Source organism: Mus musculus, chromosome 14 (genome assembly GCF_000001635.26).
Source record: "Mus musculus strain C57BL/6J chromosome 14, GRCm38.p6 C57BL/6J".
Taxonomy (NCBI): domain Eukaryota; kingdom Metazoa; phylum Chordata; class Mammalia; order Rodentia; family Muridae; genus Mus; species Mus musculus.
This window is the reverse complement of record NC_000080.6, coordinates 26,115,569-26,237,819: the sequence shown is the minus strand read 5'-3', so window position 1 is coordinate 26,237,819 and position 122,251 is coordinate 26,115,569. Positions and strand designations below refer to the sequence as shown.

Below are 122,251 nucleotides of genomic sequence, written 5' to 3'. Positions count from 1 at the left end.
CCAACGTGTCCTCCACATAACCCTTTTGGTTAGATGCCTTAAAAGCAGAAGTCTTATCCAGCTTAGTCATTTTCTACCAACATCTGTCTCCCAAGGACGTCATTGTGCGGGCACCCACTATTAAGTAGTCCTTGGCCAATGAGTGGATAAATACTATTCAGCTTTTCAGTTAAGAAAATTAACAAGGGATCATGGCACACACCTGTAGTTCCAGCTACTCGAGGTTGAAGCAGGGGGATCACTGTAGTCTAACCTGGGCCAGCAGGTCATTCTTCAGTAACAGATGAACAGAGTGTGAACAAAGGCACGAGAGGGTAAGGAAGCTAGGAGAGCTTGGGGCATGAGGTCATGCACAAGCTGTCTTACGCAACTTCTTCTACACAGCTTTCAGGGTTGGGGGGTTGTAGTGGAACAAAGCCAGTGCAAACTATTGCCAATGGGACAAAGTCTGTAGGAAGCTAATCCTATGTTGCACAAAGGGAACAGGAGATATTCCAAGCCATTACAGAGACTCTGAAGCCTTAGGTCTGATAACCTCAGCCCAGGTTATCACTAACCCTGCCAAGCATGCTCCTGGTTTCTGACAAAGCTACATTCCTTCTCCACACATCATGGCCTCAAGGAATGCCTTGGACTGGCCTAGCTCAACTGCAAGAAATTTAGACTATCCTAGGCAACAGAGCAAGACCCCTGTCCCAAATACTCCTGATCCTAGCAAAGAAACCCTGTTCAAAGCACGGATGAACTTGAAGGGTGTTATTCTGATTGGCCAATGTGCAACATAAAGACGAGAGTCCCTAATATATAATCTGGTATTTGAAATTTGCTGGAATTCTGTGACTGAGCACAACAAACTCACATCTCTCGGTGCAAAGACTAAACAGGCATAATCAGGATTTAAGAGTTGGAGAATACATATTACCTGCAACAGGCAAAGACAGCACAAGAGTTATTTTCAGAGCAATGCCCTCCTGGAACAAGGTGGGAGATTTTACCCAGGGAGCCAACACATGCTCACAGGAGTTGGCAAGCATTCCTGAGCATGCGTGCTTGGTTTATCATCACAATTTAAGAACAACCCAGAATAGACATATTTGAGCGTGTTTAGCTCAAGGTCATGGAACACGTGTGTAAACGATTAGAGTAAGGTCAGGAATGGCTCTGGCCAAGCTCAGCTGCTGCAGGTGTATTAATCTGGGCGTTGTTCTGAGTGCCTGCCTTGCTCAATGGCTAGCACTTTTCTTATGTGTATGGAGTGTTTTGCCTGTGTGCATGGTACCCTCAATGTCAGAAGACATTGAATTCCCTGGAGTTACAGAAAGTTGTAAGCCACCATGTGGGTGCTGGGAACTGAATCTTGCTCCTCCCAAGAGCAGTAAGTGCTCTCAATTGCTGAGCCATCTCTCTGGCCCCCTTGCTAAGCCACTTAGTAAGAAAAAAAAATGTGAATGTATGCACAAAGGCATGAGCTCACTCCATAGCACCACAGCAAACTGGTGTAGTGCTACACAGTTGCAATTCCATAAGGAAAACAAAAACCTCAGTTTAGGCCGAAAGATCGCTCAGCCCTAAAGACCCAAGTTTGGTCTTCAAAACTCACAGTGGAAGTACACACTCCCAGAAATCCTTCAACCACCCCCCCACCCCCAGCCCCCTCCCCGCCACCATGAATGCAGGCATGCAGCCCTGACCCCTCGACAATAATATTTTAAAAATTTTATGTTAAAAAAAATGGGGGTGGGGGCTCAGCGAGCAGAGTTCCCTACAAAATGCTTTGATGTAAATGAGCTTCAGAAATTTGGTTAGCTTCCACTGCAGAGGACATCAAAAACTCCTGTCTCACCAGTTGAATGAAAGAAACCTGGAATCCAGATGGATCACATGTAAGTTGACAGAAATCCTTGGGAAATAACTTATGATTTAGCCAGGGGCTGGAACTCTGTAGACCAGACTGGCCTTGAACTCTGGCTGCCGAGTGCTGGGACTAAAGGTGTGTGCCACCTACCTGGTGACACACCCACTCTCTAAGAGATTGAATCTTTATTTGGCTAAAGAAAAAAGTCTACATACAGGTATTTTGGTTTGGAAGTTAATATCTTTTATTCATTCTTGGACAACGTAACACTTGTATACAATGTGTATTCACAGTCTCATACTCTGAATACACTCCCTCCACCTTTTCACGTCTTATAAAGTGTTACAACAGTTGATTGTCTCCTCTAGAAATAAAACCTCTAATAATCTAAGCAGCATCCTAAGATAAAATAAAACAAAAAACCCTCAAGGGAGTTAGGAGGGGAAGACATTAACAATAATAACCTCCAGGTTAACAAGGGTAAACTTCTTATTTGCCTATTTGGCCAAATGAGCACTGGCTCTCTGGATAACTCTCTCCACTACATCTAAAATTGGAACAGTCCAATAGTGACCATCTAAACTTGTAGCTAGGCTCTGACAGCTGACCCAGGAGCTCAATACTCTGGGGAACATGATGTCAGACCTCCCTCAGACTTGGAGCCACTGAGAAGGTCAAAGCCCCTTAGGCTGCCACTGGCTACTGAGGCCCTGGAGGCTGGATTGGACAAGCTGGCCCTGCGCTTTCCTTTTTTCTAACAGCACCTGCCAGGAGTCCTAGAAGATTGGCCAATCTGGTCCATAGAAGTTAAAAGCATTGATATGCCTGACAGTGAGGGGAAGGAAAAAAAAAAAAAGGCTTATAGCTAGGACAAGGTCACAACCTTCCTCTTCTAGAATCACTCATGGGAACCCTGGATCTTTGTTGAGACTCCTGGACTCCACTTTAGCCCCTCATGCTGCTTTCTAAATTCCTGAAGCTTGTGTGTTTTGACAGGACTGCTCTCCTGAGGAGTAACACTGTCAGCAGTCCCTTGCTGCCCATGTAGCCAAAGCAGCATTTGGTGGAACACTGACTGCAGCTGGCCAAGGAGCATCTGAGTGCCTGCTGTGTCTCCATCTCTCTGACTCTGGTGTACAACGAGCCAGTCTGCCATCGGGACCCTCTCTTGGTAGCTCTGAGGATGCTGCAGTGGTTGCTGATATTCCCAGTTATTCTGCTGCTGTCCTGGGAGCATTGGGGAACAGTTACAATCCACCCACCTTTGCCCCTGCCTACAAGGAACATTGTCAGTAAGAGAATGTGAAATATTGGGTTTCCTGTGTCTCAAGCTGGTCACCCATATAATACTGCTCATACACAGGGGGAAAAGTAAAGTTTGTTGGTCTGAAAGAAGATTCCCTTCCAGCGGCCCCTTGATGCTCCACAGTGCCAATTGATTGCCTTCCGATGCTTCGGACCACAGAGTCACATGAGCTGTACTGTTCACCAGAAGCTTTTGGGGGCTGCACAAAAGAGAGCAAGGGACCTGGGTGTGAGAGATTTGGTGACACTTGGGTGTAAGAGATTTGCCCAGGGCTGCAATCTGAAGCTTGTACCTGGGTATCCTGGTGACCTGTACGCATGTAGTCTTGGCACCTGCGCATTCTTCTCATGGCAGAAATTTTGCTTTTCAATTCTGGTGCCAATCTGGCTCTTTTATTCTGAAACCAGTTCTAAAACAAAAAAAGAAAATTGTTCATCAAAGCTGCTTTCTAGCAGTGCCCCCTGTTGGTACTAAAGAACCAGTTCTGTAGATGGGCTCCAAACTCAGGAATGTCACACATAGGTGACCCCTGTTGCCATGACAACCACATACCTTCCCTGAGTCCACTTCCCACACTTCCCTTATGTCACAGCCTAAATAAAAGATGTAACTTACACCCTTTTTCCCTTTGTCTTTCTCTCTTTTCCCTCTTTGTCTCCAGTACCTCTTCCACGTGGAACTGCTTTGGCCTGGTGTGGTATGACCAGACTCAAGCCCCTATTCTAACACATTATCCCCACAGTGCTTCTTTTCTTTCTCACTTGTGTTATTTGTTTGATTGAGACAGGTTCTCTCTACTCTATAGCTCTGGCTGTCCTGGAACTCACTATGCAGATCAGGTGGGCCTCAAACTCAGTGACCCCCAAAGAGTACTAGGAGTAAAGGTGTTTGCCACTCTGCCATGCCCCATAGTCAGTGTCACAGTCATGTAGACTCAGCCTTCCTGACCTTGAAAAGACAGGGGGGAAGAAATGAAGGTGGCCTTTTCTATGCCTTCACATTTCCATGGAGATTGTGAGCTGTGCACCCTTCCAATCAGCCCCCAGCCCTGCTTCCATGTTCAAGCATGGAAGTCAGCTCCAGCTAACCCTACTCTAACCTCTGTATCCAGACAGCAGATGGGAACTGTCCCTTAAGATGACATCCCAGATACTCCACCAGGCTGCCCCCAACCAAGATACAATGTATTACAAATTGTATTGTGTGTTACATTTAAAAATGAAAAACTTGGGCTGGAGAGATGGCTCAGCAGTTAAGAGCGCAGACTGCTCTTCTGAAGGTCGTGAGTTCAAATCCCAGCAACCACATGGTGGCTCACAACCATCTGTAATGAGATCTGATGTCCTCTTCTGAGGTATCTGAAGACAGCTACAGTGTACTTACATATAATAAATAAATAAATCTTAAAAAAAAAAATGAAAAACTTGTCAGGGCAGTGGTGGCTCATGCCTTTAATCCCAGCACTTGAGAGGCAGAGGCAGGCAGATTTCTGAGTTCGAGGCCAGCCTGGTCCTACAGAGTGAGTTCCAGGACTGCCAGGGTTACACAGAGAAACCCTTTCTCAAAAGAGAGAGAGAGAGAGAGAGAGAGAGAGAGAGAGAGAGAGAGAGAGAGAGAGAGATGGAAAACTTGGCAAATGTTTGTCATGCCTTGGTATTTGGTCCTAAGCACATTTAGGCTTTACTTATAGCCTCCTTAAAACAATTATACATGAAAATTATTGTCCAATTTTTTTGAAGGGGGATGAGTTGTAGAAGTGATTAAATATTATTTAAGATGGGGGGCCAGGCATGGGGGCACACACTTTTAATCCCAGTACTCAAGAAGCAGAGACAAGAGAATCTCTCTGTGAGTTCAAGGTCTACAGAGTGAGTTCCAGGATGGTCAGGGCTACAAAGTAAGATTCTGACTCTAACTAAATAACTAGGCTTGATGGTAAACACCTGTAATCCTAGCACTTGGAAAGCTGAGGCAAGAGGATTCCGAGTTCAGGGCCTCTAGTAGGGAGGCTAAAAATACTTCCCTTTTAAAATCATAGATTTGTGCTACTTTCAACCTTGGTCAAAGAAAACAGTAGAGTTAATGCAGATTACTACGTATCTGTCAAGGCATTGAGTGCTTGTGCGTGTTCGACCCCCACTACAGGGAGATCTACATCAACAAACCCCTTCAAGGCTCAGGGACATCACTGAGGAAGGGAAGGGTGCTTGCAAAGTGCAGTCTTCCAGGCAAGACACAGCTTTGTCCTCCATAAACTCACTTCAAGCAAATAGCTTTGGTTAACAACAATTATAGCCACAGAGCAGCTGTGAATACCTACAGGAGACCCTCATATGACCAAGCTAGTAGTTAGTCAACAGCCCCCTATTGGGCCTCTGTAGTACAGAGACAACTGCAGTCTTCCATTTATTTCTTTTTGGGGGAGCAAACTTTGTCTACCCTCTCCTCGCTTTATACCTAACACCTCAGCAAACCTGTTCATGCATGCAAACATGTTCAACATGTTCCAAAATGTTCTTCCCGGGCTAAAGAGATGGCTCAGCCATTAAAGGCTAGGCTCACAACCAAAAGTAAAATGTTCTTCCCACAGCAAATACAGTATGAAACCCCCACAGTTGCCACCCTAGGTAATAACAATAACTTTTAATTTTTTGTTGTTGTTGTAGTTATTTTGGAGACAGGGTGCCTTCTTATAGCCCTGGCTGTACTGAAACTTGCTCTGTACATCAGACAGGCCTCAAACTCAGACCCGATCTGCCTGATTCTCACAGGACCCAAGTCGGTGTGGCCTAATTTTCTTTTTTTTAATTTTATTGTTTGTGTATGGTATTTTGCCTGCGGGTATGTCTATGTGTGTGTGAAGGTCAGAAAAGGATGTCAGAAGCCCTGGGACTGGGGTTACAGAAATATGAGCTGACAAGTAGGCGCTAGGACTCAAACGCAGCTCCCCTGGAAGAGCAGCCAGAGCTCTTAAGGTTCTCTCCAGTCCCATGACCATAGCTCCTTAAGGTGTCTCTGCTTCCAATTTTTCCTCATAATAGGTTATTTTCCCTAAGCTGTGTATACTATGTTCAGTCACATTAAAAGATGAAAACAGACATGTTAACACTGCCCCTGACAGTCAGCTTTCTCATGAAATGGCTTCACCAAAGGGAAGCTTCAGCTCTCTGACTTACGTCAATCACGCTCACTTCACACTGGAACTGCCGGGCCAGCTCATCCTTGGTGGTGAAGTCCGGGTAAGGAGCGTATGCAAATTCTTGTTTAAGTCTCTTCAGCTCATCTCTGGAAAATTTATGTCTCGGTTTTGAGTTTCTGCTTCCATATCGCTTTCTTGCTTTGCTGCGATTGTCTTTTGTTTCTGGAGCGCCAGGAAAATCTATGGAAACAGAAATGCATCGAACGTAAGTGGCATCCAGAGAAAGGCTTGTTTGTTGACTGATTTGTAAAGTTTGTTTTCTTAAAGTGGTGCTCTACCTCATTTCTACCCACAAAAGGTTACAGACTCAACTTTAAATTGATGAGGATAATTGAGTTTTGTTGGGAGCTATTAAGGCAATGCTATTGTCCTGATCTCTGAATTGGGCCTCCCCGCCCCCCCAGAAGAAAAGGAGGTCAAAAGCGGGCCACTGGACGCACAGCTCGGAGAACAACCACAGATTGTTCCAGCCCTAAGTCAGCGCCGGATGTCCTGACCTTAAGATGTACCCTGATACCGCCAAGTTCCTGCTTCCCCCGTGTAGTCGCCAAAAGAAAAATTTCCCCGCTGCCCCATCCCTCCTGCTGAGAAGTACTTCCTCTTTTTCTGCTGCCCCATCCCTCCTGCTGAGGTGCCATTTCCTCTGCCCCATTCCTCCTGCTGAAAGGCACTTCCCCTTTTGCTTGTGCATTTAAACCTAGGGCCTGGCTAATACATTGGGGCTTTGATGCAATTCAGAACGGTTCCATGTCGTTATTCGCATAAGGCCCTCGTTGTCTCTCTCTACCCCCCCCCCCCCCATTTGGTTCGCAGAAGAAGGTCCCCTTGAGACCCTCGAATAACTTGACCTGCTGGATGGGTCAGAGTTTATTTATAGTCACTAACATAGGAAAGAATTTCTTCTGCCTAACAAAATTGTATACACTATGCAGAAAGATCCTAATGACACCCATTTATGTTAGTAATTAAGGATATACCAACTCACATTAACCTGATAACAATTTAAGTGTTATGGGTGTAGGTGGGGCTGGAGAGATGGCTCAGCTGTTAAAGAAGACCAGACAGAGTTCAATTCCCAGCACCCAGGTCAGGTGGCTCACAACTGCAGCTGCCTGAATTCATACACACACACACACACACACACACACACACACACAGAGAGAGAGAGAGAGAGAGAGAGAGAGAGAGAGAGGCACAGAAATACACACACAACTAAAACATCTTTTTCTGAAAAAAAAAAAAACAGAATAATAGCATTAAGGCTATGTTTATTGTTTTAGAACCATTTTGGTTTGTTTCTTGCTAGCCATTGAAATGGGGTCTTTTCCCGACTGTCCAGTGTGGTGGTTGTCAGAAAGCACTGTTCTTAGGCTAGCAAGAAGACTCAGTAGGCAAAAACACTTGCCACAAGAGCTTGACAGCCTGAATCCAGTCTCTCGAACCCATAATGGGAAGGGAGAAACAGTTCCTTAGTTATCCTCTGATCTACACACTCTGTGCTGTCTCTGTCTCTGTCTCTGACTCTCTCTCTCTCTCTCTCTCACACTCACACAAACAAAAATTAAATAAACAAAAATTAACTAAAGCCAGGTTAAAGTTCAACAGCCTATCCTCACAGTGTGGAACTTTCTCAGGTTCTTTTCCTAATTAAGGGGAAGGGGGCACAGCACCCTAGACTTGAGAACATTACAAATCAAATACAAGAGTCAGGTGCCTAGGACAATAAGAGCTAGGACAATAAGAGCTACAATAGAAGCCTACACTGGAAGACTTACAAACTGGAGACATTCAAAACATTCAGTATAAGTGGCTAGAGAGATATCTCAGCAGTTAAGAGTACTTGCTGACCAGGCAGTGGTGGTGCACGCCTTTAATCCCAGCACTTGGGAGGCAGAGGCAGGCAGATTTCTGAGTTCGAGGCCAGCCTGGTCTACAGAGTGAGTTCCAGGACAGCCAGGGCTACACAGAGAAACCCTGACTTGAAAAACAAACAAACAAAAGAGTACTTGTTGAAGACCGGGATTCAGCTTGTGGAAAAACAAGACTCTTTGTTGTTAAGGAGCCACACTATAATACATTGTTATTAAATTTCCATGCCTTAGAAGAATAAGTTTGTTTCCTAAGCCTGCAAACCATGTTTTTCTTTTCTTCTAATTTACTTATTTTTTAAAGCTTTATTTACTTATTTTATGTATATGAGTACAATTTCGCTGTCTTCAGACACACCAGAAGAAGGCATCCGATCCCATTACAGATGGTTGTGAGCCATCATATGGTTGTTGGAAACTGAACTCAGGACCTCTGGTATAGCAGTCAGTGCTCTTAACCGCTGAGCCATCTCCCCAGCCCCTCTAATTTACTTACTATTCTCTCATATTACCTCCAGACTGCAGTCCTCTGTTTCCCCAAAGCCCCAATCCTCAACCAAACACAGCATAACAAGTTGCAGTAAGACTAGGTGCCTCCCCTCATGTTAAGACTGGACAAGGCAACCTGGTGGGAGGAAAAGGGTCCCAAAAGTGGGCAAAAGAGTGGAAGACCACCCCTGCCCCCACTGTTAGGAGTTACACAGAAAACCAAGGTACACAACCATAACATATGCAGAGGGCCTCAGTTAGACCCAGGCTCCCTGATTGTCCGTTCAGTCTCTGTGAACCCCTGAGCCCAGGTTAGTTGTCTGTAGGGCAAACCATGTTTTTCAACCTATGCTGAACTTGTGACCCCATGACGTATACTCAGCCCTTTGTCTTGTTAAACTCCTGAACCTGTGATATGATGATAGCCCTTTTGCCTTATGAAATGTGTCTTACCAGATACCTTTCACATAATGAGTCTTGCACTAATCTACCCCACAGACAGTCTTGAGCCCAGAGTCCCCCATTCTTCTGTCTGGGTACTAACAGCCAATTAATCTGAAAGCTGTTTTCATTCAACCCTAACTCTTCCCCATAAAAGGGACCCCAAGTCAGTGAGGGGCTGCTCTCTGAAACTTTGGGAGAGGCAGCCAACTGGCCAGTCTAAATAAAGTTTGCTTAATCAGACAGTTGTGGAGATGTTTTCGTCAGGTCTAACAAGTTCCCAGTGCTCAAGTGGTAGCTCACAACCATCCATAGGCATGCATGTGGTGCACAAGCACACATGCAGTCAAAGCATTCATACATAGTCAATAAATATGTCTTTCTTTGTTGACAGGGTTTCTCTGTGTAGTCTTGGCTGTCCTGGACTAGGCTAGGCTTGAACTCAAGAGATCCACCTGCCTCTGCTACCAAAGCTGGGATTAAAGGCACAGGCCACCATCACCCCCTATAAATCTTTAAGTACATCCAAAAAAAAAAAAAAAAAAAAAACATGTACAAGCCCAAAGCTGACCAGGTCAATCTCTGGCAATACAAATCTGTATAAAATCTGGAGGAGCCCAGGAACAGAATAATCAATTAGCCAAGACTGAGACTGTTCAAGGCATTCAAGAACAACTGCACATTAACTGAATAACAAAGAACAGAGACAGCCAGGGCTGGGGGTGCTGCCCTACAGTCCCAGCTGTTCCAGAAGAAGCAAGAGGAGAAGCAAGGCTTGCTTGGCTACAGAGAATTCAAGCAATTTAGGAATCTCATGTCTCAAAACAAAAGTTTAAAAAGCAAAATGTTAAGGGAATTGGAAGAAGTCTCCGTGGTTAAGAGCACTTGATGTATCAGTACTAAGGGGTGGGGTCTGCGAGAAGTGAGCAGCCTCAAAGTGTAGGCTAATGCCTTATGTGATATGGCTTAGTAGCTTAAAGGTGATTTCAATACAAGAGGGAACTTGAGTATTTAGAGTCAAATCTTCTAGTCTTGAATTGGTCCCTTGGTTTGATACATTAAGGGTTTTTTTTTAGCATACAACTTTTGGGGGCGCTGACCATAGTAGTCAGCTTCACTCAATACACAACAACAAACTACAAAAAAACAAGGTATCTCAGACATTGAATTTGTATAAGAAATTAACGGGGGCTGGAGAGATGGCTCAGTTGTTAAGAGCACTGACTGATCTTCCAGAGGTCCTGAGTTTAATTCCCAGCAACCACATGGTGGCTCACAACCATCTGTAATGAGATCTGGTGCCCTCTTCTGGTGTGTTTGAAGACAGCTACAGTGTACACATATACATTAAAATAAATAAACCTTAAAATAAAAAAGAAATGAATGGGTTTGTCATGCATCTAAAAGTAAATAAAATAGGGCCAGCAAGATGGCTTTGCAAGTAAGTTCTTGCCACCAAGCTTGAGGGAATCTTAGTTTGACCGTGGGACCCACATGGGAACAGAACTGACTCCCTGGCTGTTGTCCTCTAACTTCTGAGTGCCATCTACTTAAGTGCCGTATAAACAAATCATAGTCCTGGTTTGCTGAACAAAGTGCTTGATGATAAAACAAAGTGAATGAAACACTACTAAACTTGCTGCAGTAAATCTCCAACCCAGATAAGCCGAGGCAATGAAAACACAACTCAATATGAATACATGCTCTGCACCTAGATTGAGCAGATCTACCACTACACTACCATCTTCCCCATATAAGAGACCCCTTAGAACCTGTGGTTTCTCCAGGCCAGGTGCTCCACTTTCCCTCCTCCTCCTGCTCCTGCTCCTCCTGCTCCTCCTGCTCCTCCTCCTCCTCCTCTTCCTCCCCCTCCTTCTCCTCCCCCATCCTCTCTCTCTCTCTCCCCTTTTCTCCCAAGACTTTCAGCTCCACCTTCCCCTCTTTCTCTGCCCAATCAGCCCCTCTAGCCATTATTTTAGAAATTAAGGTGGGAAGCAGGTTTACAGGAAATCACCTGAGTGCAGACTCATTCCTTGTTCACAACCCCTCACAGGAGAACGGAATTAACATCAAATATAATTAGCCCCAGGGCTATCTGCAACATAAACTCTGTAGGTTTAGTCAGTAAGTTTTATTTTTCACCACAGTTTGAAATAAATTTTAGAAAACCTAAAGATAAAGAGATCCAGGCATGGTGAGAGTGAGCTCTGGCACTCTCACAATCCCGCCTTCCTGTCACAGGGCCACAAGGCCTAAAGTCCCGCACCAAACACCAGCCCTCATTCTTGGGCTTTCCGACTATCAGAACTATAAAAAAAAAAAAAAAAAAAAAAAAAAGAGAAACAACAACCCAGATTCTGCGATTGTCATAGTAGCAAAGATCAGAGGAAGACATAAGGAAAGCAAGGTGAGTGTCAAATTCCAGCAGCCGAGGGAAGAAAAGAGGTGAGCGTGTGTCAAATACCTACAAGGCTGACAGGTAGCATCGCTGGTCCTTAAACCCAACAGCAGACTGAATGTTCGGTTGTCCTCGGACAAGGATAAGATAAGAACCTTTATCTGAGGTCAGCTAAAGCCACAGAACCATTTTGAACCCAGAGAATCAGAGTTCTTGGCCAGTCCCAACATTCCCAGATGTCCTCTAGGTCTAGCATTTACATTGCTTGCCTTAGGCAGTGTACCCCCATTGGTTTCTTGGGCCTTGAAAACTATTTCTCATATAGACGGAAAAAAAATCAGTCTTTACACTAGAAAGCCCAAAGGTGACCCCTTGACATTGCTCTGAAAATTTTTATACCGGCCCAATTGGTCCTTGGTTCTTATGATATACATTCCTGCACCAGCCAGTACTAGTGTTTAGTTGTTTCTCTGGTAGTAGGGACTGAACCCAGGGCCTTGCACTGGCCTAGAAAATACTCTACCACTTTTCTAAGTCCCCAGCCCTCCTTCAATGTTGGCTCCACTGTTCTCTCTCCTGAAGGAGACACAGCATTCACCTTAGCGAGATTTCTCAGGAAGAAAGCCACAAGCATAATTCCTTAAATAAGTCATGCAATGTGTATGTTACATGTCCATCATAACTCACAGATCCCCGGTTAGCCTCCAACTGACAAGTAACACATGACCTTGAATGTATGATCCCTCTGCTTCAACCTCCCTGTGCTGGGATCACAGGCTTGTGCCACCAGGCCCGTTTTCTGTGGGGCTGGTATTAAACCCAGGACCATTTGGAATAAAGCCAAATTCATTCTGAGAGCAGATAAGCTGGCGGTTCTCACCCTTTGCTTCCAGAGTCTCAAACACCGTAACAGACTGTAAAAGAACTGGACAGTTCATTGGTTCTAAGGCATTCATTTTTCAGATGACTGGGTGTTGTGGCATATACCTTTAACCCCCACACAAGAAACAGAAGGCAGGCAGATCTCAGTGAGCCAAGACCAAACCAGTCTACATACACAGTAAGACCTTGTTTCCAAACAGATTCTCAGTTACATCAATTCACCTTAAAATACAGGTCAGAAAAAATGTTCCATGCCAAGGCCATTAAACAACCTAAATGAAATTAATTCTTGACTGTTGAGTTTGGGGGTATATTTAATCTTATCTGCAACTAAATTGAGGGGCTGGTGAAAAGGAAGCAAGGTTTAGTGACTCTAGAAGAACACATTCCCCCAGGTTTCATTGCACAACCCAGCTTTCCCTACTGTCCTAGAATAGCAACGTCATCAGGTGTAGGGTTCATACCTAAAATCCTAGCAACCAATTTCCCACAGGGTTCATGAGAACCTCTGCTCAGAGCACAAGAGATCTTGGGGCCACTTGGCAGGAACCTGATTTGGAGATAGAACTTGAGACAGTAGGCTTGAGACAATAATTTGGTATTTCTAAAGAATGTGAAAGTCAAATTGTAAAGACTTGTTCTCAATTTCTTCCTGTACTATATAATAGTGTTAATTCTTGAGGACTCATACCTAATCAATAATGGCAAATGGATGTTACTCATATTTCTGACTTTGGAAAAGTAAAATATGTACATGTGACTATTGACACCTTCTAAGACTTTCTAGTTGTAACTGCTTTAACAAGAGAAGCAGCTAAAAGTTTAATTTAATTAGTCATTGCCTACATTGTTTTTCTATACTGGGTGTTCAGATCAGAGTAAACAGATAATAGAACTGGCTATTGCAGTCAAGCATTTGAGACTTTCTATTGACAATTTAATGTTACCCACATTACTGGGATTCCTTATAATCCTCAAGGACAAGGTATTGTGGAACTTTAAAACAATACCTTCATAAAATAAAAAGGGGGAGTTATATCCCCCATACACCACACAATTATTTAAACCATGTTCTTCTCATTTTAAAATTTTATATTTGGATGCCAAGGAACTCTCTCTGCTGAGTGTCCATGGCACCCTACAACTCGGCATACTTATGCCTAGGTGAAATGGAAGGATCCACATACTGGCACATGGCATGGTCCCAATCAGATATTTAATATGGGGAAGAGAGCATGTTTGTGTTTTTTCCCCCCAGGATGCTGAAGGAGCGTAAGGAGCATGCTAGCTGCCAGAGTGATTTGTGAGACATGCTGATGCTGGGACAAAGAATGATGCTGACTGTGAGCTTGCTGAGTGCCCTGACAATGGTGACAGGAAAGCTGTATAGGACACCTGTTCTTGGCCCACCTTTGCTTGCCTATATCCCAGATTGGACAAGCTGCCTTGCTTCAAGCTTTTAGACTTTGTGGGACAGAGAACATGTGGACTGTGGAAACTTGCCTTCAAAAACTTAACCAAACAGAAGTTATTATAATGACACTTCTCTTTCCTTTAATGTGACCAGTTATTCTGACTCAAACATAGACTGACCTAGAAGTCAATCCAATATTGGAAATAATAGTCTTCATTTGAAAGGCTGGTTCTGGACATTTTCAGAGACATTTGGACATTGACAGCTGCCTGGTATAAAGTTACGTTTACAGTGGATAAAGTTGGGGTAGGATCTGGACTGGGAGTTGGTGCATGTGTTAAGACTCCTAATCTTTTATTAATTGGTCATGTTAAAATTACTTTTATTTATTCTATAGTACTCAACGTAAGTTGTACACTTTCTAATTGTGTTAGTGTGTTGAAACCTGGCATGTCAGCTATGGTGTCTATCAGCCAGCTTTTGTTTTATTACCTGTGAGTATTACAGGACCTTCGTATTCTGAAAAAAAGCTTACAAGTACTGGGAGAAGTGAGTCAGGCTCTAAACAGAAGCGAGAGGGTAGTGTGGGCTTGATTATTGCTGGTATAGCAGCTTTAATTACATTAATAGCTAGCAACACTGCTTCTGCAATTGCTTTGACACAAGACGTTAAGACAGCTACTTTTGTTAATCCTTTAGCAAAAAATGTTACTAATGTTAAAAGTTATTAAAAGGCTGCAATTTCAAGCACCATATAGCCCTAGCTTAACATTTATAAGATTTTTGCCTCTTATTTCTCTCTATTACCTCTTTCCCTTTCATTTATTTTATTTTCACTAATTTTATTTTCCTTCAGCCAAGGATAACCAGGAACGCACTGTGTAGACCAGGTTAGGCTGCTCTCCAAGTCAGAGATCTGCCTACCTCTGCCTCTCAGTAGTGGAGACACACCACACCTGCCACACCCAGCTTTATTTTTACACGTGGTTTTACAAGACTAAGGATCAAGTCAAGTGCTGTGCTACCAAGTTCCATTTCCTGCCCCATCTCATTAACTTTCACTGGCCTAAAATCTCAGCAGGCAGTTCTCTCTAAGGCCTATATAGGGAGTTCCAAGAGAGCCAGGACTACCACAATCCCTGAAACAAGAAAAAGAATAAGGCCGGGTATGGTGGCCCACGCCTTTAATTCCAGCACTCGGGAGGCAGAGGCAAGCGGATTTCTGAGTTCGAGGCCAGCCTGGTCTACAAAGTGAGTTCCAGGACAGACACAGCTATACAGAGAAACCCTGTCTCAAAAAACAAACAAACAAACAAACAAACAAACAAAAAAAGGCTGGAGAGATGGCTCAGCACTTAAGAGCACTCAATGCTCTTCCTGAGGTCATGAGCTCAATTCCCAGCAACCACATGATGGCTCACAACCATCTGTAATGGGATCCAATGCCCTCCTCTGGTGTGTCTGAAGACAGTGACAGGGTACTCATATTCATAAAATAATTTTTTTAAAAAAAGAGCTAAAAAACAGAGATGAGCCAGGGCTACACAGAAAAACCCTGTCTCGAAAAACCAAAAAAAAAAAAAAAGAAAGAAAGAAAAAGAAAAACAGAGATGAGGCCGGGCAGTGGTGGCACACGCCTTTAATCCCAGCACTTGGTAGGCAGAGGCAGATTTCTGAGTTGGAGGCCAGCCTGGTCTACAGAGTGAGTTCCAGGACAGCCAGGACTGTACAGAGAAACCCTGTCCCGAAAAACAAACAAAACAAACAAACAAACAAAACCCAGAGATGAGAACTCACATCCCTACAAGCAACAAACAAACAAAAACCCAGATGCAGTGCGCGTCCAAGCTGTAGGGAGAATGTGTCCTGGGATAGCTCTGAATGCAGCCCAACACATATGTAGATAAATACATTGAAATACCATAGAGGCTAGACATCCCTGGGTAGAGCATCAGATAGATAGCTACAGAAGCCATAGTTTGGTCCCTTACCAAGCAACTTACTTTTTGAAAGCATGCTGGAAACCTCCAATCTCAGACCTTGCTCGGTGCAGAAGAGAGAAATAACTTTTTCTGGTTACTGATAATATAAGCAGATGCTGCTCCCCTCCCCAGCCACACCCTAAGCACCCCACCCAATCTTCACACACAAAAAAAAGGCTCCACCCTTGACCCAGCCAAACCCTCCACCAGGATCACCTTAGGCACACCTACTGGCAAAAACCAAATCAGTCTTCCAAACAAAGCCCCTTCATTCATTAAACACACACCAAAGGAGTCTTCCTATTGAGTTTCTGTGCTATCTTTATAGTATGGCATTGTTTTACCCCCACCTAGACCAGAGGGCAGTGGAGACAGGGTGCCAAGACCATAAGCTTGCCATATCCTGCTGACCTGGTACAGGTGACAGCTATGCAAGGAAGGAAGTCTATCGAAGTCACAGAGGGCCCACAACATTCAATAAAGGAACACTGAGAATATAGGCAATAGAGTGCTCGCCGTTATAAGACTCATGTATTCTATCGGCAATTTTTTTTTTTTTTTTGAGAGTCATGTACCCCCAGTCAGCCTCAGTTCTCTAAAGGAGCAGAAGATGAAATTCCCGATGCTCCCACCTGTAATTCCAAGCTACTCAAGAGGCTGAGAGAGAGCCGGGTGGTGGAGAAGATTGTGTCACCTGCCCTTAATGCCAGCCCTGTGGAGGCAGAAGCAGGTGAGCTCTGTGAGTTTGAAGCCAGCCTGGTCTGCAGAACAAGTTCCAGGGTTACGTGGGGAAACCCTGTCTCAGGGGGAAAAAATTATAAATGAAGAAAATGAAGCACGAGGGTCCGGAGAGTCTACAGTTCAAAATGAGCCTAGGAAATTTAGCAAGACCTCACCTTTTAAAACGGAGAAAGATGCCAGGTGGTGGTGATGGTGCACACCTTTAATCCCAGCACTTGGGAGGCAGAGGTAGGTGGGTGTCTGGACATTTGACTGCAGCCTGGTCTACTGCGTGTATTCTAGGACAGCCAAGGCCACACGGAGAAACTCTGTCTTGAAAAAAACAGAGATAAAAGGAAGGAAGGAAAGAAAGAAAGAAAGAAAGAGAGAGAGGGAGGGAGGGAGGGAGGGAGGGAGGGAGGGAGGGAGGGAGGGAGGGAGGGAGGAAGGGAGAACGGGGGATAGCCCAAACCTGGGTTTCACGTTGGAGAAACTGGATGCCTTTGCGTTTTTCTCATAGTTCTATCTAGCACCTTTGTATTTGCTCAATGTGTAGGAGGCTAGAAAACCTACAATGTTAGTCGTTTTCTATAATCAGGGTACAGAAAATACACACACCTCACAGCTGCATCATATTAATTCATCTGGAAGAAAAGGTGTTGAATTCCTCTTTGTTCTCAAATAATTTTCTGCAGGTGTATAAGCAGTTTGCCTCCCCGTTGCAGGTAGAAGGGCTGGTCTTCCTTCATTATCTCCCAGCAACCTGGTTTGAATCTGCAGGTATGTATGTCTTAGCTGGGTTGACTCAAACCTGTAATTTCAGTGCTCTAGAAGTCAAGGTAAGGATTTCAGAAATCAGGTGTTCAAGGCCAATCTTGGTGACATAAAAGTTTCAAGCCTTGGCTGCTTAGAAACTCAAAGAGATTAGTTACTAATTATTAATATAATAGGACTGATGAGATGGCTCAGCAGGTAAGAGCACTGGCTGCTCTTCTGCAGGTCCTGAGTTCAAATCCCAGCAACCACATGGTGTCTCACAACCACCCTTAATGAGATCTGACACCCTCTTCTGGTGAGTCTGAAGTCAACTACAGTGTACTTATGTATAATAATAAATAAATCTTTGGGCCAGAGCAAGCAGGGTCTGAGCAAGTGGAGTTGGCCGGAGTGAGCAGAGGTCCTAAAAATTCAATTCCCAACATCCACATGAAGATTCACAACCATCTGTACAGCTACAGTGTACTCATATACATAAATAAATCAATCTTTTTAAAAAATATATTAATATAATATATTTTTCACTATTAGCTACTTACCTAGAAAGTTGACCTTTAAAGAGGAGAATAAGGGAGGGAGGGCCTTGAAGGCCCTCATTTCTGCTTAGTACAGTGGGGTTCAGGTATGAGTGCTCTCCACACCACTTAGGCCAAACCAACCATACCCCTGAATTTCTTCAAAAATTTCCTGCTGGCAAGGTTCCAGCATTTGAGGGTGATGACGTATTCTGTGTGTTTGAGAGCAACGTCATCGCCTACTATGTAAGCAACAAGAAGTTTCGGGGAAGTATGCCAGCTCAGGAGGTACAGGGAGTGAGCTTTGCTGACAGTGACACTATTCCTCCAGCTAGCACCTGGGCATTATGCACCACAGCAAACAGGCCACCAAAGATGCAAAAGAGGAGGCGAAGTGAATCCTGGGGCTGCTGACACTCACTTGAAGACACGGACTTTTCTGGTGGGTGAGCAAGTGACACTGGCTGATAGCACAGTTGTCTGTACCCAGTTGTGGCTCTAGATACAAGTCTTAGAGCCTTCTTTTTGCCAGGCCTTCCCCAGTACCAACTGATGGTTCCTTACCTGCATTAACCAGCCCCAGTTCAGGACCATCTTGGGAGAGGTGAAGCTGTGTGAGAAGATGGTGCAGCTTGATGCTAAGAAGTTTGCAGAGAGCCAGCCTAAAAAAGATGCCCCAAGGAAAGAAAAGGGTTCACGAGAAGAGAAACAGAAGCCCCAGGCTGAGCAGAAAGAGGAAAAGAGGCAGCTGCCCAGCCCCCAAGGAAGAGATGGATGAGTGTGAGCAGGCAGTGGATGCTGAGCCCAGGGCTAAGGACCCTTTCACTCGTCTGCCTCAGAGCCCTCTCTGTGGCAGTGCCATATTGTTGGGAGCACTTTGATAAGCGTGGCTGGTCCCTGTGGTATGCTGAGTATCGCTTCCCCGAAGAGCTCACCCAGACCTCCATGAGTTGCAACCTCATCACTAGAATGTTCCACCAACTGGACAAACTGAGGAAGAATGCCTTTGCTAGTGTTATTCTCTTTGGAACCAATGACAGCAGCTCCATCTCTGGCGTTGAGGTCTTCAGAGGCCACGAGCTCGCCTTTCTGCTTAGACCAGATTGGCTGGTGGACTATGAGTTGTATCCATGGCGGAAAATGGATCCTGGTGGGGAGGGAGACCCAGACTCTGGTTCGAGAGTACTTTTCCTGGGAGGGGGCCTTCCCATACATGGGTAAAACCATCAATCAAGGCAAGATCTTCAGGTGAACACGTCTTCTCAGTCACCTAGCTGCCTGCACCTACCCTTCAAGGGAGATGGGGGTCATTAAAGAAAACTGAACACTTTGAATGAAGAATGAATAAAGGTGGCCCCAGGATGCTTCTGTTTGCAATTCCTGAAACACGGCCTTCCATTGTTAATACAAAATAGAGGCTGGGGGTGAAGCTCAAAGTGTGCTAACCTGGCTTGTATGAAGCCCTCCGTTTGAGCCTTGTTCCCCTAATTCCACAGAAGGCTCATGCCTGCAATCCCAGCACCCAGGTAGAGACAAGAGAACTAGAAGTTCAAGGTCAGCCTCAGATTATATGTAGTGAGTTTAAAGCCAGCCTGGGCAATGTGAGTTCCTGCTCCCCACCCCCACCCCAAAAGGCATAAAATAGGCCCAGGCATGGTGACTCACACCTGTAATCCCAGCACTTGGGAACCTGAGGCAGGAGGATTATCGTAAAATCCATGGCACTCTATCTTGAACATAAAAGAATATAAAAAGGGTCCTTGTATTAGAATCCCACAGTCCTGTCTCTAAACCTGACTACGTTTGTCCTGTTCACAGATGCCAGTACTACACCTTACATTGAATGGCTCCTTCTAGTCCAGAATAACAAGGGATACACCAGCCTCGTGCCAGCCTCTCCTCCTTCCCTCCAGGTTAATCTATCATTTTCCAGTTTTAAAAAAAATCTATTATTTTATTTTAATTGTGTGCATATGTTGGGAGGGGGACTGTGTGTGTGAGTGCAGGTTGAGGTGTCAGACTCCCTGCAGCTGGGGTTACAGGCAGTTGTGAGCTGCCCAATGTGGGTTCTGGGAATCGAACTTGGGTCCTCTGCAAAAGCAACAAGTGCTCTTAACTGCTGAGCTGCCTCTCCAGCCCTGCCTCCACCACACATTTTTAATCCCCTAATGAAAAATTTAAAAACAAACACACAAACCACCTGTAACTCACCTCAACTAAAGGATCCAAAAGCCCCCCAGTTTAGTACCAACCCCATTCTTGAACAGGCTCCTACTGTCTCTGTCCTGTTCTTCCACTTCAAGTAATTTCCTTCCAGCCAAAACAAATAATAAAACCTTCCCACTCCTCTCTCTCTCCCCGCCCCGCTTTTAAAGGTTTGCTTAGATTTCATCATCCTATGATACTGGAACTGGGAAAAGAAGTGGCTGGAGTTTGGGCTGGTTCAGCACCAGACATAATGACGTCACCTCTTAGTGGAAAGGGAGTCAGAAACAGAACACCAAAAGAAGAGCTGTCACACGGGACCCAGGTTCTTCACAGCGTAAAGAAACCATGGCCGCATCCATCGAAGGGTCTGCACTTTCATCTGAGCTTCATCGTTGTGGAGATATGCTCTGCTGCAAACGGAGAGCTCAAATCATCTTGAGTTATTTTACTAGCAGCCATTTACACTGAGTGTGATGTTGCACGGCACCCTGGAGGCAGTGGCAGGTGCATATCTGTGAGTTCAACGTCAGCCAAGCCTACGTAGTAAGAAGACACTGTCTCAAAACCCTGTCTATCAACCCTAGAGCTAAAGGTCATAACAGCTGAAACCCAAACAGAGAGGTTTCCCTGAATGAAAAGAAGAAATAGAAAGGAAAGGACATGACTTCTCCTAGGTATGGCGGAGAAGAAACTTTATTGTAGATGAAAAGGCACAGCCAGAGACAGGCACATCTGGGAGAGTCCAGAGTGGCCATGACCCAGACTGTGCTGGGCCCTGTGAGGAGAGGGCGAGTAGAAGGCAGAGCAGAGACAGGAGAACCAGATGCAGCAGCCAGGAGGCCAAAGGTACAAAAGAGGGCAGGTAACCAAAATGCCTGGATTATATATAGGAGAGCAGCCCAGCCTCTGGGACAGAGAGTTCAGGGTAGAGGGCTGGGTATGCCAGCCACGCCCTGCCATAGCAGGTAGGGATTGGGGGATACAGGGAGAACCTGGAGGCCAGGTCTGATCTGATCTGTTGAATAGGCACCTCAGTTGCTTGCCCCAGGTTAAAATTTAACATTCCCTACTCTCCTGCTGCAACCTTCCTTCCTGATATCCCCACCAATGTATTGGGTAAGCATATTGATTTGTGAGTTTCTTTTTTCTGTGACTATAAAACTTCACCTCTCCCATAATGGGACTTGACGTTCACGGTAACATGAATCTGTGTTCCCAGGTTGTAGTCATTCCTATTTGGCTCAGAAACAGGATGTTTCTTTTGTCCCTCCTGTAAAATATAAGTCATTATGGTTCGTTTTCAGTGTGAGGTGTGCTTAGAGAGTTCACAGAAGAGTCACAGATAAGCAAGAGGCAGGAGGCCCCCTCAGTCCTCTGGCAGAAAGCCAGGGCTTAATTATCTCAGGATTCTGAAAGTTAGAAAGTTGTAGGGAATTCAGCTAACTGTCCACTATCAAAAACCAATGTCCTTAGCTGAACAGTAGTGGTGCACATATTTAAATCCCAGCACTTGGGAGGCAGAGGCAGTCAAATCTGTGAGTTTGAAGCCAACCTGGTCTGCAAAGAGAGTTCCAGAACAACCAGAGCTATGTAGAGAAACCCAGTCTCAAAAAAAAAAAAAAAGGTGGGGGGTGGGGTGGGGTGTCCTCTTCCCTGAATTGATAGGATGTGGATTTGGGAAGGGGACTTGTGGGACGGAAAACCATGCTAGGAAGTTTGGTAAGGCAGAGCAGGTCGAGACCCGGAGACTCGGTGAGACTCACCTGAGGCTTAGGTGGCTCACAGCTCCCTGCCAGACTCCAGACTTGGAACACGTGCCTGTAAGGTCAAGACAGAGTTCTACATGCTAATGAGTTAGCTAGAGGCCCTGAGGGCTTAGCCAGTAAGCTTCCCTTCCCAGACATTCCTCCCTGCAAAAGATAGGAATCTCAGGCCCACCCTGAAAAGGGGATATGGTTTTAGGCATCTACTTTCCACCATGACAATGAACTGTTTAGAATCATAGGCTGTCTCTTTTCATTCTTTTCATCGAGATCTGCTGTGGGGAGCCATGAAGAAGGCCTTCTCCTACAGAGCCGCTGCCTAATCTCCCATAGAAGGCCTCTCTGTGCTCCGAGTCACAACCACCAGCAAGCCTGCATCTGCCAAGCCAAGGACTGGGACAAGCCTGGGCCCCGGGGCCGAGAGCCCCCACACCCCAACCGTCGACTCTGTTCTCTGCTCCTGGATGTCCAAGAGCCTGAGAATCCCATGGCCAGGCCCGGCCTTGTTGCAGGCCCAGGAACTCCTGAGCCAGCTCCAGCTTTCCCAAGTCTTAGTCTACACTTTCCCACCCCCAGAATGGTGACTCCCTACAGCTTCCCAACAGCCCAGCAAGCAGTGTAGGATAAGCACAGTCAAACTCCCAGGTTCGGCCTCCCCAAGTAGTGGTGCCCTCAGGGCATGGGTCTACAACCCTTCAGGAACTATGCTCGAAATCGAAGATAGTCTCCTCTCCGGTGTGACAGCTTATGAGAAAGAGACGGCAGGATTTTCTCACAAGCAGGAACTTTTTAATCTTTGTTTAATGTATGTGGGTGTTTTTACCTGCATGTAAGACTGTGCACCAAAAGCCGGGCATGGTGGAGCACGCCTTTAATCCCAGCACTCGGGAGGCAGAGGCAGGCGGATTTCTGAGTTCGAGGCTAGCCTGGTCAACAAAGTGAGTTCCAGGACAGCCAGGGCTACACAGAGAAACCCTGTCTCAAAAAACAAACAAACAAACAAAACAAAACAAACAAACAAAAAGGCTGTGCACCAAAGTACACCCCTTGTGCTTAGGCCAGAAGAGGGCTTCCGATTGCTTATGAGCCATCATGTGGGTTTTGGGAATTGAACCCAAGTTGTCTGGAAAACCTCTTACCCGCTGAGCTGTCCCCCCTGCCCCTGTATTCAGATTTTTTTTTTACACCTTTAATCTGGCCAGAAATTTTAAATGCTACTGTCTTTAGCCAAATCAACGCGCCTTGTTTCTATGTTGGCATCCCTCTCAGCAGGTCAGCCTGCTTAAAGCTGTTCCTGGGGCTGGAGAGATGATGGCTCAGTGGTTAAGAGCACTGCTCTTCCGAAGGTCCTGAGTTCAAATCCCAGCAACCACATGGTGGCTCACAACCACCCATAATGAGATCTGACACCCTCTTCTGGTGCATCTGAAGACAGCTACAGTGTACTTAGATATAATAATAAATAAATCTTTAAAAAAAAAAAACTATTTCTGGCTAGCTAATCTCTCTCTCTCTCTCTCTCTCTCTCTCTCTCTCTCTCTCAGTAAATCAATAGCTTTATTTTCCTTCAATACAGAGCAGAGTTATGGTAGGCCATTCTACATTTCTTCAGTGTAGAATATACAAATATACACAGGACACTATAAGAAAATCACTAGCTTTATTTTTCATCAATACACAATTAGAAAACTAGTCTGAGAAGAGGTTTGTGGTGTAAACTAGAATAAAATATATACAGGATCTGAGAAGCTCAGGATGGAAGCCCGGCTGCCTAGGGGCTGCCCAGCAGAGGGGAGGCCAGGTCTTTGATGGTTTTGGCGTTCAGCTGAGGGATCGTGCTGATCTTCAGGAGTCTGCTGCTGGCATACTCTTAAACCTTCTCCATGCACCTAGCAGGAACAAGCTGGAAGAGCCCTGGGAATCATTTAGGAAGGAGACTCCCAAAAGCTTAGCGCGAGAGCTGTAGATTACCTGGGTGGGAAAACTGTCCTCAGGTGACTGGTGCCCGAGTTCTGACCACAGGCTCCCACACTTCCCATGTTACAGAAGGCTTCTGCTCTCTCCTGGGTAATTTTGGTGTCATAAGGAAGATCACCTCTCAGTCATGCTATGGGTTGCATGCTCCTTAGGGTAGCATGAGGAACTTTATTTCTGAAAACTAGCTTTAAGGTGCTAAAGCTTTAAAAACAATTTATTGGGGGGGGGGAGCTTAGGTACTGAATGGAATGGGGGATGCCTTAATTTTCCAGGCCTCTGCAGGAGAGAAGCCTCTATTTCTCTGTCTGCTGAATGGAAGAGCTATATCTGACCGTTCCCGCTGCCCCTGCACTACGCCCAGTCCACTGTCCTACCAGCATCAGTACTCTCCTGGGGCAGGTGGGAGAGAGGAGCTCCCTGCCCTGTTAGATGCAAACCTGTTTGTGTATCTGGGTTTGGGCATAGAGTTCCAGATACTTGGTTTGTTCTTGTCCCATCCCAATAGGTAACTAATTGTCCCAGAATCATCTGATGGCCTGCCCACCCATTTCATTTCCTGTCTTCTCTGAGGCTTACCTCCATCATGGGAATCAATGCTTGGATCATACAGGTCTATGTCTGGAGTTATTTTCTGATGATCTTTTTGTAGATCAAATACCAAAGGTATTATTTTGTTTTTGTTTTATGAGGTAAAGCCCACTACATAGCTCAGGATGTCTAAAAACTCCCTGCCTTCCTGTCTTTGCCTCTTCCCATCTAGTGCCAGAGTTAGAGGCAGGTGCTGCTGTGCCCAGCTGCCTGTAGATTATTTATGCGTCTTTTGCATAGATTAAGGGTCATTACCCTTGGCTTTCTTTTCACTTTTCTATCCCAGTCAAGGCATCTGAGGACGCTCAGTGCTTGACTACGGTTCTTTTTCCCACTATGAACATTGAAGACTGCCTAGAAGTCTTTTAACTTTATGGTGACTTTCATAAGAACAAGGGAATTTGTTTTGTTGTTCAGGTGTCGGGAGGAGATCTTTTTATGAGAAATGTATCTGTTTGTTGTGAGTAGGCATGAATGTGCTCAACGAGTGAGGAGGTCAAACCCACTGAGGGTCAGGCCACAGCTTCCCTGTGGCTTCCAGATGAGGCGCCTTATGAAAACCTTCCCCAGGTTTTTTATTTCATTTTGTTTAGGTGGTGAGGAAGGGTTTTGTTTTCCAAGACAGGGTTTCTATGTGACTAAGTCACTCTATAAACCAGACTGACCTCAGACTCAGCGATGCCCCTACCTCTGCCTCCCAGGTGCTGGGATTAAAGGTGTGACCGACACAGCCTGGCTCCTACACCAGGTTTTTTGAAACGAGGGTCATATAACCCAAGCTGGCCTCAAATTTGCTACAAGGCTAAGGATGACCTTGAACTCGTGATCCTCGCACTTCTACCCCCTAAGCCCTGAGATGACAGCAATGTGCTGTGCCACTGTACCTTGCTGAGTAAATGAAAGTGAGGGCGTGACCACTCTGAATACGGTTGGGAAGAAGAATCCAGTGGCATCTGGAAGAGTCCACACTGAACTGGGCCATGAGGAGGGGGTTGGAGGGTGGGGAGCAGCCAGAGAGAAAGGGAAGGGGGGGGAGTATGGGAAGGGAGGGAACAAGCAAACCAAGAGCAGAGCCAAGGACCAAGAGAGCACCTGGCCCCTGAACATTTATATAGGAAGGAGAAGCAGGGAGAAGGGAGGCCAAGCTCCGGGGTGACAGAGATGTAGCAGCTGGGTGAGGCTTGCTGGGAGGAGCCACAGCCACTGACTGAGCCTTGTCTCTGGATTCTTTGAGACCTGACACTAAGTATGAAGTTTTAAATTCTGCTCCCTTCATTCTGATCTATGTTGCCGTTTGTTTGTTTGTTTGTTTGTTTGTTTTGGGTTTTTGAGATAAGGTTTCTCAGTGTAGCCTTGGTTATCCGGGAACTCTCTCTGGAGAACAGGCTGGCCTTGAACACACAGAGGTCCTCCTGCCTCTGTCTCCCAAGAGCTGGGATCAAGGGTGTACGCCAGTATGTCAGGTCTCTATGTTGCTTTTTAATATTTACTAACAGCTTGTCTTCCTTCCAAGGACTGTGAAGTTACTGGTCTCTATTTCCCTGATCATTTTCCATGCGCTCTGGTCATTACCACAATGGAAAAGGAGAAAGTATCCATGTGTGAGACCCCTGCCAACCTAGAGAAAACAGTAGGCCTTCTCGCCAACCAAGTGACTTGGTTCTCTGGTGCATGTCTTCTGGATGCCATGTATGTGAAGGCTGTCTCCTTCAGGTTTCTCCTGCTGTGATAAAGACCAAATGCAACTCAGAGGGGAAAGGATATATCTCAGCTTACAACTTTCAGTCACACTCCATCACTGAGGGAAATCAGGGCAGAAATAGATGCAGCAGCCATGAAGAAATCTGCTTATTAGCCTGTTTCTGTTTTGCTCAGTTTGTCTTCTTATACACCTCAAGACCACCTACCCAGGGGTGTGGGGCACTGCCCACAATTGGCTCAGCTCTCCCACATCAATCACCAGTCAAGAAAATGACCTATAGACTTGCCTACGGGCCAATCTCATCATCGAGGTATTTTCTTGATTAAGATTTCCTCTTCTCAGATGACATTACCTTGTGTGACATTGACATAAGACTAGCCAGCACACTTAACAATCAGATCCTTGGGCTGTGGGGCTATACCTCACTTCCTTCCATGATCAGGAGTGTGGGGTTGGGAAACACCAATTTACCAGGTTTGGGGCTTGGTGATAGAAGACATCAAGTTCAAATACTTGGTCCCTAGATGATAGCTCTGTTTGGGGATGTTATAGAACTTTTAGAATATGTTAGGTAGAGCTTTTAGTAGGGGAGTGGAGGAGGGACTATGATAGTTTATAGATAACGTGTGGTGATTTGAATAGAAATGGCCCCCCACGGACTCACATGCTTTTGTGCTTGGACCATAAGAAATGGTACTATTAGGAAGTGTGGCCTTGTTGGAGGAAGTGTGCCACGGGGGTAGGGGGGTGGGGGCGGGGCCGGGGGAGTAGGTTTTGAGGTCCCATATGTTCAAGCTAAGCCCAGTATGGCACACAGTCTCCTTCTGATGCCTAAGGATCAAGATGTAGATCTATCAACTTCTCCCGTACCATGTCTGGCTGCATGCTGCCATGCTTCCCGCCATGATGATGATAAACCTCTGAACTGTAAGTCTGCCCCAATTAAATGTTTTCTTCATAAGAGTTGCCATGGTCACGGTGTCTCTTCACAGCAATAAAACCGTAATAAAGACATAACCTCATCCTATATGATGGTTTGTATATGCTTGTTCCTCCAGGGAGTGGTACTATTAGGGGGTGTGGTCTTCTTGGAGTAGGTGTGGCCTACTTGGAGTAGATTTGTCACTGTGGGCGTGGGCTTTAAGACCCTCATCCTAGCTTCCTGGAAGCCAGTCTGCTCCTACGGATGCAGATGTAGACCTCTCAGCTCCTCCTGTGCCATGGCTACCTGGATGCTGCCATGCTCCCACCTTGATGATAATGGACTAAACCAATGAACTTGTAAGCCAGCCCCACTTAAATGCTGTCATTATAAGAGTTGCCTTGGTCATGGTGTCTGCTCACAGCAGTAAAACCCTAACTAAGACATCCTACTTCAATTTCTAATTTCTGCTTTCTATGCTGGAGAAAACTGGCCAGCTTCCTGTCCCTATGTCTTCCTTTCCATTATGGATTTCCCATGTAGAGCTGCAAATGAAACAAACTCTTCTTTCCATGTGTTGTTTATTATCAAAGTAGTTTTTGTTCTTCTCCTTGCTTTTAAAAACTTTTTTAGATTTATTTTATATCTGAGTGTTTTGCCTACATGCATGTCTGTGTACTACACACATGCCTGGTGGCTAAAGAGGTCAGAAGAGGGTGTCAGGTCCCCTTGTACAGGAGCTACAGGCAGTTGTGAACCCTCGGGTGGGTGCTGGGAATCAAGCCCCAGTCCTTTGCAAGAGCAACAGGTGTGCTTAACCACTGAGCCAACTCCCTGCCCTGGTTATAGTTTTTATCATAACAGAAAAGTAACTAATTCACAGGAGTGCCAGGGGCCAAATCCAGGCTGTCAGGCTTTTATTCACTGAGACATCGTCAAAGCTCCAAATATTTATGTGTGTCTGTATGTGTGTGCCAATGATGCACACACCAGTGCATATGAAGAAGCCAGGGGAGGTGTCAGATCCCTCAGAGTGGAATTACATACATTTGAGCTCCAGGTCTCACGATTGCACAGCAAGCCCTCTGAACCACTGAGCCATCTCTCCACCCCCTAGAAACACTAGTTTGGTTTTGGTTTTTGAGACAGGGTTTCTTTGTGTAGCCTTGGCTGTCCTGGAACTCACTCTGTAGATCACCAGGAAGATCTCAAACTCACTGAAATCCACCTGCCTCTGCCTCCTGAGAGCTAGACTCCCACCACTGTCCGGCTAGGATATTTAATTTTAAAATTGCTGCTCAAGTTGCTGGCTTGGTTTTCATTTTACATTTACTATTTAATGGCTTTTGGCTTGAGATTAGGACAAAATTCCCAACAATTTCTCTCTTGGCACTAGCTATGATGAAATTAAAGTATCGACTAGCTCTGAAAATTATTGAAAACAATCTCTGTTCTGCAGCATCAAATACTCAGCCAAGACTTGAATCAATTTCTAATTTTTAAAATTTATTTATTATTATATCTAAGTACACTGTAGCTGTCTTCAGATACACCAGAAGAAGGCATCAGATCTCATTATGGATGGTTGTGAGCCACCATGTGGTTGCTGGGATTTGAACTCAGGACCTTCGGAAGAGCAGTCAGTACTCTTAACCGCTGAGCCATCTCTCCAGCCCTTGAATCAATTTTTAAATAATGATTGCCCATTCTATGCATGGGTACCTCCCATGTTGGACATCCACCATGTGGGTTTTGAGGCTCAAACTCAGCCTACAACACTTAACATAAACCCACTGAGCTATCTTGACAGCCCAGGATTTCTTTATGTAAATCAACAGGCAACATTTATTCACTGGTATGTACATTTGGAAATGTCATTGATAAAAATGTTAAAATTGGATATATAGCAAAAATTGTTAAGCTACTTTATGACTTATTGTCTGTAATGTTTTGAATACCTATTTTATGTATATGTTGGAGAAGGGTTCCATGGACATCCACGGGGGGCTTGATGAGGTCTGACTCTGGAAAATGACAGTGGATTTCTTGTGTTGAGGTGTGGGTAGGTGCTTGGGTAAAGATGATCATCAATAACAGGAAACAAACACCAAGATGATCATCAATAACAGGAAACAAACACCAAGGCTCAAGAGACCAATCTAGGGTCATCCGGATGGAGGTGAAAGTGGCATCTCAAAAGCCCTGGATACACAAGAGAAGACAGACTTTCACCTAGGAGACAAGACATAAAAGGCAGGCTGGGAAACAGGACCAATTGATGAGAAGCACTAAATTCACACTGTCATAGTGTGTGTATCTGGGGGACGTGACTGTTTATTGAAGCTTAGCCTTTAACGTCTGAAACTGCCCTTGCCTCCTTAGTGCTGGGATTACAAACATGCACCACTACATATGTGAAGATTTTTCAGAAACCTGGTGTTGGGGTGACCGAGGCTGGCCTTGAACCCCTGCATCTCTTACTTCCACCCCAGATGTAGATTGGACTGCCATGCCCACTTCATCACTGATGAGTCTGAGGATTCTGTGCACTATGGTTTATCTGGGAAACGGATTGGATCACACCTTCTGGAACTCCTTCTTTAAAACACTGCTGCCCAGGACGGGTGATTAAATAAGGAAACAGGCCCTGGACGGCATTGCATGTTAACTCAAGTTCTGGGAATATTCATCTCACACCGCCTGGACTGCTTGGCTTTTATCTTCCCTCTTCCATACCCATCAGAGGATAAAGGCGACTGACTCTCTGTGTGCCTGCTATTGTTGATATTAAAACAATAGTCTGCTGCCCACAGATGTGCTGAGGAGTGAAGAAACTAAACCTCATTCTGTACTTAGTAAACTCCCAGTGTTTATTCTTGCATTTTGGAGGCAGGGGCTTGAAACAGCCATAGCTCCCACCTTCCCAGTCTTGGAGAGACAGGTGTGTGCTACCATGCAATGCTTGGGTGGTTTTCCGGTTAGCTTTTGGTTTTGAGACAGAGTCTCAAGCAGCCCAGGTTAGTCAGAACTTGTGCATCTGAAGATGGCCTTGACTTCCTCATTTTCCTAAATGATGGGATCAGAAGCTTGGGGCAACACACCTGCTCACGTGGTGCTGAAGGCTGAACCCTGGGCGCTCTGCAGGCTAGGCAAGCTCTCTGCTTACTATCTAATCCACAGTCCTAGTCCCCCACAGTCCTAGTCCCTCTGGGGCATTATTATTTTGGCTGGCCTGGATCTCACCATTGGGCCCACAAGACCTCAACCTCAGGCCATTCCTTCTCTGCCTTCTGAGTTCTGGGATTACAAACATAGTCCAACATCGGGATCGGGTTATTTTAATCTTTTTTTTTTTTTTCAGTCCCAAGTAAAACTTGTCTTTCTCTGAAGATGCTCAATCCAAAACAGTTGGGTACCCTACATCTCCCACTACACAGAGATGCAACTAAGCGCGCGGGGGGGGGGGGGGGGGAATGCATACACTAAAGTTTTAACCAGGAGGTAGAGTTAATATTAATCACTAATACTTAGTAGGCAGTATGGGTTAGAAACTTAATGCTTTCTTTTTAGATAAACCCAAAGCCTCGACCTGGGCTAACTCATGGCATTTTTTTACGGATAGAGTGAAAAACAAGTGGGCTAGGAAGCTACACTAAGCTTACAAAAAGAGCAGTAGACAGGTAGGGATAGCCTGACTCTGTAGGCCATCCCTGTGCAAGGCTCCACCCAAATGAGGCGAGGTAGGGATAGCCACACTCACTAAGCCAGCGCTATGAATGGCTCCGCCCAAATGAGGAGAGCAAATGAGGAGGCGCAATGCTCCGCACCGTCTCAACTCACTGAAATGGCTCGGAAACTTGACTCGCCATTATCAAGGAGGCAAAACAGCGGCTATTCTAACTGAAATTGAGAGGTGCCTCCTGCACCGGAAAAGACCGAGACTCGGTCCCCAGATCACCGCAGCCAAAACCTTCCGGGTCTGGTGCACAGGAAACCGCTCGCCCCGCCCGGGCCACCTTGCACTGGATGCAAGTGACCATCCGGTGGGATCGCTGCAGCGATGGGGACGGCCACAGGCGCCGGCTACTTCCAGAGGGGCAGCTTGTTCTGGTTCACAGTCATCACCGTCTCCTTCGGCTACTACACGGTAAAGCCCGGGAGCGGCTGGCAGGCGCCGCGCAAGCGCACTGGCTAGTCAGGGCTAAGCCTGGGGAACCGGTTCGCCAGGCTTTCCCTGTGTGGACCTGGGCTGGAAGCGATTCTGGCCCTGCGACTCAGTGTTTAGGTCTCTCGAGATGGTGGTGGCGAAGTCGGAGGCCCGTAGGGACCCCACTGCATACTTCCGTGTAGCCAGACTCTGGCCCTCACTGATCACCGCCCTAGGGCTGGGCTACTTCGCGGTAGGCATAGGGAGTGCTGGGGGAGTGCTGGCAGCTCTAGCCCTTGTTTGAGCTAAGGGTGTTAGGGGGTGGGGGTGGGGGTGGGGTGGACAATTCTGCGCAAGCACGGCGGTTGCCTGGGTTACTGATGTACACGGAAGTTCGGTGGGTTCTGAAGGATTTCTATTTGATGGTGTTCCTGTCCTTGCGCCCTATTCCACGATCATTGAAGTTTAACCAAGTTTTATCCAATCGGGAAGAGAAAAGTGAAATTAGTACACTGCAGTAGACCTAACAACTCAGTATAAGAATCGAAGCAGAGTGCTTGAATAAGCTTGAATTGCTTGCAAAATTGGGATAAACCTAATGGATGGGTAGAGTTTATATTGGTAAGAAGGAAGGAAAAGGATATAACTGGACATAGGTGTGGAAGAAGACAGGTGCACTGAGGAAGGGTGGCGCTTTCCATCTGAGGAAGATTTTGTTTTAAGAATAATGGGAAAGATGCTAGGAAGTACATTGGGCTCAACTGGTACAAATACGAAGAAATGCTGTTTAGATATCCCAGGAGACCCTGGGATTGTCATGTCTACGGTGTTATTGGGGTCAAGGGTCATCACCCCTAACCTAATTTCACCATAGGCAGAGGCATGCATTGAGACTTTTCAGAAACTACCAGACAGACGGGGAAGATGGTAATCCAGCTACAGAAACCTTGCACAAACAAGCAGTTGCAATCACAACTTCAGAAACCTGCTTTTACTTCCTTTCCACCCCTATGCTGAGGACATCCCTAATTTTAGGGGTATAAAAATCGAAAGAGAAGTGGCTCTAAATCGAATAGGAGATTGGCTCAAGCTGTAATTTCTGCAGTCTAGTCATGGCACATAAATTATTTTAAAAAATAGTTAATAACTTCTATAAAATAGTGTTTTGCTGATATCCATTAAGAGAAACGGTCACCCCATACAGTGACTCTGGTAAGCGTATTTCCTCTGCCTAAGTCTCACAAGCGACTTTGCGAACATGACAGTTGGGAAGGGGAGGACTGTGTGACTTGTTGAGTTCTTTGGTGCATAGCTTTTGTACAATCAATACTGTTTCATAGCTGCTTTCATAATAACCATGTCCTGAAAATGTTCTGTGCCTGTGGTTCTCTTGCAGTGGGCTGTCTTCTGGCCTCAGAGCATCCCTTATCAGAGCCTTGGGCCCCTGGGTCCCTTCACGAAGTATTTGGTGGACCACTATCACACCTTCCTAAGGAATGGGTAAGGAAAGCTGTTCTGGGCAGGCACAGCAGCTCCTGGTGTTTGGTACCAGGAAGGCCTGCAGTTCCTTTTAGATAACCAACAACAGTGATGCTAGTTTGCCATCAGGTGCCTATATCTTTAAAGTTTCTGTGTTAGAATTGATTAGCAAATAACTATCACCCTAAACTGAAAAAAAGAAAAACTTTTTTTTTTTCTTTCCTTTTCTGGTTTCAGGTATTGGCTTGCTTGGCTAATTCATGTGGGAGAGTCCTTGTATGCCTTGGTTTTATGCAAGTAAGTCTTTGTAATAGGAACTTACCACTTTTATCTTGATATCTGATGTAAGTCACGAGTAGCCATGTCTAAATAATTCATGCACTTTTAGGCTGAGAGCCTGCTCCACTGCAGCCTGAATCCCTCTACCTAACACTGAGCCTGGGACAGACGCATTCATTAAATGTTTGATGAGTGAATGCAGTTTCTTGTGTTTCCGGTTAATGATTTAGTTATTTAACTGGGATACTTTTTGCTGTGTTTCAAAAAGTTCTGCCTAACCAACTGGAACCAAGAGTCTGTGTTCCAGTCTGCAAAAGAACTGAGTTACTCCTCTAGGCTGGTGATTGTTCAATCCAATGTCAAAATAGAATCACATGAGGAGCTGTTTCAAAAATACACATGCCTGGTTTCCAGACCCAGAGACTGTGATCTGATAGGCCCTGCTTCAGACTCGGGTATATGTTTCTTCTTAAAGCTCCTCAAACAGTGCTGTGGGTCAACGTAAATTAAATGTCCCCAAACTTATGAGATCCTCATAGATTGTACCTCAGAATTATACATAAAAGTAAAAGAATACAGTTGTTCCCGGAACCAACATTAAAATTCTATTGTTTAAATTTGCTGTCTTACAGGCGTAAAGGAATCACAGACGTCCAGGCCCAGCTCCTCTGGTTCCTACAGACTTTTCTGTTTGGTGTAGCCTCTCTCTCCATCCTGATTGCTTACAGATCAAAGCGCCAAAAACACAATTAAAAAAGAGAGAGCAAGTTTCTCTCCACCTCTTCAAGCCCTCCTTTCAGTGGGGCCCTGGGTACCATGATGGCCTCCCTGTCTTCTAGGCAGTGTCTGTCGAAGAACCTGCCTGAGACCCTCTGGTTACTATTATTTTGGTGCTCTGACTAACCTTGGATAGATCTTTCTTGTTTAAGAAAGAAATAAGAAAGACCCTGCCCTTCCAGCTCTGCAGACCTCCTGCCTGAAGATGGCCTCAGGCCACTTTCCTGAGGTCCTTAGCTGAGTCATTTTCCTGCCTTTTGGCTAAAACACACTAGATTTATTTGTGGGTGCACCTATGCTCTGTGTGGTGGTTTGAATATGCTTGGCCCATGGGAAGTGGCACTACTAGGAGGTATGTGGCCTTGTTAGAGGAAATGGGTCGCTGTGGAGGCCAGATTTTGAGGTCTCATATATTTGCTCAAGTCTAGCCAGTGTGAAACGGTCTCCTTCCGCTGCCTTTAGATCAAGATGTAGAACTCTCAGCTCCTTTTCCGGATCATGTTCGCCTGGACACTGCCATGCTTCCTACCATGATGATAATGGACTGAGCCTCCGAAATTATAAACCAGCCCCAATTAAATGTTCCCCTTTGTAAGAGTTCTCTTGATCGTGATGTCTCTTTACAACAATGAAATTCCTAATTAAGACACTCACTCCCTGCTCTGACTAGCACCCCCTCCCCTCCTCCCCACTGATATCTTAGCTTCTACCCCCAAACTTTTTCTGGTTCTGGACCAAGATAAAGTAAAACTTCCACATAACATCAGTTCCACATGCATCTGAGTTCTTTTGGTTTCTCCTGAACGTGCTATTGGTATTGGGGGTGGGGTAAGTGTGTTTATTAATTGGAATTACCTGTTAGGTTTTTTTCTTCTCTTCCTCTCTCTGTAGTGTACCCTTGATATCCATAATGCTGATAAAGCCTCAAAGGTGAAGCTACACCAGAAGGTGTACTCAGAACTCAGAGAAGTCCAACTTCCCTCCCTAACCCTCTCAGCTCAGTCCCACCCCACGCCCCATAATTTAGGGGAGGGGTTTAAAATGTGTGTAACAGACAGGGCCTAAGGAGATGGAAAAGACAAAAGGAACGTCACCTTTTATAGACAAAAGTGGACAGAGGCTCTGTCATAAAATACCCTAGGTTGGTGTGGGTGTCCCTTCCTAGGATTATAAAGAATCCCATACACAGTGTCTTCTGTAGAGACAGCTGGTCAAAGTATGAAATAAATGACTGTGGATTGCGTGTCCTTGAACGGGACATCTATATGACCTCCAAAGCTAAGGGAAAATTAAGGCAGAGGGGACAGAGAGAATGAAAGAGCCGTCCATAGATGTGAGGGCAATCTGGTTTTAACATCTGTCACCCCATTGGTTGCCAGGGTTTATAGCTTTCTATTTCAACACTGTCTATTTTACCACCTCTAACCGTATAGAATAATAAACCCCCAAATTAAATACTCTCTTCTATAAGTTGCCTCGATCATGGTGTCTCTTCACAGCAATAGAAAAGAAACGAAGACCATCAGTTTCAGTCAAAGGTGCATGAGTAGCCATGCTCCCCTGCTAGAACCTCTAAACAAGCCATCAGGAATGGAACATCCAGAAGACAGGGATGAGCGTTGTGCAGCAGTGTCCCTGGGGCACGACGAGGCATTGCATCTGTGACTTCATTGCAGCTGTAGTGACCTACACAAGACTGGATTTATCACCTACTTCACCATGCACATGGGAGGGGCAAATGACATCCCACACTCCCCATCTTGATGGGAAGCGAATGAATGTGCTAGAGGGAATAGCATGCTCTTCAGTGATGTGGCCACTGATGACACCCATATGGAAGTAAATACACCCCCATCGATGCTCCATAACTTGAGCCACCATGATAATTCTCTATGGGTCTCCCACCCACTCACACTCACAAAAATGTAGAAATAAGAGATTGCTTAGAAGACAATTTTCAGTGAGGGGAGGGAGACGCATAATAGAAGGCTGAACACAACCAAAAGTCCATTATGTACATGTGTGAAATTGTCAAATATTTTAATATTTTTACCAATTCTTTGAAAATGTCATACATTGCATCTTAAACACGTCCACTCCCCCCCCCCAGGTCTATCCATAACCATCACCTTCACCCTCCCACTCCTCCCCACCCAATTTTGAGTTTTCTTCTTCTCCATCTTCCATCAAACTTCTTTTGTGCAGTGTGGCTTGGCTCTCCCTGATGTATGGTCTACCCTCTAGGGGTCATACCAGTGAGGAAACTGCCTACCCCCACCCCCTGCAGCTTTCAAATACCACTAGCTCTTCAGCTGGTGGTGGGATTGTGTACCCACCTAAGCCCCTCTGTGCTGGGGTTCTGTCTGGCTTGAGCTTGTACACATAATGTGGATGCTGTCACAGTCACTGCGAGTTCTATGTGGAAACACCCTTCTGAATCCAGAGAATGCTGTTGCCTTGTTTTCCAACACCTCAAGCTCTGACAGACTCATCCACCCCTCTTCTAGAAGATCCTAAGCCTGGGGAAGGGGTGTGTGTGTGTAAGAGATGAACTTCCAGTTTAGAGATGAACATTCCAAACTCCATAGTCTCTTACTCTTTGTTGAATAAATGAAAATATTCATTTGAGGGGTCTCAATGAATATTTTTAGATTGTTTTGTTTTGTTTAAGACAGGGTTTCTCTGTGTAGCCCTGGCTATCCTAGAACTTACTCTGTAGACCAGGCTGGCTGAAAACTCAGAGATCCTCCTGCCTCTACTCCCTAGTGTTGTGTTTATTAAAAGATAAAGAGAAAGGGGGATATGCACTATGGAGGTGTAGTCAGGTATGGGGAAAAGGGGCCCATACTGAAGCATCCGTTCCCCCTGAGGGACCAGCCACAGGATGGTATAGTGTAGGATAGAATTTATTTAGGGCATGGGGAGGGGAGTTAAGAGGGTAGTAGAGGCAGAGAGAGAGAGAGAGAGAGAGAGAGAGAGAGAGAAGAAGAAGAAGAAGAAGAAGAAGAAGAAGAAGAAGAAGAAGAAGAAGAGGGGGAGGGGGAGGGGGAAGGGAGAGGAGAGGAGAGGAGAGGAGAGGAGAGGAGAGGAGAAGAGTAGAGGCTGGCCATGAGCGCATGGAGAGGGAAGGGGGAAGGGAATGGGGAGAGACAGGAGTGGGGGGTGGAGCACAGAAAGAGCAATAGAGGGAGGAGGGGCAAACAGCTATGTCCTGTGTAATACACACAGTCAGTCTCCTTCTGCTACCTGCAGATCAAGAATTAGAAGTTGTTGATCCTACTAGGTGAAAATAAGACCGTGACCACAATCTTTGAGCCAAATCTGAAGCAAGCTTGATTAAACACTAGCCAGGTGCATGGATACTGGCAGGTATTTATTTTATGAGTTTTTGTTTTTGAGACAGGGTTTTTCTGTGTAATCCTGGCTGTCTTGAAATTCACTCTGTAAACCAGGCTGGCCGCAAACTCAAGAGATCTTCCTGCCTCTGTCTCCCAAGTGCTGGGATTAATGACCTGTACCACCACTGGCTGACTAGAAATGGGCTTATAAACGCAAGACCCACAGGCTATGTGATGTGTTTATAAAAAGATAAAGAGAAAGGGGGATATGTTCTATGGGTGTGTAAGGTGTGGGGAGAGGGGTTGTCTCAGCAGGCCCATGCCAAGGCATCCTCAAGGCATCCTTTCCCCCTGAGGGACCAGCCACATGATGGTATAGCATAGAATAGAGTTTATTCAGGGTATGGGGAGGGGAGTTAAGAGGGTAGTAGAGGCAGAGAGAGAGAGAGAGAGAGAGAGAGAGAGAGAGAGAGAGAGAAGGAGGAGGAGGAGGAGGAGGAGGAGGAAGAAGAAGAAGAAGAAGAAGAAGAAGAAGAAGAAGAAGAAGAAGAAGGAAGAAGAAGAAGAAGAAGAAGAAGAAGAAGAAGAAGAAGAAGAAGAAGAAGAAGAAGAAGGAAGAAGAAGAAGAAGGAAGAAGAAGAAGAAGAAGAAGAAGAAGAAGAAGAAGAAGAAGAAGAAGAAGAAGAAGAAGAAGAAGAAGAAGAAAGAAGAAGAAGAAGAAGAAAGAAGAAGCAGAAGAAGCAGAAGAAGAAGAAGAAGAAGAAGAAGAAGAAGAGAGAGAAGAGAAGAGAAGAGAAGAGAAGAGAAGAGAAGAGAAGAGAAGAGAAGAGAAGAGAAGAGAAGAGAAGAGAAGAGAAAAGTAGAGGAGTAGAGGAGTAGAGGCTGGCCATGAGCACGTGGAGAGGGAAGGGGGAAGGGAATGGGGAGAGACAGGAGTGTGTGGGGGGAAGCACAGAAAGAGCAAGAGAGGGAGGAGAGGCAAGCAGCCCCTTTTATAGTGGGTCAGGCCTACTTGGCTGTTGCCAGGTGACTGGGACAGAGCTTAAGACAGAATGCTAACACCTAGAGCTGGGATTAAAGGCATGTGCCACCACTGCCTGGCTCTGACAATATTTTAAAAGAACCATATCTTCAAGAACTTTCTGCTTGAACTCCTGAGAGTCCAATACTGTTTCATTGATCTGGGATCATTTATGCTAAGACTGTCATAATTTATTTCCTTTCCTTTTGATGCTACTGGGAATAAGATGAGCCAACCAAAAAGAGGCAGAGCCCCTCCCTCCCCGCAAAAAGAAAGACAGCTGCTACTCATGAACCTATACTTCCCAAGGAAAAGGCTGCACACAGCAATCCTCTGAGAGCCTGAGGTTCACAGGACACCTTTCCGTTTCATTCAGTTTTCAGGTTAGCATACAACGTGATGCACTTCATACTTACACGGCAAAACCCAGGTCAGTCTTTTGTTGTTGCTGCTGTTCTCTCCTGTGAGCAGGAGGCGGTGAGCAGGGGTTCACACCGCTGAGTGACAGCTCTGTCAAATTACTCTCAAGAGTTGTGTCGCCTAGAGAGAATTACATCATCTCTTTGTTGTCTTCTTCCCTTTGTTTTTCCTTTTATCCCCATTCCCTGCTGCCTTCAATCCTGGGCTACAATCCCTGTGTGTTAGAGCTGCCTGTCATGTAGACATGCACTGTTATTTTGTGTGTGTGTTTTAGTTCAATTTAAATAAACAGCAATTCGTTTGTAATGGAAAGGCCCTGTTGTGTTATGACATGCCAGACACTATTTAACTTCGCCATCTCAGGAAGGGCTCTGAGTACTTGTCTGACTTTCATTTAATTCTTGGCAGTCTGCTAAGAGCTGAATTGTTCGCATCTCTTGCTGCTTCCTTAGAGAGGGAACAGTCTGTCTTGAAGACAGTACAAGAGCCAACTGACAGCTAGATGTAAAGAGCAGGAGAAAGCCAGGCTTGGTGGCGCACTCCTTTAATCCCAGCACTCGGGAGGCAGAGGCAGGCGGATTTCCGAGTTCAAGGCCAGCCTGGTCTACAATGTGAGTTCCAGGACAGCCTGAGTTATACAGAGAAACCCTGTCTCAAAACAAAACAAAAAAGAGCAGGAGAAACCAAAGGGAGCCTAGAGCTCTAGAGCAGGGCATGCTGGCACACGCCTTTAGTCGCAGCACTCAGGAGGCAGAGGCAGGCAGATCTCTGTGAGGCCAGTCTGCTCCACAGCTGTCTCTAGAATAGCCAGGGTCACACAGAGAAGCTCTGTTGAGAGAGCTGGCCAATACAGTTCATCGTGGAATCATGGACACCTCCAAAGTTTATTTTATTTTGAACCACATAATTTAAGGGGTTGGTGAGACAGCTCAGCATGGAAAGACACCACCAAGCCTAATGACCTAAATTTGAGCCCAGTACCCACATGGTGGAAGGAAAGAACCGACTCCTGCAGGCTGTCAACTGACACTATGTCCCCCTATCCTCCACCCCCAACCCCTTAACCCACACACCCACACAAGCTGTCACACACACACACACACACACACACACACACACACACACACACACGCCTCTCAACATTTCCCCAAGCTGCCTGTCTTGAGTGTGGAGTGAACCATCCAAAGTCATGTTCTCAGCAGTGTCTGCCTCATGACCCAAATATGTTGCAGGGAGAATGGTCCCTGTCATTAGCTGCCTTAAATCCCTGCATCCTGTCCATGTTCCTGACGCCTGCCTTTGTGTGTATCCATAGCAATGCACAAATAACATAAGCTCTCTGCAGGTCCCAGGGTTTCTTAGCAGCCCAGGATGTTTACAGCTTTTAGGAAGCATTGGCATCTGCACAGCCAGGGCTCAGGGGCTTATGCTCCAAGTGTTAGCCGATTTCCCAAGAAACTGGAAATAAATACATCATGAAATTCCAGTGATTTATGTGTCACTACTGTTACCCTGGCATGGTGTCAGGACTGCATTGAGACATACCTTCCCCCGAGGAGGGCTTCTTATGCAATCCCATCTTGTCCTTGGAATCAGCAGAATCCCACAAAATGGCTTCTATGTTAGTAAGAGCAAACTCGACTGGACACTCGCTGTGTGCCAGGGGTTGTGCCAGCAGCTGTGCCTGCCTCTGGTATAATACCAAGTTAACCCCTGGGCACAGCCAGATCCCTGATCTCACCAAGCTGCCTGTGAGAAATGCTGAATATTTGCAAATATGAGACAAGAAACATTACTGCTAGCCCAGTTCGTCCAACTTGAAACACTCCAGCATTGAGAAATTAAGAAATAAGAGGATCATGAGAGCTGTGGTGGTTTGAGTGAAAATGGCCCTCATAGGGCTATAGGAAGTGGCACTGTTAGGAGGTATGGCCTTTTTGGAGGAAGTGTGTCACTGAGAGGTGGGCCTTGGAGGCCTCAGATGCTCAAGCCAGGCTAAGTGTCTCACTCTCTTCCTGCTGCCTACCAATCCAAATGTAAAACTCAGCGACCTCTCCAGCACCATGTCCGACCATATTCCCCTATGCTTCCTGACATGGATCATAATAGACTAAACCTCTGAACTATAAGCCAGCTCCTATTAAATGTTTCCTTATAAGAGTCATCGTGGTCATGGAATCTGTCCACGGCAATAGAAACCCTAAGAGACTGTATCAGCCTGGGCTACACATCAAATTCTGACTAGCCTGGGCTACCTAGTTTGAGATGTTTCTCAAGAAATCAAAACAAAAGCAAGGACTAGCAAGTAAGGAAACCAGGAATCAAGCCCAAACCTCGCAGTTCCAAAGCCTAGGCCCAGACCCCACGGCTCCAAAGCCTGGTCCTGTAACAAGTGTGCCGGGCTGATTGCCTGGTGATGACTAACCAGGCCTTAGAGTCATTCCCACTGTTTGTACATTCACAGTGAAATGTGTTTTTCTACGAAAGTCATGTCTGAAGTAGACTCCACTATCCAATTCCTTTTATGAAAATTATTCCACTGCTTAGAACAAAGTGTGGTTCTCCCTACTTTTGTGGATTGTCAGCTGATACGATTCATGCAGGAAAAGGGAGCAGAGATGATGGGTTGGGGGCTGAGTGTGTATGGCCAGTGACCACATCTGGACCACCCATCAGGATGCAGATCACCTTTATGTAGGGTGAGTCAAGGCTTATACAGTGTTGGCAGACTGAAGGCTTAGGGTACTAAAATGCCTCATTAGCATGGGAAAGTATTTCAGGAATCATAGGAGCTAGCTGAATAGGTCTTAATCAGGAGAAAGGAAATTGATCCTGTAATCTAATTGAGGCTATGTGGCATTCCTCTGGTAGAGGCATATGTGTGGGCTTAGAATTCCCTAGACAAGGTCAGAGAAGGAGAAGCCCCGATAATAAAGGGATTCCCCCATTACTTGCCAAGCCCCAGAAGGCTATCCAATCAATGGTAGACTTTGACCTTAATTAGCAGAGTTTCCCACAACAAAGAGCCCTTTGAGATGCCTCTTTGAAATGGCATCCAGCAGGAAAGTAAGTACCAACTTGACTTGAGTACTGAGTGACCACTGTGCACTGTCCCCTGGGACTTTGTAGGTGACTCCAATGATGATTCTGGTTTCTCACATTAGGAGTTAAACCTTCAGAATGAGGAAGAGAGGCTAGGTCAGACATGCAGTTTGGGATGACTAGGCTGATGTGACTGAGTCTAAGACACTAGTCCAAGTTCATATTAGTAGCTCTGAGACTCCTGGGGTAGAAGTAAGGATGCCCAGGACTCTCCTCTGCATGTCCATACAGTGTTCGGAACCTCCAGTCCTCACTGTGAGGAGGATGGCCCCAAAGAATTCATTTGTAACTAGCCACCAGGTACCTTCTGCCCTACTAAAAGGAACAGATCAATAATTGCACACTGCCCTCCAAGGACTGTCAACCAAAAACCACCCATCCTCAGTCAGGGTCAAGGCAGACATTGAGACTCCACTTAACAGGCTAGGGGAATAGCTGGCTAGAGAGAAATGGCTCAGGAGTCATGTATAAGGCACAAGCTTGGTTACCAGCACCCACACAGGTGGCTTTACACCCACCATAACCTGAGCTCCACGCTCATCTCTTCCTGGTAATTTTGCTACCAGCCATGCCACTTGCAGGGATTCTCCCCCTCCCCCCTTCACCCCCCCATCCCACCTCCCCCTCACCCCCCTATCCCCTTTCCCCTTCATCCCCCTACCCCACAAGTTCCAAGGCATGATGTGACTCTGAGTCTAATTCCAGATTCAGTCGGACCTCAGACAGAAAACCTCAGAACAAGGCTGGAAACTGTTACTGCAGCCGATAACTTCCAGCAGATGATGAGTTTATTTGACATAGGTTGCAGGCTACACAGCCTTCCTGAGTGGAGACTGTAAAAACTAATCAGCTCAAGTACTTCAGAAATACCCAAAGGTAGATGGCTCTTTACAGTTGAAGCAGGAGAAATCGCTATGGTGTTTACCACTGAGAGATGTCAGAAAGAATCTCTAATATCCTGGGTTTCCATTCTTTTAAAAAATGATTCCTTGTTTTTATTATTTATGTGTATATCTGTGTACCTGTGTGAATCTATGTCCACCACGTGCAGAAACCCTCCAGAGACCAGAAAGCAAGCGTGATATACCTTGAAATTGGAGCTACAGGGTGTTGTGAGCCTCCTGATGCAACAGGGTGTGAATGCTGGGAACCAAACCTGGATCCTTTGCAAGACCGGTAAGTTTCTTTCATTGCCGAGCGGCCGCTCCAGCCCCACTGGGTTTTCCTGGGAGAGTCAGAAACTGTTCACAGGAGACATAAAGATAGGGCTAAAGAAGAAAAGCTGTGAGGGGTGTGTGGTGGTTTGAACAGGTATGGCCCTCATAGACTCATGTGTTTGAATGCCTGGCCCATAAAAAGAAGGACATTGTTAGGAGGTGTGTCCTTGTTAGAAGAAGTATGTCACTCTGGAGGCAGCCGTTGAGATCTTGGTTTTTTTTTTTTTTTTTTTTTTGGTTTTGGTTTTTCGAGACAGGGTTTCTCTGTGTAGCCCTGGCTGTCCTGGAGCTCACTTTGTAGACCAGGCTGGCCTAGAACTCAGAAATCCACCTGCCTCTGCCTCCCGAGTGCTGGGATTAAAGGCGTGCGCCACCACACCCGGCAGCTGAGATCTTATCTATACTCAAGCTATGCCCAGTGTAATACATACAGTCAGTCTTCTTCTGCTACCTGCAGATCAAGAATTAGAAGGCCTGCTGCCTTCTAATTCTTGATAATCTTCTAATCATGCCTGCTGCATGCTGCCGAGCTTCTCACTACGACGACAATGGACGGAACCTCCAATGGAACTGTAAGCCAGCTCCTGGCATTCTAGCTAGACTCCACCCCCATAGTTACCTGACAATAGCCAGGTACGCCCCTTCCCACAGCTACCTGTCAACAGCAAGGTAGCCCAGCCCACTATAAATGGAGCTGCTTGGCTCCTCCTCGCTCTTTTTTTTTTTAATTAATTTATTTATTATATGTAAGTACACTGTAGCTGTCTTCAGACACACCAGAAGAGGGCGTCAGATCTTGTCACGGATGGTTGTGAGCCACCATGTGGTTGCTGGGACTTGAACACTGGACCTTTGGAAGAGCAGTCGGGTACTTTTACCCACTGAGCCATCTCACCAGCCCTCCTCCTCGCTCTCTTAAGCTCTCACCTTTCTTACTCTCATCTCTAGCTCTCCTTCTCTCCCTCTCTTCCGCCCCTCTCTCCATGTAGCCATGGTCGACCCCTCTCTTTCTTTTACCTTCTCTTTTCCTGGAGATTCTGGATCCTTTCTGTACTGCACGGTTCCCTGGCAGCCCAGGAGGCATTAAGGGCTCATTTCCGAGTGCTGGGATTAAAAGCGTGCGCCCACCAAGCCCGGCTGGGAGGATGAATTCTTTTAGCCTCTCCCTAGCGGGAGGATACAAAAGAGAGCCACGAACTGCCCAGGGCTCCACTGTCCAGAGGGGGTGGGATTGGGGACAGTGTGGAGTTAACATCACCTAGTGACCAGTTGACCTGCCTTGCAGGGACTGTCAACCATTTAAGGTAGAAATTTAAGCCGGGCGGTGGTGGCACACGCCTTTAATCCCAGCACTTGGGAGGCAGAGGCAGGTGGATCTCTGAGTTCGAGGCCAGCCTGGTCTACAAAGTGAGTTCCAGGACAGCCAAGACTATACAGAGAAACCCTGTCTCGAAAAACCAAAAAAAAAAAAGAAATTTAAACTTACCTGACTGAGGATCCCCTTATTTGTAAACTATCAGCTGCCATCCCATGCATTGGTTTAAAAAAAAAAAAAGACTTTTGATTTGGTTTGGTTTGGTTTGATTGGCAGGATGGGTGGTTGGTTGGTTTTCTGAGACGGGGTTTCCCTGTGTAACAGCTCTGGCTATCCTGGAACTCCCTTTGTTGACCAGGCTGGCCTTGAACTCATAGAGTTCAAGCCTGCCTCTGCCTCTCAAGCCCTGCTTATTTGTTTTTTTGATTTGAGAGTTTTGCTAGATAGGCTAGGCTGGCCATGAACTTGTGGTTCTGTCCCCTCTGCTGCTCCTAGGTGCTGGTGAGGCGGGCACACACAGGAGACCGTTGAGTAATCTTGGACTCCATTTGGTTTTGGGTTACGCACCCTTTCCCCTCTAATAATCAGTCACTTGGAAGCCCAGTACCCGCACCTATGTGTACTGTGTGCACACGCCCTTCTTCAAAACCTTCTAAAAGAGAACTTAAAAACCTGGAAGAGCGTGTGTGTAGTGACATCTATAGCCCCAGCTATAAGGAAGGCTGGGGCAGGGTGTTCTCTCTCTCTCTCTCTCTCTCTCTCTCTCTCTCTCTCTCTCTCTCTCTCTCTCTGTGTGTGTGTGTGTGTGTGTGTGTGTGTGTGGTCTTAAACTACATTTGTAGATAAAGATAACTTCGACCTCTTCCTAAATGCAGAGATTAGAGGCTGCACCCAGTGAGCCTGGTATTTTGAGGCCAGCTTGGACAACACAATGAGTCCTCATCTCAAACAAAATCTTCTCACTACGACGACAATGGACGGAACCTCCAATGGAACTGTAAGCCAGCTCCTGGCATTCTAGCTAGACTCCACCCCCATAGTTACCTGACAATAGCCAGGTACGCCCCTTCCCACAGCTACCTGTCAACAGCAAGGTAGCCCAGCCCACTATAAATGGAGCTGCTTGGCTCCTCCTCGCTCTTTTTTTTTTTAATTAATTTATTTATTATATGTAAGTACACTGTAGCTGTCTTCAGACACACCAGAAGAGGGCGTCAGATCTTGTCACGGATGGTTGTGAGCCACCATGTGGTTGCTGGGACTTGAACACTGGACCTTTGGAAGAGCAGTCGGGTACTTTTACCCACTGAGCCATCTCACCAGCCCTCCTCCTCGCTCTCTTAAGCTCTCACCTTTCTTACTCTCATCTCTAGCTCTCCTTCTCTCCCTCTCTTCCGCCCCTCTCTCCATGTAGCCATGGTCGACCCCTCTCTTTCTTTTACCTTCTCTTTTCCTGGAGATTCTGGATCCTTTCTGTACTGCACGGTTCCCTGGCAGCCCAGGAGGCATTAAGGGCTCATTTCCGAGTGCTGGGATTAAAAGCGTGCGCCCACCAAGCCCGGCTGGGAGGATGAATTCTTTTAGCCTCTCCCTAGCGGGAGGATACAAAAGAGAGCCACGAACTGCCCAGGGCTCCACTGTCCAGAGGGGGTGGGATTGGGGACAGTGTGGAGTTAACATCACCTAGTGACCAGTTGACCTGCCTTGCAGGGACTGTCAACCATTTAAGGTAGAAATTTAAGCCGGGCGGTGGTGGCACACGCCTTTAATCCCAGCACTTGGGAGGCAGAGGCAGGTGGATCTCTGAGTTCGAGGCCAGCCTGGTCTACAAAGTGAGTTCCAGGACAGCCAAGACTATACAGAGAAACCCTGTCTCGAAAAACCAAAAAAAAAAAAGAAATTTAAACTTACCTGACTGAGGATCCCCTTATTTGTAAACTATCAGCTGCCATCCCATGCATTGGTTTAAAAAAAAAAAAAAGACTTTTGATTTGGTTTGGTTTGGTTTGATTGGCAGGATGGGTGGTTGGTTGGTTTTCTGAGACGGGGTTTCCCTGTGTAACAGCTCTGGCTATCCTGGAACTCCCTTTGTTGACCAGGCTGGCCTTGAACTCATAGAGTTCAAGCCTGCCTCTGCCTCTCAAGCCCTGCTTATTTGTTTTTTTGATTTGAGAGTTTTGCTAGATAGGCTAGGCTGGCCATGAACTTGTGGTTCTGTCCCCTCTGCTGCTCCTAGGTGCTGGTGAGGCGGGCACACACAGGAGACCGTTGAGTAATCTTGGACTCCATTTGGTTTTGGGTTACGCACCCTTTCCCCTCTAATAATCAGTCACTTGGAAGCCCAGTACCCGCACCTATGTGTACTGTGTGCACACGCCCTTCTTCAAAACCTTCTAAAAGAGAACTTAAAAACCTGGAAGAGCGTGTGTGTAGTGACATCTATAGCCCCAGCTATAAGGAAGGCTGGGGCAGGGTGTTCTCTCTCTCTCTCTCTCTCTCTCTCTCTCTCTCTCTCTCTCTCTCTCTGTGTGTGTGTGTGTGTGTGTGTGTGTGTGTGTGGTCTTAAACTACATTTGTAGATAAAGATAACTTCGACCTCTTCCTAAATGCAGAGATTAGAGGCTGCACCCAGTGAGCCTGGTATTTTGAGGCCAGCTTGGACAACACAATGAGTCCTCATCTCAAACAAAATCAAAATGTAGACAAAGGAGTTTGCACTGGATGACTGGACATAGAGGACAAACACCTGTAGTCCCGGGACTGGGAATTGAAGGCAGGAGGATCAGGAGTTCAAGGTCATACTGGTTTCAGAGCAAGTTCAAAGGCTAGCCTGGGCTGGAAGAGATCCTATCTCAAAACAAACAAACAAACAAAAAAAAAAAAAAATCAAAGGATTTTGAAAGTTCTCATGGGAAAGAAATGGTAAGCGTTTGCTTAGCTTGCCTTGATTTGAACATTACGCCAACTCTGTGCACAAAATGATGGCCTGTAAAAGTGTGCACTTGTGTGCTGACTTGGCAAGCAGACTACATAAAGCTCAGGTTCTGAAGGAAAAGAATGAGTGTTTGCTGCGACCTTGTCATGGGGCAGTTAAACCCTGCCACACCTCCACTGCCACCTCTTTCCCTGGGGACTTTGAATGTGAGCACCTAAGGAAAGCTGAAATTAGCAAGGGCCTGACTGAATAGCTGCAGGCTCCAAAGGACAGGGAAACTCAGAGGCAGGCAAAGGAATTCGGCTGTATTTTGGTTTTGACATGTTCTTAGCTTTGTAGCCCAGGCTGGCCTTGAACTGTCAATCCTCCTCCTTCTCCCTAGAGACCTGGGAACACAGACAATGAAGATGCAGGGTGGGGGTGGAGGGGCTGCCTAAGGCTATGCAGCCAGTAAAGACAATTGAGATTTGAACCCAGTCCTCGCCTCCATTACTAACATTAACTAACACTTAGATTCTTCTAGCCTTCATCCTAGCATTGTCTGCAGACAGCTAACATTTTTATGACAACACCCACCTCCAGGAATCAAAATGAGATAATCTCTCTAGGGAGTGAAGCAGAGAACACTCTCTAAGGGCTGGGGGTGGGATGCCAGCTGCCTCCCATCTCTACAGGGGATCCTAGAGCATTTGGGAAACTCACAACATGTTTTTGTTGATTAGCTCTGTGATACACCGGGAGCACCCCTTGTGAACACCCCAGAGCTGAGCTGGCAGGTACCACACCACTGTTAGCATCCCCCCTTCTCCTCACTGTACACTTCTTGATCCCCTCATCTTCCTATACCTCTCTCCACCGGAGAGTGTTGGGGACCCAGAAACAGCTGGGACCGTAGCTCAGGAAGTAGAGTGCTTGCTTAGCATTTACCAAACGTGGATTCAAAGCCCAGTACCTTATAAACCAGGCATGTGGCGTACTTTCCTAATTCCAGAACTGAATGCAGGGGCATTAGAAGTTCCAGATCATTCTCGGCTACATGAGTTCAAGGCCAGCCTGGGCTACATGAGACCCTGTCTCAGTAAAATAAAATAATAAATAGATATTCATCTTTTAAAAAGCACTAAGTCTCAGCCAGGCATGGTGGAACACAGCTTTAATCCCAGTGCTTGGGAGGCAGAGACGGGCAGATCTCTGTGAGTTTGAGGCCAGCTTGGTCTACAGAGCTAGTTCCAGGCTACTGTAATTGCAGGGAAATGTTAGTGATCCCCCAACAAACAGACAGAAGCTGATCTGATGCAACTCATAGCAGAGTCTTTATTCTATTCGAGCAAGCTGGGGCCCCTCCAATGCTCCACTGTCACACAAGATGGTTGGGGGTGAGGGGAGGAAACCCTGAATATCTCTCAGGGCAAGACTTTATAGTAAGCAGAAAGCAGGGAGTACATGTACAAGTATCTAATTGGAAAGCTACTGTGGCCTTTAACATAATTGACTGGTGTTGGGCCATATCATAAACTTAATTTCTGCTCCCTTCTACATTGGTGGTTGTTAGGCTAGGGATAGGCTTGTAACCCAGGGGTGCAGATCTGTTGGAGTAATAACCTGGAGATGCTGGTCTTGTTGGAGATTGGCCTAGAGACTGGAGCTAGGCTCGAGTTTTGTTGGGGGACAACTTGGAAACTAATGCTAGGTACCAGTTTGTTAGTTTATCTGAGTTCAAACTTAGGTCAGGTTCTCTAAAATGGAGTTTGAACTTAAAAGATTTGGCCTCTCACTACACAAAGAACAAACAAAACAAAACAACAACATAATTAATAATAATAACAACAGCACTGAATCTCAACATTTCATGTCTTCTGCCTCATTTCCCAACCTACTGCAGACGTCCATGCCGACCTAGAGACACCTTTTCTGATTGCTAACTCTGTGTGCCTTGGCCAGCCACTGCTGTCCTTTTGTGCACAGAGAAGCTGGCCGTGTTCATTCTGCCAAGGAGGCTCCTGTAGCCCAGTCCTCCCCGTGGCTTTGGAAATCCTTGCTTGGTACCAAAAGCCCAAAAGCTGAGGACAAGAAAGCTTTGTTCATTCCAGACACACACTCCCCCCCCCCCGCCCCCCAACAGCCACCCAGGCTCTTCCAGTTGGATAGACCCTCGCACCCGACCACTGCGCCCAGAAGTCCGCCAGCCTCTATTTCCTGCTGCCCTTGGCCCCTTGCCTTTGGCCATGAGCAGGGAGAGCAAGCCCCTGCCAGATTCCCAGACATGTGTCTTCCAGCAGCTAGGCTAAGGAGACCCAGAATCAGTCTGTAGCATGCACGTCCTGAGGTGACATTGGAGCAAACTGCTGGAGTCCCTAAAATGACGAACCACGACCACCCCTGAGGTCCTCTGAGCCTCACATTCCACTCTCTGTGGCTTTCTGCAGCAGGGAAATGGGAACATTGCAGGATGGGCTAGCTCCTCCAGAAAGAACACTTCCCTCTGTGGGTGGCCATGAGTACCCAGACTGTTTAATACATTTTATATCAAATATCAAAAACAGGGCTGCAGATCCTACCTGGTTGCTTCGCTGTGCTAAGACCTATGTATGCAGTCTTAGCTGAGCACGAGGTTCAGAGAAGATATTTCAAAAATGGCAGAATAATCATTAATGGTGGCACTCACTCCCACTGTGCCCAGCCAGCTTGCACTCGACCGAGCAGCTGCCTGGCATATCCATTCCTCTAGTTCTTTCCATTGACGTCCACCTCCCATTCCAATGTCAGCGCTCCTTTCTGAAGAATGCTGCAGGAGGCCCTTCCTTGAAGTGGCTAGTTACTATTGTCCTGTAAGCATTCCTTGGAATGTTTGGAGTGACTTCTGCGGGTGACGGAGCAGAAACACTGCTCTTCTGCCAGCTAGATGGAGTGATTCCTGTCATTCTAGTTTTGCTGGGTTTTGTAAGAAAACAAGCAAAAATTTTCTACCATTAGCAATGTTTTGTCTCTCACCTCTTCTTGGGGCCGAGGGAGATGGCTCAGTGGTTAAGAGCGCTTGCTGCTCTTGCAGAGGACCTGGGTTCAGTTCCTAGCATCCATATCTAGTTCCAGGGAATATAATACCCTCTTCCCTCTTCTGACATTCCTGACCCTTGCATGCACAGGCTGACACACACACACACACAAAGACAGACACACAGACGCACACACACACACACATAAGACAGAGAAAAGGTAGGTAGTACACAGAGAAGGTATTTTTCATACTATCAAGATATGTAAAGAAGAAAAGGAAAAGTAGAAAACGGTATTTGAAAGGCCAGTGAAGCCCAGTTGCCAATAAACAGTATATAAATAAAACCCACAACAGGGTATCCTATTCCATCATCAAACTATCAAAACTTAAATAACCAGTGTTGGAGAATGCCCCTGGCCTCAGGGCCCTCCTAAACTGATGGCTCCTAAGAATGACTGCCTGCAGCGCCATCCTTACAGAGAGACAAAATGATAAAGGCCTACCTCAATGATAGCTCTTAAAAAAAACAAAAACAAAACAAAACAAAACACCAGGCATAGTGTAGCACATGCCTTTTAACCGGGCACATGGGAGGCAGAGGCAGGTGGATTTTTGAGTTCCAGGCCTCCTGGCCTACTTAGAGAGTTCCAGGCCATACTGATCCTGTCTCTAATCAAACAAAAAATATCTCCACTCAGACATAACATACCTGTGGAATGTACACACACACACACACACACACACACACACACTCACTCACAAGATGAAGATTGAGGCATCCCTGGCTCTCTAGGCCAATGCCACCTCTGTCTTGTGATGCTCCAATAGAACAAGGGGGCAAGAATTGGGAAAGAAGGAAAATGTATGGAAGTCAGGGCTCAGACGAAGCCTATACATCCAACCATGGGAGGCAAATGCCCACAAAAACCGCTGGGAAGAGTGCGCCCTCTAGTGGAGGGCGAGAAAACACTCTTCCTTACTGGCCTGGTACAGTGGCGTCTCTGAGAAATCAAACATTAAAATATTGATTGGCAAATTCCCCTTCAGCCTCTGGCGCTAGGAACTGCATATTAGTTCAACATGTGTCCTCTGCTGGAGAGGTGGCTCCGTGGATAAGAGCCCCTGCTGCTCTTCCAGAGGACTGCGTCTCGTTCTCAGAGCCTATATAAGGTGCCTCCCAACTGACTCCAGCTCGGCGAGCTGGTGAATCCTACTCCCTCTTCTGACACCTGCTGTCAACCTCACAAACGCAGCACACACTCACAAGACTCCTACATATAAATAAAAATACATATATACTTTTTAAAATGGGATTTTGTAGTGTGGAAAGCCAATCACAACATGTCTATTAGTTTTGGACTAATAATAGAGGACACCCTGGATAAATAGTGATGTGTGCATCTGTTCCTGGGGGCTTTTGCAGCTCTTGCTTTTTAGTTTTATTTGTTTGTTTGTTTAATTAGTTAATTAATTATTGTTAATTTAATTTTATTTTTCGTGCATTGGTGTATTGCCTGCGTGTATTCCTATCACCATGGGCACAGAACCCTCAGAAGCCACAAGAGGGCATTCCTTGGGACTGGAGTTAGAGACTCTTGTGAGCTGCCATGCCCTCTGTGCTAAGCAACTAATCCATCTCTTTCTTCTGCTCTTCAGAGGAGTCCAATGGATGCAGTTTCACTCATCTCAAGCTGTTCATGGCCTCACAAGAGCTAGCGATATAACTGAGGTAAATGGAAATGGAAAAACAAAATATCTGACATTCTAGATATGTCTGAATGTATACTAAATAGATGCAGAATTTGTGGACAGAGACTAGGAAGCAGACCCTAAGCTGCAGGGACTATGGTGGTGGAGAAGGGACAGCGAGTGACAGAGGGTGTTCATGGTTTACATAATGTACTTCATCACTTTGCTTTTTATAATTAATTTTTTGAAGCTGAATCTTATTATGTAGCTCTGGCTGGCTTGGAACATGTTACATAGACCCACATTGAACTCACAGAAACCCACCTGCCTCTGCCTTCCAAGTGCTACCAAATTGATTTATTTTTATTTAAAGATTTATTGATTTTATGTATGTGATTACACTGTAGCTGTCTTCAGACACACCAGAAGAGGGCATCAGATCTCATTACAGATGGTTGTGAGCCACCATGTGGTTGCTGGGCTTTGAACTCAGGACCTTTGGAAGAGCAGTGAGTGTTCTTAACTGCTGAGCCATCTCTCCAGCTCCAATTGATTTATTTTTTAATTTAATTACTTTTATGTGCGTGTATGTGTGTATATGTGTGGTGTGTACGTGTGTGTATGTGTGTGTGTGTGTGTGTGTGTGTGTGTGTGTGTGTGTGCACTACATGGTACTTATGAAGGTCAGAGCTATCCCCAACATGGGTGCAAACACAGACCAGCAGGCATCTTTACCCACCGAGCATGGGCCCATACTCTGTGATTTCACAAAGATGAGTATCCTATTGCATACGTTATTCATTTATTCACTTATTAATTTATTTATGTAACTAGGTCTAACCTTCACCTCATACACTCCTCCCTACACCTTCTGAGTTCTGGGTTACAGATATGTACCACCAGTGCCAGGTTTTGTGTTGTCTTATTTTAAATTCAAATAATTAAGTAGCTCACTGGCTCTAAGCGGCACAAATCCTTGTGGATTTAGGTTTCGTTTTGTTCTACAATCTCATGCCTGGCTAAGCTAAATCAGAACGCCCTATCATGTATAGCCAATTCTTGGCATTACTGAGAAAAATCCTTCCTCTGAAACCAGCTCATCTGGGCATCCTAATCCTCTTGGGGGCGGGGTGTGTGTGTGTGTGTGTGTGTGTGTGTGTGTTGCTTTTTAAGAATTAGATCCAAGTCTTGGTGGCAGACTCCTAGTTTGGATTTCTGTGTCAGAGCCCACGGCCTACAGGCGAGGGGGAGCCGAGGAGGAAAAGCTACTGATGAATACAGAGCCCTTGCTGTGTGCACCAGCTGCACAGCTGACCCAGCATGCTGATGCTGCAGACACTGGGGAGAAGGACTAGCACGTAAGAGCACTCACTGCTCTTGCAGGGCACCCAGGTTTGGTTTCTAGCACTCACATTAAGGGTGGTTACAACTGCCTGTAACTCCAGGTCCAGGGTATCCAACTCCCTCTGTGGGAGTCTGTACCGTTCAGACACAGACGTGTAATTTAACAGCCGTGACCCTCAGACAGTCTCTTGAGCCCAGATTGACGTACAGTGAAACTATTCGCCCATGCTTGGCCACAAAGGTGTTTGGCCTGAAGCTAGGCACTCTGGGAGTGGGCTGGCTCGGCAGATTCATTAGCATCACTGTACTTGGTTTCTTGGTTTTTTTTGTTTTGTTTTGTTTTGTTTGTTTTTGTTTTTTTTTGTAGACCAGGCTGGCCTCGAACTCAGAAATTCGCTTGCCTCTGCCTCCCAAGTGCTGGGATTAAAGGCAAGCGCCACCACACCTGGCCACTGTACTTGCTTTATCGTTTGTTTTTACACTTGTTGGATGGATGTGTTCCCCAAGGGAAGTGTCAGCAGTGTTCAGACTACAGGAAGTCTGGGATGGCTTGAAGTTCACTGGGGAAAAAAACAAAAACAAAAACAAAACAAAACAGCTCAATCTTAAGTAAAAGACACAAACCTTCCCTACCTCCATCCCACCCTTCCCCAACAGCTCGCTTAGCATGGGAACAGAACTCAGCATAGAGTATGTTGTTATCTAAAAGTTTGCTGGCAGAGGCAGCAGAATTAGATTTGAACCCTGACTCCATATCATCCAACTGTATGGCCACCAGCGAGTTTCTTTAACCTCTCTGATTCTCATCCTCGTGATCTTTGGAATGGGTGTGATGATAGGCCCCTGTGACTACCCCTGAGGATCGGAGGTAGTATGGCAGATGCGACTCCTCATGGCTTAGCTCCTGTTTATGGCGTGATGACTGCTCAGTATGTGAATTCCTTAAAGACTAGATACCTATGTGAATATGTGGCTTATTTCCATTCTCACCTTTCCTAGAGACTACCAAATGTTAAGTCTCAAACCCTGGGACAAATGGCTGAGGTGCCTATTTAATATCAAAGAGGGCTTGGCCCCCAGGTTCTCCCACCATCCCTCAGTCTCACTCTCCACCTACTCCAGGGTGTGGCTGGCATACCCTATCTTCTACCCCCATCTCCTAATCTCTAGCCCAGCTTCAGGGCTGCCCTTCCTCTTCCCCACATAATCCAGCCATGTTGGTTACCCTCCACTTTTTGCCTTTTGTCCTCCTGGCTGCTGTAACTGGCTTCTCTCTTTCCCTTCTTTCTTCCTCTCCCCACTCCTCACATGGTGCAGAGTTATGTCTGCTTTGGACTCTCCCAGACATCTCTGCTTCTGGCTGTGTTCTCTCTTCTAGCTACAATAGACTCTCACCTTCACCATACCTATGAGTAGTCATGTCCCCCTTTTAATTTATTTTTTCACTTACCAAACACTGGCTAGTGCAGGGCTAGCACACTTGCTAACTGCTCTGACTTCAATTTACTGGGTCTCTGGGCCATTCCTTGCTTTTTTAAAAATAGTTTTGTTTCTTTTGTTTTGTTTTGAGACAGGGTCTCACTATGTAGCCCTGGCTGTCCTGGAACTTGCTGTGTAGACCAAGCTGGCCTCAGATTCACAGAGATCCTCCTGCCTCTGCCTCCCAATTGCTGGGATTAAAGACCTGCCCCGCCCCCCCGCCCTCCCCCCCCACCATGTCGCTAATATCTCTTGCTTTTAAACTGCTTTGAAGATGTAACTCGTAAGTAACTGATAAAGATGCAAAATAACTTCTCTTTAGATTTGTAAATTCTGCCCGTGGTAGGTTCACTTTACTGCTGGATCCGCTGCTCACTGTGTGGGGAAAGCCAGGCGTCCTCAATTGCACAGACAGGTGAATATCCTGGGTCTGGGCAGCGGCTTGGACAGCCTGTAGCATCTCACGGTTTTTTGTTTGTTTGTTTGTTTGTTTTTTTGTTTTTTTCTCTTTGGGAAGGAGTTAAATGGGCTTTATCAGTGGGTTTCTGCAGAGGGCAGACCCTAAGCCTTCAGTTCCCTCTATGCGGTCTCATTAGCTTCAGAGGCAGGCAGAGGACTTAGTCCGGGATTCAGAACTTGTGCCAGCCTGGGAGGAATACAGAGGAAGGTTCTCATTCCTGGGCTCAATCTGGCTGTCTATGAAATGGGCTCAGAAGCAGAGCCTGGAGCCTTCTTCCCCACTTAGGTGCCTGGTCCCGAAGGGCAGGGGTAGGTGGGACGCTGGATGGGAGGCCCTGACAGAGCTGTTGCCTTTGGGATGGGATCCCGGGCTGCGCCTTCTTGCAGGGCACGGTGGGGCTTCTAGAGGGGGCGGGCGGGTTCTCTAGCGCCAGAAACCCGGAGCCGCCCAGGAATTTTGGCTCGGACTGCATTTCCTCGGGCCGGGCGGGCGTGATCCCCGGGAGGCGACTACGGACAAACTGCTTCACTCGGTGGCTCCGGTGGCTACGTACCATGCAGGCGCTGCTCTGCGCGCTAGCCGGGCTCGCCCTGCTCCGTGCCGGGACGGGCGAATGGGGCCAAGGTCCCAGGGACACCCCCGGACGGCGAGGTAAGAATGAGAGAGGAGCCGGAGACAGAGACACCGGGAAAAGAGGAGGGAACAGAGATGGAGAAAGAATCAGAGACATCGAAGGACAGAAAAGGGGAAAGATGAGTAAGAGAGCTTTCGAGATAAACGCATGTGGGTGAGGAGAGCAAGAGGAGGGAGTTTGAGAAAAGCACAAACAAGGAAAGAAATAGGAATGGCAGGACCCACCGAGGAAATAAAAATTTGGGGAAAGGAATGTGGCAACCGGATGTCTAGAGAGGGCGGAGGTTCAGCTGCAGGGTGTGGCCGCCCTCCCGCCAGAGCGTCCAGAGGAAGGTTCCAAAGGGCATCCTATTGGAAGGGGAGCCTGAAGGGTCAACGGTCCAGGTAGGGCCAGCACCACCACTGTGGAGACAGACAGAAAAAAGGTACAGTCTCACCTGCCTGGAGGCCTGAGGAGTCTGTAGTGAGCTGAGGAGGCCATCCTTCAGGTGCCCAGACCGGCTGAAGAACTATGGCTGTCTAGGTGAGGAGTGAGCGCAGGCTGTGTTGAGGCAGACCCAACACCAAGCCCCAGGCCTCTCGCTCTCTCGGGTTCTTGTTCCAGACAGGCAGAAATGCCTGGCACCAAGACTAAAGCTCTGGTTGCTTTTCAGGGCCCACAGAGAGAGGGGAGATTAACCCAGATCATTAAAGGAGTCCCTGTGGGGTGAATCGCTTTTCATCTCACAGGCTGACTTCAGGGAGCATAAGAAAGGACGCGCCCACCAGTGAATGCACAACACTAGTTCTTTCAGACCATCTAGCCTCAGTTTCCCTATCTGCTTTTATTTGTTTGGTTTTGGTTTTTTTCGAGACAGGGTTTCTCTGTATAGCCCTGGCTGTCCTGGAGCTCACTTTGTAGACCAGGCTGGCCTCGAACTCAGAAATCCGCCTGCCTCTGCCTCTGCCTCCCGAGTGCTGGGATTAAAGGCGTGCGCCACCACACCCGGCTCCCTATCTGTTAAGGAGTGACTGGCATTCTGTCTAGCCCAAAGTCAGCTCACAAGGCGCCGTCCTCCCTTTTCCTTCCCTTTGAGATCCTCCTCTAAGTTCTGTTTGGGCTACAGAGGTGGCGACCAGAGCTCAGCTGGAGCCTCCCCCCTGCTCCGTCTCCCTCCCCACCAGACAGAAGTAGTCAGGTAGTCCTGCCTTCCCTGCATCCTGGCCCCAAAAGTCACTTTCCTGCCCCTCCGACATTTAATTTGTTTGATCCAAGCAAGATTACATGACTGGTTAAATTTGGCTGACATGTCTGCTGTTAAAATATGTAATCTCTCTTTATTCTTCCTTTCATTTTTTTTTTCTTGAAATCAGTTGTTGAGAAAAGTTTTGCAGGTGGGTGGTGGTGCTCGCCTTTAATCCCAGCATTTGGGAGATGGAAGCAAGCAGATCTCTGAGTTTAAGGCCAGCTTCGTCTATATAGTGAATTCCAGGACAACCAGGGCTACCATAGAGAAACTCTGTTGAAACAACAACAACAACCACCACAACCACTCACGGGTACAGTTAATTTACTTAATGTGTGTGTGTGTGTGTGTGTGTGTGTGTGTGTGTGTGTGTGTGTGAGAGAGAGAGAGAGAGAGAGAGAGAGAGAGAGAGAGAGGTGTAGGTTTTGCTGATTGATTCCTGGGTGTCATTCAACTGTTTTCTCTCTCTCTCTCTCTCTCTCTCTCTCTCTCTCTCTCTCTCTCTCTCTCTCTGTGTGTGTGTGTGTGTTGTCTAAAAAAATGATGGCTATTTATAGAAGCTTAATCTAATCCCAGTTAGATTTTTTTCTTTGCAAAGAAATTACTTTCTACATAGTATTTATATATTTGGTATATATTTGGTTTTTCAAAACGGAGTCTCTCAGTGTAGCCTTGGCTGTCCTGGAACTCACCGAGCTCAGCCTCCCTCTGCCTCCTGAATATCGGGACCATGCCTGGCTATTTTTAATATATGTTTTAAAGAACAAGGTCTCTTGTAGCTCAGTCTGGTGCTGAACTTACCACGTAGACATGGGTAACTTTGAACTTCTGGTCCTCCTGCCTCTACCTTCCAAGTGCCTCGATTAAAGATGTATACTACCATTTCTGTTTTTAGGTTGTGCTGAGGGCAAACCTGAGGCCTCAAAATTTCAAAGCAAGCATTCTGCCAACTGAGTTACATCCCCAGGCCATCTTTATTATTTTTAACTGAATGTCTTTGATTTCTGCTAAGGATAGACTTTTTTTCTTCAAAAGTGTAGTAGTCATTTGTGTGCTTCTTGTAATTTGTTTATTATTGTGCTCAGAGTTGCACAGTGGGAGTGAGGAAGTCAGGGAACAGCTCTGTGGAGTTGGCTCTCTTTTTCCACCTTTATGTGTGTTCTGAGGATAGAGTTCTGGTCTCTGGGTTTGTGCAGTTGGGTAATTGTTATCCAATGAGTGGTCTTAGCAACCCCCTCATACAGGACTATTCAGAGGCCAACCTCAGCTCAGTTCCTGTTTCCATTGTCAGAAGACTCTTCCATGTCTTCTTATTTATTTGTTTGTTTGTTTACTTGTGTACTTTTTTTTGAGGCAGGATTTCTTTGTGTAGTTTTGGCTGTCCTTGAACTGGCTCTGTAGACCAGACTGGCTTAGAACTCAGGAGGATCCACCTGCCTCTGCCTCCCCAGTGCTGTGACCAAGGCATGTATCATTACTGCCTGACTCCCTTACTTTTTTTTTTAAGATTTATTTATTTTATGTATGTGAGTACACTGTAGTTGTATAGATGGTTGTGAGCCTTCATGTGATTGTTGGGAATTGAATTTTAGGACCTCTGCTCGCTCTGGTTGGCCCCACTAGCTCCAGTTAACTCTGCTCACTCAGTCCCAAAGATTTATTTATTATTATATATAAATACACTGTCTTCAGACACACCAGAAGAGGGCGTCAGATCTCATTACAGGTGGTTGTGAGCCACCATGTGGTTGCTGGGATTTGAACTCAGGGCCTTCAGAAGAGCAGTCAGTGTGCACTTACCCGCTGAGCCATCTCGCCAGCCCTCCCTTACTTTTTATAATTGAAAAATTGTCTGTCTGTCTGTCTGTATGCATGCATGTATGCCTGTGTGAATTCATGTGCACTGTTAATAGATTAGTCTAATGTAATTATACTATAATTAAGTATTAATTCATAAGCAGTCTTGTTTCATTTATAATTTCACATCTTTTGTCATCCCTGGATTATTTTAAAGGAAATTCCAACACTCTGGGGGTTTTTTTGTTTTGTTTTGTTTTGTTTATTTATTTTATTTATAGGAGTACACTGTAGCTATCTTCAGACACACCAGAAGAGGGCATCAGATCCCATTACAGATGGTAGTGAGCCACCATGTGGTTGCTGGGAATTGAACTCAGGACCTCTGGAAGAGTAGTCGGTGCTCTTAACCGCTGAGCCATCTCTCCAGCCCCCATCACTCTGTTTTTTCAGTTCTTATTGTTTGGCAGTCTCATACATAGGCAAGTGCCCTCAGAGACCAGAGGGCATAGTATCCCCTGGAACTGGAGATACATTGCTGAGTCCTCCAGAAGAGCAATAAACCTGACAGGTGAGCCTTCTCTTCAGCCCTGGGTCTCCTCTGTCATTTTAAAACTCTGTTTGATCTACATGGGTGTTTTGCCTGCATGTACGTCTGTGCACCATATACATGCCTGGGGCTCAGGAGAAGATGCCTTAGAATTGGAGTCACAGATGGCTGTGAGCCACCATGAGGGTGCTGGGTATTGAACCCAGGTCCTCTGGAAGATCCAGTGCTCTTAACCATGAGCTATCTCTCTCTCTTCTTGTAAGCAAGTAGAATCATCCTCACCAACACCTCTGGATTATAGCATTTTCTACTACACACACACACACACACACACACACACACACACACACACACACATAGTGAGGCCAAACCAACATGGAAGATAGAGACAAAAACAGAAAGGTAAGAAAGGTATTTTGTTGCCCATACCACCTCTGTGTTTCCTCCCATTTTACAGATGGTAGAAGAAAAAGTGGCCTTCATTTCAAAGTAAGAGTACTGGGGATGCAGGAAACGATATCAAGGTAGATTATTTTTTGACCCTATAAAGTCAGGTGTCAGGCTACAGAAACGATAAAAGTGGCTGACACGACATTTGGCACAGTTTTTGTATATTCCTAACCATATTTTCCTGCCCCATGAATCCTCATCAGCTAAGTTCTTTAGGGATGTGCAGTCTTCCTGGTGTCTAGCATTGCCCCCTCCAAACTCCCCAACCTATTCTTTCAGAATGCAAACCAAGCCCTATCTGATGTTCAAGATGAACCTGGAGTTCAAGATGCCCTCCTTTGCAGGAGCTCAGTCACACAGCCTACTCTCTGTAACTTTTCAAGTCTAAAATAAACTAAAAATCACTCAGGAAGCAGGCACCAACTGCTGGCTAGGGAAGACAGGAGTGAGTGTGTGTGTGTGTGTGTGTATGTGTGTGTGTGTGTGTGTGTGTGCTCACTCCATCAGCACTGAATTCTAAAGGCCCTGAAAATGAGACAATGATTTATTTCTTACAAAGGGAGAGAGTGAAGACCCCCAAGATAGACAAGTTTACTTTACACAGCCATACCACCAAAAGGGACAGTGTCAGACAGTTGATTCCAATCCTGTCACCACCACCTTCTTGCTGTGTAATCTTATGTACATAACTTAAACTTTTGATTTCGTAAAACAACAACAATAATAATTTTGGGTTTTGTTTTGTTTTTGAGAAAAATTATTATTTTTATTTATTTATCCATCCAACACAGGGTTTCTCTGTGTAGCCCTGGCTATCCTGGAACTCAGTATGTAGACCAGGCTGGTCTCAAACTCCCAGAGATCTGCCTGCCTCTGCCTCCTGAGTGCTGGGAATAAAGGTGTGTGCCACCATCTCTGGCTGAGAGAAATTCTTGCTGTGTATCCCAGGCTGGCCTTGCACTTGTAGTTCTCCTGCCTCAGCCTCTCTGGTGCTGGGATTACAGGAATACCCCATATTCAGTATAAAAACAATCTTTCTAAGGTAGAGGAGTGTGTAACCTGCCATTTGGAAGGCTGAGGTATCAGGATTGAGAAAGAAAGGAAAAGGAAGGGAAGAAAGAAAAGAAGTGACTTTGTTTATTTAAATGGTCAACCTGACAACATACATAAAGATATGTTATACAGATTGAGCAGGTTATATTTAGGAATGTATAAGTATATGCAAGTATGTATGTAGTAAAAATTAATGGGAAAAGGCCATGAATTTAAAAGAGATCAAGGAGAAGTTTATGAGAAAGTGTGGAAGGAGGGAAGAGGGAGAAGATAAAACAGGAAAAGAACTAGAATTCAATGACTGACACATAGCCACATACATGTTCAGCAAGAAACTCAACATGATAAAGGACCACAAAGCAATAGAACTTAGAAGACAGAAGTAGCAAGAGCCAGGACCCAACAAATGGAACTGGCCTGTAGCAGATCATCCAGTCAGTTCAGGGCTGCCCCTACATCCTTGCTGAAGAAGACCCTCTGTAGGGTGGCACCTCCTGATTTCTGCATAGATTTGGCCCTAGAGAGATGTCCTTCTATCCTGAGACCTGATCCAAACAATCTACATTGAGCCTTAGACTCCACGGGAGAGGCAGAGCAAGGGACTCCCTGACCCACCTGCTGCATCATTCTGAGCCTGTATCTGCTCAATGCCCCATCCTAGTTTGTTCCTTTACTGTAATGAACACTGTAACCGAATGCAATTTGGGAGAAAAAGGCTTATTTCATCTTACAGTCCATTAAGGGAAGCCAGGACAGGAATTCAAGGCAGGTATCTGGGGTAGTAACTGAAGCAGAGGCTGTAAAGGACTGCTGCTCACTGGCTTGTTCTCCGTGGCTTAGTTAGAATGCTTCCTTCCTTCCTTCCTTCCTTCCTTCCTTCCTTCCTTCCTTCCTTCCTTCCTTCCTTCCTTCCTTCTTATTTTCTTAAGATTTTGTTTATTTATTTTATGTGAGTACACTGTCGCTGTCTTCAGACACACCAGAAGAGGCCATCAGATTCCATTGCAGGTGGTTGTGAGCCACCATGTGATTACTGGGAATTGAACTCAGGACCTTTGGAACAGAAGTCAGTGCTTTTAACCACTGAGCCATCTCTTCAGCCCCTAGAATGCTTTCTTACACAACTCAGGACCACCTGCCCGAGGAGGGGGAGGCATAGAGTGCCAAACCCTCACATATTGAGTCATTAGTCAAAAAAAAAAAAAAAAAAAATGTCGGTCGGCCTTGCCCACAGGCTTTTCTGAAAGGCTCAGTTCCTCTGCAGAAGTTCCTTCTCAATAGGTGACTCTACTTTGTACTAAGTTGACAGACTAACCACCCTAGCTGCTTTGTGGCATCCACCCTCTTCAGGTACAGGATCATGGCAACCCTGCACAGGAGATGGGGCAAGGCAGGCAGACAGACCTTTCAGTCAACACGAGGAAGCCCTTGCAAGAGCTTCCCATAGACTGTGCCTCTGACTTCCAGTTGTATGCTAGCGAGGTTTACCTCAGTGGGTTTGAGGCCTCGACATCCTGGGATTTGGGAAGGATTAGTTTATTGTAATTAGTGGTTTAAAGAGATATGAGATAGCAAGACGGGATCAGGGGGTCACATCTAGCCTCAGAGCTGCCTACCAGCCTGACCATCAGCCAGTCTAGCTTGAACGGACACATGAGGGGGAAATAGGCAGGGTGTGGTGGTTGACAGGGGCTCTTCCTTAAGGCAGCTTGACTTGCATCCATGATCCGTTCCCCAGTCAGCCATGAGTCTCAAAAATCCCCTGCTGGAGAGAGACTCAGAACAAGAGAAGGGATAGAACACGCCCCCTCCCAGCAAAAGCAAACAAAACACAAGTTTCTTGGAATGTAGCTCTCTCTGAAAGGCCTCCAGGGGCCCTTGGCCGGTCAGAGCTCCGTGCACAACTACTCATACAATCCTTTAGAATAGGATTCTGCTTCTCTGGGTTTGACCGCGTCACAAATATTTATACAAGTACTAGATGTGGTAAAGTTTATTATTCTATTGCACTGAATGTGATCAGATACCATTAACCCCAAGTGGCTGGGGTTGCTGGTAAAGACAGAGTGCAGCTTTGATGATTGCTGGGGGTACTTCCTCACGGTATGAGTCCCAGGTACACCAGGTTGGCGGGCCATATAGAGGACAGATCGGTGCCCAAACCTCTTTAGTTAAGTCAATCAGCCCAGCACCTCTCCTGGTGTCTAGGCCACCCCCATCCCAGGATGCTGCCTCATCCATGGCCACCATCCAGGGTACAAACAAGGCTTTCAAGCAGGAGTCCGGCCAGCAGAACCCCCATGCCCTAGGAAACCCATTTCTAACTGGCAGAGAAGAAAGAGGGAGGGAGTGCCCACAGCCTAGGTCCTGTGAGATTACACAGCAATCCTTTGGCCTTTCCACCATACTTGATTGATGAGCTTATGTTCTACCAGAGAGTGGGGAGTGTGTGTGTGTGTGTGTGTGTGTGTGTGTGTGTGTGTGAGAGAGAGAGAGAGAGAGAGACAGAGAGACAGAGAGACAGAGAGAAAGAGACAGAGAGACAGAGAGAGACAGAGAAAGAGAGAGACAGAAACAAACAGAGACAAAGAGAGATAGAGACACAGAGATAGTTCAGTTTTTTATTTACCCAAGGGTTGGTTGTCCATAGTTCACCCCAGCTTTTGTCCTCTGAGGCCTCAAGCCAATTCTGAAAGATATTTGTACTCCTCCATGTTATCCATCTGGGAAACAGAGCCTCAGACTAGCCCCACCCAGTTTGATAGCACGAGCTGTGGAGGCCAGAAAGCTAACAGCTGAGGGTGTAGGCTGAGAAGGGTCTTCAGGGTGTTTTCTAGGCGGAGCAATGCTGGGATTCTCTGCAGTGGAGGAGCTGGCCTTGGAGGACAGTTGTTAGGGTTGTGCTCCAAGCTTTCTGTCAGATGAGGCCTCAGCAGAGAGGCCTGGATGAGCTCAGAGCACAGCTCCATCCAGATGTGAGGGATTAGTGCTGAGTGAGGGGAGTGAGGTCACCCCAGCCTCTTCCCTGGAGGGCTTCTGGAGCCAAGTCAGGCCTCATCACAGACTCTGGAGAACAGTGGAAGAGAAGCAGAGGCGCATTGCTCAAGATACCCACAGCTGGCAGCTTCTGCTGGGTAAGGGGACCCAGCAAGGGCAGGTGATCCTCGTAGCCCAGTGCTCCTCAACCTTCCTATGCTGTGCTCCTTTAATACAGTTCCTTATGTCGTGGTGACTCCCAACCATGAAATGATCCCACTGCTACTTCCTAACTGTACTTTTGCTACTGTAACAAGTTGATGTAAATAGCTGGTAGCCATGGTATCTGATATGACCCCAAAGAACCCACAGTAACCTGGCTGAAGGCCTCCAGGCAGGGCAAACAGGGAGGGTGTTTGCAGAGTCCCCCGACAGCCGACCCTGGAGTAAGAAGAGCTCTTCCTGCTTCCTATACCTCTCTCCTGGCTGAGCGCTCAGCTGAAGCTGAAGCAAATGTGGCGTCCCCTCACTGAGGCCGGTCTGGATCTCTTCTGTCTCTCACAGCCTTCTCAGATCATGGAGCACAGCCTTCCAGCAAGTCTCTTTCTTGACCTCAGCATTTTGAATCCTATTCAGCCCATCACGGCTTCTCTTTTAGCTAACAGTTCCACCAGGTAGTAATTAACAGTGTGTCGCTGCTCTTACGAAGGAGCCCAAGTTCAGTTCCTAGCCCCTATACTGGGTGCCTCACAACTGCTTGTAACTCCAGCTGCAGAGGATCAGACGCCCTCTTCTGGCCTCTGTAGGCACTGCACTCACATGCACACATGCAGACACATACACATAATTTAAAATGACTGTCTGGGTTGGAGAGATGGCTCAGCAGTTAAGAGCACTTGTCGCTCTTGAAGAGGTTCAATTCCCAGTTCCTATAAGGAAGCGCATGACCATCTTGTTTGTAACTCCAGTTCCAGAGGATTTGATGCTCTGTTCTGACCTTCTCAGACACTGCATGCACATACGTGCAGGAAGGGACACTCACATAAAAATACACATTAAAAAAAAACCAAAAACAAACTATATACACAAAAGCAGAGGGGATGGCTGAATGCACTCCCAGGGGGAATCTTTGCTCTGCCCATCGATGCTTCTTGCTCTCCCTTCACCAGGCCCGGGTGATTTTGAAGGAAATCTAAGACTAACATTTCAGCAGTGAGAAATCCAATGTGGATCTCCCAAAGACCCATTTCTACAAATGTAGGCAGCACACCACTCAGCCTGGTTGCTTTCCTGTTGCTATGATAAAAATGCTCCAACAAAACGACTCTGGGAGAACGGTTTATGCTGGCTCACCATTCTAGGGCTCACAGCCTGCCGTGGTGGGGAAAGCATGGGGTAGGAGCATGAGCTAGCCCATCAGAGCACGTGATGAGCAGTCTAGAAGTGGGGGGTGGGGGGGAGAAGAGGAAATGTAGCCGGGCTAGTATTCAAACTCATAAGCGTTTGGGGGACATTTCATGTTTAAATCACAACACCACTCTAACATTCTCTTCCCTCCTTCAAATCAGTAGCAGCACTATTGTGTTTTAGACAGGGTTTCTAAATTCCAGTGAAGGGGAATCATGTTGCTCTTCACAGAGGGTTCTCTTAGTTAGCTCGTCATCACTATAAGAAAATACCAAAGGCAGCCTATGGAAAAGAGAGAGAAGGTTTATTTTGGCTCCTGAATGAAAAGGTTCAGTCCGTGGTCAACTGACCCCATTGCTTTTGGGTGGCTGCTGCTGTCGAGGCCGTGCATGCATCACAGTAGGTGTAAAACCACTCACCGTATCAGCCAGGAAACGGGAAAAGGAGCAAGAGACCGGGGTTCTACAATGCTCTCAGAGGGCATACCCCAATAACTTAACAACCTTCCTCCACGCCCTATCTCACAACAGTCCACACCAACTTATGGACACAGATCCCCTCCTCCACCCCACCCCAATGCCCTACTCTAGGAACCAGGCCTCTAGCATGGGCCTTCAGAGGACATTGAAGATCTGAACTGTAGCAGTGAGCATTGCTTCTGACTCGGTCCCCACACCTCCTCTCTCTTGTATCCTTCTGATTCCCCTGATCCTGGATTCCAGGGCTTCCTGTCCCTGCAGGAAGTGCATTCTTTCACTTCTGCTCCCTTCCTGTCCCTATAAGCATGGCTGTGTTTTCCAAAGCCCAAGAAAACACCCAGGACAACAGTACACAATTCTCTGGCCATGGCAAGCTGATCTCCCTCCCTCCCTTCCTAACCTCCCTCTCTCCTTTCCTCCTCCCTCCCTCCCTCTCTTCCAAGCTCCCTGAAGAAATTTCCCAGGACCCGAGTTTCCAGCTTCTGACCTCGCCTTCCCGTCATGCTGCAACACTATGTACATCATCAGGAACGGCTAGTGCTGGGCAGGAACACTCCTGGCTCTCTTTTTCACAGTGCTAACCCTTCCTGCCATTTCAGGCTCGTGGCCCTCCCTACAGTCTGAAAAACCCTCTCTTCTTTCTCCTGCTTCCCAGGGACAGGCATTTCCTAAGGGCTCAGCCACATCTAATGCCTCAGATCGACCCACTGCAGCCCAAGTTCATAAGCAGGACACTGACACTTCTGTGTTGGAGTTGGTGGTGTCAGGTTAACCTCAGTGGATAAGGAGAATCATGAGTCAAGAGTGGAGAAGGTGTATTAGTCAGGTTACCAGTTCTGTCCCTCTAGGGGACACATGACTAAGAATTAACCTATTGACATATAGAAAGTGGATTTATTAGAATGCTTATAGGCTGTGGTCCAGCTAATCCAACAATGGATGTCTGCCAACAAAAGGTCCAGAACTCTGTAGATGTTTAGTCTGGTGATGTATATTTCAGCTGGTCTTCAGTTATTCTGGATCTAATGCCGGTGATGGAATGGATCTGCCAGTGGAGCAAGAAAGCAAAGAAAGCAAGCTGCCTTCTTTTGTCTTTTTTTTTTTTTTTTGAGACAGGATTTCTCTGTGTAGCTCTGGCTGATCTGGAACTCTCTCTGTAGACCAGGCTGGCCTTAAACTCAGAAGTCTAAAGACCTCTGCCTGCCAAGCACTGGGATTAAAGGCATGCGCCACCACTGCCTGGCCTTCCAGGTCCTTCATACAGTCTGCCAACAGAAGGTAGAGCTCCTATTAAAGACAGATCTTCCTACCTTAAAATCTGGATTTATAATTAATCAATCCAAATAATTAAGATAACCCTCACAGGTGTGCCCAGCATCTTGGGTTTTAGATAATTCCAAATTAGTCAAGTGGATCACCAAGGACAGTCAGCATAGTAGATTATTAAACCTCTGATCCTCTCGCTGCAGTGTGGCTTTGGACTTGGTAAGCAGCAACTCAGACTAGTTGGTTCCCAGGGATGAGGCTGCTCAGGGTCCTCCTGGATTCTGCCTGCTACTGTCATTTCTAGCATAGATTACCATGGCTGCCACTGCTTCCCTCCAAAGCCGCATTCCTCCACATTCTCCAGGTCCCTGGATTGAAGTGCTCGATCAAGCACTTTCATCCCGAGACCCCTTCCTGGTTGACCCCCCCCCCCCATTTCTCTGCAGGCATTCCAACTCCCTGGATGGTTTGTTCAAGGAAAATATACTTCTCTCCATGTCTTTGCAAGCAGCCAAAACCTTCCCTGTCTTGACACTATAGAGCCTAGACACTGCCTCCTGGAGAGAGCCCTCCTAGGTCTGGTGACGGGAGTGGTTAGGGTGGTGGCTCATGTCTTCATCTCTGCGTGGCCGTGTGTCTCATTTCAGAATCTCCTGTCTCCTAAGCCTGGTGTTTTGCAGAACCCTCCAGTTCCACAAGGGAAGCCCCGACTCCACAGTGACAAGATTTGTTTTCCCTACAGCTGCCGAGTCCCCCAGTTCCCCTGGAGATCTAGCTGGGAGCCCAGGCTGTGACAGACACGCGGCTGTGCAAAGGCGGTTAGACATTATGGAGGAGGTAAGGAGGGCGTGGGAGGAAGGGATCATGACGCTTCGTGGCCATCTGCCAGGCCGGAAGCTTTGTGGATTACAAATGTCAGAAAACCCAGGCCAGTCCTGTTCCCCCACTGCCAGGTTAGTGACCCCATGCTCTCAGTGGGATGTTCATCTTATACAACCTACCTCCCAGGAGACGCTTTTTGCGCACAGCCTGAGACTCTTCCTTAGTTGTGTGTACTGGCTGGTTTGTGCATCAACTTGACATGAGCTGGAGTCATCAAAGAGGAAGGAGCCTCAGTTGAGACAATGCCTCCATGAGACCCAGCTATAAAGCATTTTCCCCTCAATTAGTTATCAGTGGGGAAAGGCCCAGCCCATTGAGGGTAGTGTCATCCTTGGGCTGGTGGTCATGGGTTCTATAGGTAGGTTAAGCAAGCCACGGGGAGCAAGCCAGTAAGCAGTATTCCTCCACGGCCTCTGTATCATCCCCTGCCTCCAGGTTCCTGCCCTGACTTCCTTTTGGTGATGAGCAGCAATGTGGAATTGTAAACAGAATAATCCTACCCCCACCCCCAACTTACTTGTTTTGGTCGTGGTGTTTTGTTGCAGCAATAGAAACCCTGACTAAGGCATTGGGGGGAGAGGGGGGATTCAACCATCAAAGTTCGTGATGAATCATAACTTAGGGTCCATAACTTTGTTCTGGGCAAAGTTTTATCTCCATTGCTGAAAGCATTTTGTTTTGTTTTGCTTTTTGAGACAGGGATGCTCTGGAACTCACTCTGTAGACCAGGGTGGCCTTTCTTTCTTTGTTCTCCTTAGACAGGGTTTCTCTTCTGTGTACCCAGCTGTCCTGAAACTTGCTCTGTAGACCAGGCTGGCCTCAAACTCAGAGATCCCCCCCCCCCCGCGCGCCTCCCAGTGCTGAGATTAAGGTGTGCACCGCCACTGCCAAGCCCCCAGGACATTCAAAATGAGAGAACTGACTCCTGAAGATTGTTCTCTGACCTCTCCATGCACTCCCAGTGGTGTGAGTGTGCCCCCTACCCCTGACACGTGTGCACACACACACACACACACTCACGGACAGCTCCTAAGATTGATTAATTTTTGACCTTTCTGCCCCCAACCCCCAAGACAATACTAATAATTTTTGAGTCAGTCTTTCTCTGTATCCCAAGCTGGTCTAGAATTTGTGGTCATCCTCCTGTCTCAAGATTTTGACCTTAACGACATCAACCACTAAAGTAATATATATTTTTTTTAATATTTGAATGCTATTACAGTGTAGCTGGTATCCTTATTTTTCTATTTTAATCATGAACACACAGTCCTGACATGAGGCTGGTAGGCTTTATTGGGTTGCCAGCAGGATCGGTAGCAACAAGCAGCCTTTTAAAAGTAACTCCCCTAGGAAAAACTTTAAAATCCCAAATATGTCATTTATGAAAGTTGCCACAAGGGGGCAGTGCAACAAAAGAATCCAGCCTACTCCCAAACAAAAAGGTGCTTAGGAGTCCTGTGCCAAGCCTGATACCTTTGAGTGCCAGACAGGGGGATCCTTAAAAGGGCAAAGGGAGCAAGCAGCCTGTGATGTTCTCACCTGGGGAAACGGAGCAGAGACTGGGTGGGAGCCAGGACTGGACAGCTCCCAGTTCCTTCTCCACTGAACACAGGGACTTGGGGACATCACTAAGCTAAGCTAAAGCTGGCCATCCCAACTTCTGTACTTGACTTTGCCTCACCCTCCCACTCCAGACGGTGGAGAAGACAGTGGAGCACCTGGAGGCGGAAGTGACAGGTCTGCTGGGCCTGCTGGAGGAACTGGCTTCAAACCTTCCCACAGGGCCCTTCAGCCCCAAACCTGACTTGCTTGGAGATGGTGAGTGGCTCAGATAGCAGAGGGATGTCTGCTGGACCTGTCACCTAGGGTCTCTGGCAGCAGAATGCACAGGGTATGTTATGCAGTCCTGGGCAGAGCACTCAGTTTTCAAGTATCCTGGCTTCTGGGCTCCTCCATCTATTCTCTGTCTATTCTGTTTATTCTCCATCTATTCTCCCCACCCTGGCAGCTGGGCCCTGACCCCCAACAGATGCTGAGTTCATCTCCCAGCTCCTTAAGCCCTGTGTTTGGGCTCTGCTGTCCCAAGGGAGCAGAAAGCTGGAAAGAGGCAGTCGCTGGGCACAGCAAGGGCAAGGGACTCCTTCAGCATCCTCTGCTGCTCTCTTAGGGCACCCCCTTTCCTTGCAGATGGTTTCTGACTTCCAGGGATGGTGGAGCCTGCCAGCTGAAGTCATCCCTCAGAGAACCAAGCCAGGTCTTCCTGCCTTCCTGCCCCACCTTTGTGTGAAATAAAAGCTCCGATTTGGACCCATCTGCTAGCCATGACCTCTGTTGCCGCAGCTCCAGCTCCTTCTTGCACCCTGAACCCCACACTGCTGTTCTAGCACGTGGACCTGGGTGACCTGTGCAACCGCACTTCCAACTTTCTAATTCAGAGACAGACCCTGGGAACTGACTGACAGGATGTGAGACACCAGAGGCCTAGAGTGGTAACCAAGCACAGAAGGCCCATTATGCCGCCTTGCTGCCCAGGCCACAAAACAGCAGCCACTGCCACCAAGGAGACTGTCAAAAACACAAGATCCAACTCACCCCATCAGAATCTCTGCTTTTATGTGATTCCCTGCCCTGCCCTCCTGGCAGTAAGGAGTTGTGTGTGCATTAAGAATCCTGTTCCCTGGTTGTAAATCCAAAGAGATGCATTTCCAGTTTCTTTTTTAAAAAATACACACACACACACATATGTATATATTTCAGTAAACAAAGTTCTTAATATATAAAATTCACTCGGGGGAATGGCACATCATGTAGACTGAGCTGGGATAAAGGTTTACACCCAGCGAAACTTACCATTTTAACCTGCACAAATTCTGTGGCTTCCAGCGTGCCTGAGGAGTCATCACCATTAATTCCAGGACGTTTTCAACACCCCAGAAAGAAATCTGAGCCTATACAAGAGTCACTTCCCTTCCACCTCTCCCCACACCAACACTCTAGCAACAGTGTGTGTTCCTAGACTTGCCCATGGTAGGCAGCTTCTGTGAATGGGACCACGAATCCTTCTGTATCAGGCTTTCGCCAGACAAGTCCTTAGAGCTCATCCATGTTGCAGGGAGTCACTCCTTCATATGTGCAAAATGACGTTCTAGTGTATCAGCGGACCACGCCCATCTGTATAATGTGTAATATAATGGTGCAAACCATAACATCAGTGTTTAGCTCACAGTCGCTTTATTACTCCCGAGTGTCATCCGTCCTCCCACTGTTGGGGAGACGTGAGGATTGGTATCCCTGCAGCTCAGGTGAGGTCTCTCTGGGGTTCTGGACAGGGTTCAGGAGGCTAGAGAGGCCCTTGTCTCTCTAGCATGTCATTGTCCGAAGCTTTCTAACACAGGAGAAATGATGGAAGGCTTCCAGCCAGCAAGCCAAGCTCTGTGCTCCTGGACATGGTGACAATGAATCCTAGAAACTGTCCTGCCAGTTTCCCTCTCCAGACACCAAGGAGCCAGGAGCCTGCAGGGCCAGAGCCAAGAGTGCCCTTCTCATGGGAAGCCCCTAGGTAGCTGGAGCAGTGTTGTTCCTGTCCCCTCACTAGTCTCCCTGAGAGGTCACCCTAGAAAGCACATGAACACCCCCTCTGTCCTTTCCCAGGACCTAGGTGACCTCACTCAGGAACTCTGCCAACCCTGCACCCGGCTCTGGTCTTGTGCCTCAGCACTACCTGGGCCCTGTGTGAATCTGGAAAGCATCTTTTGTATATCCGCAAAACACAATCCCTGCCAGGTAGCTTGTGCCTGGGACTCCCACAGCAGTGACGATGTTTCTAGTTCAGCATACCCATTTTCCACTGGCTAACAGGGCCGGGATCTCTGAGTCATAAAGCGGAAGAAAACATGCTGGCACCAGAAAGACATTTCCAGAATGTTCCAGAACTGGCTGACTTTTATTTGGAAACAGCTTTTGGCTACAGACATTCAGGTTTAAGGCACATTACAAACTACAAGGAGCCTTGTCATTGGCGGGGGGGGGGTGGGGGGGTGGCTTTAATTCTTGCATGGTTTTGCATGGAAAAATGGAACAAATGATTTTCTGCCCTTTTTTCTAAAAAGGAGTGAGTTTGGCAAAAACAAACCTCATGACACATTTTCACCAGACACCACAGTACCGTCACAAGGCCTCCCTTTTAAAAAGTCCTAGGCAAGGATGGGGAGCCCCTCTCACCCATCACTCCTCCCACAAACACGATACAGTAAATACGCTCGTATGCATCTGACTGGCAACGATGGTTTAAAAAACATTTTCAAATAAAAATACAAAATCGCATGTCTACCACGAAGCTAAGAGTCTTAGCCACAAGCAACAAGGAGTGAGTGCAGGAACCGGAGAGATAAACATCTGATCTGCCAGCAAGAGGCTATGAGGGCCAGGGAGATGCCCCCTGAGAACCCCAGCCCTCCTGGGCCCTTTCGGCACAATATGTGGATGAGGGGGGACCAGAAGGGAAAGGCCATGGCCTTGCGTGGGGGGGGGGGGGGAGACGGCGGCGGTAATTTGGGGTTATTAGATAGGGAAACCGAAGTGTGCTCTTTGGGACGTTTCCTGGCCAATGCCAGCAGGGGGCACAGGTGAGCCACTGCCACAGCTCAGTCGTTGCCACCACAGATCTTCAGTAGAATCTTTCGATAGTCTCCAGAAGTATCTCCCTGGTTGCAGAAACAAGAGCAAGGGTTAAGGGAGGCACGGCCCCGAGAGACCTTGTGGGGAGGCAGGCCTGTTAGAGGCAAGAGTTCCCACTCAGAGCATACAATGCAGATCTCCCCTGTATACGTGCTGCCCAGCAGCCCCCAGATTCTACTTAAAATGAAAGCCAAAGGCCAGGCAGCATGGCATGTCTGTAATCCAGCACTGGGAAGGTGAAGCCTGGGGCTGCTAGGCCAATCTAGCCTAACCAGTAAGCCTTAGGTCCCAGTGAGAAACGCTTTTAAAAATCAACATGGATAGCTTCTGAGGAGTGATACTCAGTGTTGACAGTGGCCTCTACAGGCATATGTGTGCATATGGGCATACATACATGCATACATACATATACACATACATCATACACACATACATACATTATTATACATACACATATATATCATACATACATACATCATACATGCATACATTATATACAACACATCATACATGCATACATACATATATCATGCATATATACATAAATACATCATGCATGCATACATATATATATCATATATACATCATATATGCATGCATCATATATACATTATACATGCATTATACACACATCATACATAAATATATCATACATACATTATACATACATGCATATATACATTATATATACATCATACATACATCATACATAAATATATCATGCATACATTATGCATACATCATTTATATATATATATCATACATACATTATATACATACATACATACATGCATACATACATACAGTAAAAGGACCCCACCCAGGGCTGATCATCACTGCTCTTTGTCTGGGTTCTACTGTAAAGCAATGCTGTGCTCTTCCTTGAAAGCATCATCTTGGTGGCCAGGCATGGAGGACATCATTGCTACTGCAACCTCCGCTTCTCCACATCTCTGTTTGACACCACTATGCTCTCTCTGGGATGATTGCTCAGGCTTAGCTAATTTCAGATGATTTTCTGCCACCCTAAGCTTTTTGAAGCTTTCTGATGACAAGGTCTGTGGCTTCTTCAGCTGTCACAGAACACTAGCGACCCAGGCCAAACTCTGACAGTAAAGACAGTCTCTGCTACACACAGCCTCATTTTCACAGCACGGGAATGGGAAATCTCTTCAAAGATGAGCCCAAGTCTGAAATCAGGCCCTGCAGTGCTTGCTGGTGACTTAGTGTCAACTCTGCCAGCCCAGCTCTGTGTAGACTGCCACCACACCCGTGAAGAACTGTTATCCTCAGAGATGCTGCACCAGAGCTCGGGAGGTTTGCGGACACTGCTCGAGGTCATGAGGTTACCAAGCAGAAAAACCAGGACCAGCCCCTGGCTGAGCTACCGATGTGGTCTCCACCATAAAGTGAATGTGGAGAAAGCCAGAACTCAGAAAGGAAGAGCTGAGCTCCACAGACCCTGGGGACATGAGCTCTCCTTGATGGGTCATATCTCCAGATTGATGGGGTCTCTGAAGGTTAGGGACGTGATAGGGGAAGGCCTGAGATTTCTTTATACCATTAGCAGACATTCCTGCTGAGTTACTAGGCACTGGTATCCCGGAGGGTAGGAACATGGGGTCACAGGGTCATGCCCTGTCCTGTCCTCAGGATCTTGTGACTAGTTTGCAGGTGACTAGACGAAGAAGCTGTTCTAGAGAGGGAAAGGAGACGGGAAGGGCCTGGAGGTGTGGAGATGAAGAGAAGGCCTTATTGGCCCCATCCCTTACCGTGATATCGTGGTACAGTGACTTGCCGTACATCCGCTTATACTCTGCTCGGATATCCAGCAGGTCAAGCTCGCTGCGAGACACCATGATGCGAATCAGGGTCCGGTCCTTTGTTCCTGCTCCCTAAATAGTCACCAGAGTATGTGCACGGGGCTTCCCACCGGCTCCAACCCTCCTGTATCTTCTACCCTCAGCCCACAGTGGACCCCTTAGACTCAGGAGGTTTTAAGATGTCCTAAATCCACCCCCACCCCCACCCTGCATACAAGAACTACGTACCCTCATAGCCTTGTTGAGCCTTTCAGCAAAGAAGGCGGGGGTGTTCTTGAGGCATTTCACTGCAAGAGAAACACAGCCTAAGTCCTGCCGGACACAGGAGGGCACGCACTACCTCAGTGTTCTCCTAGGAAACCTGGACATCAAATCTGTCACTAGCCATCTCCTTTTATTCTGCTGTGATCCCATGAACGCAGCTCCACACACAGTAGGACCACCAGCCCAACCATCACTGAGCAAAAGACACTGGGGTTGTGCATAGCCTGGGGGCGTGAAGAGGCACCCACTTCATGGGTCCCTAAGCATGAGGGGGTCAAACAGAAAAGCGCTCATGGAGAGAGGGTGGCCAAGGGGATGTGTGTCATTCTCGGGCCATGCCAGGAAATGAGGATCCATTTATTTCCTGTTCTAGCCAGGAAAATCCCCCAAAACTAAAAGAAATGGGCAAACTAATGTCCCTCAGCAAGTATAAGGGGAGGTGGCAGGGACGCAGAGCAAGAACCCAGCTCCATATTAGGAGGAGCTTCCTAGAGCTTCGGAGACTTGCTGTAGAGGGCACATGGCTGGAAGAGGCGCTCCCCACGCTGGAAGCTCAGCCAAGCACTCTCTAGAATGGGCTTGTTTTGCTGTTGCAAATAAAAAAGCCTTCCATGTGTTTCCATCAGAGACAGCTGACAATTGCCTACAGGGATGTATTTTTAGAGGAAACTTGGCAGGATGTGAGTCACCTTCCTCTAGGAGAGCAGCTGGACAGGCTCCCACTAATGCCCAGATCCCAGCTCCTTTCTGCTGAGCTGCACGGCAGACACACAAGAGCCATGGAACCCACCAGCCACATGGTCTAGATTAGCAAGCTCAGACCCCGTGCTTCTCTCACTACTACACCCTCGACCCCAGGACATTGAGCACCCAGCCTGCAACCCACACTGCCCAGTGGGTAGGCAGGCAGGTGAGGCAAGCCTCAGCCAGACACCTACCCACAGCCAGCATGCCCTGCTCCAGGTCCCCAGACATCTCCCGGCAGATGCTCTTCTCAATGTCTCGGCCCGTCATCCTCTGATACTCGTTGAAAACTAGTAAGGAAATAGAAGGGGGCATGCCATAGCCTTAATCACATTCTCTCAGATTTCCATGTGCTAGTCCCGACCCTCAGCAACCTGGATTATATAGTAAACACAATGCCATGATGGTGTGCCCTGAGCCAACGAGCTAACCAGTGCTATCTACAAACAGGTCAGGACACATGGTACGGACTGACAAATCTTGGCCTGCAATGGGTTGCTGTAGGGTCTATTGTCTTGTTTTTCACATAGACGCACAGCTCTTTCCAAGCCCCACTAAGTACTCCGTACGTTATATCAACAAGGCTCTACTGCATGTCAATCAATGATGAGTCTCTGTAAGTCACACTGGGCTGAACCATACTTTCATGATGTTAGGCATAATAAATGCATCTTTGGGTTTTTTTTTTTAAAGATTTATTTATTTATTATATGTAAGTACACTGTAGCTGTCTTCAGACACTCCAGAAGAGGGCGTCAGATCTCATTACAGGTGGTTGTGAGCCACCATGTGGTTGCTGGGATTTGAACTCTGGACCTTCGGAAGAGCAGTCGGGTGCTCTTACCCACTGAGCCATCTCACCAGCCCCCATCTTTGGGTTTTTGTTTTTATTTTGTTTTGTTTTGTTGTTGTTGTTGCTTTGCATGTAATGGAGTCATACCCTATAACCCTCTTGCTTCCATGAATCTCAGCCTCTCATGTGTCCAGGACTACAGATCTGTGTCAATACAACATCTTCAAATGGGTTTGTTGGATAGCATCTCATCATAACACTGAGGAACACCTATCTAGGAAGAGACCACATGAGGTCACAAGAACCGGGAGGCTCACCTCAGAGAGAAAGAGAGGCCTCACGAGAAACTAATCCTGGCAAGCTTACGAGTGTCTAAAACTCTTAAGAAAACACATTCCTGTAGCTTAAGCCCAGCCATGAGAGGAGACACACCCTGAAGAGTCCCGCCTCTTTTCCACTCTGCGCTGCACAGCCTGCAGTCAGATGATCCCTTTATCAGAGCGGTCAGTCTGCTGACCAATCTCAGCCCACACTCGAGTGTCCTCCTCAAATCTCCTCATCCCCAGCCCCGGCCCCTCTGATTTCACGAAGCAGGCTCACCTTGCTCTTCCCCACTATGACCCAAGTGAGCTCTGCCCCATTCAGACACAACCCACGTTGTTCCATTGTGCTGAAAGCCTTTAATTATAACCCAGGAGCTGCTGAGGGCCGCAGAACAAGCTGCTGTCTCCTATAGGAAGAAGCCATGCTAGCAAGCCCAGGAGCCCGAGTCTAGTGCTAACACAGGCATCAGTTTCTCCTCCTACCCCTGCCTCAAGTTTCAACCAACTAGTTCCAGATCCGTGTCCTCTGCGTACCAGAGCTGTGGTTTCTGCTTATCTGATATTTTCCTGAATATTTCCTCATTTTTCTCCCATGTCATAATGCTCTGAAACTCAACAGTGACACAAGTGTTCTATACTCATTAAAACAAATGAAGATAAATCCATATCACAAGTGTTCTGCGTGCATTGAATATGAGACTGGAGTACTCAGCCCTCATGGGGAAATCTGTTCCATACCCCTCTTCCCCAGGCTCTGGGGTCACCGCAGGAGAGAAGGCAGAAGAGCCAACATGGTGGAGGGCTGCAGCAAATATTTACCGGGCATGACAGGGCCACTGTACAGATGAAATCACAGAGGCTGTGCCTGGATGCACAAGACCTTCCCAAGATCAAGTCAAAAAGCTTAGCACAGACAGAGAGGACAGAGAGGGACTCAGGAAGCCCCAACCCTAGCGGAGGAGCCATTAGCAAGTGACAGATGGATGGATGGATGGATGGATGGATGGATGGATGGATGGGTGGATGCTAGAGTCTGTTTTCTTTAAGAACATGGTCCCTAAGAAGCTACCCACGCTTCAGTAGCCGGCACTACAGCAGCGTATATAATGGTAACAATAGGTAGATTCCGTGGCATAGGAGAGGGAGAGGGGGAGAAGGAGGAGAAGAGGAAGAGGGAAGGGGAGATTAAAGACACATGCTTTAACCTCAGCCCTCAGGAAGCAGAGGCAGACAGATCACTGAGTTTGAGGCTAGCCTGTTCTACACAGCGAGTTACAGCCAAAGTTACCTAGTAGGGCCCTGTCTCAAAAAGCAAACAACCAAAGCAACAGCAAAAAGAGCACACATAGTGTGTGTGGGGGTGGGATGGAGAGTATGGGGAGGGTATGGGGGCATCAACCAGATCAAAACATTATATGCATAAGTGAACCTCTCACACAGGAAAATTGACAATGAACACGTGTTCATGCGCATTCCGTCACGCAGCCAGGAGGGTAAAAAGCATGCCTTGGGGACAGGGCTCAAGCCCAAAGTAGCCAGGTCCATAGCCATGTCAGCCTCAGGCCAGTCCTGAGACCGAGGGAGGGAATACTGCCTGGTCCTGGGCCAGGAGCAGCAATGCCACCATCCTCTCCTCGCCCTTCCCCCTCCCTCGCTCCTTCCCCCTTGCCTCGTTCCTTCCCCCTTGCCTTGATCCTACCCTGCAGCGCCCACAGCCTTTCCAAGCTGACTCCGCTCTGTTCTCATCTCTCACCTGTCTGCCCACAGGGGCCTTCAGATACAGGTGACCATGGCTTCCCTTTCTCCAGGCCCTCCCAGCTAACTGGCTGCTCTGTATGTTCCTACAATAGTTCAGGGCCCCACCTTCAAACTGCTGCTCTCTTTCTGGTCCCCTCCCAGGAAGACCTCTCACAGTCCCAAAGCCTCAGCCGCCTGACCCCCCACAGCTCCCAACCATCCAAGCCCAAAACCTCTCCTGACATCTGAGCTTCAACACACCATGCCCAGTTTCTCAGCAAGCAGGCTGGATTCTGGTCCCTTCTCCTCCACTCCCCATCCAGGCTTCCACCAGCTCCCCCCAGGTCACTGCAGGGCTTTCCACCTCATCAACTCAACTGTGGATCCTTCACTCTCCCTGCACCACAGCTGAGGCCCAGGTCCTCTGGGGAATCTGGGCAGCACGTTGCTCTGCAAGCTGAAGGAAGGACACACGCCTCTGAGGGCCTTCCTGTGGCTTCTGACTCCTCTCAGGATGAACACCAAACCCTACACTGTCAGCAGAGCTGTCCACCACCTCTGACCCCACGTCTTGATGTTGCAACTGTATCTGCTCCGGATACCTGCATCCCCTTGGCTACGCCTGGGCCATAGCCAGCGGGGCCTTTGTGCCTGTCCTTTCAGGGCTTTTGATCATACAGCCTCATACCACACGACTGCCCCAGCCCCTCCCCCAACTCCATTCCATCACCTTCTACCCATCCCACACATTCACCACCAGCTCCAGGTGGTACTGTGTAGCTGTCTCCTGACATGAAGCTGAACCCCATGACGGAGACCACACCACTCCACCATCACCATCGGATGGACAGAAACCCACTTTAATGTTCAAATAAAATAAGCTAATGCTCCCAGCATGGCTGCAATGCTTTCTCTTCTCTTTTCGTCTTCACTTGCTGCTATTGGGTACATGCCATGTAGAGATCAGAGGCTGTGATTCTGCCTGCCCGACCACTCTGACATCCCTTATTTCAGAGCATGGCAATCCATTTCCTTGCCTTGTCCTTTAAGACACCACCAGGGGGCTCTTGAGGAAGTGAAGGTCCATCCAGAGCACATCAGGCAAATATCCTGTAGGCTTTTTCTCAATACAATGTCCTGCCTGCTTTCATCTAACTGACCCAGGACTGTCGTACCTGCCACCAGGTGGGCCCGGCTCCGGGAGCACAGGATGGCGTTGAACTTGGACTCGTCTGTTCCCAGGCGGTTCTCCCCAGCTGCATACAGCTCCTGGAGGAGAAGGAAGATGCATGTGTCCAGCAAGCATCCTCCAGGTCCCAGGCTCAGAGCACCTAGGCAGCATCTGAGCCCACAGGGAAGGAGCAGGGCCCTGGCAGTGGGGGCACCAGTTTGCTGAAGCCTGTTGGCTCTGCTCACTGCAGACCCAGACCCCAGCAATCCCCTCATCTGTCCGTGCGTAGCACAGAGGATTCAGCCAGCATCCAGCACCACAGAGGAGGAAGAAGAAGCCTGGACTCGGGTCCTGGCTCTGAAGCAGCGTGCGGTGGGATGCTGGGCAGGGTCTGGCTCCTGGGCCTCAATCTCCTCATACAAAAATATATAAGGATTAGGTCTTACTTAATATCATGGCCTTGAAGCCACAAGGACACATAATTTAGAGAAAAGGATGAATAGGGAAAGCTGAGAGAGATCCTGGCCCACTCTTCAGGGCCAGCACTTCTCAGTGGGACAGAGGAACACAGGTCCTCAGCTGATAGAGCCACATCACAACTGCCAGACTGAAGCCAGCTGCCAGATTTCTATGTGAGATTTCCTCATCACAGAAAGCAGCTTCCCTCTCTATAAGAAGCATGTGTGACAATGGCTATCACACACACACACACACACACACACACACACACACACGGTTCTCAGACAGGCATGCAGACAGGCATGCAGGCAAAACACTCACACACATAAAATAAAAATTAATCTTGAGCCGGGCGGTGGTGGCACACGCCTTTAATCCCAGCACTCAGGAGGCAGAGGCAGGCGGATTTCTGAGTTCGAGGCCAGCCTGGTCTACAAAGTGAGTTCCAGGACAGCCAGGGCCATACAGAGAAACCCTGTCTCCAAACAAACAAATCTTGAAAAAAAAAAACCTCCCCAGATGTGGGGCCTCATCAGTCCTTCCTCCATATGTACATCATTATGCTTGCTGAACAGCATAACAGCTTGGTAAAACCTATGAAGGTCTGAGCCCCAGATATTTGCCAACCTGTGACCTTGCCCCAGACCTCTAAGATGCCTCTGAGGCCTCAGACAATCATGGAAATGAAGGGCACTGATACTCTAGGACACTCTCAGATTGAGATTCCTCAGGCCAAGGTGAGGCTGAGCAGGTTGGGAAGGGAGGAAGAGAGAACCAAGGTCAGCTTTTGCCTGAAAGGCTTGGCGAGGTCTGGCCATCTCACCAAGAAGGTAAGACAGTCTCAACTAGCCACCATGCAATACAAACTTATAAAGCTAGGAATTCAGACACCTGAATTTCCTCCCTCTGTCTGTAATTCATAAGGTAACAAGGGCAGAAATTTAAGGATGCAGGGCTAAGGGCAGCTCATTTCTAGGCCCAGGAACTCAGCAGCTGGATAGACAGGTCCTTCGCACACCTAACAGTACTGGGGTGGGAAAGCGCCAGGACACATGACATCCCATGTCCTTGTGATCTTTAACAGCTGCAGCATTTATTACCCTGTGTCCCTCTCACAGGTGGGAAACCCAGAAAACTGGGAGCCCTGCTCAATGTCAAGTCCCCAAGCACCTCAGAAACCCACAGCACCCTGAACCCACCAGTATCCATGGTTTTTCAATTTTCAGGTACCTCGCCACAAAGCAAGAAGCGTGACCCCACACAGTGTGGTGGTTCAGCTAGCCCATACTGGCACCTCGCCAGCCACCAGACTCACCTGGACATCTCTCTGGACAAGGGACATGTCCACATTTGTGCTCTCATCACGGTTTCCCTGAAAGGAAGAGGGTATAAGGCCTAGCCACTCTTTGGAAGAGCATACCCTCTCCCTCCTAACTCATTTGTCAGTGTTTTGATCCCAGTCCCTCTCACCCACAACCTCCCCCCATATCCCCCTTCCAATTCCCTCTCTAATATCCTGTGGTGAGGAAGGTACCTGAGAGAGAGAGATGAGGAGCCGCTGGAAGTGTCCTGATGTGTCGCTTCGAATGGCCTCCTCCAGAGTTTTTTGGAACTCTGAAAAGACAGACACCAGGGTCTATCCTACAGGTCTGTTATCTCTAAAGACATACATAGTTAGTAGGGGACATTGGCATGACAAGGGTCCAGAGGGCTCGGGCTGGAGGTGACAGGTGACCTATGTAACTTTCCAGGCTTCATACAAGCTGTGACTCCAGGGTGACCTGGCCTGTGCTCAGACCTGGCCCAAATCCACTTAAGATTTTCTCAGCCCCTTCCAACCGTAAGCACCTGCCCTGTGTGTAAACAGCAGGCAGGGTTAGGCCTTGGGTCAAAGCCCAGTGAGTTGGGTGTGACAGGAAACGGGGGACAAGAAGGACGAAGGCAAGAGGGTGTGACCAGGGAGCTTCAGACCTGTTTTGTAGGCCCTGCTTAGCTCCCGGATGTGTTCGTTACTTCTGGAAGCGAAGATCTCAATCAGGCAGGCCTCATCAGTACCAGCCCCCTATGACAGTATAGAAAGAACAGATCTCATGCTGGTGACCAGGCTCATATTGGCATCCAGGAAGGACAGCAGGTGCCACTCAGCAACAGAGGCCCTGACACACACACACACACGCACACGCACACGCACACGCACACGCACACACACACAAAACTCATGTCTCAAAAGCCAGCTCCCCTCCTAGCCCCAGACAATGAGATGAGGACAAGGACAATGAGTAGGTATCACATGAGGGTCACATGGGCCAGGAAACTTAATGGTGTGTGTGTGTGAGTGTTGTGAGTGTGTGTGAGTGTGTGTGAGTGCGTGCCTCTGTGTGTGTGTGTGTGTGTGTGTGTGTGTGTGAGTGTGGTGTTGTGAGTGTATGCGTGTGCATGTGTGTAAGTGTGTGTGTGTGTGTGTGTGGTGTGTGTGTGTGTGTGTGTGTGTATGTGTGTGTACAGTGACTGTGCAATGGACACGGCGTGCTGGGTCAGGCTGAGGTGCAGATCATCTTCTGTTTCTAAAAGCACCATCATGATGGATGTAAAAAGGTTAGAGTCCTGAGTGAACTGTCTGGAGATAGCAAGGAAAGGAAGGCAGCAGAGAGGAACGGAATGGCTGTGCCCCGGATAGCAGAAGATAGAAAGTAGGGGCAGAGGCTTGGCTTTTATATCAGGCTGAATCTTGACTCTGCAGCTTACTGTGTGACCTCAGCTAAAGTGCTTAACTTCTTGTGCCAAATTTCTTGGCTATAAAGGGACCGTATATATACCTACCTCCTAAGGAGTCCTTAATGGGGCTAAATGGGCTCATCTATGCGGAACGAACAGCTGACACGCTGGTGTTTTTATGCTTAGTACTGCCCTAATGCTACCAGCAGCTTATTGGGACTTACAAAGGATGTGCATGTTAGCCCCTTACCTGAAACTACCTGTGTGTCCTGAAAGAACACCCACTGTCTCCATCATGGATATTCCTGTACACAACAGCTATCCAGCACAGTTAGCCCCTTGCCTGCTGTGTTTGAGCATTCCACCAACTTCTCGTGCTGGAGGTGGGTACTAGCCACTCCTGGGCCCAGGCCATTGCCAACGTGCCCCCCATCACACCCCACCCCTTACCACCCTCTAGACTCTAACAGGCAGCTGGGCTTCAGCCAGTCTCCTTTCCCTTCCAGATCATGCACAAAACTCTCATCGTCCAGTGGAGGTAGACTCCGTGCCCAGCGTGCCTCTGAGTGCGTAGTTCTTTCATGGTGCCTGACTAGAGAAGGACCCTCTACTCACAGAACACACACCGCCAGATGGCTGTAAAGCCCTGACAGGACTTGCTTCCTGGTCAAAATCAAACTAGATCTAGGGAGAGAGCGAGCCCAAGCTAAGATGCGGGATTTGGGCCTGTGTGGAATTCGGTTCATCTAGAGCTGGATGTCGGGGTGTACACAGAAGTGGGGACAGACATGGCAGACAGGTGGGTGCTCAGAAAGCTCGGGGACTGGTAGGACTTCTCTGTCTTCCACTGTCTTACAATCTTATTCATCCCCATTCTAAATAACTTTAAAAGTCCCACAGTCTTTACATATTCTTAAAATTTCAATCTCTTTAAAATATCCATTTCTTTTAAAATCCAAAGTCTTTTTACAATTAAAAGTCTCTCAACTGTGGGCTCCACTAAAACAGTTTCTTCCTTCAAGAGGGAAAATATCAGGGCACAGTCACAATCAAAAGCAAAAGTCAATCTCCAACCGTCCAATGTCTGGGATCCAACTCACGATCTTCTGGGCTCCTCCAAGGGCTTGGGTCACTTCTCCAGCCAGGCCCTTTGTAGCACACGCATCATCCTCTAGGTTCCAGATGCCTGTACTCCACTGCTGCTGCTGCTCTTGGTGGTCATCTCATGGTACTGGCATCTCCAAAACACTGCATGACCCCTTCAGTCCTGGGCCATCAATTGCAACTGAGGCTGCACTTTCACCAATGGCCTTCCATGGCCTCTCACAGTGCCAAGCCTCAGCTGCTCTGCTCAACTCCTTCATGCCTTCAAAACCAGTACCACCTGGGTGACCCTTACACGTTACCAAGTCCAGCCAGAGCACAAGGTACAACTTTGGCTATATCTGGAACGCAGCCACTGTGCTCTCAGAAAACACTTCCCAGTTTCCTGGCCAGGAAAGGGATGGCTGGTGTCACATGGTACAGCCCTTGCCTCCCTGCTAACTACCTCATCCCAAGTTGACTTGAAGCCAAGGTGTCCATTCTAGGAGTCTCTCCTGAGTCATAGGGGAATCCCTTCAACATCCCTTCCCTTCGAAGCCAGAAATACAGCTCTCTGACTCATTAGAAACCTTTCATCTGTGGGGAACTGAAGGCTTGCTTCACACACTGCTCAAAATGGCTCTTTCTCTCCTTGAGATCCATACTTAATATGCTGAGAAATAAAGGATGCTGAGAAATTAGGTCAGGAGGAAGAGGAGGAGGAAAGGAGCCACTGGAGTGAACAAGCACCTAGGGAAAAATTCTTGGATGGTTACAGCTTGGGGAAGTCAAAACAAAGAGAAATCACATACATAGTGATGGATATTTTCCCCAGGACCCCAGCTGAGCTCACTCTAACCCTGAGGCTGTTAGTGCAGTTGTAGTGAGCTGTTCACCAGTCTGGCTGGAACCACACACACTCTGGGTCAGTCCAGTTGAGCCATCAAACATCAAAAGCAAGCATTCCCAGAAAACATATAATAGACCAAACCTGGAATCAGGAGGCTGAGGGCAGAGTAGTGGCAAGTAAGAGGTCAGCTTGGGCTATGGAGAAGCGTCATGAATAGGAAGACACATGGGTACACACACACACACAGAGAGACAGAGACAGATACAAAATCACACCAAAATCCAAACACACAAAGCACAGAGTCGTAGGAAGAACATGTTGCAGAGTATTACTATGGTGAACCATAACCATATAACCAACAAACAAAAGTCAAATTGCCTGGTCTGGAGCCACCTGTGACAATTTGCATACTCTTGAAAAGGTGGCACTGCTAGCTTTGGGGACAACATCCATTAGAAGAACATAAGAGGGGCTGGTGAGATGGCTCAGTGGGTAAGAGCACCCGACTGCTCTTCTGAAAGTCCAGAGTTCAAATCCCAGAAACCACATGGTGGCTCACAACCATCTGTAATAAGATCTGACTCCCTCTTCTGTTGTGTCTGAAGACAGCTTCAGTGTACTTACATGTAATAATAAATAAATCTTTAAAAAAAAAAAAAAAGGGGGCTGGTGAGATGGCTCAGTGGGTAAGAGCACCCGACTGCTCTTCCGAAGGTCCGGAGTTCAAATCCCAGCAACCACATGGTGGCTCACAACCATCCGTAACGTGATCTGACTCCCTCTTCTGGAGAGTCTGAAGACAGCTACAGTGTACTTACATATAATAAATAAATATTTAAAAAAAAAAAAAAAAAAAAAGAGTAAGCACTCACCCTGCAAGCCAGTTGTTTTGAAAAAAAAAAAAATTTAAGAAGAACATAAGAAGGGCAGAGAAGAGGCAGGCAAGAGGAAAGACTATAATTCTTACACCATAGAGCTTTATGAAAGCCCTGCCTCACCTTTCTACTTACCCTGACAGTCCCTGTCAAAAGGAACCAGCCCATGGTCAGCCTGGAACCAATGGTCTCCAGATCTCTGAACCTTTTTCTTCCAAAGTACTTTCCTGGGACCCTACACCGAAGAGAGCTGTCAGGTGAGCTGTCTTTTCAGATGTGTGTTAGGGTTAGTTCTCTAGAGTAGCAGAACTTATAGAATGTACACACACATATATTTATTAGAATGACTTAAAGACAACAGTCCAGGGGCTAGAGAGATGGTTCAGAGGTTAAGAACAGTGGTTGCTCTTCCAGAGGTCCTGAGTTCAATTCCCAGCAACCACATGGTGGCTCACAACCATCTGTGATGGGATCTGATACCCTCTTCTGGTGTTCATGAAGACAACGTGTGTGTGTGTGTGTGTGTGTGTGTGTGTGTGTGTGTGTGTGTGTATACTCATATATACATGAAATAAATAAATCTTAAAATAAAAAAGACTACAGTCTAACTGCAACAACGACAGGCTAAGAATCCAGAAGTTGCTCAGACCACGGGCTAGATGTCTTAGCTTGTTTTAGGTAGATGCTGGAATACCAGAGAAGTAGGCTCTGATGCCAGTGAAGGAATTGTCCTTTATAAAGGCAAGAGAAAGCAGGCAGAGAGCAAAATGTTCCTTCTTCCATGTTCTTATATAGGCTTCCAATAGAAGGTATGGCCCAGATTAAAGGTGTGTCTTCTGGCCTCAAAAACCTGATCAAAGGTGTGTGTCTATCATGCCTCAAAAGTCCAGACTAGAAGTGGATACACCCACTTCCAACCAAGCAAAAAAATCTCTCACAGGTGTACCCCCCTGTGATGGTTTGTATATTCTTGGACTATAGAGTGGCTCCATTTGGAGTTTTGGCTTTGTTGGAATAGGTGTGACCTGGTTGGAATAGGTGTGCCTCTGTGGGTGTGGACTTAAGACCCTCACCCTAGTTGCCTGGAAGTCAGTCTCTTTCTCTGTGTGCTAAAGTTAAAAGTATAGCCCACCATGCCCCATCTGTTTTGGGTTTTGTGTTTATTGGTTGGTTGGTTTGGGTTTTGGTTTGAGCCAAGAGTCTTGATATGCAGCCCCAGCCAACCCATAACTCACTATAGAGACTAGGCTGGCTTCAAACTCATGGAGATCTACCTGCCTGTTCCTCCTAAATGTTAGAATTAAAGGCATATATCACCTCACCTGGCATAACTTCCTTTGTGTTTTTAATAAATGGAGAAGCTACATTAATAGGCAAGGATGTCAGAAACATAAACTTAATTTAGATGATTTTTTTAGAAGAACTATGATGTAGGTCCTAACCCCCAATTCAGATCTCAGGGCTACAGGGAAGCAATTTCTCGTTCTCATAGGTATCCCAGGAATTCCTGCACATTATCCTGAATTCAGTTTTTCTTTCTTTTCTTTTCTTTTCTTTTCTTTTCTTTTCTTTTCTTTCCTCTTTCTTTCTTTCTTTCTTTCTTCCTTCCTTTCTTTCTTTCTTTTTTTTTTTTTTTTTTTGGTTTTTCGAGCCAGGGTTTCTCTGTGCAACCCTGACTGTCCTGGAACTCACTCTGTAGACCAGGCTGGCCTCGAACTCAGAAATCCACCTGCCTCTGCCTCCCGAGTGCTGGGATTAAAAGCATGTGTCACCACTGCCCAGCTCAGATTTGCTTCTCTATCTTACCAGCCAGAAAATTACATTCCATATTCTTTTTTATAAAATTTTATTTATTTATTTATTATTTATACGAGTACACTGTAGCTGTCTTCAGACACACACCAGAAGATTGTATCAGATCCCATTACAGACCCACCAGAAGAGGGCATTATATCCAATTACAGATGGTTGTGAGTCACCATGTGGTTGCTGTGAATTGAACTCAGGACCTCTAGAAGAGTAGTCAGTGCTCTTAACCTTTGAGCCATCCCTCCAGCCCTACATTCCATATTCTTGTGCTTTGAGAGGGCTCTGTCCTGTTGGGCAGCCTGCACAGGATGCTGAAGAAGGAGCAATGCACAGGAGTAGCTTGTGCTTCTCACAGACACGATTCTGTATGGATTCAGTGAGCATGGCTGCTCCTGGGTACCTGTGGTGCCTCTACTACAGGAACTGCAGACCCTCAGCACACTCAGTAGGAAGGAAGTGAACCCAGAAACAAGTTAAGGAGCCAAAGCTCAGGCTTGGAGGTGGTTCTATCAGTGTGATGGTGGACAGGAAGCCCCGTGGCCTTTCTTGCTCATTATTACAGGGACAAACTCAATAATAATATAGACTTGTCTTTGTGGAACCTCTAGGAATTGATTAGAGGGTCCCAGCATGCCAGAGCCTGCACCCAAAGCTCCTGCCATGCTGGATCGTGCTCTATAATCAGGAGGGAACATCCTGACTGAACAAACTCTGAGCTCTCCAGGCTCTTCCCTGTGGAGGAAAGAGATGGAGACGATGGGTACCCATGGAGGAGACTATGTCTGTAATAATGCAAGGGACTGGGTAGAGAGACAAACAGCATTCGGTAGATGATCACTGTAGAGCCAACCAAACTTCACAAGGTAGGGTTAGGTTTTCTTCCAGCTCCAAAGGCATGGCTGTATAGTCAACAGTCACCAGGCCATTGGTGAGGGTGACATTATAGGCCACAAAGAAGAGCTTAGGCAAAACTGAAGTGGAAAACTACACACAGAAGCCAGAGCAGGTTTGAGGGGCACACAGTTTCTATCCAGGCTGACTGATAACAGTCTTTCCCTGAACAGCGCCATGACATGGAGACTGGGAGAAGCTACTACACTGTTGCTGTTGCAGTTTCTTAGGTGTTCAAATTTCCACAAAAGACCATCAGGCATTAGAACACCAGGGAAGGGCTCACTTGGTGCAACAAGTTTCTAGGAACTTCTCTTAGAGGACTAGAAAGACCTTCGGGTTATCTGACAAACATTTCAAAAATGACCACCAAACGATTTCCGTGAGCTAAAAGAGAACAGAGACACCAAGCAAAGGAGAAAAGCTGGGAATGAGTGGAATTAACAGAGGGCTGGGCATGCAACTCCACTGAGAAGGTGCTTTACCTACCCTGCCTAAAGCCGTGGTTCTCAACACTACCAGAACCAAAGCTCAGTAGCACACACCTGTAATCCCCGGACTTGGGAGGTAGAAGCAGGAGGATCACTAGTTCAAGGCTATTCTCAGCTACATAACAAGTTCAGAGCTCCCCTGGGCTACATGAGGTTCCCATATGTTTTTGCAGTACGGTGGCGTGATTCAGCAGAAGGGAGATGCATGGGCCCAGGCTGAGGCACCCCCTTCCTCCACCCCCCGCCCCGAGGTGTCAGCTGTACAATGGGTCTAGTATAAAATGAGGTTTATATGGGGCACAGGAAGTGTGCAGGTAGAGAAAGAAAGAGGACAGAGAAGCACAGGAGGGGAGAAGAGAGAAGAAAGGGGAGAGGCAAGCTGGGTGTTGGTGGCACACGCCTTTAACCCCAGCACTTGGGAGGCAGAGGCAGGTGGATTTCTGAGTTTGAGGCCAGCCTGGTCTACAGAGTTAGTTCCAGGACAGCCAGGGCTACATAGAGAAACCTTGTCTCGAAAAACCATTAAAAAACAAAAAAACAAAAAAGAAGCTCAAAAAAAAATTAAATAAATAAAAAAATAAAAGAAAGAAACAAAGAAAGGGAAGAGACAGGTCAGAAACACACGGACGGGGTGAGGAGGGGGACTGAGAAAGAGAGAAGACAGGGAGAATAGAGGGGTGAGAGGCCAAATAGTACTTTATAGCAAGCCAGGTTGTTGTTAGGTAACTGTTGGGCAGAGCCTAGAAGAAATGCTAAAATTCCTCCATTTTGGTTTAATTAAAAAAAAGGGTGGGCCGGAGAGATGGCTCAGCAGATAAGAACACTGACTGCTTTTCTGAAGGTCCTGAGTTCAAATCCCAGCAACCACATGGTGGCTCACAGCCATCCTTAATGAGATCTGATGCCCTCTTCTGAGGTGTCTGAAGACAGCAACAGTGGGTTTACATACAATAAATAAATCTTTGGGGGGGGGGATGAGAAACTAGGAAGAGGTAACAGTGGGGCAGGAATGAAAGAGGTGACAGTGGGGCAGGAATGAAAGAGGTGACAGTGGGGCAGGAAGGGGTCTTGGCGATCTTTACCTACTTCCTGCTGACTTTGGGGTGATGGTAACCTAAGAAAATTAGGATGGGGATGGTGGTCAAGTCCTAGGAGAGCTGGCTGCGTCCTTGCTGTCCAGGGTCTGAGATCCTTAGGCCTTGGTGGTACCTGGGGTCGGGTGCCTCAGTATCGGCCCGCTAAGGGACCACCTCCCACTGCATCATGCCACCAAATAACAAAATATATCAGAGACCATCCAAACCAAACGTATCAGAGTCCAGGCAACAGGATAGGGAAGGCAGAGTTCCCCTCCCTGGAGCTTTGAGCCAAAGAACTAAGGGGAGCCTCAGAGGAGTTCCACAGAGGCACAAATAACAGCCTGCAGAAATGCAGTCAGCAGACCTGTGACCTGAACAGAAAACTGGCCCTAAGAAGAGCCCCTGCACTCTGTAGCTTCCGCATCGGTGCTATGGTGTGGGGACATCTTAAGAGAGGTCTTACCATTCATTGAACCTTTTGGTGCTGCGGAAGTCTCTGCCTTGGCTAACTAAGCTTCCACTGTGGGAATGAGTGTGAGACCAAGAAACTGGTTGCAACTTACAAACAGACCCTGGTCACAGGTCTTGTGTTAGCTGGCTGCTGTGGGAAGCAGAGGCCATCTCCATTTGGGAACTACAACCTGACCTGTGGAGAAAAGGATGGAATGAGGCTTGAGGTGTGTGCATTAAATAGAGGCTGGGACCTGTGCAGTTAAGCCAGTATTGGGAGTGCCTTTCCCTCCTGACTGAAAATTTCACTCTGGTTCAATGGCTTTCTAGGAGGCTCTGGGTGGAAACACAGGAACCATGCATGCAGACATGCAGTGACATGCTCCATGCATTTCCCACACATGCACTGGCAGAGTGCCAGGGGTGGAGGGACAGCCAAGCAGGCAGTTCCTAGACTTCGTTGGCAGGAGAAACATAAAGACAGGGGCTCCTATGTTCACTGTATGGCTAAACCTGCGTACACAGAGAATCCTGGAAAGAATTCAACTCTGCAGCAGTTGTAGAGGCCTGTGTGCCAGGGTGAGGAAGTCAGGCAGGACCCAGCCTGCAAACAGCACTTTCTGGTCTGACCTGTTTGCACCTCAGAGAATGACTTATTACCTCCCAGTTCTCCCATCCCATCCAAGTTAACAACCCCCAAGACAAAAGTGCCCTTGCTGCTAAGAAACTCCCCCTCCAGCTCCCTCTCTCTCCCTCTCCCCTCTCCTCTTCTCTCTCTCTCTCTCTCTCTCTCTCTCTCTCTCTCCCTCTCCCTCTCCCTTTCCTCCTTTCTCCTCTCCCTCTTCCCTTTTCTCCCTCTCCCTTTCCCCCCTCTCTCCCTCTCCTCTCTCCCCCTCCCCTCCCTCCTTCTCTCTTTCCCTCTCTACCTCCCCTCTCTCTCTCCTGCTCCACCCCCATCTCCCTTCCTGTCTCTTCCCTCCCCTTCTCTGCCATTTTTGTTTATCCAGCACCGCTTACTCTCCTCTCACTACTGCTTCTGGCACCATCGAACCATCGTTCCCTTCCTTCCTTTCTAGCTTGCTTTCTTTTCCTCATTCCTTCTTTTTTAGTGCTAAATCAGTACTTTCATTTTTCTTAATTAAAAAACAAGCCGGGTGGTGGTGGCACACGCCTTTAATCCCAGCACTTGGGAGGCAGAGGCAGGCGGATTTCTAAGTTTGAGGCCAGCCTGGTCTACAAAGTGAGCGCCAGGACAGCCAGGGCTACACAGAGAAACCCTGTCTTGAAAAAACCAAAAAAAAAAAAAAAAAAAAAAACCAAAAAAACAAAACAAACTAGTTTGTCCTATAATGATGTTAGATTATTCGGGCTAGGAACTGGAAGAGAAGAAGGGAGACTTGCCAGATTTTGAAGGGAGATGGATCAGACTTAGAGCTGCAGAAGGAAAATCATCCCAAATGTAGGTGAGAAGGAATGCGGCCCACAGAGGGGCTGCCCAGAAGCACCCTGGGCAGCAAAGACTAGGGGGCCACCCAGGAGGAGCAGGGCAGCAGACAGATCATAGATTTAGAGGGTGTTGAGTCGGTAGTACCAGAGGGAAATCTGTGATAGCTGAAGGAAGGATTTGAACTGCCCAACCTTGAGCTAGCCAAGGCATTCCAAAAATAAGCTGATGTGTGTGTGTGTGTGTGTGTGTGTGTGTGTGTGTGTGTGTGTGTGCATATGTTTTATTCTCAAATCCAAAGAGTTCTTGAGAGGATGGCTGGAAGGGCCAGCCCATCAGGAGCACAAAGTGGTGTGGCCCAGATTGCGGCTACACACCTGCAGCTAGCACGTGGCAGGACATTTTGGCGCAGCTTGCAGTCTGCATTGATTGGAAATCTGTTGAAACAAAGATAGACTGGGGACAGAAGGTAAATTTAAGGAACATAGGGCAAACTTTTTATCATGGGCTTCCAGGCCTATGGTCCTGATAGTTAGGGGGAAGTCCCAAGACCAAGGGAGAGAGAGAGGTTCCGTCCTAACTCAGAATGTTGATTGTCTGGAGTACTTATCTGGAGTCCGTTTTGCCTGTGAGAGGAGGATCCTTAGAGAAAGAGCTGGGTTCCTGTTCCTGCTGCTGCTGAACTGGCAGAGCTGCAGCAAGCCATCAAGGCCATCAGAGATCCGAGAGGATGAATGATAGCAGAAGCTATCATGCCAATAGCCTCTTATCAGGAAAAGTGACAGAGACCTACCGCTGCCTGGACAGTTAGTTACCCTGGGCTCCCATGATCTCAATGGCTTCACTGGGGGGCAAAGGTCATAGGTCTTTGGTTGTCACACAGGGTAGCCTTAGGTTTCGGCTGCCAGACCTAGAAGGTCTCAGAAATCTTCCTATAGAGGAGGAACTAGAAAAAAATGGATCCACCTTTCCAGATAGAGTAGAGCAGCCAACCTAATAGTGTCCACAGTTTGGGCAGGGTCCTGGCAGCAGCAGTTACTGTTAACCTGAGTAGACCTTAGGAATTTATAAGTCTTAATTACTAAACATACTGTGCTGGTGAGTCTTATGTCAACTTGACACCAGCTGAGTTATCTGAAAGGAGAGACCCTCAGTTTGTGGAAACCCATAAGATCTGGCTGTAGGACATTTTTTTCAATTAGAGGTTGATGGGGGAGGGTCCAGCCCATTGGGTTGGTGCTATGGTTGGGGTCATGGTCCTGGGTTCTATAAAAAAGTAAGTTGAGCAAACCCATGAGGAGCAAGCCAGAAAGCAGCACTCCTCCATGGCCTCTGCCTTGGCTCCTGCCTCCACGTTCCTGCTGTTTGATTCCTGTGCTGACATCCTTTGATGATAAACTGTGATGTGGAAGTGTAAGCCAAATAAACCCTCTTCTCTCCAAATTACTGTGGTCATAGTGTTTCATCACAGCACAGTAACCCTAAGTAAGACACATACCTTACTCATCACACATGAGTTGTTACTTATTTTAAATGTTCTAGAAGCCTAGTGTTGAGCAGTTAGCAAAGACCATCTGAGTAGATGTTTAAAACCTTAGGAGTTTATAAAACTTATTTTTCAAAAGCCCTCTAGTCACCAGACACATGTTGTTACTTATTTAAAGTTTTCATAAGCCTGGTATTAGACACAGTTATCAAAGACATAAGTAGTTAGATATACATATCTAAAAGGCTTCTGTTAACCTGAGTATGTCTTTATAACCTTAAGAATTTATAATATAAAAATGAAACTTAATTCAAAATATTTTGGAGACCTGCTATTGCTTTCTTTGTCCAAAAGGAGACATAATGATAAAAAGGGGGTTCACCTGGACAAAAAGTTTTATAGTTGCTCTATAGTTAGTTGGTATGTTAGTTAGGGTTTTACTGCTGTGAACAGACACCATGACCAAGGCAAGTCTTATAAAAAACAACATTTAATTGGGGGCTGGCTTACAGGTTCAGAGGTTCAGCCCATTATCATCAAGCATGAGTTCTATGTCTTCATCCAAAGGCTACTAGTGGAAGACTGATTTCTAGGCACCTAGGGTAAGAGTATTAGGCTCACACCCACAGAGACACACCTATTCCAACCAGGTCACACCTATCCCAACTAAGCCACACCTCCAAACGGTGCCACTCGATAGTCTAAGAATATACAAACCATTACAGTTGGTTTAAACCATATGGTCATCTTAAAGTTACATGGCACAGCACCTTTTAACCTTGGTAAGGATGGCTGCTAGCCATATGGCTGCTTCTATTCTAATGAAGTCATTGGCCAAGATGGAGGGAATTCACATGGTTACTATTTAAAAATACCTACTTTCCTAAACAAGAGTTAAATTCAAGTCACATATACGGTAAGTAGATCTATTTTTCTAAATAAGAGTTGAATTATGTATAGCAAATTAAGATTCAACCTTTTTTTTCAGTCTATTTCTTTTCTTTCTTTTTTTTTTTTAGATATTCTTCTTTTTAAATTAGGTATTTATTTCATTTACATTTCCAATGCTATCCCAAAAGTCCCTCACATGCTCCCCACCCCCTCTCCCACCCACCCACTCCCACTTCTTGGCCCTGGCATTCCCCTGTACTGAGGAATATAAAGTTTGCACAACTGATGTGTCAGAGACCATACCGTGAGAAAGCGAGCCCTTCACAATCTCCCACCCTGACAAGCCAAATGGCCTCGTGCTAGGAGCACTCCCTCCTCCCTGTTCCCTTCCTGGCACCTGAGGCTGTAAAAGCTGAGTTATAGTTCCCTCTTCCTTATCTCTTCCTGAACTCCCATGACTTCCAAGGACATGAGTTACGCCTGAGCCCGGCCTGACACCTCAAGGCTGTTAAGGAGGATCTATGTTCCGGAGATAAGACACAGAGTGCCCACCACCTGGTGCCTGACTTCTGCCCTCTTGTCTCCTGATGCCTACTTCTTTGTTCTTTGTTAAATTCCCCCTCGACCCCTCCCTATTCCCTGCGATGTATGCTTTAAAACCAGGCATCTCAGCCTAATAAACAGAGACCTTGATAGGTGCACTCTACTTGGTTTCCGGCTTTTCTTCCCCTTCCAATCTCATTTTCTTCCAGGTTTGCGGTCCCCCTCACACCCATGAATAACTGAATCCCGTGGGACAGGATACCAATGGACCTCTCTTTACACTGATGGCCGACTAGGCCATCTTCTGCTACATATGCAGCTAGAGACTCGAGCTCTCGGGGTACTGGTTAGTTCATATTGTTGTTCCACCTATAGGGTTGCAGATCCCCCCAGCTCCTTGGGTACTTTCTCTAGCTCCTCCATTGGGGGCCCTGTGATCCATCCAATAGCTGACTGTGAGATATTTCTTTTTTTTAAAAGATTTATTTATTTATTATATGTAAGTACACTATGGCTGTCCTCAGACGTATCAGAAGAGGGCATCAGACCACATTACAGGTGGTTGTGAGCCACCATGTGGTTGCTGGGATTTGAACTTCGGACCTTTGGAAGAGCAGTCAGGTGCTCTTACCCACTGAGCCATCTGACCAGCCCCAAGATATTCTTTTTTTTAATTAGGTATTTTCTTCATTTACATGGAACTCACTCTGTAGACCAGTCTGGCCTCAAACTCAGAAATCCACCTGCCTCTGCCTCCCAAGTGCTGGGATTAAAGGCGTGCATGGCTAGCAGTCTTGATCTTGAGAGCAGAACACAGAGAAATTATAAAGGTAAGAGATTTTCAAGAGTGGAAAGTTGAAAAATCTTGGAGATAAGAGATTTGTTGGGAGTGTAGTACATAAAAGTTCAGATATAAGAGACGGGGGGATGATTCATTTGTGCAATGGCAGAAGTTGTTATGAGTTGGGAGACTTTGAAAATCGAGTTTGCAAACGTTTGGCCATTGATTTGTATCAAGGCCAAGCATTTACAGTAAGATGGCGAAGCCTTAATTAAATCACTGTGGCTTGAGTGTAAAAGAGAAAAATCAGCAAAATGAACTGGACCAGAGGGAGGGTTCCTGTGAGCTCCCAGATGGAGCTGAGACAGACAATGGGGATGCAGATAGGAATTCTGCCCAAGGGAGGACTCCAACATTATAGAAGCCCAGAAGGGTGCTGAGAAGCTACAACACTCAGCAGACAGCTCCTAGGGGAAGCAAGAAGCTGTGGGGGACAAGAATCTCAACAAACAAGTCCAGGAAGATGTAGGCAAAGTAGCTATGAGGACAAATAGGAGCTCTGCCCAAGGTAGGATTCCAGTATCATAAAGACCATGCCAATATAGAGATACTGTGAGACTGCAGCTTCTAGGAGGGGCGAGGAAGCTTCAGGAAAGAGCTGAGAACAAAGGTGCAGGGGTCATGGTAACAAGAATACAGGGTGTCTCCAACTGGACCGAAGGACATCTCAGGGAGCAACGTCCCAAGTCACAGAGAAAAAGCATCTCTTTCCACATGATAGGAGCCAGGAGAGTGACAAGAATGTCCTGGGACACCTGTGTTGCTTTTATTGTAATAATAGACAATACAGGCAGCTCCAGGGTGACACAGCAGAGGAGCAGAAACCAGGTTAAAGCAGGTAGAGCAGAAAACAGCTGAAGAAGTGGCCTGGGAGAGGCTTTTGGGAAAGGGAGGATCCCAGAGGGTCCAATTAGGACTTTGTTGAGGGCCTCCCTTCTCCCTAGGGTCACTGGGCACAGGCCAGAGTCAATGAACAAGATGTCCGACAGCCTGTGAGTTTGAACGATAATAATGACACACTGGGACCAGCTTCAGGAGACATGTCGACTCTACTCAGAGTGAACCAAGGTTTGTGTAGTACTGGGGGAAAAGGTTAAGAAGATTCAGGATGGGCAAAGGTCCAGGCTGAAGACTAAGGTACAGGATACCTCATTAGCATGGGAGACATCTCAGGGACTCTCGGGTGATTGCTGAGATGGTTCTTATTGGGAGAACGGAAGCTGAGCCTAATCTAACCAAGGTATGTGACAGGTATAGATAGGCTGTGGTGTCGGGGATCCCCCAGGCTGAGAAGAGGAAGCCTCATTGACAAAGGGAACCCACCACTTTGTGCTGAGCTCAGAAGGATGTCTGGAGACTGGTAGACTTTGACCTTAATTATCAGGCCGAAATATTTTGTAGGCAAGACAGAATGTAGGTCAGTGGTTCTCAACCTTCCCTAATGCTGTGACCCTTTGACAGTTCCTCAGGTTGTGGTGAGCTTCAACCATAAAATCATTTTCAATGCTACTTCATTTCGATGCACTATAATTTTGCTACTGTTATGAATCATAATGTAAATATCTGTGTTTAGGTGACCCCTCTGAAAGGTCTGTTCAAGGCCTAAAGGGGCCCCACCCCACAGGTTGGAAACCACTACAATAGAGACAGGTCTTAATAGAGAGTTGCCCACATGGTGCCCAAAAGGGCATAGTAGACTCCAGGAGCCAGAGAGAGGACACTTATTTAGTGGGCAAGGAGAGACTCAGATGGAGGGAGTAGGTGGAGAGAAGTGGCTGAAGAGGGTGGGAGAAGCCAGCATAAACAAATTGATATATATGTTAGGAACAAAATCTGCTGCTTGGTTTAGAAAGCTGAGTCCTGGGCTGGAGAGATAGCTCAGAGGTCAAAAGCACTAACTGCCCTTCCAAAGGTCCCGAGTTCAATTCCCAGCAACCACATAGTGATTCACAACCATCTGTAATGGAATCTGATGCTCTCGTCTCGTGTGTCTGAAGACAGCTATAGCATTTTCATATAAATAGAAAGCTGAGTCCCTTGGAAAAGAACTCACATATGACATTCCTCAGGTTTTGGTACCAGATGACAGAAAATAAGGGCATGGCTGCTCCGAGGTAGAGTGGAAGAGAGGGTTTTGTTGTAGATATGAGGGAGAGAACAGCCCCTCATGGCACATGGAGGAGTCCAGACTGAGCATGGCCAATGGAATAGACTGAGCTCTAAGAGGAGAGAAAGAGGGAGAGGGAGAGAGAGAAATAAAAGAGCGAGGGGAGAGGAGCAGGGGACAAGAGGACCAAGAGACTTGTGTAGCCAAAATGGCTGAGTTATACAGGAACCAGGAGCAAAGGGAAGCAAAACCTCCCCCTGTACTGGAGAGGTACAGGGTAGAAGGTGGGTTGAGAAAGGCTGGGAAGAGCCACAGCTACTGAGTGAGCCTAGTGCCAGATCTCTCTGGGACCAGGTACCTCGGAGCCTGATGCCTTGAGTTTGATCCTTAGGGCTCACATGGTAGAAGGAAAGAAGCAACTCCCACAGGTTACCCTCTGCACACACACACACACACACACACACACACACACACACACACACATATGCACAATCAACTGTAACAGGAATGAAGTAATAGCAGGGCCTGAAGACAAGATTGAAAGATTATTACATTCTCAGGTGCCATATAGGGGAAGAGAAAAAATAAAATCAAGCTATCATGACCACATCAACGAATCCTTGGACACAATTAAAAGATCTAACTTAGGGACTGGAGAGATGACTCAGAGGTTAAGAGCACTGACTGCTCTTCTAGAGGTCCTGAGTTCAAATCCAAGCAACCACATTGTGGCTTACAACCATCCGTAATGAAGTCTCATGCCCTCTTCTGGGGTGTCTGAAGACAGCTACAGTGTATTTACATAAAATAAATTAATTAAAAAAAATCTAACTTAAACTCTTCAGGGCAGAGGAAGGAGCTGGAATAAAAACAACAGAACAGGACACTTATTTAGTGAGATAACAGAGGAGAAAGCCCAAGTGTGGGCTTCCACATACAGAACCTTCACAAGACACACTGCAGCTAAAGAAGATTGACAGCTTCAAATAAGAGCGTTACACAAAGGGCTGATGAGCTGACTCAGTAAGTGAAAGTGCTTGCTACCAAGCCTGACCTGTGTTCGATCCCCAGAACCCACAGCCAAAGGAGAGAACTGACTCCAGCAAGCTGCTTCTGCCCTCCATGTGCACACATGTGCTTTCACACACACTTCTACACACATAATACACAAGCATACAATAATAAACAACTTTTTAAAATTATCTAGAGCGTGGTGGTGCACACCTTTAGTCCCAGCACTTGGGAGGCAGAGGCAGGCGGATTTCTGAGTTTGAGGCCAGCCTGGTCTACAAAGTGAGTTCCAGGACAGCCAGGGCTACAGAGAAACCCTGTCCTGAAAAAAAACAAAAACAAAATATTATCCAGGAGTTAGATGGAGATGGCATGAGGTCCTGGTGCACAAGCAAGCAATAGGAAAGCCATAGATGTTAAACACTCAGGGTTGTCTCTTCAATGAAAGGGGAGCTTTCTGCTTCCTCTCAGAAAGCAAGGAATGATGTAGTTAACACCCTGGTGATTTGTACTATCTGTAGGATCAGGCCTCCCTGAATCCCCCAGACTACTATGTTTATTCTGAACTCTTCCTCCCTAGACCTTTTTGCTGAGCATTTCTCCACAGTCAATAGAACCCATCCTTATGGAAGAGGTCCCATGTACTTTGCAAAAGAGTTTCAATATAGTCATTCCTTAAACATTATCGTGATAATTTTCACCAGGAAACATTTCCCCAAAGTTGTATTATACTTAAATATGCCTAAAATATACTGTTAGATTATAGAGCCATTGTTCTCAACTGAGGGAGTTATATATGTTAGGATTCATAAGAGTAGCAAAGTTACAGCTATAAAGTTGAAACAAAAGTAATTTCATGGTTGGAAGTCATCACCACTTAAAGAACTGTATTAAAGGCTTGCACAGTAGGAAGGTCTAGAGCCACTGCTCTAAATGGCTGAACAAACGCCAGCTAGGTCATGTTGAGCCAGATTTTCTTTTTTGCATCATTTGTGTCCTTACTTGCTTCCCCTGGTGTTTGCAGAGACCCCCACAACTGGCATTCAATGTGAGGGGCTCAACCCTTGGAGAAGATAAGTTTTCTTTATAGAAATAAGGAGCAGGAATTCAGTCCTTTTGCTCAAGGATTCCCGACTGTAATCCAGTACATGGAATTAGTATGGGTTCTTCTCAGTTCTCTGAGATAAAGCGGTTTATACAACTGTGATGGTTTGCATATTCTCGTCCCAGGGAGTGGCACTATTGGAAGGTATGGCCTTGTTGGAGGAAATGTGTCACTGTAGGGGTAGGCTTGGAGATCTTCCTCCTAGCTGCCTGAGGATTCCCAGTCTGTTCCTGGCTTCCTTTGGATGAAGATGTAGAACTTTCAGCTCCATACCTGCCTGGATGCTGCCATGCTTCTACTTTGATAACAATGGATTGAACCTCTGAACCTGTAAGCCAGTCCCAACTAAATGTTATCATTTATAAGACTTGCCTTGATCATGGTGTCTGTTCACAGCAGTAAAACCCTAACTAAGACAACAACTATTGAAATATTTGTTAAGATCCAAAGCAGCAAAATATTCAGAGCAACATCTCTGAAGTTTTACATGCATAGGAACTGATATAAAAGGGCCCATGAAGAAGGGAATTATAAAATCCCTGCAAATTGTGTATTGCTTGGACCCTCTCATGAAGAAAGAAGAAGAAGAAGAAGAAGAAGAAGAAGAAGAAGAAGAAGAAGAAGAAGAAGAAGAAGAGGAGGAGGAGGAGGAGGAGGAGGAGGAGGAGGAGGAGGAAGAGGAGGAGGAGGAGGAGGAGGAGGAGGAGGAGGAGGGCAGGTTTTCTGCAGGACACATCTTGGTGGGGCTTGGCAGGGTTAGCTGAACGAATTCTGAGGCTGCTCGGCTTCCAGGCCAGCCACTTGCTTTCAGGGGTCCCTCTCCCAAGCAATAGGACTAGAGCTCAATGCTCTCTGGCCCAAGGCTCTTCTGCTGCCTGGGTTTAGCTGAGCTTCAAGTGGCCACTGCAGCATGGGCTAGGGCTTGCCTGCCCCAGATCCAAGTTTTTGTTTGTTTTTTAGTTTGGTCTTCCTCACAGAAGGAATAACTCAGTATAAATTGATCAATGGTCCCATCATAGGGGAAAAGTGAAACAGACAAACTTCTAGTACAGGAACAATTACAACTCAGGCATAAAGTGAGGCAATGCTAGTTAAGTTATTTATTTATTGGTCATCCAGTATATGGATGATATCCTCTTCCCCTGGTTATGTAATTAATACTTAAATGAATGCTTAACTTTCCTGGTAAATACGCTAGGAGAGTGAACATTTGGGGCATGTCAATTGAGTATGCTCTTATCTGCCTATCACTACTGAGAATTTGGCTCAGCTCTTTTAAGTTGTTGCTGGAAAGTCTCAGCTGAATTCTATAAGACATGTAACACCTGAAGCAGAATGGGTTATTAGTGTATTAAGTGATGCTGCTGCTAAAGCAGTAGTTCATAGAATTTATCCTCTACCAGCAAAGAGCCTACAAAAATTATTGTGCTACTATATAAAATGCAGGTTGATTATTTGTTCCACGCAGATAAGAATTGGCAGGTTGTATTAGAACAATACTCTGGATCCACAGATAATCACTATTCAAAAGGTCTCCTTCTAAGTGGTTTTGAGTTAGAGGCCAGCCTGGTCTACAAAGTGAGTTCCAGGCAGCCAGGGCTATACAGAGAAGCCCTGACTTGAAAAGACAAAACAAAGCAAAACAAAACAAACAAAAAAGAACTTCAAGTCTCTGAAGAAAGAAATCAAAGAAGATCTCAGAAGATGGAAAGATTTCCCATGCTCATGGATTGGCAGGATCAATATAGTAAAAATGGCTATCTTGCCAAAAGCAATCTACAGATTCAATGTAATCCCCATCAAAATTCCAATTCAATTCTTCAAGGAATTAGAAAGGGCAATTTGCAAATTCATCTGGAATAACAAAAAACCTAGGATAGCAAAAACTATTCTTAACAATATATGAACCTATGGTGGAATCACCATGCCTGACCTAAAGCTGTACTACAGAGCAATAGTGATTAAAAACTGCATGGCACTGGTATATAGACAGACAGGTAGACCAATAGAATAGAATTAAAGACCTAGAAATGAACCCACACACCTGTGGTCACTTGATCTTTGACAAGGGAGCTAAAACCATCCAGTAGAAAAAAAGACAGCATTTTCAACAAATGGTGCTGGCACAACTGGTGATTATCATGTAGAAGAATGCCAATTGATCCACTCTTATCTTCTTGTACTAAGGTCAACTCTAAGTGGATCAAGGAACTCCACATAAAACCAGAGACTGACACTTATAGAGGAGAAAAGCCTTGAAGATATGGGTACAGGGGGAAAATTCCTGAATAGAACAGCAATGGCTTGTGCTGTAAGATTGAGAATTGACAGATGAGACCTCATAAAATTGCAAAGCTTCTGTAAGGCAAAAGACACCGTCAATAAGACAAAAAGGCCACCAACAGATTGGGAAAGGATCTTTACCAACCCTAAATCTAATAGGGGACTAATATCTAATATATAAAAAGAACTTAAGAAGGTGGACTTCAGAAAATCAAATAACCCCATTAAAAAAATGGAGCACAGAGCTAAACAAAGAATTCTCAACTGAGGAATACTGAATGGTTGAGAACCACCTGAAAAAATGTTCAACATCCTTAATCATCAGGGAAATGCAAATCAAAACAACCCTGAGATTCTACCTCACACCAGTCAGAAAGGCTAAGATAAAAAATTCAAGTGACAGCAGATGCTGGAGAGGATGTGGAGAAAGAGGAACACTCCTCCATTATTGGTGGGATTGCAAGCTTGTACAACCACTCTGTAAATCAGTCTGGCGGTTCCTTAGAAAATTGGACATAGTACTACCGGAGGATCCCACAATATGTCTCCTGGGCATATATCCAGAAGATGTTCCAACTGGTAATAAGGACACATGCTCCACTATGTTCATAGCAGCCTTATTTATAATAGCCAGAACCTGGAAAGAACTCATATGTCCCTCAACAGAGGAATGGATACAGAAAATGTGGTACATTTACACAATGGAGTACTACTCAGCAATTAAAAACAATGAATATCATCCTGAATGAGGTAACCCAATCACAAAAGAACTCACTTGATATGTATTCACTGATAAGTGGATATTAGCCCAGAAACTTAAATTACCCAAGATACAATTTGTAAAACACATGTAAACAAGAAGAATGAAGACCAAAATGTGGACACTTCACCCCTTCTTAGAATTGGGAACAAAACACCCATGGAAGGAATTACAAAGTTTGGAGCTGAGACAAAAGGATGGACCATCCAGAAACTGCTGCACCCAGGGATCCATCCCATAATCAGCCAACAAATGCAGACACACCAGCAAGATTTTGCTGAGCCAGGCGTGGTGGCGCACGCCTTTAATCCCAGCACTCGGAAGGCAGAGGCAGGTGGATTTCTGAGTTCAAGGCCAGCCTGGTCTATAAAGTGAGTTCCAGGACAGCCAGGACTACACAGAGAAACCCTGTCTCGAAAAACCAAAAAACAAAACAAAAGATTTTGCTGAAAGGACCCTGATATATCTGTCTCTTGTGAGGCTATGCCAGTGCCTGGCAAACACAGAAGTGGATGCTCACAGTCAGCTATTGGATGGAACACAGGGCCCCCAATGGAGGAGCTAGAGAAAGTACCCAAGGAGCTAAAGGGATCTGCAACCCTATAGGTGGAACAACAATATGAACTAACGAGTACCCCTAGAGCTCATGTCTCTAGCCGCATATGTAGCAGAAGATGGCCTAGCCAGCCATCATTGGAAAGAGAGGCCCTCTGGTCTTGCAAACTTTATATCCTCTAGTACAGGGGAACACCAGGGCCAAAAAGTGGGAATGGGTGGGTAGGGGAGCAGGGTTGGGGGAGGGTATGGGGGACTTTCAGGATAGCATTTGAAATATAAATGAAGAAAATACCTGCCAAGCGTGGTGGCGCAGGCCTTTAATCCCAGCACTCGGGAGGCAGAGGCAGGCGGATATCTGAGTTCGAGGCCACCCTGGTCTATAGAGTGAGTTCCAGGACAGCCAGAGCTACACAGAGAAACCCTGTCTCGAAAAAAAAAACCAAAAAACCAAAACAAAAACAAAACAAAAAACAAAGAAAATACCTAATAAAAAATTGGAAAAAGAAAAAAAAAAGCAGAAAAGAAAAGAAGAGAAAAGAAAAGAAAAGAAAAGAAAACTACAAAGCACCAACAAACAGAGTTGAAGAAAAGTTGAAGACGGAAAATCCTGCCTCAACCACAGAGCAGCAAACTTAGATTGTTTGAGGGGATGTATTACTGAGAGAGATGAGCTGCATCAAAATTCGAGTAACTTTCTTCCAAAAATAGTGAAAAGCAATACTAAAATTCACATGGAAATACAAAAGATCCTGGACAGCCAAAGTAATCTTGGGCAAAAAGCAATCCTGGAAGTGTTACAATCCGTGCCTTCAGGGTACTACAGAGCCAGAATAACACAGGCAGTATGAACTGTCATAACAATACACAGAGGACCCAGGAGCCTGTCAGGTGAATATATTTGCTGCCACAACTGGAAACCTTTGATCTCTGAGACCGACATAGTGGAAAAAACAAATTCCTAAAAGCCATTATCTGCAGCATATCATATTTCCCATTATATAATGTACAGAATAAATAATTCTAATTAATTTAAAATAGATGCAAAACCAAATGGACTGTAAGATCCAGAAGTGAGCCCACATAACAGCAGCCATTACATTCTTGACAACATTACCAAAAAGACAGATTAGAGACAATCTTTCTTAGTGAGTGGATATGGGATGTCCACATACAGAAGATTAGAACTGGATTCCCATATCTTTTTTTTTTTTTTTTTTTTTTTTTTTTTGGTTTTTCCAGACAGGGTTTCTCTGTGTAGCCCTGGCTGTCCTGGAACTCACTTTGTAGACCAGGCTGGCCTCGAACTCAGAAATTCGCCTGTCTCTGCCTCCCTAGTGCTGGGATTAAAGGTGTATGCCACCACGCCAGGCTGGATTCCCATATCTTATCCTGTACAAAAATCAACCCCAAATGGACCAAATACTTTAATATAAACTTAATTTAAGACTGCTCATCCAGGCAGGGGTGGCTTAGACCTTTAATTCCACCACTCAGATCTCTGAGTTCAAGGCCAGCCTGGTATACAGAATGAATTCCAGGATAGCCAGGACTACACATAGAAACCCTGTCTCAAAAAAATTTTTTAATTAAAAAAAAAAAAACTGAAGCTATTAACTGCAAGAAAGCAAGCAGAGAAAAGACAAGTAAAGCTATGAAGATATAAGCAAGGAATTTCTGAAACCGACTCTAAAAATACAGGACAGAATAGCAAGAGTTGACAAGTCACTAAAGAAACACAAGCCAGAAGTGCACTGAGACTGCATCTCATCTCAGTTACAGTCAGGAAGAGGAGCAAATGGCTCAGTGGTTAAAAACACTGGCTCTGCTTCCACAGGTCCTGAGTTCAATTTCCAGCAACCATACGGTGCCTCACAGCCATCTGTAATGGGATCTGATGCTCTTTTAGCACGTAGGCATACATGCAGATAGAGCAGTCATAGTCATTAAATAAAGAAATAGGCCGGGCATGGTGGCGCACGCCTTTAATCCCAGCACTTGGGAGGCATAGGCAGGTGGATTTCTGAGTTCGAGGCCAGCCTGGTCTACAAAGTGAGTTCCAGGACAGCCAGAGTTATACAGAGAAACCCTGTCTGGAAAAACCAAAAAAAAAAAAAAAAAAAAAAAAAAAATAGACTAAAAGTCTCAAGGCCAGCATATAGAAAGATGACTCACCAAGCCAAAGCCTGAGCACCACCGTTCAATCCCCATAACCCAAAGTAGGAAACAGAACCAGCTCCTCACACAGGCACACCGCGCGGAGGCACACCGCGCGGAGGCATGCAGGCACACGGCGCGGAGGCATGCAGGCACATGACTGCACAGTTTTAAAGATCAGCATGTAATAGAAACACCCTCAAACTCATCTTTTGTGTAAGTGTGCCACTATCATATGCATGTGTGCATATTTGTTAAAAATCACACGTTAAAAAGAAAAAAAGAGCTGGGCGTGGTGGCGCATGCCTTTAATCCCGGCACTTGGGAGGCAGAGGCAGGCGGATTTCTGAGTTCAAGGCCAGACTGGTCTACAGAGTGAGCTCCAGGATAGCCAGGGATACACAAAGAAACCCTGTCTCGAAAAAAGAAAAGAGAAGAAAAAAGACCTCACTCAAGTCAAAAATCTAATTTTGCAACGCAAAGCACCAGAAAAAGAAGATTCATGACACTGTTTGGCCCATAGTTTTGAAGTATAGGCAATAAAAATAAAACAGATAAGAGGGACTACTTCAAATATTAAAAGTCTGTGCTGAGGGGGTGTATCAGTGATAGGGTATACACTCAGCATGTACTCTGGTATCTCCAGCAAGAATGAACACACAGGCACATAACTAAAATTCATGCCCCGCAAAGCACACAGCACAGAGAAAAAGCAAAGTTATGGAATGGTAGCAAATGTTTGCAAATCGTATCTTAAACAAGGCTAATCGTGCAAAGAACAAAATGTTAGGGGAACTGAAGAGATGGCTCCGTCATTAAGAGCACTTACTGTTTCTGTAATGTTTCCAGGTTCCAGTACCTACATGATGGCTCACAACCGTCTATAACTACAGTTTCAGGGAATCTGATGAAGACACCAGGCACATGTATGAAGGCAAACCACTTATACATAAAACAAATAAATAAATATTAAAAATAGTATATTTTAAAAGTATTTAGAATTCAACAAATACTTTCTTAAGTATCGAGGAAGTCTGATAACCACATGGAGAGATTAACAGCACCATCACAGGACCCCAGGTTAAATGGAAGATGAGTTGCCACCACTCACCCCTCAGAACAGCCACTTCCAAATCAACAAGAAGAGGCATTAGTGAAGATATAAACAAATGGCCCTTGTGCTCTGTTGAAGAAGAAAGGAACAGAGTCACCGTGGATAACAGCTTAAATAGACATCAGGATCCAGCTCTGAAATTGGTACTGACCATCAACATGACCCAACCTAGAATCGCTTGGAAGGATGGACTTTATACAGTATGAAAAGAATTGGATCTCAATTATTATCTGCATGCTGTCATTCACCGTAACATCATCACCCTTGTCTAAAAGGTAGGAGCTGCCCCAATGTCTATTGGTGGTAAGCAAAATATGGAATACACATATAATGTAAATTATTTATCCTCAAAAAAAAAAAAAAGAAAATCCTAACACAAGTCACAACATAAGACACCCTGAAGATATTATGACAATAAAAATAAGCCATCTACCAAAGCAAATATTGTACAAATCCATCTACCCAGGGTTCCTAGAGTAGTACCTCACAGAAGCAGCAAGTAATGGGACTGAGGAGTTGGTGCCCTCCGTAAAGTGCTTGCTATGCAAGCATGAGGACTGACTTTGGATCTCCAGAACCTAAGTTTAAAAGCCAGGTGGCAAAGCCTCTGTATCCCGAGCACTGGAAACCAGAGTCAGGAAGATCCCCGGAGCTACCTGACCAAACAGTTTCTCAACCAGCAAGCTCCAGGTCCAGCAAGAGACCCTGCCTCACAAAATAAGGTGGGTTGGCTGGGGAAATGGCTCAGTGGTTAAAAGCAAATACTCTTCTTCCAGAGAACTTGAGTTTGGTTCCAACATCCCTGTCAAGTGGCTCACAGTTCTCGAATCAGAGCATCTAAAACTTCAGGCCTCCACAGGCACCTGCCTTCATGGGACCATAACTACTACCACCCAGACACATATACATACATACATACATACATACATACATACATACATACATACATACAAAATAAATATCTTTTGAAAATAGAGAACAATTTCTCTACTTGGAGGTAAAGGAAGGCACTGGACTTTGGCCTCTGGCCTCCATCACACTCCCTATCCCTCACCCCCATCACTATATACACAGAATAGAATTGTGGTTAGCAGAGGGTAAGGAAAGAGAAAACTGGAGGTTACAGTGTTCAGTAGTGTTTAGTAAGGGGCAAGCATTTGCTGACGTCTTAACAGCAAAGGAACTGTACCTACAGATAAGATCTTCAAATATGTAATCAGTGTTAAGAGAGCTCGTATGTGCCGGGCAGTGGTGGCGCATGCCTTTAATCCCAGCACTTGGGAGGCAGAGGCAGGCGGATTTCTGAGTTCGAGGCCAGCCTGGTCTACAGAGTGAGTGCCAGGACAGCCAGGGCTATACAGAGAAGCCCTGTCTCAAAAAAACAAAACAAAACAAACAAAAAACAAGAGAACTCAGATGTGAAGGACCCTTAAAAGCCGGGAAGAGACAAAGACAGTGACAATATACCCATATACATAAAATAAATAAATAAATAATTTTTAAAAATGCACAGAGCAAAAGTTACATGAGACTAAGAACTCAGAAATCCCCAAGCAGTAAAGAACCCCAAGAACTGTAGGCACCTCTATAGCTGTGAAAATACACATATTCTGCAAGTTGTGACATTCCACCTGTGGCATTGTTATGGTTGTTCAAGTGACTCAAGTGACTATGAAGTTTGATACCAGTGAGGAGTAAGCATCTAGTTACCGCTGCTGTACCGCACACTGAGGAACTGGGAGGCTGGTAACCAGTAAGTAACAGTAAAGGTAACGCACTCTGATCCAAACAACTACCAGAAGCAACGTGACAGGAGAGTGTTTATTTGGATTCTTGTCAGAATGTTTTAGCCCATTGTCACAGAGAGGCGTGGGGACATAAGTCCGTCTACACATTGGGAACGCGTGGTGCATGCTGTTCACATGGTGGGTATAACTTTCAAGGTACCACCCTGGCCTGCACCTGCCGGTCAGGACCCACCTAAAACCTCTACAGATTTCAAACAGCACCATTGGCTGAGAGGCAAGATTTCAGAACATGAATTTGTGAGAGACACTTCAGCTTTGAAACATAACAGATGGTAGATGAAACCGTGAATTAAAAATAAATAAATAATTAAAATTAAAACCAAGACGGACCCGGAGGGATATATTTGTAGCACCGATTATTTAGGAGGCTGAGGCAGGAAATTGACTTGAGCACAGGAGTTCAAGACCAGCCAGAGTAACAGTGAGATCAGATCTCAAGAATAAATTAAGAATAAAAATAATTGCCCCCTTTTTGTGTCCATGTGGTTTATGCACATACTAACTTGATCTTGTTCCCTAATTCTGCATGCCTACTCTTCAGTATAGCCACTGATTTCACGCCCGAGGGCAGGTCCTCACTGATGTACTCGTTCCCCTGTGAAGAACCCAACACTCTCCTGAGAAGCTCTCCAAGCCATGCACAGGAATCCACGTGGGGACCTGGGTGCCGAAGGAAGAGATCTTTTCCTGAAAAACCTGTGCTCAAGAGGAATGAACGGAAAAGGCTTGAGGCTTAAACCTACTGCTACGGAGTTTGGTGTGCTTGAGGAGACACGCTGGCAAGCTGCCGCAGCTGCACCTGCCACGGATGCAGCTCAGCTTTCTCAGACCAGTATTCTTTGTCAGGCATCCATTCAGCAAGCATGGATCCGAACCACTCGTCCCAGTGTTGGAGAAAGGAGGAATCATTTTGGTCTAGTTTCCGGAAGTGTTGATTGACAGCTGGGACCTGAGTACAATCTTCTAAGCGCGGTACCGCCAAACCACCGCTCTCTCTGGGATTATGCCCTCTGTTTTGGGTTAGGAGCTGTAAAGGAGGCTGAGAATGGAAGCCCTGCTCTCCTGGAGTTGTTGTCGGTGATAAGTGACCTTTATTGGGATTTTGATCATCACTCCTTTGCTGTACAACCTGGGAGGACTGAAGTAGTGTGGTCCCTGGTAACTGCTTCTGACGGCCCTTAGAGAGATCCAAAGGCCCATTTGGAGTGTGGGGTGGAGAAAGAGGCAGTATAACTGAAGCGCTGCTGGTGAGAGTTTTGGAAGGAGCGAGTTTACCCACAGTTTTCTGGGTAGGGCCCTGACTGCTCTGGGGTGGATGAGGAGTTTTCTGAGTGTTCTGTCCTGGGTCTGGGTGCCGTGCTCTCCGGTTCTGAAACCATATCTAAAACACACACACAAAAAGAGTCCTGAACAACAGAAGTGATTCCACCTGTCTCTTATGTTTGCTAAACAGAAGCAAAGATAAGGGGACACAGGCTAACCCTTCCAATGCAGGTTCTTGGAACTTCATTTCCTCCCAGTAGAGTCTACCTTCCACATCTCCATCACGTCCCAATAACCCATTTGGATTTTGAACAGATTCCTCGACGTGATTAGCTCAGAGCTCTTGGGATCTAAGGAGCTCTAGGAACATCTCGCCTTGCCTCACCTCACCGAAACACCTGGAGATGAGCTTGACTGATCTGTGTTTCTCAATCTAACTAAGTTGACAATCAAGATTAAGTAAGCCATGGCACATGGTCATGGGTGAAATAATACTGCGGTTGGAAAGGTAGAAGAGTTAGACTCCACCCATCTGATACCCAGCACTGATGGAGGAATCAAGTTCTCAGAGGCAGGGTGAATTTCTGCTTACCAAGAGGCTCCTAAGAAGGTGGAGCTCCCAGAGGGCATGGAAGCACAATGACTGATCCAAAGGTAGGATTATCTAAGGATGCTTCAGAAGTTCACCCATCTCCATAATACACACAGAACGGGGACTCTCAGTGCAGGCTGTGTTCTAGATTTCTTAGACTACAGTCAGAGGTGAGGTGAGGGCTAGGTAAGCAGACATCCCATGCTGGGAGGATGCTGAGGTGTCTGGGTGCTAACTAACATCCTAAGACACAGAGTAGCACCCTAAGTAGCATCCTAAGACACAGAGTAGCATCCCATGCCTAGAGTAGCATCCTAAGACACAGAGTAGCATCCCATGCCTAGAGTAGCATCCTAAGACACAGAGTAGCATCCCATGCCTAGAGGTGTCTGGGTGCTAACTAACATCCTAAGACACAGAGTAGCACCCTCGCCCTCTGGGGCTCAGTTTACAGTAGTTCCAAGGACTGTGTTCTGGAAACAAGAGTGGCTTTACACACTGTCACCTAACTGCTCTATTTCCTATGATTCTGCAGGTCTGATGTGACTGTTTCTCCAGACTGTCGCTGGAAACACCAAGTATTTACATCCCGTGTCTAGAGCACAGGGACAACCATGAGTAGCCTGGCTTTGTCCATCAACAGCTCTGGAGAAAAGCGGCTTGTGGTAAGGACACGTGGGCTGCCAGAGACAGAGAGATGCACAACGTACATGAATCCTGGATTCTGGGATGCCTGTTTGTTGAGCCAGTTTTTCCCTGGTAACAATCCCAGGGAACCGATTCTTCTCAAAAGCTTCAATTAGAATATCAGTCTGGAACTTTGTGAAGTGCGTTCTGCTCCTTCTAGCTTCTTTAACTGATTCAACATAAGCACACAACAGGGTTTGCAGATCAGTTTTTACATTCAAACTTGAAAAAATAAAACATTTTGAATGAACATTGTTCATAAAAATAATGGCTTCGTGAAACCCCAGAGGTGACAGGACACAGCCTTAATAAACAACAATGGAAATAAAAGGGGGGAATGGTTTCTTTGGGGAGGCGGGGTCAAAACAGGGTTTCTCTGTATGGCCTTGGCTGTCCTGGAACTCACTTTGTAGACCAGGCTGGCCTCGAACTCAGAAATCCGCCTGCCTCTGCCTCGAAAGTGTTGGGATTAAAGGTGTGCGCCACCACTGCCCAGCGAATCGTTTCTTGCTAAGAGACCATTCCTCTAGACTAGACTCAAACTCTCTCTATTGCCAGAGATAACCTTGATCGTCTAGCTTCCAGATCCCAAAGCAGGGATTATAGCTACCACACCCAGTGAGATAATGTTTATATCTCTAATCCTGGGAAGCCCAGTGTATGCTATATTTGGTCCCTAGTCTGAGCTTCCTCTACAGAATATCTCTCCACAACATGCAGTTGCTTACGCTCCCAAAGAAATCTATGGAAAAGTTAGGTTTGAACTCGTGGATCTCACCTCTAGGTTTATCCTGCTCCTGCTCTTGGCTTTCTTCAGAACAGCATGCAAACTCTGCTTGCTTCCGTATTTTTCTATGCTTTTGAAACCAAGTCTATGTGGAGAAAGAAAATAAGGAGAGGGGTTACCCAGGAAGTGGATGCAGCTCAGTGTAGATCACTCCGAACATCAGCCAAACAAACGGATTGGGCATCTGCCCTCAAGACCATGTCCAGAAGAAGAAGACTCAGTCTCATGTTTTTATTGTTATGTTTATCTAAAATATCAACAAGAATCTCTACATTCATTCTTCATCTTGCTCCCCCAATCCCCTCACACACACACACACACACACACTCTAAACACTTTTTAAGTAGGTAAAGTATCCACTGCTCATTTCTAAGCCCCTCTTCCTAGCAAATATCATTTCACAATATACAGTACACATGGACTTAATCTTTGAAAATTATTTCCTAAATAGGAAGAAAGAATTGACAACAGAAAAAACAGTTCAAATAACACTAATTTCTGGTTATAGCTTATATTATTTCACTCTAGGGGAAGCCAGATATAAGAAGACTGCCTCGAATGTAAACATCTAGTTTTAAGATTTATCACAAGCCGGGCGTGGTGGCCCCCAGCTTTAATCCCAGCACTCGGGAGGCAGAGGCAGGCGGATTTCTGAGTTCAAGGCCAGGCTGGTCTACAGAGTGAGTTCCAGGACAGCCAAGGCTACACACAGAAACCCTGTCTTGAAAACAAAACAAAAACAAAAACAAACAAACAAACAAAAAGACTTATCACAGGCTAGATAGATGGCTCAACAGTTAGAAATATACGCAAGCACATAATGTTCTTCCAGAGGATGTGAGTTCAATTCCCAGCACCCATATCAGGTAGCTAACAACTCCTCGTAACTTGAGCTCCAGGGCATCTGACACCTCTGGTCTATTTCCACACTTGTACTCACATGAACACATGAAAACACACACACACACTTAAAAATAATAAAGATACGTTTTAAAAACTATATTCATTACTATAATTAAAATTATTTTCTATGTGTAGTTTTTGTTTGTTTTTGCTTTTAGTTATTTCTGAATATTTGGTTGTCTGAGTCTTTGGACAACCTGATAATTCATTGTAGCATTCACAACCTTAGACAATCATTATCATCCGAGTTGTTAGCCATAGACCTTGCAATCTTAAATTACTAAGTCCCAGCTTTGTTCTCAAAAGCTCTTCATGTTTTCCAGATTTGATATTCAAAGTAAGTTTTCAAATTACAGCCTTATGAATAGCTGGAAGCTTCCAACTAATGAGTGGATAGAAAGGTCCTCAGAAGCCACCAACATCCTCCATGATTCTGAACTTTTCCATCAGTTCAAGCCCCTCGGGTACCCAGTCACCAGGTGTGCCTACATGGAACAATTTCATTAGTTTAAGTCTCTTGGGCATCCAGTCACCAGGTGTGCCCACACAGAACAATTTCATTAGCATTATTTGTGTCTACTGTCTCCCATACCTGGACAGCTTATCAGGACATAAGAAAATTGTCTTCTCTGCAGGATTTCAGAAGACTAAAGTCATTATGGCAAATCACTGTGCACCAAATTTAAAAACTGGACTTCATTTTTCTCACCTCTGAAGGATTAAAGGTTTATCTCATTGGTTTGAATGCCACTCCTTGTGATATAACTGTACATTCCACTCCTCTAGGTCGTCTTTGATTATCAAATCTGCGATCTTGATCATGTAAATACCAGGACAGTCTAAAGACCAATCAGTAAGTAACCCCATACCTGTACACAGGCAAACAACGCTAATCAAACTTGTCAGGTTACACAGAAGGACAAAGACGGGGAGGGGAAGAGAAGAGGGTTTAGGAAAAGAGGAAGAGAGAGCTACGGTACACACCTTTAATCCTGACACTCAGGAGGCAGAGGCAGGAGGATCTCTGAGTAAGAGGCCAGCCTGCTCTACACAGAGAGTTCCAGGATAGCCAGGGCTATACAGAGAAAAAAAGAAAAGATGAAAGTAAGAAGGAAAAATGAAAAAAAATGAGGGACTGGGAGAAAAATAAGAAAAAGGATTCAGAGAGGATTATGACATTGTCACAGAATAAGTTAAAAAGTATTAATAAATAAAGGAGAAAAGATTAAAGGAGAAAAAAAGGACTAGCCTACAAACCAGCAGTTTTCATAAGATCTTGAGTTCCCTGTTTTCTCACAGGTGTATGACAACTTTATTCCTTGGGCGCTAACAAGGAAAGACTCTGCATTACTCTGCTGATGACATAATTTCTTAAGTTCTGTAATTCTCAAGATAATGACTTTATTATCTCCTATGGGGAAACCATGAGCTGGCTATCCCTTTGCCTCTGTACAGGCTCACCACTCATATTTCCTTCCATAAGACATAAGCACAGCTTCTGTTTTATCTTTCCATTGCACATGGAATAAACTTAGCAAAATATATAGCATTCTTACGAGAACTGCCCAGAAGAACTTAGCCTAGCTTTGCTCTTTAACCTGACTCAGAGAGAGAAAGAGGCCTAATGCCTACCATAATTTGAGACTCAGAGATGCCGAGTTCCTTAGCCAGATGTCCTCTGGTAGCTAGATCAGGATTGGGATTCTTTTCAAACCACACACGAAGAGTGTCCTTTTGACTCTGGGTTAGAATGATTCTCCTTCTCCGGGCTTCTTTTTCCAGTAGGCCTAGCAAAGAGAAGGCAGACGGAAGTGTGAAGGATCTGTCTCCTGGCGTGAACGCCTGCTTTGTCTGCTCCATGCAGAAAGCCCAGACAGTCAATGATGACTATGTATTTTGACTTTAGGGATAGTCTTAAGTCATGACAATAAGGACATGCACAAGCATAAACATGCATTACAGAGAGGATGATAATCACATAAGACTAAACACAGGAAATGTCAGAACATCCACAAGAGTACATACAGAGAGTAATGGAAACTAGAAACATGCAAATTAATGAAACAAGTACATATTTTATATAAAAGTTGAATGTTGGAATGAAACATTTTCATAAAATTAAACATTAGTTGTTTCATTCTCTTCATCCAGTGTCCACTTTTAATACTCTAAGTGGAAGTCTCCTTTGTAAGAGCCCTAGCTGTCATTGTAAACTGTAAGTTACAAGAATTCAAAATACTTGTCCATTTACCCACCCAAACTGTCACTAAAAACCAGCTCTCAGACAATATAGTAATCATATGTGACGTAAAAGTCCTGAGGTTTGAGGAAACAAAGGAGGGAGGCCCTTGGCATAGCCACAAGCACCAGCAGGGAGGGAGACTTACCAGTACTGCAGCTCAGCTCCATGCTGCAGCCATCTGGATCCCAAGAGGCCCAAGAGAGCTGTCACAGAGACACAGGATGTAGTAGAGCCCAGAGTGGCCCACCCATTTCTTAAATACCTGTTGGTTGTTTAATCCTTTCATTAAATATGCAGCACTGTGGCAAATCTTGATAGTCAACTTGATTGGATTAAGAGGTTCCTGGGAGATTAGTGAAACCCGCCTCTGGGTGTGTCTGGGGTGGTTTCCAGAGAAGATTATATCATGAGAGAGTTGAGCTAATCACTGGTTTAACTCCTTGATGGACTGAAGTTTTAAAAGACTCTTGACAGATGATGGACTGTGACTGTGGGGAGTCAGATGGAGCAGATGAGTTGTTGGCTATGTGGCTTTAAAGGACAGTGCTCTCTGCTCTCTCTCTCTCTCTGTCTCTCTCTCTCTCCCTTTCTGTCTCTCTCTCCCTGTCTCTGTCTTGCTCTCTGAGGCTCAGACTCACTACCATGATATTCTGCCTGACCTGGGGCCCACAGCAATGGACCCTGGTGATCATGGGTAGAGTTCTGAACTAGTGAACAAGAAATGAATTCTTTCTCCCTTCCGTTAAGCTGTCTCTCTGGGGAACTTGTTAGAGCAATGTAAAATTTGACTAACACAGCCACCTAGGAGGAATTTGAAGAAATTACCACAGAGGAGAAGTTGAAGTTGGAAGAGTGCAGATTCTTCTGGGTAATTTTGCATCTACCCTAACACCTCTCTGTATATGGTTTTACTTCTGAGCTCTCTAGAGTGTACCTGTATTTTATTTTTATAATCATCATCGCCATCCTCTCCCCTCCTCCTCCTCCTCCTCCTCCTCCTCCTGCTCCTCCTGCTCCTGCTCCTCCTCCTCCTCCTGCTCCTGCTCCTCCTCCTCCTGCTCCTGCTCCTCTTCTTCCTCCTCCTCCTCCTCCTCTTCATTGTTTGCTGTGCTTGGGTTGGAACCCAGACTCAGACAGGCTGGGTAAGGAAGTGTTCTATCACTGAGCTGCAGTCCTGGTACCTCCTGTTCCTTTCAGGTTGTTTTCTTTCCTAATTACCCTAACTTGGCCATATTCTGTAATGTATTAGGTGTCTCACTATGTTTCCTAGTTTCCAACTTTCTCCCACCTTCTACAAGAACACATTTCTGTCTTTGTTCTGCCCTTGCCCTCCGTGTAGGTGTGCCTCACTCGAATGGACTTGGCAGACGTGATTAAAGAGGAAAACTAGGTGACTTTAAGTAAAGCAGACTGTCCAGTATGGGTGGGACTGACCTAGTAAGTAGAAAGGGAAAATTGTAACGCTGAAGAAGGTCACCTGGAGAAGGTCAACAATGGAGCTAGCAGCACGGCGGCTCTGGCCGAGATCCAGCCTGCTTCACTCTCCTTTCCTAGTCAGTCCTGCTGCTACACATGTACGTGTGTGTGTGTGTGTGTGTGTGTGTGTGTGTGTGTGTGTGTATACATTCTATGCATGCGCTTTATGAGCATGCTTATATGCAGACTTGAAAAACTCTTCCATTACCTTGTCTATCTAACTCTCATCTAGTACAAGGTATATTAATAACAATTAACTCACAGGCCAGTGAGATGGCTGAGCAGGGAAAGGTGCTTGTTGCCAAGTTCTGACAATCTGAGTTCAATTCCTGAACACCCTATAGAAGGAGAGAGGCAACTCCCACAAGATCCTCTGACATCTACATATGCCAAGGCAGGAATGTGCCCCACTCCCATACACACTTGAATACATGAATGAGTGAAAGAATAAAAAACAACTTCACATAATCACATTCAACAGATGGTAAGAAAAGAATGAACCTCACCCAAGAGCCTTGTCCTTCTGAGTAAATGTGTTCAGGGGAGATTTATAGAAAGTTAGATAGGCCGGGCAGTGGTGGTGCACACCTTTAATCCTAGCACTTGGGAGGCAAAGGCAGGTGGATTTCTGAGTTCAAGGCCAGCCTGGTCTACAGAGTGAGTTCCAGGGCTATTGTACAGAGAAACCCTGTCTTTTTTTTTTTTTTTAAAGATTTATTTATTATTATATCTAAGTACACTGTAGCTGTCTTCAGACACACCAGAAGAGGGCATCAGATCTTATTAAGGATGGTTGTGAGCCACCATGTGGTTGCTGGGATTTGAACTCATGACCTTTGGAAGAGCAGTCAGTGCTCTTACCCGCTGAGCCATCTCTCCAGCCCGAGAAACCCTGTCTTGAAAAAAAAAACAAAAAACAAAAAACAAAAACAAAAAAAAAAAAAAGAGAGAGAGAGAAGAAAAAGAAAGATAGATGTATGATCTTGCTGTTGTTTTTATATATACCTATGACTAGTTTAGAAGAGACATAGGCAGACTGAAGAGATGACTCAGTGGTTAAGAGCACTAACTTTTTCCAGAGGTCCTGAGTTCAATTCCCAGCAACCACGTGGTGACTCTCAACCATCTGTAATGGGATCTGATGGCCTCTTCTGGTGTGTCTGAAGAGAGTGACAGAGTATTCACATACATAAAATAAATACAAACATCAGAAGAAGAAGAAGAAGAAGAAGAAGAAGAAGAAGAAGAAGAAGAAGAAGAAGAAGAAGAAGAAGAAGAGACACAGACATGCCAAGTTTGCATGGCTATTGTGCCTCTGTTGAAAGCAGCAGTTGGAGTAAAACTGTTAGTGAGAAGCAATTTCAGGTGTCTCTGCTGCTAAAGAAGAAAAAGACAGTTGGTGCTTCAGTAAGGCTAATAGGCTCAGGATATTTGAGAAACAAAGTTATGTTTCTGGCTGTGATAAACTACCCTGCCGCAAGCAATTTAAGAAAGGAAGAGTTCATTTTGGCTCACAGTTTCAGGGTACAGTCCACCATGCAGGGATGTCAAGGCAGCAGGAGCCTGAAGCAGCTGGTCATATTGTTTCCGAAGTCAGGAGGAAGACAGCCAAGGGTGCCACTGCTCAGAGCCGTTCTCCGTTCTGTCCAGACCCCAAGCACCATGTCCCGGGGAAGGAGTAGCCAGTTTTGAAAATGGGCCTTCTCACCTTATTAACCTAATCAAGAGAATTGCTCACAGGTGTGCCAGGCTTGCCTCCTAGATGAGTAAAAACCTGTAAACGTGATGATTCAATCACACATCTCCACCAATCCTAGGAAAGCAAAGGATTCACCACAGGGGGTCCATTCCACCACTGAGTTTTCTAGTATGTTTTACATTATAGTCAGACATTAATGTTTTAAAAATTGCTTGCTGACCACTTAATATTGCCAATTTTCTATTGGTTGTAACCAAAACTCACATTTCATATGCATGTATGTCAAAAATATTTTTTTGGTCGACAAATATATTCTTGTGGCTTGGGATGATAAAATACATTGTTGTTTCTACTTAAAAAATATTTAAGAAAACAAAAGCAAAACCAAAAAAGACTGTAGCTAGGTACAAACAATTGCATTAATTAACCTTTATGAAATGTGTTACAGATATCTGTGTATAAGTGTTAGCTTTTTTTAAAAAGCCACGTGACTAAACTAATGAAAAAATATGTGCGTGGAAAAATGCTATCTAGACCCACAGGATCCTACCCAGCCGGTAAAGCAAGGAAGGACCCAGCAGCCCCTCGTCCCCCCCTAAGTATTTGCAAATTACAGGAATCAGGGATCTAGCCTGGGTGTTTCAGTCAGGCAGCAGAAATTACCTAATTAGGGCAATCGCATCTGAAACTGAAGGATGTGGAAAACATCTCTCCAGCAGCAAGTTGGTGTCCCGCTGATACTACCTCATCCTCTTCCTAAATCTCCTCCTCTCCCCACTCCACATACCCACTTCCCCACTGGATCAGAAGAGAAAATATTTGCTTTCTGGAGTAAGATGGCGGATTGGACGCTTCCTCCATTCAACTCCGAGATAGAAGAGTCAGGGTAACAAAGAACAGACCATATCCCCGGGACAGAAAAGAAGAAAGAGCATCAGAAAGAGGTGACAGGACAGATGAAAAAGGATGAGAAAATAGAAAGGCTAAGGCAAGGGCAGGAGGAAGCAATCTGCGGTCCCAATCCCCGCAGGGGGAAAGAAGAGCTGGAGCCCCAAACACTCGTAAGCCTGTCAGCCTTGGTGACAAAAGACTGGCAGCCCCAGCTGCAGGATAAACCCACAGTACTCGCAAGCCTTAATCCAGTGGGGGGGAGGGGAGATAATGCCTCCTCCGGTGGGGCCCGTTAGCAGCGGAAAAGAAATCTTGCATCCAATCCCGGCATCCAAACCCCTACCCAACCCGGTACTTCAGGAGTGCTATACCAGATGCCTAGCCGTGAAAGGACCTATTGTTTAAGAACTGGCTACTCTGGGATTCTGAAAACAAGGAACAGTCAGTCGCAAGTCAGAGAGCATGGGGCCACTCTGCCAGAGACCCAGAGTGGCAGACCGCTACCAGACGCAGATGCAAAGGGGGAGGGTCGGACCTGGGCCGGCTGGGAAGTTTTAGCGGCGGGAGCTCAGCGGGGGCGCCCCCTCCCTGAGTGCTGAGAGCAGGGCCCCACAGACAGCGGATCCCTGCAAAGACACAGAGAGATCCAAGTCCTGGCTGGCGGATTCCTCGGCCTCTGGAGTTGCCTCTGGTTTGCTCGTAATGAAACAAAGCGCGGTGATCCTAGAGCTGGCAGACACTTCCAAGAGGGATGTTTGCTGCTGGGCTGGGGCTGCATGCCCCGAACCAGGCAGACAGTTTGCCATCCCCACCCAGTGCAGAAATCAAGCACTCCGAGGACATCCCTGTCATTTCTGGCTGTACAAATTTAAGGGGTGAGCGTCTGTGGGTTGGGAGGCTGCACTGTCCACAGGCCACAAAGCATACTGTGGCCAGCAGCAGCTGTCAAGACACAAAGAGGGGAAGCTAATGGCTCACAGCCCACCCTTGACTGAGGCAAAACCCCCTGCATAAACAAACCACAGGCTTTCAACAGGTGCCTGCACTGAGTCACAACCCTCCCTCCACCTGGCAGATTCCAGTACTAAGAACCCTTAAGAAAGTCTCTTGATCCCCCCACACACTTTTTTTCCTTTTTACTATATTATATTTCTGCTTTATTTTATTGATATTTCCCTTATTGTTCCTTTTACTTACATGCCTTTACTTACAGACTTTAAAATTTTACTTCATATCTATAGCCTTTCTCATACCTTTGCTTAACCTTATTTCATCTTCCCCATTTCTTCGCCCCTTCCTTAATATCATCCTTTTTTCGAGACAGGGTTGTAGTCTTGGCTGTCCTGGAACTCACTCTGTAGATCAGGCTCACCTCGAACTCAGAAATCTGCCTGCCTCTGCCTCCCAAGTTCTGGGATTAAAGGTGTGTGCCACCACTGCCCAATTTCATTCTTTTATTATTAACTTTATGAATGTAAAACTTTTTTGTTTGTTTGTTTGAGACAGGGTTTCTCTGTATAGCTCTGGCTGTCCTGGAACTCACTCTGTAGACCAGGCCGGCCTCGAACTCAGAAATCCGCCTGCCTCTGCCTCCCGAGTGCTGGGATTAAAGGCGTGCGCCACCACGCCCGGCAATGTAAAACTTTTTATTGGTACGTATTAATTATACATAAACGATGGGTTTCCCTGTGTCTTTTCCATGCATGTATATAGTGTGATGCTATTCACCCCAGTTGCTTGTCTTGCTGCTGAGACAGAATATCTGACAAGAGCAATTTAAGGACAGGGTAACTTTGCCTTCCAGTCCCAGGAAGTGCAGACCATCATGGCAGGAAAGGGGCGGTGGGACAAGCTGCATGTAGCTGGCCATACTGTGTCCACACTCAGGAAACAGAGAACGGATGCTGAGCTTGGCCTGTTTTTTCAACTTACCAGTGACTATGCCGTTGTGGAAAGCATCTCTCCCTCTGCAAGCAGGCACTGACTGTCTACATCCTCAAGAAGCAGCAAGGCCCCTGAAGACCCTTTCCCCTCATGGTAGAATGTGAACCAGCTCAGTCTAATACAGGTCACAGCTACTGAGTGTTCAAGGATGCAATAGCCAATCTGGTCTAGATGATGTCTTTGTGTGTGTGTGCCTACAATGCTTGTATACACATACATTTGTGTGTGTGTGCCTACAATGCTTGTATACACATACATTTGTGTGTATGTGCCTACGTGTATGAATTCAGGAACCTCTGTGTATACGTGGAGGCCAGAAGAAGGCACTGGGTGTCTTCCTCTCTTCCTCTCTAACTATTCCTTTGAGGCAGGGTCTCTTCCCAACTTGGGGATCATGTTCTCAGCTATACTAAGGTCCAGCAAGTCCCAGCAATCCTCCTGTCTCTGTACTCCTTGGAGTTGGGGTTACTGGCATATACTGGATACCCAGCTTGATACACAGAAGCTAGGATCTGAGCTCAGGGCCTTGTGATCATCCAGAAGATAATCTTATCCACTTAGCCCTCTCTCTAGCCCTATCACTTTAAAAAAAAATTATTTATTTAATGTATGAGTGCTCTACTGTAGGCCAGAAGAGGGCATTAGATTGAATTCATGAACTCTGGAAGAAGGGACAGTGCTTCTAACCAGAGTCATCTCTCCAACCCACCCTATTAATTTTTAACTATAGTTTATTCCCTGCTATTTTGATAGCTTTTCCAAGATTACTTGAGGTGGACTAGTTAGATTTATTCGATTGTCATTGTATTTCTGTAACTGATTTGTTTGGACTTTATCGCCGTGCTGGTGTTTTGCTTTCTCAGTTCTGGGTTGGTGCAGACACTAAGGCCTCAAGAGAAGTCTGCTCAATAAGAAGTCCACCAGGAACTGGAGAGATGGCTGAGAGGTTAAAGGAATGCTGACTAACTGCTCTTGCTGAGGACCAGGCTTTGGTTTCTGGCTCTCACATTGGTCAGCTCACAACTGCCTAGAACTCTAATTCATGGGATCTTGGGAAATGAGCAGCAGTACAGCCTGGCCATTTCTTGAGAGCACAGTGTGGCTGGATTTAAAAATGATGGAGAGTTTGCTCTGCAGAGGAATTTTGGGATGGAATAACTCTCAGTGTGTGTTGTGGTTGCTGCTCTCCGCTCTCATCCAGGTTTACAGCAAGAGAGAGCAGGACGTGCACCAGAAAGAGAAGAAAGATGTTCAGTTCACCAAGGGAAGGGATGTGAGTGAGTTACAGTTTCAGTCACGAGGCATGCAGCCCACAAAACATCTGTAAGTGTTGGGGAGGTTAGCAGATTGGCACTATGAAAGGGCCTTGAGGCTGGGAAGATGGGTCAGGAGGTAAAGCACTTGCCAGGCACTGAAGACACTGAAGACTGAAGTTGGAATCCCCAGAAACCATGTAAAAGCTGGGTAAACAGGGTGGCTCAGCTATACTCCCAGAGTACAAAAGGCAGAGAGAGCCAGGATCCCAGGAGTTGGCCATCTGACTAATTTGCCTGAAATATTCCACTTCTGATTCATTGAAACACTCTTCCTCAGGACTGGAGAGATGTCTCAGGGGTTCAAGGAGCTGGCTGTTCTACAGAGGATCCAGGTTTGGTTCTCAGCACCTACCCAGTGGCTCACAACTACCAGTAACTGCAGTTCCAGGA

The 122,251-nt window shown here is 46.3% G+C and overlaps 4 protein-coding genes and 2 pseudogenes across 14 annotated transcripts; 3 read left to right on the top strand and 3 right to left on the bottom strand.

Annotated features, from left to right (window-relative positions):
* Nucleotides 1-2,075: 2,075 nt before the first annotated feature.
* Nucleotides 2,076-16,897, bottom strand: Cphx3 (cytoplasmic polyadenylated homeobox 3). 3 transcript variants are annotated; one of them, XM_017315714.1, is made up of 6 exons: nt 16,731-16,897; nt 16,467-16,630; nt 15,856-15,891; nt 6,338-6,540; nt 3,454-3,570; nt 2,076-3,360 (listed from the first exon to the last, which is right to left on the bottom strand). In XM_017315714.1, the coding sequence occupies exons 3-6, from the start codon at nt 15,866-15,868 to the stop codon at nt 3,145-3,147; spliced, it is 549 nt and encodes a 182-aa protein (XP_017171203.1). In that variant the 5' UTR covers nt 15,869-15,891; nt 16,467-16,630; nt 16,731-16,897; the 3' UTR covers nt 2,076-3,144. The 3 variants fall into 3 exon arrangements, with proteins under 3 accessions (XP_017171203.1, XP_017171204.1, NP_001297392.1); XM_017315715.1 differs by having other exon boundaries at nt 16,467-16,546; NM_001310463.1 differs by lacking the exons at nt 16,467-16,630; nt 16,731-16,897 and having other exon boundaries at nt 2,078-3,360; nt 15,856-15,916.
* Gm19015 (predicted gene, 19015) lies at nt 17,907-19,173 on the top strand (annotated as a pseudogene).
* Nucleotides 30,795-34,454, top strand: Tmem254b (transmembrane protein 254b). 2 transcript variants are annotated; one of them, NM_001270495.1, is made up of 4 exons: nt 30,795-31,153; nt 32,550-32,653; nt 32,870-32,929; nt 33,544-34,454. In NM_001270495.1, exons 1-4 carry the CDS (start codon nt 31,067-31,069, stop codon nt 33,662-33,664), a joined length of 372 nt encoding a protein of 123 aa, NP_001257424.1. In that variant the 5' UTR covers nt 30,795-31,066; the 3' UTR covers nt 33,665-34,454. The 2 variants fall into 2 exon arrangements, with proteins under 2 accessions (NP_001257424.1, NP_001257425.1); NM_001270496.1 differs by lacking the exon at nt 30,795-31,153 and adding an exon at nt 31,290-31,406.
* Nucleotides 34,455-55,468: 21,014 nt separating this feature from the next.
* On the top strand, nt 55,469-70,504 carry Plac9b (placenta specific 9b). Its single transcript, NM_001270503.1, has 4 exons — nt 55,469-55,654; nt 67,583-67,677; nt 69,417-69,540; nt 69,910-70,504. The coding sequence occupies exons 1-4, from the start codon at nt 55,558-55,560 to the stop codon at nt 69,918-69,920; spliced, it is 327 nt and encodes a 108-aa protein (NP_001257432.1). The 5' UTR covers nt 55,469-55,557; the 3' UTR covers nt 69,921-70,504.
* A 1,129-nt stretch (nt 70,505-71,633) lies between these two features.
* Nucleotides 71,634-81,777, bottom strand: Gm2274 (predicted gene 2274; annotated as a pseudogene). The gene is made up of 8 exons (NR_164331.1): nt 81,685-81,777; nt 81,248-81,327; nt 81,029-81,085; nt 79,259-79,352; nt 75,425-75,520; nt 74,451-74,509; nt 74,172-74,294; nt 71,634-72,425 (listed from the first exon to the last, which is right to left on the bottom strand). The product of NR_164331.1 is annotated as a predicted gene 2274 (transcript).
* Nucleotides 81,778-108,034: 26,257 nt separating this feature from the next.
* Duxbl2 (double homeobox B-like 2) lies at nt 108,035-119,488 on the bottom strand. Of its 7 annotated transcripts, none has more exons than XM_030247549.1 (7): nt 119,137-119,488; nt 117,527-117,785; nt 114,681-114,738; nt 113,926-114,080; nt 111,382-111,475; nt 110,627-110,772; nt 108,056-109,442 (listed from the first exon to the last, which is right to left on the bottom strand). In XM_030247549.1, the coding sequence occupies exons 3-7, from the start codon at nt 114,700-114,702 to the stop codon at nt 108,807-108,809; spliced, it is 1,053 nt and encodes a 350-aa protein (XP_030103409.1). In that variant the 5' UTR covers nt 114,703-114,738; nt 117,527-117,785; nt 119,137-119,488; the 3' UTR covers nt 108,056-108,806. The 7 variants fall into 7 exon arrangements, with proteins under 7 accessions (NP_001171009.1, XP_030103409.1, XP_030103408.1 ...); XM_030247548.1 differs by lacking the exon at nt 119,137-119,488 and adding an exon at nt 118,374-119,130; XM_011244868.1 differs by lacking the exon at nt 119,137-119,488 and adding an exon at nt 118,374-119,130 and having other exon boundaries at nt 117,720-117,785.
* Between the last annotated feature and the right edge of the window lie 2,763 nt (nt 119,489-122,251).

Excerpts from the sequence above, each read along its gene's own strand:
- Cphx3 (XM_017315714.1), bottom strand. Across the intron at positions 3,571-6,337 it reads GTGAAGTGAGCGTGATTGAC|AACTGGTTTCAGAATAAAAG; the intron begins GTAAGTCAGAGA and ends TTTTTGTTTTAG. Across the intron at positions 3,361-3,453 it reads CAGGTCACCAGGATACCCAG|CCCCCAAAAGCTTCTGGTGA; the intron begins GTACAAGCTTCA and ends TCTTTTGTGCAG.
- Tmem254b (NM_001270496.1), top strand. The coding sequence starts at position 31,302 with ATGGTGGTGGCGAAGTCGGAGGCCCGTAGGGACCCCACTGCATACTTC. Across the intron at positions 31,407-32,549 it reads TAGGGCTGGGCTACTTCGCG|TGGGCTGTCTTCTGGCCTCA; the intron begins GTAGGCATAGGG and ends GTTCTCTTGCAG. Across the intron at positions 32,654-32,869 it reads CACACCTTCCTAAGGAATGG|GTATTGGCTTGCTTGGCTAA; the intron begins GTAAGGAAAGCT and ends TTCTGGTTTCAG.
- Plac9b (NM_001270503.1), top strand. The coding sequence starts at position 55,558 with ATGCAGGCGCTGCTCTGCGCGCTAGCCGGGCTCGCCCTGCTCCGTGCC. Across the intron at positions 55,655-67,582 it reads GGACACCCCCGGACGGCGAG|CTGCCGAGTCCCCCAGTTCC; the intron begins GTAAGAATGAGA and ends TTTTCCCTACAG. Across the intron at positions 67,678-69,416 it reads GGTTAGACATTATGGAGGAG|ACGGTGGAGAAGACAGTGGA; the intron begins GTAAGGAGGGCG and ends CTCCCACTCCAG.
- Duxbl2 (XM_030247549.1), bottom strand. The coding sequence starts at position 114,702 with ATGGAGCTGAGCTGCAGTACTG. Across the intron at positions 110,773-111,381 it reads GGAGCAGGATAAACCTAGAG|TTAAAGAAGCTAGAAGGAGC; the intron begins GTGAGATCCACG and ends ATGTTGAATCAG. Across the intron at positions 109,443-110,626 it reads TCCCAGAATCCAGGATTCAT|ATATGGTTTCAGAACCGGAG; the intron begins GTACGTTGTGCA and ends TGTGTGTTTTAG.